This window comes from Rhinopithecus roxellana, chromosome 12 (assembly GCF_007565055.1).
Source record: "Rhinopithecus roxellana isolate Shanxi Qingling chromosome 12, ASM756505v1, whole genome shotgun sequence".
NCBI classification, from domain to species: Eukaryota; Metazoa; Chordata; class Mammalia; order Primates; family Cercopithecidae; genus Rhinopithecus; species Rhinopithecus roxellana.
In genome coordinates this window covers 117,949,685-118,093,863 of record NC_044560.1, presented here as the reverse complement: position 1 = coordinate 118,093,863, position 144,179 = coordinate 117,949,685, and the positions used below count along the sequence as shown (strand labels likewise).

The window sequence follows — 144,179 nt, the reverse complement described above, 5'->3', positions numbered from 1 at the left end:
ATTAGCTGGGCATGTTGGTGCACGCCTGTAGTCCCGCCTACTTGGGAGGTTGAGGCTAAAGAATCGCTTGAACCCAGGAGGCGGAGGTTGCAGTGAGCTGAGATACGCCACTGCACTCCAGCCTGGGTGACTGAGTGAGATTCTGCCAAAAAAAAAAAAAAAAAAACTAAGATTTATCTCAAACTCAAATTGGGAAAAAAAAAAAGACAAAGAAATGAAGAGGAAACAGAAAGAAAATAAAGTAAACGTATTACACATGAGAACACAAGCACTTTTGATGTCCCTTTTGTTTTTTATTTTACTTTTTGTTTGTTTTTGTGAGATGGAGACTCACTCTGCCACCCAGGCTGCAGTGCAGTGGCACAATTTTGGCTCACTGCAACCTCTGCCTCCCAGGTTCATGAAATTCTCGTGCCTCAGCCTCCTGAGTAGCTGTGACTACAGGTGCCCACCACCACACCTGGCCAACTTTCATATTTTTAGTAGAGACCGGGTTTCACCACATTGGCCAGGCTGGTTTCGAACTCCTGACGTTAGGTGACCCACTCACCTCAGTCTCCCAAAGTGCTAGGATTACTGGTGTGAGCCACCATGTTTTGATGTCCCTTTTAAAAAGTACTAGGTAGGCCAGGTGCAGTGGCTCATCCCTGTAATCCTGGTACTTTGAGGGGCCTATGCAGAAAGATCCTTTGAGCCCAGGATTTTTGAGACTGGCCTGGGAAACATAGTGAAACCCCATTTCCACAAAAAACAAAACAAAACAAAAAGAAAAACTAGCTGGGATTGGTGGCTCACAGCTGTGGTCCCAGCTACTCGGGAGGCCAAGGCAGGAGGATCGCTGGAGCCCGGCAGGTCGAGGCTGCAGTTAGAGGAGATCATGCCACTGCACTCCATCCTTGGCAATACAGCCAGGCCCTGTCCCAAAATATTAATTAACTGATTGGTGTTCTCAGCAGAGGCTGAGCCTCTAATACTGAGTCTAATGTTACCACTGCATACCCAGCATGCACAATTCTTGTAAGTTAAACAGCAGTGGGAGTGGACAGATCCACCTTAGATCCACCACAGTCAGCTGAAACCAGCAGCTCAAGACAAGTGGACCAGCCAGCAAGACCCAGATCATCCAACTCGGCTGGTCCTGAGACGAGACCAAACTGCTGCTGAGGACGACAGTCCTGCTCTGGTCACTTTCTGAGGCTGACCAGTCTACACATGGCTGAAGCTCGAAGAAACAGCAAGCCCTGCTCTAGCCACATACCGGAAGCTGACTAGACTATGCACAGCTGAAGCTTGAGGACATGTCAAGCAAGTAAATGTAGTTAGTAATCTTAAGACTAGTAGTTTTCCTTGTAATACTAACCGTTTCCCTACTGTTCTGTTCTGACCAACCTCCTCCCTTAGGCAAGGTCCTCTTCTGACCTTGCTGGATGTGAATATGCTGTCCATTGTTTTGCTGTTGTTACCCCCCTTAACCATGTTAGAAGCAGCACCTATAGAAAGGTGTCCCCACTGCACACATACTACCTGGTCAGGGAACAGCATAACTAAGACTTTATTGTTCCATACTTGTTAGGAGTGTATGAGGACTCACTGAAGAACTTGTACTTAAAATCAGCCCACCTACTCAATTTGTGACCCTGGAAATAACCAACCTTATGTATGTTATAACCCAAAGTTTTCACCTGGTGAATAGTTTAAAATTCGTGCAAGGTCAAAAGAAAGTCCCCTCTTAAACCAAACCAAGGTCCCTCCCTTTTACCGAGGGCCTATTTCTCTGTATTTTGATGCTTGTCCAGCAGCAGACCTAGACTCACCCGTCTGTGGTAACCTACCTGTACAAAATACTATAGAAATGACTACAAATACGTATGCGTGCCACCTTGTACCCCTGGGTCCCAGAAAAAGATGGTCAATATTGCATATCGTGGCACCCCAGCACACAACAAAGGCCAATTATGCTTACTGAAATGCCGGCAAAACCAGATTGTGAAACAAAAACCTGTCGTCCTGTAAACTGCACCATTCTAAAGCCAGACTTACCCATGCGCACTGCGGGTTACCCCACACATGTCTCCACACACCTACCCAGCAACCTACCGATACGTTATCAAAAAGAAACCCGGACCAGCAACAATTCCGAGTCTTTAAATCATTCCATAAGCACGTAGACCAGAAGTTACCAGAGCCTCCTCCTTTAGCTCAAAACCTGTTTGCTCAGGTAGTGAAAACATTGCCAGCAGCTTAAGCGTTTCCTCATGTTGTTTGTAGAAGGACTAACATAGGAGACCAGTGGCCTTAAGAAGCAAAAGTGTTCATGTCACAAGATAATTTAACTCTAACTGACTCTTCCCCCAAACCGATGCCCACAAGTTCAAGCGCCTCGCTCTTAAAAACTTCCATTATCAGGCCGGGCGCGGTGGCTCAAGCCTGTAATCCCAGCACTTTGGGAGGCCGAGACAAGCGGATCACGAGGTTAGGAGATCGAGACCATCCTGGCTAACACAGTGAAACCTCGTCTCTACTAAAAATACAAAAAACTAGCCAGGCGAGGTGGCGGGCGCCTGTAGTCCCAGCTACTCGGGAGGCTGAGGCAGGAGAATGGCGTGAACCCGGGAGGCAGAGCTTGCAGTGAGCTGAGATCCGGCCACTGTACTCCAGCCCGGGCGACAGAGCCAGACTCCGTCTCAAAAAAAAAAAACAAAAAAAAAAACTTCCATTATCAGGAGATACCGTGCTGTTTGCTAAGGAAAAGCTTTTACGGACTCAGTAGAAGAATTCCCTTGTTTACAACAGCAATACTATAATAAAACACTAAAGAAAACTTCGTGGCAAGGCAAAGATGACTCCAGATCACCTCATCCAAATCCATTCTCCCGTTTCTCTTCCCTAAACCACACCTAGTATCAGCTTGAAGCTCCCAATACCTGGCAAGCACCCTCCGGTCTCTATTAGATCTGTGGGCCGTGTGCCTGCCACCAGCTGCCAGGAAAGTGGACAAGGGTTTGTGTACTTGAAACAATTAGACCATCTTTCTTCTCACTCCCACTGCAACAGGGAAAAAGTTTAAGCTATCCTGTCTACAATAATTTTTTTTTTTTTTTTTGAGACGGAGTCTCGCTCTGTCGCCCAGGCTGGAGCACAGTGGCCGGATCTCAGCTCACTGCAAGCTCCGCCTCCTGGGTTTACGCCATTCTCCTGCCTCAGCCTCCCGAGTAGCTGGGACTACAGGCGTCCGCCACCTCGCCCAGCTAGATTTTTGTATTTTTTAGTAGAGACGGGGTTTCACCGTGTTAGCCAGGATGGTCTTGATCTCCTGACCTCGTGATCCGCCCATCTCGGCCTCCCAAAGTGCTGGGATTACAGGCTTGAGCCACCGCGCCCGGCCTACAATAAAATTAAAGAAAAAAACAAAAGGGATATAGATGTAAGAAAAGACATAAAAACAGAAGATTAGAAAGACACAGACTGGCCCCTGAAAGACTAATTCAGTACTCTAGGCCAGCTACCTGGGCATAATATAAGTCATAAAGCTACCGCACCCCAATTTACCCGCTAACTGCATCACAAAATTGCAAGCAGCACTTGAAATCATCACTAATGAAACAGCAAATACATTCGACTTACTGGCCCAGCAAGCCATGAAAATGAGAAATGCCATCTACTAAAATAGATTAGCTTTAGACTACCTCCTAAGCCCAGGAAGGAGGAGTATGTAGAAAATTTAATCTAACCAATTGCTGCCTAGAAATCCATGACAATAGGAAGACTATTAGAGAAATAACTGCCAGAATGAAAAAATTAGCCCATGTTCCAGTCCAGACTGAGACAAAGTAGGCTCCTGAGTCCCTCTTTAGAGGCTGGTTTTCCTCCTTCAGTAGGTTCAAAACCTTAATAGGAGTAGTTCTAGCCATACTAAGAATTTGTTTAATGCTCCCTTGCCTCTTACCTCTCCTTGTTAAGAACATTCAATCAACGACAGAAGCAATTGTAACCAGGCAGACTACGACTCAGCTAATAGCTCTGTGTGAATATCAGCCTGTGCCTAAAGAAGAAAACCTGCTCTTTCATGAAGAATCCAGTAACAGTGATGCTTTCTACTAAAATCTTGTTTATAAAAAGTATCTAAGGGAGGAAACTGAGGCAGAAATTTAAAAAATAAATATGCATTCTTTCACTCCAAGAAAAGTAATGGGCAAGGCAAGTGTTAAAAAGAAAAGAAGAACCAGTTTTCCTCTGCCTAGCAAGCTCACTTCAAGGACAGTTATAAGATAACGCTGTTTGCGAAGTCCAAGCCAAAGGAACGGGCTCCAGACGGCTCCCCCACCTTCCCACCCTTCCCAGAACAAGAGTGAAGAAAAAAAAAAAAAAGACAAATGTGTGTATTTAGCTGTTCTTGTTTTCCTTTCAATGCAGCTACAAGGCCACCAGCTATGGAAGGACACAAGTTACGCTACGCTATAGATTACGTGACTATCATTATATGATTACCTGCTTTTATTCTGCTTCTGAAAGCAAAAAACTCCCGCTCTTTGTTGAAATGCTCAGCTTTTTAGATGTAAATCCACTGAGCCGGTGCAACACCATCTCTACGCCTCCTCTGCTCTCCCCATTAAATTCTCTCTTCCCTGTTACACCCCCTTGTCCCCCTACTCTCTGGCAGCCTAGATCCCCAGGTGTCCTCCCTGCTGTGGTTCTCCCTCTGTTCTCCTTGCCACCAGCACCACTCTGCTCTGTCTGCCCCGGCTCCAAATGCCTCCTCCTCTCCCTCACCCTGACGAGCCTCCCTCTTTGCTGCCCCTCTCCCTACCTTGTGTCCTTCATCTCTGTACATCTAGCTTTTCTCTGCATTTCTCCAGTTGCTTTTCTCCTCCTGCTTTCTTATCGCTTTCTTTTCACTTTTGCTGTCTCTTGGCAAATCCCTCACCATCCTCTACTTTGCCATCTGTTGTGGGTCTTTCTCATTCTGCTTTTCTCTGTCTCAGGTTTTCTACTGCTCTCTCTCCGTCTCCTGATCCCTTTGGCCCACACAATCACAGGAGGGTTTGGAGTAAGACGCCTGCATCCCGGGGGAGCACATTTTCCAGGGGCTGGAGCTGGGCAGGCAAGAACACCCCGTGTCACAGGGCGGGCCCCGGGCACCTCCCCCAACGCGGGCTCAGGAGAAGCGGTGACTGTGGAGGCGACACCTGGGGAACTGCAGGGCCCGGCACAAGGAGGGAGGTGAAGGGGCGTGGGCGCGTTAAGACAAGGGTGGGGTCTGCAGGCTCCTAGGACCAGGCAGAGGACGCGGCCTTCCCGGGACTGGGGCAGCGGCGCTGCGCTCCAGGGGCCTACGAGGGCGAGAATCCACCTTTCGGGTGAGGACTTTAAAAAGCGCGGGGCGGGAGGAGTCAGAAAAAGGTTGAGAGCTGGAAAACTACGCGATAGAAAGTGTATACATTGCCCTATAGCAGAAAGACCCGGGAAGGGACCAGCCTCAGGGCGACCTAAAACCCAAAAGGAAGCGACCCCCGGCCTCTCACGGGGATGTCTCAATTTGCTCTGGGTGAAGGAAGACGGCTGAGAATTTCCAGGTTTTTGGGGACCCCAAGTCCCAGGTACAGAAGCGCTGGGGACCTGGGAAACGCAGAGTTAATACAAGACATGGCGAAACTCACGCGCCGCGGTGGGACCGTCACTCCACGCGATCCGCTTCCTGGTCTGCGCGAATCTGCGCGCGCAGGACAGAAGCCAGGCCTGGGCGGGACCCGCGAGGAGGTGGGCGGGGCTTGGGGGAGGTAGGGGCGGGGCGCGAGGCGGAGAGACCTTGCCCTTTAGAACCAGCAGAGGGCGGGGCCGGGGCGGGACCTGTGCGTCTCTCAGCCTTGTTCCCAGCGCCTCGGTTTTCGGGTTTTGGAAGGCTGAGTTTCGGGTTGGACCGGCCAAGAAGGCTGAGGCATGATTCAAAAGCTCTGGAATTGTCTGGAACGGGGATGCAAACTAGAATGTAAAATGCAAGGCCCGGCCTGGGCGGAAGGTAGGATTTCATGCTGACCGCCCACAAAACAGAACAGAAATCCTCTCCCTTTCTATTCTCCATTCACTCGGGAGGGAGAGTCCACCCTGTGCTCAGCTTCAGAGATTTCCCTAAAGCCACCGCTTGGGATGCAGGACGGAGTGCTCAGGCCAGTTAGGGACGATCTGCTGGATAAACACAGCAAAGATGCGGGCGCGGGGGCGGGAGCCTGAGGTCCCAGCTACTCAAAAGCAGGGGCGGGAGGATTGCTGGGCCTGGGGGTCCACGCCAGTCTGGGCGACAAAGTAACACCCCGTCCTGCAGGGCTCCCTTCCTTTTCTCTCTCTCTCTTTTTTTTTCCTTCATTTTGTTTTAACGTTTTAAAATAAAATTTTGATGGTGTGAGATAGGGATCCAACATTATTCTTTTCCATGTAGATAACCAGTTAGTTGTCCCAGCACATTTGTGAAAGAGATCTGTTGCTTTCTTTTATTTATTTACTTATTTCTTTTCTTTGGTTTGAGACAGAGTATTTCTCTGTCGCCCAGGCTGGAGTACAGTGATGGGATCTGGGCTCACTGCAGCCTCTGCCTCCTGGGTTCAAGCGATTTCCCTGCCTCAACCTCCAGAGTACCTGCCATTCCATGCGCGTGCCACCATGCCCGGCTTATTTTTCTATTTTTGTAGGCGGGTTCACCATGTTGGGCAGGCTGGTCTCAAACTCCTGACTTCAAGTGATCCACTTGCCTCGGCCTCCCAAAGTGCTGGGATTACAGGCGTGAGCCACCGCGCCTGGCCCCCCCAAAATACTTTTTACTTTACTAATTGTTGAGAAAATATAATGGAAAACAAATGGAGAAAGTCTTCCCCACATCTCCACGACAATAGTAGAGAAAGAAATAAAAACCATTTCATTGATAGATAACCCTTAGACCAGATTGTGATGCAAAATACAGGCAAACAGCTAAGAGGCTGAAAAGAGGGAAACTTCACTTTTCTATACAACCCATTAAGTACATGTTTTCAAGATAAACACTAATCGGTCCTCAGGGAGGAGGACTTAACACTCTTGGTCACACATAGTTCATCCTGGCTCTGCATGGTAGTGGAGGTGACCATCTGTGTCAGCTAATTAGCTTCATCCTGAGGGAGGGGGAGAAACCCTAACCCATGTCTTTTTGACAAGTGTGAGTTTTTTTTTTTTTTTTTTTGAGACCGAGTCTCGCTCTGTCACCCGGGCTGCAGTGCTGTGGCCGGATCTCAGCTCACTGCAAGCTCCGCCTCCCAGGTTCACGCCATTCTCCTGCCTCAGCCTCCCGGGTAGCTGGGACTACAGGCGCCGCTACCTCGCCCGGCTAGTTTTTTTTTTTTGTAGTTTTTAGTAGAGACGGGGTTTTACCGTGTTAGCCAGGATGGTCTCGATCTCCTGACCTCGTGATCCGCCCGTTTCGGCCTCCCAAAGTGCTGGGATTACAGGCTTGAGCCACCGCGCCCGGCCGACAAGTGTGAGTTTTACAACATGGCGACAGGTGCCCTCTCTGGTGAGGCTCCTACAATCCGACAGAAACTGATGTCAATAGTAAATAATAAAATTTAGAATATATGATTAAGTATAGAGTTTATGTGAACACAAAGCGTGAGGATAGCCACCTGGAAACATCAACTCTGAATGAATGGGATGAGCGTACCCAAGTAGAGATGTTTAGGTTTCACACACAGGGAAAGACAGAGAAGCTTTAGCAGAATCACCACATTTTTCATTCAAGACCAGTGCATAGAGTACAGCAAGTTGATTGGTTATGGATTGATACACTTTAAGGTAGGTTACTTTATCAGTCGATATAAAGCGACAATGATCCCAGGAGGTCTTAGCTCTGAGACTGCTTAGTCTTTTCAATTATTTACAGGAAAACTTTTTTTAAGATGGAGTCTTTCTCTCTCACCCAGGCTGGAGTGCAGTGGTGTGATCTCAGCTCACTTCAACCTACACATCTCGAATTCAGGCAGTTTTCCTGCCTCAGCCTCCCAAGTAGCTGGGATTACAGGCATCTGCCACCATGTCCGGCTAATTTTTGTATTTTTAGTTGAGACGGTGTTTCATCATGTTAGCCAGGCTAGTCTGGAACTCTTGACCTCAGGTGATCTGCTCACCTCAGCCTCCCAAAGTGCTGGAATTACAGGCATGAATCACCATGCCCAGCTTACAAGTGGCTTCTTTACAACTAATGCTACTGAAAACCTCTCACTGGTCATCACCATATTCAATAACATTGCTTTTGTCAGTATCACGGAAATCATTATTCTCGTTTGGAACAGTCTGCGGTCAACCCTCAGAAATGCATATGGAAGGCCTCATGCTGGACTTGTCCTCACCCTAGAATCACCTGGGGGCAGGGTAGTTAATTGAAACAGCATGGATGTATCCCCCGAGACCAATAGACAGACGCTATGGGGAGGGCACAGGTGACCGTAGTAATTAAACATGACCATTTGATCCTAATTGGAAGCCTGAGCCGAGAGCCTCTTAGCTAAGCACAGACTCTCAAGCTTTAAGGTGAATATAAGTCATCTGGCACTCCACAACCCACTGTAATAACGTTTATTCTGCAGGTTTGAGGTAGAGTTTATAAATTGGCATCTTTAACAAGTTCCCTGTTAACGCCAGGGATCTTGTTAAAGATCCCTTTGGATCCGTTGTCAGAAGCACTGAGCTACAGAAGGCATGCCTGCACGCCAGAGCCCCTCAGACCCAAATATCTGGTCTCAGCAGAGATACCATTGGTTCCCAGGCGAGACCATAAATCACAGTCTTGGAAAGTCACCTTTTTTTTTTTTTTTTTCCTTTTTTTCCTTTTTGTTTTTGAGACAGAGTCTCACTCTGTCGCCCAAAGTGCTGGGATTACAGGCTTGAGCCACCGTGGCTGGCCTGATAGGAGGACTTGAAAAGAAGCTTCCAAAGAGGTTGGTGCTCTACACTGAATGAAGGATGGAGGGTGATGGAAATGCCCCCACGTTACAATGACTCAAATGCTGCTGTCTTACTGAAGTTTGGTACTCTCTGTGGGATAGAGAATTTTCACTTTGTTCTGTGGCTTTGGTAAATTTCAGAAGTCTAAAAAGATTGATTTGAGTGACTTTGCTAGTATTTTCATCATTTTGCCAAGGAGACTTGGTTTCTTGTGGTTTGCATTCATCAATGTCAGAAGCTGATCCTCTATTCAATCTTTTTTTTTTTTTTTTTTTTTTTTTTTTTTTTTTTGAGACGGAGTCTCGCTCTGTCACCCAGGCTGGAGTGCTGTGGCCGGATCTCAGCTCACTGCAAGCTCCACCTCCCGGGTTCACGCCATTCTCCTGCCTCAGCCTCCCGTGTAGCTGGGACTACAGGCGCCGCCACATCGCCCGGCTAGTTTTTTGTAGTTTTTAGTAGAGACGGGGTTTCACCGTGTTAGCCAGGATGGTCTCAATCTTCTGACCTCGTGATCTGCCCGTCTCGGCCTCCCAAAGTGCTGGGATTACAGGCTTGAGCCACCGCGCCCGGCCTCTCTATTCAATCTTGCAGTTTTAAGTAATGCATTGAACAGTCACATAACAGAACGTTGAGCAGGAGAACTAAATTTCTAATGTAGTCAGAATGGCAGGCACTAAAGGAATTATTTTACAATAAGCCTGTGTCCTTTTTATTAACTGTTCAGTGGAGAAGTTTGGAGTCTATAAACTTGTAATAAATGTGGCCTGTAAGAACTACAGATACTGGAAAGTTTCTCTGAGGATGTAATTTCTAATTTGATGAATAAAACATTCTCTTTAATTAACTTTGCAAAGAGAAGGCTTCAATAAAAAGAAAAACAACTATGCCTGGGGCGGAGCTGGCGTGGAAATAAGATGGCGGACATTGGACATCATTGAAGGCCTGGTAATGTGGTTTTAGTCCATGTGCCAAGAGCAAAAAGTTATTTAAAATATATTAGTTAGGGCTGGGTGCGGTGGCTCATGCCTGCAATCCCAGCACTTTGGGAGTCCAAGGTAGGTGGATCATCTGAGTTCAGGAGTTCGAGACCAGCCTGACTGATATGACGAAACCGCATCTCTACTAAAAATACAAAAAAATTAGCCACGTGTGGTGGCACCTGCCTGTAATCCTAGCAACCCAGGAGGCTGAGGCAGGAACATCACTTGAACCTGGGAGGCAGAGGTTGTAGTGAGCTGAGATCATGCCACTGCACTCCAGCCTAGACAACAGAGCAGGACTCTGTCTCAAAAAAAAATAAATAAAAATACATTCATTATTGGGGAATATCACATATATAAATGTGTTTTCAGACCAAAATCACAATAAACTGTGCCATTGTACCCCAGCCTGGATGATGGAATGAGAACATATCTCAATATATATATATATAAAAATAGTAAAGCGCCTGAATAGACTAATCATCAGGAAATGCGAATGAAAATCGCAGTGAGGTTTCACTTCCCATGTCTGAGGATTGCTGGTATTAAAAAAACAAAAGGTAACAAGTGGTGAGGATGTAGAGGAAAAAAAATGCCCCTGTACACTGTTGTTGGGACAGTCAGTTGGCAGAGCAATTATTTCTTAAACAATTATAAGAGCCGGGCGCGGTGGCTCAAGCCTGTAATCCCAGCACTTTGGGAGGCCGAGACGGGCGGATCACGAGGTCAGGAGATCGAGACCATCCTGGCTAACACGGTGAAACCCCGTCTCTACTAAAAATACAAAAAACTAGCCGGGCGAGGTGGCGGGCGCCTGTAGTCCCAGCTACTCGGGAGGCTGAGGCAGGAGAATGGCGTGAACCCAGGAGGCGGAGCTTGCAGTGAGCTGAGATCTGGCCACTGCACTCCAGCCTGGGCGGCAGAGCGAGACTCCGTCTCAAAAAAAAAAAAAAAAAAAAAAAAAAAAAAAAAAAAAAATTATAAGAAACATGGAGTTGCCTCACAAGTTATAATTTAATTTTACTCAAAACAATATGAGAATTAAAATTCCTTTTAATTTAAAAAATCAAAATGACCATACAATCTAGCAATCCCACCTCTGAGTGTGTATCTGAAGGAAATGAGTATTTCCAAGAGATATCTGCACCCCCGCGCTTGCTGCAGTGTTACTCGCATTAGCCAAGGCACGTCACCATATGAGTGTCCTTCATGATGCACGCATGAAGACGCTGTGAGACAGACAGACAGATTTCTCAGCGGCTGAGAGGGTTTTAGAGCTCCTGACACCCAGAGAGGAATTGGGGACCGAAGAGGATGCAGCTTTTCATTACCAAAGCTGAGGAGGTCCAGAAGGGAGAGGAGAGGCCAGTGGGCTCACCTCCAGGCGCCTGCTGAGACTCCAGAGCAGGGTCCCTGGGAAGGAGTCTGATGTTTCTCAACCACATGCTTCTTTAGCAGAGAACTGTCTAGATTAGCGGTTCCCAGCGTTTTTGGCACCAGGGACTGGTTTGTGGAGGGCGGTTTTTCCACAGACAGGGGAATGGTTTCAGGATGAAACTGTTCCGCCTGAGATCATCAGGCATTAGTTGGATTCTCACAAAGAGCGTGCAACCCAGATGCCTCGCATGCGCCCTGCACAGCAGGGTTCCCACTCCTCTGGGACGCAGGGGCGCTGCTGATCTCACAGGAGGCCAGCTCAGGTGGTCACGCTCTCTCACCCGCTGCTCACCTCCGGCTGTGCGGTCCTGTTCCCAACAGGCCACCCACGGGGACCGGGCCGCAGCCCAGGGGTGGGATCCCTGGTCTAGATTAGTGCAGCTTGACTTTGGAAAAGAAAGAAAAACCCTCTGATGTGGGCACAGCAGCCACATCAGGCAGACCCATGATTTCCGCCTTCAGAGCTCCCCGCGGGCCCTCACTGGGTAAGGACAGTCAGCAGCCCAGGTCCTGCTCCCTAGGGGACCACCGGCTACCACTTCAGAAAAGCCAGGGGATCTCCCTGCACCCTAGGTCTGAGGCCATTTGTGAAGACGTAGCTCAGGTGCAGATTCAGCAGGCACAGTCCCCGCGGACCTCAGAGCAGCTTTCTGGGCTCACCCAGCTCCGGGGACTCCGTGCACCATGGTGCAGACCTTCCAGGCCTCAGCCACCCACGCACCTGTGTCTTCCCTGCTGAGGGGGCCTCCTCCCAGCCCCACTGGCAGGTCCCTGGGGCCCATCTCTGGATGAAGGAGAAGCTCAGAGCTCCTCCCAGGACGGAGACAGGCTCGCCTCTTCCCCGGACAGGAGATAACGGACCCTGTCGGTGGATGAGACTGGGCTTGAGATGGGGTGCCCGGCCCTGTTCAGCAGAGGGTGCTGCTCTGAGAGTCACAACAAAGACCTGCCCCTTCTCAGATTGCTCCAGATGCCCAGCACGGACGACTTTAGACACACGGTGTTAATACATGTTAGATCCTGGGGAAGGAAAATAGGAAAATAACTTGAACGATATACTCAGAATGGTGAACTGTGTGTTTCATAAATGTGCAGCCCTACGGGGCTTAGTGGGTGTTCTCTCTGTGTGTGGAGTTGGGAGGTTGTAATAAATAAAGACATAAGACAAAGAGACAAAGAGAAAGCAGCTGGGCTGTGGGGACCACTGCCATCTAGACGTGGAGACCAGTAGTAGCCCCGAACAGCTGGACATGCTGATATTTATTGCATACAAGACAAGGGGGCAGGGTAAGGAGGGTGAATCTTCTATGTGATTGACAAGGTGAAGCAAGTCATGTGATCATAGATGAGTGGGCCCTTCCCTCTTAGGTAGCCGAAGCAGAGAGAGAAGGCAGCGTATGTCAGCGTTTTCTTCTATGCACTTATAAGAAAGATCAAAGACTTTAAGACTTTCACTGCTTATTCTACCGCTCTCTACTATGAACTTCAAAGAGGAACCAGGAGTACCGGAGGAACGTGAAAGTGGACAAGGAGCATGCCCATTGAAGCACAGGACCACAGGGAGGGGTTTAGGCCTCCGGATGACTGTGGGCAGGCCTGGATCATAGCCAGCCTTCCACAAGGAGCTGGTGGAGCAGAGCGTTCCCTGACTCCTCCAAGAAAAGGAGACTCCCTTTCGCGGTCTGCTAAGTAACGGGGGCCTTCCCAGACACTGGCGCTACCGCTTCACCAAGGAGCCCTCAAGCGGCCCTTATGCGGGTGTGACAGAAGACTCACCTCTGCCTTCTAGGTCATTTCTCACAATGTCCCTTCCGCACCTGACCCTTTACCCACCGGTTATTCCTAGGTTATATTAGTAATGCAACAAAGAGTAGTATTAAAAGCTAATGATTAACAATGTTTATAATAATGATTGATAATTGTCTATGATCACCTCTATATCTAATTTGTATTATGATTATTCTTATTCTAACTATTTTCTTTGTTACACTGAAACAGTTTGTGCCTTCAGACTCTTTCGTCTGCACCTGCGTAATCCTCCGCCCACAGAACCTGCAGCAGGGGTGGTGGCTCCACTCAATGGTCAGACTCAGGGCTGGGCGTGGGGGCTCCAGCCTGTAATTCCAGCAGTTTGGGAGACTGAGGCTGGCAGATCACTTGAGACCAGGATTTCGAGACCAGCCTGGCCAACATAGCATAATGCCATCTGTACTAAAAATACAAAAAATTAGCTGGACGTGGTGGCACGCACCTGTAATCCCAGCTATTTAGGAGGCTGAGGCAGGAGAATCACTTGAACACGGAGGTTGGAGAAAAAAAATCGTCAAAATTCAGGGTTTTGACCACTGCCCACATTCTAGCTATTCATTCATCCCCACTCAAACCAGAGACTGTCTGATGAAGCACATCCTCTTTGAGGCTGCAAACTGGAAATAGTCTCAGCTGCTGATCTGACAGTCGTATCCCTCATTTAGGAGTCCATGGGAAGGGACTGTGTTCTGCAGTACCTGCCCATAATCAAGCTCTGGACGGAGCCTGAATGTGTCTCATGTAGAGCTTGTCACTGCAGGCCAGGCTTGTGGTTCTTGGGGAAAATCAATCTGTTTATCTCGCGGTTGGGGAGGCCCCTGACCATTCCTGGCAGAATGAGTGCATTGGACTTTTGACCCACTTCTGGAGGTTTCAATCATGTCTCACCACTGTCACCACCTTCAGCGCCACTGTCGCGACCTTCAGCGTCACGCCAGCTGACTCCAACCACACCACCTGTCGCTTGAAACTCATTCATGTCACCTTTTAGACTTTTGGAACCATTTTCACTCTGACATACTGAGACTTTAATAACAAAATCTACTGAAAGTGGGCCAACTGTCTGATTTTACTTCCTTGTTTCCCCTCTTAATCCATCAATGTTGTTTAGGTAATTTGTTGATTGAATGTGGCTGTCTCCAAAAGAAATGATCTCTTCTTGACAGCCTCCATGATGAGGATGAAATCTTTGGAGGCTATGAATCTATTTTTAAAATTTGAGATTTCTCCCTCTGACCATTCTGGGCACAACTTGTCATTCTTTCTCTGAACAGCAGCCCCAGGCCAGTCTACTTTGTCCACGATGAGTGGCAGCCCAGCTGAAAGCGAGTTTATGGGACGCGAAGTCAGTTCCAATTAAGGTTTATACAAAAATCTTTATCCCCGTTTCACCTTGCTCTTAGGGACAAGTGTCTTGGAGACAGTAGGCGAAGATGAGAATAAAGGTGAAATTCTAGGTACCGGAATGGGACTGACTGATTCTGTGGAGGGAGAGGGAGAGTGACAACCTGAAACCTGGAGAGCAATCAGCTTAGGTCCTAGGAGCTCTGAAGAATGGAGGGACGTTCATTGCCTTTTGTCTCCCGTAATCACCTCCATGAGTCCCAGAAAGAGTCTCGCTGGAAATCGTGTGGGGCCAGGACTGTGTTAGTTCCAGTTAAGCCAGATGTCAGGGCACGTGCTGGGGGTTCCTGTGCGTTTGGTCTCCACGTCACCCGGAAGAATCCTTTGCGACTCTTCCTCCCTCCAGGATGCAGGTGTGGGATTCTAGTGAGGAGTGTGCTCTTTCGGTGCCCACCTGTCCTCCTTGCCCTGTGAACTGCGTCTCCTCCTGTTTTTGTCCCATGTAGAGATGAATGTATGTTTATTCCTATTTGGATAAACCAGAGAAACAAATCAAGTAACGGAACTCCAGACCCAGCACCCAGCATAGCCTGATTCTTTTCTGTTCCTCTTCCCACTGTACTAATTTCATTATGTCAGTGCAGAGAGATACCCTGAGATGGGGTCTCTCAGAACAGATTGCAACACGATACGTCTAGAAAAGGCGGTTGGAGATGGCAGCAGTCCTAGTGAGAATCAAAGGTTGTGTCTGATACTACAGGTGTATCTATAGGAGGTAGATGAATCCAGGAAAGATCCTAGAGCCCTGGAAGAGATTATTTAGAGCAGGCAGGATCCCTGCAGAGAGTTGAGTAGCAGGCCACAGGTTCAGCAGCCACTTCGGAGGTCAGACGCTCACAGCTAAGCCTCTGTGGTAGGGCTGATCTGCAGAGCAATGCAGAGCCTAGGAAAGCTCTAATCACACATGGAAGATGAAACTCTGGGCTTCTATTGGTCCATTTTCCCACTGCTACAAAGAACTACCTGAGTGGGCAATTTGTACAGAAAAGAGATTTAACTGACTCACAGTTCCACGTGGATGGGGAGGCCTCAGCAAACTTATAATCATGGCAGAAGGGGAAGCAACATATGTCTTACCATTGCGAAAAGCAGACACAGAGAGACTGAAGAAAAGCACATGCTTTTAAACAATCAGGTCTCGTGAGAATGCACTCACTATCAGCAGAACAGCAAGGGGGAAATCTGCCCCCATGATACAATCACCTGCCACCGGGATCCTCCCCTGACACGTGGGGATTACAATTAGACATGAGATTTGGGTGGGGACACACAGCAAACCATGTCAGAGCTCATGGAGAAGTGTCCTATGTGACGGCACATCCTGCTTCTGTGGGTGTGACAGTCTTTGCTCTCTCTTGGCAGAGAAGCGCTGACAATCATCATTTGAGGAGCATGTATAGATAGGCTTTCTTTATTCTGAGTTTCTTGAAAAAGGATTCAGAGGAAAATGTTACCCACTTCCAGTTCGAGTGATGGTGGGGAGTGACTTCAGCAAAAAGGACACATTAGGGAACTCGGGGCGGGAGTGGGAGCTGTCCATCCACAGAAATCTCAGAAGGCCCAGCACAGCCTGTCAGAATTAACCTGATTAAAACATACATTTTTTTTTTGCCATATAGCTCTATTTTTAATCAGAGTTTTATTTTGCTATATTTTGTAAAGAATCTATTTTGTCACTTTGTAATGTGTCTTATGCACTACAGTCTATTTCTGAGTTTTGAGCTCCACCCATCTATCAGTCTGTCCATCAACCAACATGTCTTGCAGGGGTAGCTACCCTCATTTCATTCTTTTCCAGAGTTTTCTTGGTTATTCTCATTTGTGTTTTCATCTATGAGATTCTTGCAATAACATCCATAATTCCTAACTGAATGTATCTATATTTGGACCAAATTAAATTTATAAATGAGTTTATGAACAATTTATTTTTATAATATTGAATTTTTTACCCAAGTCCATGCTGTAACTTCTTATGTATATGTTCATGTATTTCAGAAATTTTCTACTTATTTCTTATATACATTTCACATATTTGTTAAAATTCCAAAGTATATTTTATTTTATTATCATTTTGTAATTTCATTCCCCACCCCAAATCTAACTTGTAAATTATGATTTCATATATATGTAAGTACCTGCTGTGGATAATTTAAGGCCATGTCATGGGTTCAAACTGATTTGTAACATAAACCCCTCAATTTTCCCCATTCACTGGAATGACTACTATTCCATATCCACAACAAGCGCTGCTGGGTTGAGGGAAATCAGGGTGGAGATGAAGCAAAAATGAAGAGAAAACATTATGTAACCCACACATGCGGCAAAACCCACACATGCGGCAAAACAAGCTCCCTGTGGATCAATGGGTAATTATCTAAAGTATAAAATACTTAGAAATATTAACATTTATCTCATACTATACTATATGGAAATTATAAGGAAAAGACAAAACAATACCCAACCATTACTTATATATTCTCTGGATCAAAATATATACATTTATACGGTAAAAGATTACATTATTGCTGTGCAAAATGAAAATAGGAAAATACATAAAACATAACAATATGTAAAGCAAGTGACAATATGTATGTTAGATTTAATACCCTAGTAAAAAAAAGTAAAAGAGTTTTAGGCCAGGCACGGTGGCTCACGTCTGTAATCCCAGCACTTTGGGAGGCCCAAGATGGCAGATCACTTGAGCCCAGAAGTTTGAGGCCAATCTGGGAAACATGGCAAGACCTTGCCTCTACAAAATACAAAAATAAAAATAAAAATAAAAAACGAAAATAGCCCAGAGTGGGGAGGCACACCTGTTGTCCCAGCTACTTCAGAGGCTGAGATGGGAGGATTGCTGGAGCCTGGGGTGGGGAGGTTGCAGTGAGCCAAGTTGGCACCATTGCACTCCAGCCTGACCGACAGAGTGAGATCTCATCTAAAAAAAAAAAAAAAAAAAAAGGACTTTCAGTGTCTTAGTGGCTTCCTCCCAAAAAATTCTAATCTGATTCCACTTTTTCCACAGAGCTGCTGCAATGCAGTCTGGGTAGAGGGCGGGATCAGGAGGTACAGAAACAGTGACCCCTGCTGGCAAGCGCAGCACTAACAAGCCTCGTTTCATTAGAGTTGAGCACGGCCTGTTGGCCGCTGTCAGCTCAACCCCATGAATTCAGTGTCAGCTTCGGGGACTCCTTGTTCTTTCCTCCCCCTGCCAGGAGGAAAATGAGCCACAGATAAGTCACATTCGGACAGTTCATTTCAATCCTCCCTCTCACACAACAGCCCCATTTAAGGGTTAGAGAGTGGAGGAATCTTACTCTCATTTCACTCCAGTTTGGGTGAGAGAATTTGCTGCTTGTTCCAGAGAGCGGTTTTCTGTCTGCTAACCACGCCGGCGAAGAATCTTTCTACCTTCCTCTTACACAAAGTCATACCTGTCTCAGCATCACCAGAACTATCAGAACTTGCAAAATGTTTTAGTTTTTTTTTTTTTTTTGAGACGGAGTATGGCTCTTGTCACCCAGAATGGAGTGCGGTGGTACGGTCTTGGCTCACTGCAACCTCCACCTCCTGGATTCAAGTGATTCTCCTGCCTCAGCCTCCCAAGTAGCTGGGATTACAGGCATGTGCCACCACACCTGGCTTTTTTTTTTTTTTTTTTTTTAAGTAGAGACGGCGTTTCTCCATGTTTGTCAGGCTGGCCTCAAACTCTCGACCTCAGGTAATCCATCTGCCTCGGCCCTCCAAAGTGCTGAGATTACAGGCATGAGCCATCACGCCTGGCCGGTTTTATATTTTTACCTTACTTGCAAGCCAACAAGTTAGACTGTCAGTTTATGGATGTTGGCTGAAGGCATGAGATTTCTGGATCTGAGAAAATATATATTTTGTTATTTCTCACATAAATGACAGCAAGAACTTCACATCTGCACACATTCCCCCACCTACTCCAAGGGACACAGAAATGAGGCATGTATGTTTGTACACCATGACTTCCTTATAACGTTTACATTTCAGTATATTCCTCTCCAAAACCTCTAAGCTGATTTCACTTTTTCCACAGAGCTGCTCCAGTGCGGTGTGGGCGGAGTGGGGGACCAGGAGGTGCAGAATAAAACAGTGGCCGCTGCTGGCCAGCACAGCACTAACAAGGCTCATTTCATAACCGTGTTTATGGGACTATAGAGATCAATGAAGAAACATAAACATTGTACAGACATATCCTATTCACATGTTTCTGATAAGATCAGGGTTTTTTTGTGCTACTCAGCCAAGCAGAGCAAAGCTTGGACACACAGGAGTCCCCACTCATGGGAATAAAGGGGCTGACATTTGGGAAACTTGCGTTGATCATTGCAGAGATGTTCACCACCAACTGACTGGGATTATTCAAAAGACCCAAACAAACTTGAAAGGTGAAGACAGAGTGTAAAAGGACACAAAGGTGCTCACCAGGAGGATGGTTTTGGTAGCTCTGGACTCAGGGGAGGATGTGGGGGAGACGCTGCTTGTGCCTGTGCAGGATGCAAACGATGGAGCTGCTGCCCCAGAGCGCGAGCCCCAGACAGATCACATCAGGAAGGACAGCAGTGCCGCGTGCATTGATTCTCTGGTGTCCTCGTGATGAGCAGCAGAACAGTATCCCAGACCTTTGGTCTTTGTGGTATTTTTGCTAGGTCGCTTGCCAGTCACGTGCATGAGAACAATGCTATTCACCAGCATGTGGGGGAGCCAGCTGAGGAATACACAGGAGCCAGCGTGCTTGGGGGCGTTCCCTTTAAACTTTGCCCACCTGAGCTCCGGAGGCTGATGGTGATGGCCTGGAAGACACTCAGGAGGCAGGTGCTGCCAATGGACACTCCCCCGCCCACTCTGTGGACATAAAAAAGAAATTTACATCCAGAATCATTCAGGAAATACCTAAACCCAAAAGCTGCCATTGTCTGTGGGACTCCTCTAGGGAGGAGGAATAAGGTGCTGGTTACAATTAGGTGTTTAATAAAATCTGTGGACCTTAACCTGCACCCAGGGATGTAAAAGAACAGATAATGGTAAATAAGATAGAAAATCCCCAGGATTCCAAGTACAGTCTGCGATAAGAACATCATTCCCATTGCCCCATCCCAGCAGCCATTCTGTCAGTTCCCACAGGCTGCTACTTATCTTCAGAGACACAGGATCCTGCAGGGAACGTGATGCATGAGCGACATTTAAAAGGCAGCTGGTACTTGGTGGGGGCTGAGATGGGAGGATCCCTTGAGCCCAGGAGGTTGAGGCTGCAGTGAGCTGAGATCCTGCCACTGCCCACCAGCCTGGATGACAAAGTGACACCCTGTCTCAAAAAAGAAAATAAATAAATAAATGAAAATAAAAAAAAAAGGTCAGCTGAAATGCAATAGAAATACTTCATAAAGTTCCTTTCTATTATGAAAAGTTTGCCATCTTTGGATGTGTCCCATTTTAAGTGTATTTGCAATGAATTGCTCTTTGCTATGAAGAACACACATGTATTCACCTCCATAGTCTTCATAATCTGTGAGCCAGGCACCACCATTATGAAGACCAAGAGGTCTCAAGCACAGAGAGATGACATGATTTGTGTAAATTCACACCGTGTTTGGGGTGGAATGGGGACTGATCTTGTCTGGGCTGGTTTCAGAGCGCATTAACCACCATGCTCTACTGTCAAAGCCAGTTAGCGGAGTTCTTCCAATAATGAAGATACATATTTAATTTCTATTTAATACCTTGTCTGTATATTTTGCACAGGTGACATTTAATTTCATAATTTTGTTTTTGACTGGTTTCCATTGATGTGTAAAATATTACCCCAGAGGCTGATACCAATTTTGAATAAATCTTTAAAGACCCTGATAAAATGTACATCCACTGATTGGAGTATAAAATTACAGGAATCTGCCTCATGACTAAATTAGATTTAAAAGATTGGCCCCATATCAGGATAGCTACAGAGAGACTCACTTCCTTTTATACCAGGAAAGAAAGTACAATGGCACCTACCACAGGAATTAATGGACATTCTGATATTATGTCCTACCTACATGACATGAAACACTAGAGGATCATAAAATAAAGTAGGGTAGAAATTAAATTATCATGTCCCAACGCGGTGGCTCACGCCTGTAATTCCAGCACATTGGGAGGCCGAGGTGGGCGGATCACTTGAGGTTGGGAGTTCGAGAGCAGCCTGACCAACATGGAGAAAACCCATCTCTACTAAAATACAAAAATTAGCCGGGAATAGTGGTGGGCGCCTGTAATCACAGCTACTAGGGAGGCTGAGGCAGGAAAATTGCTTGAAACTGGAAGGCAGATGTAGCAGTGAACTGAGTAGTGCCACTGCACTCCGGCCTGGGTCACAAGAGCAAAACTGTCTCAAAAAAAAAAAAAATTAATTGTCTCTATTTTCTGAAGGGGCCCACCCCTCCACACCTGTGGGTGTTTCTCATCAGTTGGGATGAGGAACTGAGAAAAGAAATGAGAGACAGAGACAAAGTATAGAGAAAGAACAGTGGACCCAGGGGACTGGCACACAGTGTACGGAGGACCCGCATTGGCACTGGTCTCTGAGTTCCCTCAGTATTTATCCATCACTATCTCTACCGTCTCGGAGAGGGGGATGTGGCAGGACTATAGGGTAATGGTGGGGAGAGGGTCAGCAGGAAAACGTGTGAGTAAAGGACTCTGTGTCATAAATAAGTTTAAGGAAAGGTGCTGTGCTTTGACGTGCACGTACACAGACATCTCGGGGCATTAAAAGGCAGTATTGGCGCCAGCATGTCTCACCTCCAGCCCTAAGGTGATTTTCCCCTATCTCAGTCAATAGAACACACAATCAGGTTTTACACCGAGACATTCTGTTCCCAGGGATGAGCAGGAGACAGATGCCTTCCTCTTATCTCAACTGCAAAGAGGCCTTCCTCTTTCACTCATCCTCCTCAACCACAGACCGTTTATGGGTGTTGGGCTGGGGGACAGTCAGGTCTTTCCCTTCCCACGAGGCCATATCTCAGGCTGTCACATGGGGAGAAAGCTTGGACAATACCTGGCTTTCCTAGGCAGAGGTCCCTGCGGCCTTCCACAGTGTATTGTGTCCCTGGGTACTCGAGATAGAGAATGGCGATGACTTTTACCAAGCATACTACCTGCAAACACTTTTTAAATAAAGCACAACCTGCATAGCCCTAAATCCATTAAACCTTGAGTCAACACAGCACATGTCTCTCCAAGTGCAGGGTTGGGGCTAGGGTTACAGATTAACAGCATCTCAAGGCAGAAGAATTTCTCTTAGTACAGAACAAAATGGAGTCTCTTATGTCTACTTCTTTCTACATAGACACAGTAACAGTCTGATCTCTCATTCTTTCCCCACAATTTTCAGTTCATATACTCATCAATTAATGAATACATACAATGAGGAAAACAGTAAGTGTTGAGGTGAGATTTGTAAAAGGTGTGAATATAGAACATATACAAAAATTAAATCTGTAAGGCCTGGAATCTTGTGCATTTGAATAAATTGAAGTGGTAGATTTGGATTTGATTACTTTATTTTATTTTATTTTATTTCATTTTTTTTTTTTTTGAGACGGAGTCTCGCTCTGCCGCCCAGGCTGGAGTGCAGTGGCTGGATCTCAGCTCACTGCAAGCTCCGCCTCCCGGGTTCACGCCATTCTCCTGCCTCAACCTCCGAGTAGCTGGGACTACAGGCGCCGCCACCTCGCCCGGCTAGTTTTTTTGTATTTTTAGTAGAGACGGGGTTTCACCGTGTTAGCCAGGATGGTGTCGATCTCCTTGACCTAGTGATCCGCCCGTCTCAGCCTCCCAAAGTGCTGGGATTACAGGCTTGAGCCACCGCGCCCAGCCTATTTTATTTTATTTTTTGAGAGGGATACTCACTCTGTAGCCAGGCTGGAGTGCAGTGGCACGATCTTGGCTCACCGCTACCTCTGACTCCCTGGTTTAAGCATTTCTCCTGCCTCAGCCTCCTGAGTAGCTGGGATTACAGGCATGCGCCACCACGCCCAGCTAATTTTTGTATTTTTAGTAGAGATGGGGATTCACCATTTTGGCCAGGATGGTCTCGATCTCCTGACTTCGTGATCCGCCCACCTCGGTCTCCCAAAGTGCTGGGATTACAGGTGTGAGCCACACTGCACATGGCCCTATTTATTTATTTATTTATTTTATTATTATTATTTTTGAGACAGAGCCTCGCTCTGTTGCCCAGGCTGGAGTGCAGTGGCATGGTCTCAGCTCACCACAACCTCCACCTCCCGAATTCAAGAAATTCTCCCTGCCTCATCCTTCCAAGTAGCTGGGATTACAGGTGACTGCCACCACGCCCAGGTAATCTTTTGTATTTTTAGTAGAGATGGGGTTTCGCCATGTTGGCCAGGCTGGTCTTGAATTCTTGACCTCAAGTGATCCACCTGCCTTGGCCTCCCAAAATGCTGGGATTACAGGCGTGAGCCACCGTGCCCAGTCACATTTATTCATTTTTAACTGGCCAATAATTGTGTCTATTTAGGGGATATAATGGGATGTTTAGATCTATGTATACATAGTAGAAAGATTCAATCAAGCTAATTAACATATGCATCACTTCACCAACTTACTGTATTGTTGTGATGAGAAACGGATATTAGAGTTTCTTTTAAGCCAGACAACAGCATTACAAGATAATCCAAGACTGATAACTGCTATCTAAAACTGATTATTAGAAACTTTCCTGTTCCCTAAACGTTGCCTTCCTAACTTCAAGACTGAACACAGTCTCACCATAATCAACAGACTCCTTATGTTTTCAACAGAGAAACAATGACTCTCCATTTAGCCCTTCAGAGAACTTTGAGATAACATTTCTATGCCAGCAACTGCCACTTGAGGCCGCGGACTCCGCACAGAATTAGATATTTTTGTAGATTTATCCCAGTGATTTCCAGCATCAGGTCATAAGGGCATACAGCTAATTATCCTTAATAGTCTTCTATGATTTCTGTAAAGTGGCTGAACCACAGACAGATGTTAGAGTTCCAGTCTTCAAGCACCTTAAAACCCAGCTTTCATCATCATGTGGATTAAATACCAAAAAATCATTATTATGGAAGGATTAAACTAAACTACATTAGGAGCTATCAGGCACTGGTGTAGGGTCTACAGTCCCCAACTCTCCTTCCTGGCTCAGCTCATGCCTCAGGAATTAGTCTTCCTTCCTGTGTGGCTTTGACATTAGACTAGTTTCAAACCCCTAAGATTCCCTTTTCTTGATGTGATCTCTTATCTGGACCTCCTTTTTTTCCTCCCAAGATGGAGTTTCACTCCCAGGCTGGAGTGAAGCAGCATGATCTCGGCTCATGATAACCTCCGCTCCCCAGGTTGAAGCGATTCTCCTGCCTCAGGCTCCAGAGTAGTTGGGATTATAGGCACCCACCACCAAGCCTGGTAATTTTTGTATTTTTAGTAGAGATGGGTTTAGCCATGTTGGCCAGGCTGGTCTCAAACTCCTGACCTCAGGTGATCCACTCCCCCCTTGGCCTCCCAAAGTGCTAGGATTACAGGCATGAGCCACCACGCCCGGCCATATCTGGACTTCTTATATACCTCCTTCTATTCCAGACTCTACCTGTTAAACTGAAGCATGAAACACTCACCTGACCCATCCTTCTGTCTGGATGGTGAGCTCAGTGACCTGGTCATGCCAGTCAGTATTATATGAGAGGGCAGAGGCCAGACTGCTAGATACGGGCTTGTGGTTCTGTGACCTCACCTGCTCTCACAACTGCAATGATCATTTTACCTGTCACAGGTAACAGTGCAGTCCTAGGACGCTATTATGCTTTTAAAACTTTATTTCCCTTTTGTAATTATGAACAAAACATTTACTAATTCCTAGGTAGTATCTCCAAAGGGATTTTAGAGTGTCTGGGGAGATTCTTCTCTTTGATCCCTGGAGGCAGAGAGGGTCTCACAAGAAGGAAGCAGGAAATACTGAGGTCTGGTATGTCAGGCACCTAACACACGCTACGTATGTCTCAGTGGATTCTCTGCCTCCCAGAGAACTCTTTCCACCCAAAGTAGATTTCCTTATAATATTTAGATCTTTGATAGTTTAAGCTATATGCAGATGATTAGAATCAGGCAAAGTACTTAAGATGGATTTTGAAAGACATGAAAGGAAATAAAAGGAAGAACATAAAGCCATTAGTTTAAATTAAAAATTTTTGAACTTGTCACTCTGCCTTCCACAAAATAGACCTAAAGACAGATATATCATTCAACCCAGCAATCTCATTACTGGATACATGCCTAAAGGAATATAAATTGTTCTATTGTAAAGACGCATGCGCATATATGTTCTTTGCAGCAATATTCACGATAGCAAACATGAAGAAATTTAAATGCCCGTCACCGGTGGACTGGATAAAGAAAATGTGGTACCTATACACCATGGAATACTATGCAGCCATAATAAAGAACGAGACCATGTCCTTTGCAGGGACATGGATGGAGTTGGAGGCCATTTTCCTTAGCAAACTAACCCAGGAACACACACCCAAATGCCATATGTTCTCACTTACAAGATGGAGGTAAATGATGAGAAGACAGATACATAGAGGGGAACAACACACACTGGGGCCTATTGGAGGGCGAAGGGTGGGAGAAGGGAGAGGATCAGGAAATATGATTAGTGGGCTCTAGAATTTATACCCTGATGATGAAGTGATCTGTACAACAAACTCCATGACACACGTTTACCTATGTAACAAACCTGCACCTGTTTGAACTTAAAAGGCTTTTAAAAATAAAAGAAACCTGGTCAGGCACGGTGGCTCATGCCTGTAATCCTAGCACATGCCTGTAATCCTAGCACTTTGCGAGGCCTAGGCAGGCAGATCACCTGAGGTTAGGAGTTCGAGACCGGCCTGGCCAACATGGTGAAACCTCGTCTCTACTAAAAATACAAAAATTAGCTGGGCGTGGTGGTGTGCACCTGTAATCCCAACTACTTGGAAGGCTGAGAGAGGAGAATTGCTTGAACCTGGGAGGCAGAGATTGCAGTGAGCCGAGATTGCAACACTGCTCCCCAGATCTGGGCTACAGAACAAGATTTGGTCTCAGGGAAAAAAAAAGAAATCAATCGACTTGTGAGCACAACTGAATATCAAATAATATAGAAATTTCATAGAAACATATAGTTTACCAATATTTAAATATATATTACTATATAATTATATTGATATATAATTATATTGATGTATAGTTATTGTGACCTATACATCGTGGCCTATGCAGCCATAAAATGGTACGAGATCATGTAAAATACAGTATTGTAAAATACTATACTTTACTATGAAATACTATATTTTATATAAATAAATATAAATATATGAAATAAATAAAATATATTTTACTATGTAATATTTTACTATGTAAAATATAGTATTACAAATATAGTTTATCAATACATAGTATACCAATTTCTCTTTACAGAAACATTCCAAAGAGTAATAATTTTCTAGCTAGACTGACAAATTTTTTTCTCAGTGCAAAAAAGTTTACTGGTCCTATGATGTTGTAGGCAGGTCTCCAACTCCTGGTGCTACTTCTGTGTTTATGTTATGTTACCTACCAAAAGGAATTTGGCTGGTAATTTCCTAATTAACGAAGGTTACTAGTCATTTGAATTTTTTTTTTTTTTTTTTTTTTTTTTTTTTTGAGACTGAGTTTCGCTCTGTCAACCAGGCTGGAGTGCAGTGGCGCGATCTCGGCCCACTGCATCCTCTGCCTCCCTGGTTCGAGCGATCCTCCTACCTCAGTCTCCTGAGTAGCTGGGATTATAGGCACCCCTCCATGCCTGACCTCATTTGATCTTGAAAGAGAAAACTGTGTATAATCCCAGCATTTTGAAATGCCGAGGTGGGTAGATCACTTGAGGTCAGGAGTTCAAGACCACCCTGGCTAACATGGTGAAACCCCATCTCTACTAAAAATACAAAAATTAGCCAGCACGGTGGTGTGTGCCTGTAATCCCAGCTACTCGGGAGGCTGAGGCAGGAGAACCACTTTAACCTGGGAGGCGCTGGTTGCAGTGAGCAGAGATTGCACCACTGCACTCCAGACTGGTCGACAGAGCAAGACTCAGTCTCAAAAAAAAAAAAAAAGAAAAGAAAAGAAAAGAAAGTTATTCTGGATTATCTGGGTGGGTCCTATGTGTCCTTGCAGCAGAAATGTATGTCAGAGAGATGCAAAAGCAGAGGAAGTTAGGACCCAGGAGCGTGAGGGTGCTTTCACATGCTGGATTTTGAATATATGGGAACCAGAAGACAGAAATGAATTCTGACAACAATCTGAATGAGCTTAGAAGGAAATTCTGCCCCCACAGTCTCAAGACTCGATCCCGTGGCTTTGACCTTGATTTTGGCCTTGTGAGACCAGAGTACCCACAAAAACCTGACACATTTTTCATCTATGAACTGTGAGAAAATAAACGAGTGTTGTAGTAAACTGCTGGCTATACCGTGGCAATGCACAAACAGAAAATTAACACTCACCTGAACAAATGTAACAAAATATTTAAACACTAAAATAAAAAGTAGTCATTTATATCGACATAATTTTTACCGTTTGTGCTGTATCTTTCTGCCTATACAATTTCATAGAATATCTAAAATTGCATCTGAAACCACATACAAAATATATATGTATATACACACCATTCAGAAATTCTGTTCATTATTCAATATTTAAATATATATTTGCAGAGTTACATTTCTAATTCAATAGCTTTCACCAATCAGTGACGTTTTCTATTTCTTTTTCTATTTTTTTTTAAGATGGAGTTTCACTCTTGTTGCCCAGGCTGGAGTCCAATGGCGTGATTTCAACTCACCTCAACCTCTGCCAACTGGCTTCAAGCGATTCTCCTGCCTCAGCCTCTGGAGAAGCTGAGATTACAGGCATGTGCCGCAATGCCAGGCTAATTTTGTACTTTTAGTAAAGATGGAGTTTCACCATGTTGCTCAGGCTGGTCTCCAACTCCCGACCTCAGGTGATCTGCCTGCTTCGACCTCCCAAAGTGCTGGGATTACAGCAGTGAGCCACCATGTCTGGCCAATCAGTGATGTTTTCATACCAGTTGCAATAGATCTATGCATGTTTTAAAATGCCACATCAGATTCCACGGTAATTATGAATAAACCATGTCACTGCAACACTCCCTGTTTACACATTGACAGGACTGAGTGTGTCCATCTGTTTCCTGCCAGAGCACACATCACAGCATGTGGATCACGCTGATTGAGTACCTGTGGTGACCTGTGTGGTCCTTGGATAGATTATTATTGCACCATGGTGTCTGCACATTCTCCCCAAGACAGACAACTGATAACAGACCTTGCGAGTAGCCATAAAATATCACATCCCAACAAATGCGCACCCAGGTAACTCCACCCAGTACTGTCTCCTCTAGGCCCCTCTCATCTGGTAGAAGGCCCGAAAAGAATGGGATTTGCACGAAAATCCCTCACTGGGAGCCCGCAGTTTGTGGTGGGATATGGGAACTGCTTTATTTGGGTTTTTCACCACGGTGGGGATGGGGGGGGGGGTGTGGTGGGGTCAGTCCATCCTATATCCCCACTGCTGCAGGAAAATTGGGGGGCATCTCTGGGAAGGCATCTGAAGACAGAGTAGAAACTCATATTTTGTTCTCTCCTGTGGCAAAGGATTATTATAACATATGATGTTTGCTGGAAGTTTTTCTTTTTTCTTTCTTTTGTTTTTGAGACAGAATTTCACTCTGTCTCCCAGGATGGAGTGAAGTAGCGTGATCTCGGCTCACTGCAACTTCCACCTCCCGGGTTCAAGCGATTCTCCTGCCTCAGCCTTCTGAGTAGCTGGGATTACAGGCATGCGCCGCCACCGTGCCTTGCAAAGTTTTGAATTCTTAGTAGGGACGGGATATCGCCGTGTTAGTCAGGCTGGTCTCAAAGTCCCAACCTCTGGTGATCCGCCCACCTCAGCCTCCCAAAGTGCTGGGATTAGAGGCGTGAGCCACCGCGCCTGGCTTCTATGGAGCTTTTTAAAAAAATCCTTGTGGCTATCTCGTTTAGGAATAAAATAGAAGGCAGGTTTGTCTGACCCAGTTGCCAGCGTGACTTTTCTCTTTGGCTTAGTAATTTTTATTTTCTTTTCACATGCTTGTGACTAACATAATGCTCTGACACAGATATTGTTTTATGTAGATTTTTCCAAACTAGTGAAGTCCAAGAGTCTGTCATGAACTGGGTTATGGGAGACAAGAAGATTCCCAGGAGAATCCTGGTCTCAACCAATCCTCCCACATCAGCCTCCCAAAGTGCGAGGACCACAGGTGTGATCCAATGAACTCAGAGTTAAAAAAAAAAAAAAAGCAATACAGAAATTAAGGTATTCTACAGAATTACGTCATTTCAATTTCTTGAAAAGTCTCACATATTTATTACTGAACCCAGTCAACCAACGGGTTCATAACAGATTCAGAGAGAAAAAATATATTCCCAATAAAACACGTCCAACTCTCCAGACAGTGGTGACATTTTCAGCTTGATATGGTAACGTGATAGTGACGCCCAGACAGCGTAAATATGTGTGCCATCTCATGTGCACTTCCTTATAGACCCAGCTTGGTTCTTCTCCAATGTCTCCTTTTAAAATTGTAACTGTTTTATTACCAGTTTTGATCTGAATCCACTGGGGAATGGAACAACTTTGCTTTTGTTTCTTGGCCAGGAATCGCTTAATCCTGAAAGTCTTATGAGAAGATCCAGTGAGAAGCAGAGTCAAGTACACACCATGAGAGGAGCGAGGAAGAGAAGGGGCTTGACATTTTTTTTTTTTTTTTTTTTTTTTTTTGAGACGGAGTCTTGCTCTGTCGCCCAGGCTGGAGTGCAGTGGCCGGATCTCAGCTCACTGCAAGCTCCGCCTCCCGGGTTTACACCATTCTCCTGCCTCAGCCTCCCCGAGTAGCTGGGACTACAAGCGCCCGCCACCTCGCCCGGCTAGTTTTTTTATATTTTTTAGTAGAGACGGGGTTTCACTGGGTTAGCCAGGATGGTCTCGATCTCCTGACCTTGTGATCCACCTGTCTCGGCCTCCCAAAGTGCTGGAATTACAGGCTTGAGCCACCGCGCCCGGCCTTTTTTTTTTTTTTTTTTTTGAGACAAAGTTTTGCTCTTGTTGCCCAGGCTGGAGTGCAAAGGCGCCATCTCAGCTCACTGCAACCTCTGCCACCCGTGTTCCAGCGATTCTCCAGCCTCAGCCTTCTGAGTAACTGGGATTATGGGTGCCTGCCACCATACTGAGCTAATTTTTGTATTTTTAGTAGAGACGGGGTTTCACCATGTTAATCAGCCTGTTCTTGAACTCCTGAATACTATTTCTGCTGTTACCTGTCAGTCCTCTTCATTGCAGCAAAAACAAGATTTCTTTTTTTTTTTTTTTTGTAAAACTGATGTGGGCCAGGCACCGTGGCTCATGCCTGAAATGTGAGCACTTTGGGAGGCTGAGGTGGGTGAATCATGAGATCAGGAGTTCAAGACTAGCCTGGCAATATGGCGATACCCCATCTCTACTAAAAACAAAAATTAGCCGGGTGTGGTGGCGCGCATCCGTAGTCCCAGCTACTAGGGAGGTAGAGACAGGAGAATCGCTTCAATCTGGGAGGCAGAGGTTGCAGTGAGCTGATATTGCACCACTGCACTCCAGCCTGGGGAACAGATTGAGACACTGTCTCAAAACAAACAAAAGAAAACAAAAAACTGATGTGGATGGTGTGCCTGCCGCTCCTTGCATCATTTTCAACACTGTCTTGTCCCAATTCAAAATGAGTTATCCGTTTACAAACTGTTTATTTCTTTTGGGCATTGTCTCCATAACCTTTTCATAAAGCATCAACGATTTCATTATTCCTCTTCCCAAACTTTCCCATAATTATTCTTTTATTGAGACAGTATCTGACTCTGTCACCCATGCTGGAGGACAGTGGCATGGCCACAGCTCACTGCAGCCTTGCCCTCCCAGGCTCAAGCCATCCTCCCACTGCAGACTCCACAGTAGCTGGCCCTGCAGTCAGGTGCCACCATGCCCAGCTAATTTTTGTATTTTTTTGTACACAAGGTAGTTTCACCATGTGCCCAGGCTGGTCTTGAATACCTGGGCTCATGTGACCTACCTGTCTTGGCCTCTGAAAGTGGTGCGATTAATGGCCTGAGCCACTACATCTGATCTCCTCATAAATTTGATATTTCTTCTTGTTTCAATTTTAGCAGAATTTATATTGCTTTGAAAGAATCTCTTCTCAAACTCATGTCTTATCCTTCTGAGTGCCTTAAACTACAGCCTGTCCAGACATGTTATAACAGACTTGTACGAGGTTATTTTGGTGCAAAAACTGTGAAATTCATGCACAATTTTCTCATAATACGTATTTTTCCATGAACTTCTTCAAGATCCCTTGTACTATAAAACTGTATTCAAGAGGACATTAAAAAAATGTAGATATTCGAGTGCCACTTATTTCTGGAATGCAAGGATGGTTCAACATATTCAAGCAAATCAATGTGATATACCACTTGAACAGAAAGAAAGATGAAAACCACATCATCTTAATAGATGGAGAAAAAGTATTTCACAAAATTCAAAACCCAGTCATCATAGAAATCCTAAACAAAATAGGTAAAGAAGGAAATTTACCTCAACAATAGAAAGACCATCCATGAAATGACCAATGAGTAAATAACCAAGCAGGGAAAATTGAATGCTTTTCCTGTAGGATCTCACATGATGCTAGAATGCGCTCACCCCTTCTATTCAATCAATACTGGCTGTCCTAGCCAGAGCAATTAAATACCAGAGGAAATAAAACTCATCCAAATCAGAAAGAAAGAAGTAAAATTATATTTGTTTGTAGATGACATGATCTTCTGTGTAGAAAATCACAGAGTCAACCAAAATACTACTGGAACTAAGTAACATATTCAGTGGATTTGCACAATACCGTATTAGCACCAAAAATTAGTTAAATTTCCAGTTTAACAATAAACAATTTTAAAAGAAAATTTTAAAACACTTCCATTTGCTGGAGAACTTAAATTAAGAAATACTTAGAAATAAACATAAAAAGGTCAGAAATTTGTACCTTGACATCTACAAACATTGATTGAAATGATTAAAAACATAGAGCTACAACCCATATTGATGGTTTGGAAAAATTAATGTTGTTAAATAATTATATAACCCAATGTGATTTAGATTCAACACAATACCCATAAAAATCCCTATCAGTTTTTGTTAAAGAAATGAAAAACAGGCAGGGAAAATGGCTCACATCTGTTGGCCAGGCTGATCTCAAACTCCTGACCTCAAGTGATGTACCCACCTTGGCCTCCCAAAGCGCTCGGATTACAGGTGTGAGCCACTGTGCCTGGCCGAATCCTCTTAACATAAACACTTCAATGTCAATTAATGCTTGAACTCAATGTTAACTCAACTCAAACTCAAGTCAATGCTGAATTGACTCTAGTGTCAATTAATGCTTGATTGTTTGCTCTACTCATTGCATTTGGAACAACTACCTCCAAAATGAATTTTCTGATATTCTGCAAGGAGTGAACTCAGACTGAAGACCTTGGTACATTGATGACATTTGTAAGATTTCTGTCCAGTATGCATTCTCTGATGTCTAATGAGGTGTGAAGTAAAGGCTTTGCCACAATCATCACACTTGTGAGGTTTCTCTCCTGTATGAATTATCATATGTTTTCCATAGGATGAAGCTTGACTGAAGATGTTGCCACAATCATGACATTTGTAAGGTTTCTCTCCAGCATGAGTTCACCAATGAACTGCAAGGTATGAACAACATCTGAAAAATCTGCCAAATTTATTACACTAGTATGATCTCTCCAATTATGGATTCTCCAAAGATTCACAATGGTTGTAGCATTACTGAAGACTGTGACAATCATTACATCAGTAAAGTTTCCCTACACCATGAATTGCCTGATGGTAAACAAGTGTTGACTGCCCATTAAAGACTGTCACACTCATTACACTTGTAAGGCTTCTCTCTAGTGTGAATTCTAGGATGTTGTGCCAGGTGCGAATCACACCTGAAAGCCTTGTCACAAACTCTTACATATTTATGGTTTTTCTCCAGTAGGAATTCTCCTATGTCTTTCAAGGATTGATGTGCGACTGAAAACTTTGTGACATTCTTCACATTTGTAAGCTTTCTCTACAGTATGAATTCTCCTGTCTTTCAAGGCTTGATTTGAGACTGTAAACTTTGTCACATGCTTCACATTTCTAAGTCTTCTCTCCAGTGTGAATTCTATGATGACCTGCAAGGTGTGCTTGTTGATTAAAAACCTCACCACATTCATTACACTTGTAAGGTTTTTCTCCAGTATGAACTCTACGATGGCATGTAAGGTATGACTTCTGACTAAAGTTCTTGCCACACTCATTACACTTGTAAGGTTTCTCTCCAGTATGAAGTCTACGATGGCATGTAAGGTTTGACTTCTGACTAAACGTCTTGCCACACTCATTACACTTGTAAGGTTTCTCTCCAGTATGAAGTCTATGATGGCATATAAGGGATGACTTCTGACTAAAGGTCTTCTCACATTCATTACACTTGTAAGGTTTCTCTCCAGTATGAAGTCTATGATGGCATGTAAAATATGACTTCCGACTAAAAGTCTTGCCACACTCATTACACTTGTATGGTTTCTCTCCAGTATGAATTCTCCTATGTCCTTCAAGGTTTGATTTCACACGGAAAGCTTTGTCACATTCTTCACATTTGTAAGGTTTCTCTCCAGTATGAAGTCTACGATGGCATGTAAGGGATGACGTCCGGCTAAAGGTCTTGCCACACTCATTACACTTGTAAGGATTCTCTTCAGTATGAATTTTCTGTTGGATTTCAAGGTTTGATTTGAAACTGTAAGCTTTGTCACATTCTTCACATTTGTAAGGTTTCTCTCCAGTATGAAGTCTACGATGGTGTTTAAGGGTTAACTGCTGATTGAAGGTCTTGCCGCACTCATTACACTTGTAAGGTTTCTCTGCATAATGAAGTCTACGATGGCATGTGAGGGATGACTTGTGACTAAATGTCTTGCCACACTCATTACACTTGTAAGGTTTCTCTCCAGTATGAAGTCTGCAATGGCATGTAAGGTATGACTTCCGACTAAAGGTCTTGCCACACTCATTACACTTGTATGGTTTCTCTCCAGTATGAATTCTCCTATGTCTTTCAAGATTTGATTTGAAACGGAATGCTTTGTCACATTCTTCACATTTGTAAGGTTTCTCTCCAGTATGACGTCTACGATGGCATGTAAGGGATGACATTCGGCTAAAGGTCTTGCCACACTCATTACACTTGTAAGGATTGTCTTCAGTATGAAGTTTCTGATGTATTTCAAGGTTTGATTTGAAACTGTAAGCTTTGTCACATTCTTCACATTTGTAAGGTTTCTCTCCAGTATGAAGTCTACGATGGCATGTAAGAGATGACTTGTGCCTAAAGTTCTTGCCACACTCATTACACTTATAAGGTTTCTCTCCAGTATGAAGTCTACGATGGCATGTAAGGGATGACTTCTGCCTAAATGTCTTGCCACACTCATTACACTTGTATGGTTTCTCTTTAGTATGAACTCTACGATGGCATGTAAGGATTGACTTCTGCCTAAATGTCTTGCCACATTCATTACACTTGTATGGTTTCTCTTCAGTATGAATTCTCCTATGTCTTTCAAGGTTTGATTTGAAATGGAAAGCTTTGTCACATTCTTCACATTTGTAAGGTTTCTCTCCAGTATGAAGTCTACGATGGTATGTAAGGGATGACGTCTGACTGAAGGTCTTGCCACACTCATTACAACTGTAAGGTTTCTCACCAGTGTGACATCTACGATGGCCTACAAGGTATTGCTTCTGATCAAAGAGCTTGCCACATACATCACATTTATATTGTTTCTCTCCTATATGGATTATCTGATGTTTCCTTAAGAGTGATCTATTACTAAAGGCTTTGCCACTCTTATTACATTGGAAAGATTTTTCTCTCATAGGTACTTCCTGTTTCTGTGTAAATAATGAAGAATTCTGGAAATTATTCCCATAGTTATTAGATATATGTGTTTTGGGCCTACAAGAATTTCTTTGGGTTGTTGAAACCGAGGAAGCATTGTTGACAGACCTCTCAAGCTGATTATCAATTTTCTCTTCAGTGTGAAATATGTGCAGTTCAGGCAGATGTGAAAGAAAGCTTAATCCAAGCTGCTCTTTAATAGGCTTGTTTCCAGCATGACTATGATCATATCGGTCTGTACTACCTGTCAACTTTTTGATTTTTGTCATGGGTGCTTCATGGCCATTTCTTTCATCTTCTTGCCACTGAAACTCTAAGTCATCAATATCTTTATCAACATCCTGGAAGCAATAATCTCCAATTTGATGACTTTCATGTCTTTGCAATGTCCATGTGTGGAGCACTTCTCTATTGCTTTGCGCTGTTGACAAGAACTCCTTCATCTTGCATTTGGAAGAGATATCTACAAAATATAAACACCAAAAGGTTTCAAATTAAGTACAGATGGTAAATAATGCTGAAATGTGTAAATATGACCCAAAAAAACAATACTTATTTCAAACCTTCTAAACATGACCCTCAAAGTTTAGGAACAGAAAAGCGTAAGATTTTTTAACAAGTAAAGGGCAATTACATGTGCTTCAGATTATTTTTACGGAAGCCTATTTCCAACATCGTGACAAAATACTGACAGGGCACAAACATGTGTAGCCTAAAGTAAGGAATATTTGAATCGTTTGAGCCCAAGAGGTTGAGGTTGCAGTGAGCTGAGATTGCACTACTGTACTTCACTCTGGGAGATAAAGTGAGACTCCATCCCAAAAAAAAAAAAAAGTTAACACAATGTTTTTCTGTAGTCCCAGCTACTCGGGAGGCTGAGGCAGGAGAATGGCGTAAACCCGGGATATGGAGCTTGTGGTGAGCTGAGATCCGACGACTGCACTCCAGCCTGGGCGACAGAGCAAGACTCCGTCTCAAAAAAAAAAAAAAAAAATACAATGTTTTTCTGAATAACTGTCATAAAATTACCTAAATCCATGCAGAAAATGCACGTTGTGACATTTGAAATGTTTTTTAAATTTTTATATTTTTGAGACAAAGGTTCACTGTGTCACAATGGGCCGGAGTTCAATGGCCTGATCTTGGCTCACTGCAACCTCCACCTTTTAGGTTCAAGGCACACACCACCATGCTTGGCTAATTTTTGTATTTTTAGTGGGCATGTGGTTTCAACATTTGGCCAGGCTGGCCTCAAACTTTTGACCTCAAGTGATCCACCTGCCTCAGCCTCCCAAAGTCCTGGGATGGCATGCGTGAGCCACAGAGTCCAGTGGCACTTTGTGACATTAACTAGTGGACTGTGTCAGTTATATTGTATACCCATACCGAAAAGCCTTATGTACAGTCATAAAATTTAATTAGTAAAATATTGCAATCCATAAAACCAGCAAGCAAATAATAAGTAGATTTAGACAAACCGCAAAATTCTAAACAATTCCCTGTTAAGAAAAATGCCAAACTTCTACTTACAACCAGCACACAATATAAGAACTGAAATACATGTTAAGATTACTACCTTCTGATTTATGAGGTCAAAAAAGTACACAGCATTATAAGGAATAAGAATTGACTAATGGTCGGGCATGGTGGGTCAGGTCCAGCACTTTGGGAGGCTGAGGTGGGCAGATCATGAAGTCAGGAGTTCGAGAGTAGCCTGGCCAACATGGTGAAATCCCAACTCTACTAAAAATATAAAAAAATTAGTTGGTCGTGGTGGTGAGTGCCTGTAATCTCAGCTACTTGGAAGGCTGAGGCAGGAGAATCATTTGAACACGGGAAGTAGAGGTTGTAGTGAGCTGAGATCGCACCATTGCACTCCAGCCTGAGTGACAGGATGAGACTTCATTTCAAAAAAAAAAAAAAGAATGGGCCGGGCGCGGTGGCTCAAGCCTGTAATCCCAGCACTTTGGGAGGCCGAGACGGGCGGATCACAAGGTCAGGAGATCGAGACCACCCTGGCTAATACGGTGAAACCCCGTCTCTACTAAAGAATACAAAAAACTAGCCGGGCGACGAGGCGGGCGCCTGTAGTCCCAGCTACTCAGGAGGCTGAGGCAGGAGAATGGCATGAACCCGGGAGGCGGAGCTTGCAGTGAGCCGAGATCCGGCCACCGCACTCCAGCCCAGGCGACAGAGCGAGACTCCGTCTCAAAAAAAAAAAAAAAAAAAAAAAAAAAAGAATGACTAACACTGTCAGAGGGTGCAATTACCATGTCACAACTACATTTATGAAACAGCCAGGCAATACAGCAATTCTATATATATATATATGTATTGTTGGCCTTAATTATCTAGTTCACAATGCACGAAATATAAAACATAGAATGTGTACTGGGAAAATGTTTAAACTGAGATCAGAGAAAACATTTTATAAATCAAATGGCACAATAAAAACATAAAAAATATGATGCAGGCTCCCAGGTCTGAATGTTCTTCTTGACCAAAAGCCATGTTCAGAGTTCTTATTCTCCAATAGGATGTTCCTGCAGATGGGGCCTTTGAGAGAATCTGGTCATGGGTGTTGAATACTCATGAATAGGACTTGTGCTTTCGTAAGAAGAGATATTAAAGAGCTGATTTTCTGTTCCTCTTTCCCCCATGTCAGGACATGGCAGGAAGATGGCTGGACTAAACCATGAAGAAGGCTCTCACCAGGAACCAATTTGGCTGGCACCTTGCTCGTGGATTTCTCACTTTCCAAATTCATGAGAAATAAATTTCTATGTCTGAAGCCTCCTAGTTTAAGCTATTTCTTTTCCTGTTTATTTTTGAGATCGAGTCACGCTCTGTCACCCAGGCTGGAGTGTAGTGGCAGGATTCTCCTGCCTCAAGAGATTCTCCCACCTCAGCCCAGAGTCTCACTTTGTCACCTGGACTGGAGTGTAGTGGGGCAATCTTGGCTCACTGCAACCTCCACCTCCCGGGTTCAAGTGATTCTCCTGCCTCAGCCTCTCGAGTACTTGGGATAACAGCCGTGCGCCACCATGCCCAGCTAATTTTTGTATTTTTGGTAGCGACAGGGTTTCACCATGTTGGCCAGGTTGGCCTCGAACCCCTAAACTCAGGTGATCTGCCCCTCTCGGCCTCCCAAAGTGCTGGGATTACAGGTTTGAGCCACCACACCGGGCCAATTTCTTGTATTTAGTAGATTCGAGGTTTGATCATGTTGGCCAGACTGGTCTCAAACTCGTGATTTCCAGTGATCCGCCCACCTTGACACCCCAAACTGCTAGGATTAGAGGCAGGAGCCACCTCGGCTGGTCAGTCTAAGCTACTTCTGACAGGACAGTGAAATGACAGAGACAGGAACAGGAGCATCTCATCATCAACATCACCAAAGACTGACAAATCTGATTAAACAAAGGAAGTTTAGAGCCTGTACTATAAATCTTGTAATACTTGAAGGCATCTATAGCAATAACATGTTTTAAAAACTTTGAGGGGCCGTGTGCGGTGGCTCAAGCCTGTAATCCCAGCACTTTGGGAGGCTGAGGCGGGTGGATCACGAGGTCAGGAGATCAAGACCATCCTGGCTAACATGGTGAAACCCCATCTCTACTAAAAATACAAAAAACTAGCCGGGCAAGGCGGCGGGCGCCTGTAGTCCCAGCTACTCTACTCGGAGGCTGAGGCGGGAGAATGGCGTGAACCCGGGAGGCGGAGCTTGCAGTGAGCCGAGATCACGCCACTGCACTCCAGCCTGGGCGACACAGCGAGACTCCGTCTGGAAAAAAAACAAAAAAACAAAAAAACTTTGAGGCTGGCCAGGCATGATGGTTCACACCTGTAATTCCAGCATTTTGGGAGGCTGACACAGGAGGATCACGAGGTCAGGAGATTGAGACTATCCTGGCTCACACAGTGAAACCCCATTTTTACAAAAAAGAAAAAAAGAAAAAATTAGCCAGGTGTGGTGGCTTGTGCCTGTAGTCCCAGCTACTTGGGAGACTGAAGCAGCAGAATCACTTGAACCTGGGAGGCAGAGGTTGCAGTTAGCCAAGATCGTACCACCACACTCCAGCCTGGGTGACAGACCGAGACTCTGTCTTAAAAAAAAAAAAGAAAGAAAGAAATGAAAGAAGTCCAAAGAGTAACTCCAACCCACAAATACATATAAAGTTTTCCAGTAAAGGTAAATAAAAAGACAGAGAGGCTGAGCGCGGTGGTTCACACCTGTAATCCCAGCAGTTTAGGAGGCTGAGGTTGGTGGATCACTCGAGCGTGGGAGCTCCAGACCAGCCTGATCAAAAAGGAGAAACCCTGTGTCTATTACGGCCGGGCATGGTGGTTCACGCCTGTAATCCCAGCTACTCGGGAGACTGAGGCAGGAGAATCACTTGAACCCGGGAGTTGGAAGTTGGAGTGACCCGAGATTGTGCCATTACACCCCTGCCTAGGCAATAAGAACAAAACTTCATCTCATCAACAAATAAATAAATAAATAGGAAAAAAAAAGGACAGATACGAAAACTGGTGTAAGTATACCTTTTCTTCATAATTCAACTTTTTTTCTGTTGTTTAGAAGAAAAAAGCATGAAAAAGCACTGTACATATATGTTAATGAAAATGCAACATACACAGAAATAATTCTGACATAAACACAGAGTTCTAATAGAGAAAGAGTAGTTTTTGCAGGTTATGGAATTTTTTTTTTTTTTTTTTTTTTGAAACAGAGGCTCATGCTGTCACCCAGGCTGGAGTGCAGTGGCACAATCTCGGCTCACTGCAGCCTCCACCTCCCAGGTTCAAGTTACTCTCCTAGGTTAGATTCTTGAGTAGCAGGATTACAGGCGCCCACCACAGTGTCCTGCCAATTTTTGTATTTTAGTAGAGACGGAGTTTCGCCATGTTAGCCAGGCTGGTTTTGAACTCCTGACCTCAGGTGATTTGCCCGCCTCGGCCTCCCAAAGTGCTGGGATTATAGGGGTGAGCCACTGGGGCACAAGGATCCTTTGAGCCCGAGAGGCGGAGCTTGCTGTGGTGAGCCAAGACCGGACCACTGCACTGTGGCCTTGGCGACAGAGTGAGACTCCATCATAAACAAACAAACAAAAAGGAAAGAAGGGAGTCAAAGCAGGTCTGCACAAAACAGCAATGAAACACAAAAAGTAGCAAATGAGAAATGAAGAACAAAAACCTACAAGAAATACAGATAATATGTAACAAAATCACAAAGGTAAGGTCTTCTCCATCAGTAATACTTCAGCTGTAAGTACTTAACTCTGCACTCAGAAGGCAAAGACAGGCTCAATCAACGGGAACCAACTACGTGTTGTCTACAGGAAACTCATAGACTCATATTAGCCTTAAGGACACACATACGCAAATATTTTATTTTATTTTAGTTATTTTTTTGAGACAGAGTCTCACTGTGTCGCCAGGCTGGAGTGCACTGGCGATCTTGGCTCACTGCAAACTGATTCCCAGGTTCATGCAATTCTCCTGCCTCAGCCTCCTAAGTAGCTGGGATTACAGGCCAGTGCCACCACACCCAGCTAATTTTTGTATTTTTAGTAGAGACCAGGTTTCACCGTGTTGGCCAAGCTGGTCTCGATCTCCTGACCTCGTGATCCGCCCACCTCGGCCTCCCAAAGTGCTGGGATTACAGGCGTGAGCCACCATGCCCGGCCGCACAGATGCAAAAATCTTAAAAATAAAAGCCAATAATGAGGTATGGGGATTGGCGCCTGTAATCCCAGCTACTCGGGAGACTGAGGAGGATTTCTTGAGCCCAGGAGATCAAGGCGAATTTCAACAACACAACAAGACCCCGTCTGGAAAAAAAACAACTAAAAATTTGCCCAGCATGGTGGCATGCACCTGTACCAGCTACTGGTAGAGGCTGAGGTGGGACAATCACCTGAGCCCAGGAATTCAAGATTGCAGTGAGCCCTGATCCCACCATTGCACTCTACCCTGGGGGACAGAGCAAGACCTTGTATCTAAAAAAAAGAGAAAATACAAAGATACGCAAGGGCACATCCCCACTTCTGGAGGGAAGTTATCCTCACCCAGGGAGACCAGGTTCCTATAATTCTCCACCATCACATCCCTGTACAGAGTCCTCTGAGCAGGGTCCAGGCATTTCCACTCCTCCTGAGAGAATTCTATGGCCACATCCCTGAATGTCAATAGACCCTGAAAGGAAAACACATTTTAACCAAATGGTTATGGGCGGAGTTCTTATCTTTACAGAAAATGAGAAGAAAGAAAGGTGAAAGCATGGATTTAAATGCAGTGAATATTCTAACAAATCTGAGTAAGGGATTTCTCACCACACTTTGTCCTCCCAGTTGTGTTTTACTAAACTTTTTTTTTTTTTTTGAGGTGGAGTCTCGGTCTGTCACTCAGGCTGGAGTGCAATGGCGCAGTCTCCTCTCACTGCAACCTCCACCTCCCAGGATCAAGCGATTCTCCTGCCTTAGCCTCCTGAGTAGCTGAAATTACAGGCACATGCCACCATGACCAGTTAACTTTTGTATTTTTAGCAGAAATGGGGTTTCACCATATCGGCCAGGTTGGTCTCAAATCCCTGACCTCGTGATCCACCTGACTCAGCCTCTCCAAGTGCTGGAATTACAGGCGTGATCCACCGTGCCTGGCCAAGAAACTTTTTTCGACATACCAAGTGACATTCAGTATCTAGATGAGACAGAGTATGGATGATGTCTTCAGTGATGACAACATTCACAATGAAAGATCAGAAACTAATATCTGGCTGGGCATGGTGGCACATGCCTGTTATCTCAGCTCCCTGGGAGGCTGACACAGCAGAATTGCTTGATCCTGGGAGGCAGAGGTTGCAATGATTCAAAATCACGCCACTGCACTCCAGCCTGGGGAACAGAGACTCCATCTCAAAAAAAAAAAAAAAAAAAAAAAAAAAAAAATTAGCTGGGCACGGTGGCAGGCACCTGTGGTTCCAGCTACTGGGGAGCCTGAGGTAGGAAGGTGGTTTGAGCCTGAGGGTGGAAGTTGCAGTGAGCTAAGATCGTGCCACTGTGCTCCAGCCTGGGCAACACAGTGAGACCCAGTCTCAAAATAAAATAAAATACATGAAAACTAGATTATTCAAAGTATGAAAATCCATTTTATATATGTATATAACATATATAATATATGTGTGATATGTATCATATATAAATAATGTATTTGTTAGATATATGTATATTATATATACAAAACAAATATATATAAATATTTGTTATGCATAACAAATATATATCCATTACATATGTTATATATGTTTAATATATGTTATATATGTATAACAAAACAATGAAGCCTACGCAACTCACAAAAAACTAGATGTTAATACAAAGGGTTGTCATTTTCCCCAGATTTTCAAACTGTAAAAGTTGTTCAAAATATATACATTTGTGCATGTATATGTAGGTATATGTATATGTGTGTGTGTGTTTATATATATAAAGGCTTTAATAAAAAGTAGCAAGTTTTGTTTAACTGAAGAGGAATCTCATCTTGCTGGAAAAGGATACTTCAGCAATTGGGGGCAGGGGGTAATCTTGTGGGATCTAAGAAAACAGGAAATGCCACATCCTAGAGGAAGCAATCACCTTTCACCTGCCTGACCTGCAGGAATGGTCAGATATCTGTAGGAATGCAGGTGTGCGCAGAGGCAGCCACTATGGCACTCTTCACACAGGGAAAAATCGCAAAGGACCCACATGTTGTCATTCAGTCCATTTCCAATGCAGATGCCAAAGAGCAAGGTAACCATGTTTACTAACAGGACAACATGTCAATTCACAACCAGCAGAATCAAATATCAAAGTAAAATATTTACTAAAACACAAAGAAGAAAAAACAGACACTGGGGTCTACTTGAGGGTGGAGGGTGGGAGGAAGGAGGCAGCAGAAAAAATAACTATTAGGGGCCAGATGCGGCGGCTCACGCCTGTAATCCCACCACTTTGGGAGGCCGAGGCAGGTGGATCACCTGTCAGGAGTTCAAGATCAGCCTGGTCAACATGGTGAAACCCTGTCTCTACTAAAAATACAAAAGTTAGCAAGGCGTGGTAGCAGGCCTCTGTAATCTCAGCTACTTGGGAAGCTGAGGCAGAAGAATCGCTTGAACCCGGGAGGCAGAGGTTGCAGCGAGTTAAGATCATACCATTATACTCCAGCCTGGGCAACAAGAGCAAAACTCAGTCTCAAAAAAATTAATTAATTAAAAATAACTATTGGGTACGGGGCTTCACACCAGAGTGATGAAATAATCTGTACAATGAACCCCGATGACACTAGTTTACCTCTGTAACAAACCTTCACACGTAGCCCCAAACCTAAAGTGAAAACAGAAACATAAAAACTTTTTTTCTCTGTTTTTTGAGACGGAGTCTTGCTCTGTGCCTAGGCTGGAGTGCAGTGCCACAATCTCTGCAACGTCCTACTGCAATGTCTACTGCAACATGCGCCTCCCAGGTTCAAGCGATTCTCCTGCCTCAGCTTCCTGAGTAGCTTGGATTACAGGCACGAGCCACCACGCCCAGCTAATTTTTGTAAAAAACGTTTTTTTTAAATTTATTGTAGAATTTTTTCTAAAGCTTCATAATGATGCAGAAATACACGTGTACAAGACTTGCTCTGATGCCCGGCACAAAACTGACAGTAGCGGCTCCCCAGTGAGGCTGGAAGGAAGGTGGAGAATATGACTGGGAAAGGAGATGCCTTACGGCCAAGCGTCTAAGCTGCAGCTTTGCTTGGAGTTTCACCACAAAACAAATATACTCATCATGTGATCTTTAAATAGAAAAAATATATATTTAATAATAATTGTTGGGGCTGGGCACAGTGGCTTGCACCTGTAATCCCAGCACTCCAGGAGGCTGAGGTGGGCAGATCACCGGAGGTCAGTAGTTTGAGACCAGCCTGGCCAACATGGTGATACCCGTTACTAATAAAAATACAACAAAATTAGCTGGGCATGGTGACGTGTGCTTATAATCGTAGCTACTCGGGAGGTTGAGGCAGGAGAATTCCTCCAACCTGGAAGATGGAGGCGGCCGTGAGCCACAGTCATGTCACTGCACTTCAGCCTGGGCGATAGAGCAAGCCTACGTATATTTGAAATACAATAACATTATCAGAATATAATAATAATAATAAAAATTATCACCATTTTTACTAAAAACACCTGTTTCACAAGCCTCTCCACAGTAACACCACAGTCTCCATGAGCTTAATGTGCTAAGAACGGTTTAATGAATCTCCTGCTATTATTTAGGTTGATTTCATATTCTTAAAATAATGATGGAATAAAACACCTTGTATCATTCATGTCTGTGTCCAAACTTTCCATTCTACTTAGTAAGATTTTTGGAGTCAGAAACACACTAACTCACTCAATTACCTAAAAGTATAGTAAAAAATCAGGCAGAAAACATTTCTCCATATTGGTCTTCTTTTCTGGAATTTACCACATACTTTGTGCACATGAATACGTGACTTCCATTGGCAGCTGCTCTAATCCTGGTCCACAGAGAGCTGACAGTGCATCCAGATGTGGCCCCTGAACAATCCCTGCTGCCCAACAGCACTGACACCACGGGACCCTCACCCCGTCTCCATCCATGTCTGGTGTGAGCCCTTCCCAGGACCATGCCCAGTGCCGCCTCTTCCCAAATTCATGTCACTAGGTCACAGGAGATGGAATCTAAGCGAGATGAGAGGGACTGAGGGAAGGCACGGGTGAATGTGAGCAAACCTGTCAGGCAGGACGCTTCAGACTCAGAGAAGATTCCCAACTCCAAGGCCCAGGGTTTCTGAAAGGAAGGAGACAGAACAATCCACCGAGAATATCATCTCACCTGAGGAGGAGCCATCCCTGACTCCTCTGCTTTCCTCTTCCTCTTCTGGGTTTCTTCCTCACATACCAAGAGTGTTTGGAAGTCAGTCCTGAATGTTAGAAACATGTTGTTTATTGCTCAGAATCAAGACACCCCGTCCCTGTAACACAATGAAACATACAAAGGGGACCTCACCCTGGGAAATATGGTCCCTTGTGCTGCCCACCGCACCAGGGATGATAAACTCCTACAGGAAAACTCCCACTTCTCTCCTGAAGGAGCCCACACATATGCTGCAGCAGTGGGGAGCTGGGCTGGAATGGGCTTTCGGCCTGACCCAGCCCTGGGTCCCCAGACCCAGCCCTGACCAAACCCCATGCAGATACTGGGTGTGATGACTCACGCCTGTCATGCCAGTACTCTGGGAGGCTGAGGCAGATCTTTTGAACTCAGGAGTTTGAGACCAGCCTGGGCAACATGGTGAAACCCCATCTCTACCAAAAATACAAAAACATAGCCAGGCATGGTTGTGCACTTGTGTGTCCGTGGTCCCAGCTACTTAGGAGGCTGAGGTGTGAGGATCACTTGGGCTCAGGAGTTCGAGACCAGCCTGGCCAATACAGTGATACCCTGTCTCTACCAAAAATAAAAACTGAGCCAGGCACGGGTAACAGAGTAGCACTCTGGAAAGTGAAGGAGGGTGGATTACTTGAGGTCAGAAGTTTGAGACCAGCCTGGCCAACATGGTGAAACCCCATCTCTACTAAAACTAAAAAAAGTAATTAGGCTTGGTGGGTGTCTGTAATCCCAGCTACTCAGGAGGCAGAGGCAGGAGAATCGCTTGAACCCAGGAGGTGGCAGTTGCACTGAGCCAAGATCATGCCACTGTACTTCAGCCTGGGGTGACAATGTGAGACTCAAAAACAAAATAAAATGAAAATACAATAATTAGCCAGGTGTGACTGTGAATTATTGAATATACAATAATTACAGGTGAGATTACTCCTGTAATCTCAGCTACTTGGGATGCTGCGGCACAAGAATCATTTGAACTCAGGAAACAGAGGTTGCAGTGAGCCTCGATCATCAGACTACACTCACAGCCTGGACAACAGAGACTCTGTCTCAAAAAAAAACAAAAAACAAACAAACAAACAAAAAACGTTTCTGATGTGACTGATGCAGAGATAATAAAACCCGAGTAACGTGATAGAGACTGACGGGCAGAGGGAACTTCAGATGGGGGTGGGAGGGCATGGGAGACAGCTCTGAACCTAGACGTGAAGGAGGAGAAAAGGGACAGTGCCATGATCATTTAGGGACATAGGGTAAGAGCAGGGACAGTGACCTGAGACAGGAAGGGTTTTGATGTTTGGGAAAAGAGAAAAGCAAAGGTGACTGGGGCAGAGGGATTCAGGAGATGCGGGCAAGCTCCCAGGAGAAGGCTGGACACTGGCAGGGGCCCTGGACACAGGGCTGTGGAGTCACAGTGAGGAGTTGGGCTTTTGTCCTGGGGAACATGGGAAGCCAGTGGAGGGTTTCCTGCCAGGGACTGACGTGACTGCTTTAGATTTCACTGTGATATCCTCATACAGAGAAAGGCCCCGAAGATGGTCTCTGTGTCTGAGTCTACACCTCTGTTTCTTCCATTCTTTCGTGTTTTTTAAAAAATTGTTTTTTTAATTTTATTTTTGGGTTACTGCATCCCATTGAAAATTCTAATTACAACTGGGCACTCCCGTCTCCCAGAAGAAAAGCCACGCGCAGACACGCACTCTATTTTTCCAATCATTTCAGGGGTCAGGGTCACTCAGGTTGAGTTTTTCTGGTCTAGCCCCTCATCTCCAAGTTGCAGGGAAGCTCACTGGGGTCAGAGTGGGGACATCTTCACCAAGTTACCCTGAGAAAGTCTGAGATGAGTGAGGTGTGCCTCAATTCTTACATGGGGCCTGGAAGGGCTAATGGGAAGGGTTGGTCTTTATCACCCCTATCTTTGAAAATTAGAGAAGCCTCTTTCACATGCCTGGGCTAAAGAAACTTCTTTACAAGGTTCTGATGCCACTGATTCCCAACATTTAATTTTTCCTTACAAGAAAAGCACAGTAACATTTATAAAATGCAGAAGTGCAAACACACAGCTATTGACCTTGAAAACAGTGAAAGAGGCTCAGCTGTGGAACTAAGACATAAGCAAATTTTTTCAACCAAGAAAACATGGGTGGTCAGGTGCCATGTGAGCTGAGATCACACCATTGCACTCCACCCTGCACAACAAGAGGGAAACTCCACCTGAAAAAAAAAAAGAAAAAGAAAAGAAAAGAAAAAAGAATACATGGGTGCTTTTACAATAGCGTTCCATGTTGGGGAGAAGCTGAGTGTCGGAGAAAACCTGAGGCAGGGGTTGCTAGTCTGACATAATATAAAAAGAGTCTTGGAACATGGCGGGGTCCAGGGTCTAAAACCCCTTGTGGCCTTTGGAACTCCAAGCTCTGTGCCAAAGGGTGGAAGGCTGCCCTGCTGCATTACAATCTAAGCCCAAGGCATAAAACCCTGAAGGGGGCCGGCCCCTCCACACCTGTGGGTATTTCTCACCTAGTGGGATGAGAGACTGAGAAAAGAAATAAGACACTGAGACAAACTAAAAAGAAAGAACAGTGGGCCCAGGGGACCGGCACTCAGCATACGGAGGACCTGTGCTGGCACTGGTCTCTGAGTTCCCTCAGTATTTATGGATCACTCTCTCTACTCTCTCTGGTGAGGGGGATGTGGCAGGACTACAGGGTAATGGTGGGGAGAGGGTCAGCAGGAAAACATGTGAACAAAGGACTCTGTGTCATAAATAAGTTTAAGGAAATGTGCTGTGTCTCAATGTGCACATAGGCCAGATTTATGTTTGACTTTACACAAACATCTCAGTGCAGTAAAAAGCAATATTGCCACCAGCATGTCTCACCTCCAGCCATAAGGTGGTTTTCTCCCATCTCAGTTAATAGAATGGACAATCGGGTTTTACACCGAGACATTCCATTCCAGGACGACCAGGAGACAGATGCCTTCCTCTTATCTCAACTGCAAAGAGGCCTCCCTCTTCAACTAATCCTCCTCAGCAAAGACCCTTTATGGGCTGGGGGAGGGTCAGGTCTTTCCCTTCCCACGAGGCCATATCTCAGGCTGTCTCAGTGGGAGAAACCTTGGACAATACCCAGGCTTTCTTGGGCAGAGGTGCCCGCGGCCTTCGGCAGTGCATTGTGTCCCTGGGTATTAGAGACTGGAGAATGGCGATGACTTTTACCAAGCATACTGCCTGCAAACACATTTTTAACAAAGCACATCCTGCACAGCCCTAAATCCATTAAACCTTAAGTCAACACAGTGCATGTTTCTGTGAGCACAGGGTTGGGGCTAGGATTACAGATTAATGGCATCTCAAGGCAGAAGAATTTTTCTTAGCACAGAAAAAAATGGAGTTTCTTATGTCTTCTTCTTTCTACAATAGACACAGCCACAGTCTGATCTCTTTCTTTTCCCCACAGACCCCTCGTGGCTTGGATGGAATCCAGGGCTCAGGGCATAAAACCCCTCATGGCCTCTGGAATGTGCCTAGACTTGCTGGTTCCTTGCTTTTAGCACTTCCAGGCTCATAAAACGGTTTTATCTTAAACTAAAAGAACATGTTCCCCATGATCTCAAGTAGCAGAATATGTTCCATATAAATGCTAAACCACACACCTGTAGATCATGTGCTGGATGCACCACTTCCTTTCAACCCCCACAGTCGCACCACCTGCTTCTTTGTTTGACCACCAATAACTAGTGTGGGCTTCCAGAGCTCGGGTCTTTTGCAGCCTCCATACTAGCGTTGGCCCCCTGGACCCACCTTATGCATCCTTAACTTGTCTTTTCTCATTCCTTTGACTCCACCGGACTTCATAGCCCCCGCGGCCTAATGTTGGGTGTGGCCATCCCAACAGTTCCATGCCAATCCATGCCATCTTTCAACATGAGTCCAGAAGGGATCAGAGGGCCTTGAGGGAAGCATGTACTTAATAGCTCACAGCTCAAGATGTTCACAGATGACATAAGGAAAGAAAACTGAAAAACAGACTAACTGGTTAAACTGTATTTTGATGTTAAGGCAAAAGGTCACTGACATCTTTACCAGGTACACATGGACACAATCAACCTTCTGTATTAGGTACCAAAGTTTTCCAATAAATAATAAAGGCTGGAAAGCATGTAGACCTTGATCTGAACCGGACACAACTAGTTTCAAACAGAAACTATTTTGAAATTGTTTTTTAAAAAAATCTAACAAATTCTGGGGTCAATAGGAAAACAACAGGAAAATACACTTGTAGAAAAAAAAATGATGTGAGCTAATTATAGGATGTGACAAAGGCATCTTTCAGAAGTGATTATTTTATTTTATTTTTTTACATCACAACATGCTTTTTACAGACATTATGCATTATGCTCACATTCCCTTAAATGTTGTTTCGGAAGTTCTTAGCCTCTAGCCCAGCTGGAATCTCCAGGAAGAGGCAGAGATAGTTTGGCAAAAAAGACGCAGTGGAGGAGGGAGTGGCGAAAGGAGAAAGCAGCCTTCCAGTTAAAGATCAGCCCTCAAGTAAAGGTCAGCTTCCGGCAGGCTGGCCTCAGGCAGAGTCACGGTCAGAGGAAGGAGCAGCAGCAGGGGGGGACTGGCGTGTTCTACATCTCATTCAGGTCAAGCAGAGTCTCGTCCCGCACCCTTTGCGTAGAGAGGTGTTCCTCTTTGGTGCATTTCACTTTATCTTCCAAGTCCTCAATTGTCTTTTTGAGCTTGGCTACTGATGTGTCATCAAACTCAGCACAGGTCTCTGCCTCCTTGAGATTATCAGTAAGAATCTTCATCTCTTTCTCACATTTGTCTTCTTTTTGAGAGTACTTTTCTTCAGCTGCACTCAACACTTCAGGTTCTGGTCCATCAGTCTGATCTGTTCATCCATCTCCCAGCAATGCGACTCAGCCAGCTCAGCTCCTTCTTCTGTGCCTTCCATGTCTCCTTCAATGATCACCAGCTTATGAACCACCTCTTCATACTCTCTATCTGCCTCTTCTGCAATGTGCTTAGCTTCTTTGAGTTGGAGTTCCATCTTTTCTTCATCTTTTAAGGCTGGGTTTTCAATAACCTTTATACCACTCTCACTCTCATCAGCATCTTTTTCTACTTCCTCCAGCTTTCTACTGCTCACCTTCCGGTTCCTGCTTCCTCCACTTGGCATTGCAGCCTCTTCTCTATGATTATGTATTAAAAAAGAAATTTTGAAAACTAAGATTTATCTTGGCTAGGCATGGTCGCTCATGCCTGTAATCCCAGCACTTTGAGGAGGCCAAGGCAGGCGGATCACCTGAGGTCAGGAGTTCAAGGCAGGCCTGGACAACATGGTGAAATCTCATCTCTGCTAAAAGTACAAAAATTAGTTGGGCTTGGTGGCACGGGCCTCTAGTCCCACGTACTCAGGAGGTTGAGGCAAAAGAATTGCTCGAAACCGGGAGGCCTAGGTTGCGGTGAACTGAAATCATGCCTCTACACTCCAGCCTGGGTGACTGCACGAGATTCTGCCCACCCCCACAAAAAATAAAATAAATAACAAAACTAACATTTGTCACAAACTGCAAAAATAAAAATAAAAAAATAAAGAAATGAAGAGGAAACATAAAGAAAATAAAGTAAATCTACTACACATGAGAACAAAAGCACTTTTGATGTCCCTTTTGTTTTTTATTTGTGTGTGTATGTGTTTGCTTGTTTTTGTGAGATGGAGAACCCACTCTGCCACCCAGGCTGCAGTGCAGTGGCATGATTTTTGCTCACTGCAATCACTACCTCCCAGGTTTAAGTGATTCTCACGCCTCAGCCTCCCCAGTATCTGTGACTACAGGTGCACACCACCATGCCTGGCTAACTTTTGTATTTTTAGTAGAGACCAGGCTTCACCATGCTGGTCAGGCTGGTCTTGAACTCCTGACCTTAGGTGACCCACTTGCCTCCATCTCCCAAAGTGCTGGGGTTACTGGCAGGAGCCACCACATTTTGATGTCCCTTTTAAAAAGTACTATGTAGGCCAGGTGTGGTGGCTTATCCTTGTAATCCCAGTATTTTGGGAGACCAAGGCAGAAAGATCTTTTGAGCTCAGGATTTTGAGACCAGCCTGGGAAACATAGTGAAACGCATTTCTACAAAAAAAAAAAAAAAAACAAACAAAACTTGCCTGACTTGGTGGTTCATCCCTGTGATCCCAGCTACTCAGGAAGCTGAGGTAGGAGGATCACTTGAGCCCAGGAGGTCGAGGCTGCAGTTAGAAGAGATCACGCTGCACTCCATCCTGGCTGATAAGAGCCAGGCCCTGTCCCAAAATATTAATTATTAAATATTTAATTAAAATATTATGTAATAACAGAAACTGATTTTTTTTCCCCACATCACTGCACCACTTCCTACCCCACCCTGCGAAAAGGGAATAGAGTAATTCACAACTGAATAAGTCACTGCCCTCTGGCTGAATAGGGATTCCAAGTGGAAGCTGACCTCTATGCCAAGATTTATAGAATGTACATGCCTTATAGATAGGGATTTTAAAATTCTCAATCTCATTTGTATAATTTAAACAAATTTTAAGTTATTAGATTATATACACAGAAGTCAATATGTCACAAGTAATCATAGCCAATGAACTCACCCACTCGTCTGAACCCAAAGTCCCTCACTCTTTTTATTCTTTTGAGACAGGGTCTCGCTCTGTTGACCAGGATGGAGTGCAGTGGCATGATCTCGGCTAACAGCAGCCTGGAATTCCTAGGCTCCAGTGATCCTCCTGCCTCGGCCTCCAGAGTACTTGGGAGTACAGGTGTGCACCATCATGCCCAGTTAATTTTATTTGTTTATTTTTGGCCGAGACGGAGTTCTCACTGTGTTGCCCAGGCTGGTCTTAAACTCCTGTACTCAAGCAATCCCCTTGCCCCAGTCTCTGAATCACAGAGACTGAGATTACAGGAGTGAGCCACAGCAGCCAGCCCCTTTTTCAGGTACCAATGCAACCTCATATGCAAGAAGAATAAAAATTATTATTTCAGTTAGTTGAAATTTCTGGAGTACAGGCTGAGGACAACCCACCTGGGTTTGCTGTAAATCATGCACCAGTAGTAGCAGAATTAAAACCAGGAGTAATTCCTGTTCGGGTTCATCACTACCCAGTTCCTGAAAAGTCCATACAGGGCATCTGCAAACATTTAGAACGGCTCCATAAACGTAAGATTTTAGTCCAATGCCAGTCACCTTAAAACACACTGCTTTTGCCAGTTCAGAAGCTGTTGCCAGGGCCAGGTTCTAATGAATACAGGTTGGTGCAAGATTTGCATGCTGTAAACCAGGCCGCGGCAACTATCCATCTAGCAATACCCAACCCGTATACTTTGATAGGACTTATGCCAGCAAGTGCTAGTTTACAGTCTTAGACAAGGATGCTTTCTTGTGCATCTGTCTGGCACCAGTCAGTCTATCTTTGCATTTTATAAGACAAAGAAGCATCACAGCTCACGTGGACTAGACTCCCACAAAGGTTAAAAAAACTCCCACAATCTTTTTTCTTTTCTTTTTTTTTTTTTTTTTGACTCAGAGCCTTGTTTTGCTACCCAGGCTGGAGTGCAGTGGCGCAATCTCAGCTCACTGCAACCTCTGCCCCCTGGGTTCAAGCAATTCTCAAGCCTTTGCTTCCCAAGTAGCTGGGATTACAGGCACCTGCCACGATGCCTGGCTAATTTTTGTATTTTTAGTAGAGATGGGGTTTCACCATCTTGGCCAGTCTGGTCTTGGACTCCTGACCTACTGATCCACCCACCGCGGTCGCCCAAAGTGTTGGGATTAGAGGTGTGAGTCACCATGCCCTGTCCTCTCCCACAATCTTGAGAGAAACATTGGCCTCAGACCTCATGGCCTATATCCTTCCAAGTAACAACTGCGCTTTGTTGCAGTCTGTAGATGAGCTTCTTTTGCCAGCCCCAACCTGAGAGGGCTGTTACCGGGAACCTACGATCTCCTCCATCTCCTATAGAAAGCAAGTTACAAAATATCAAAAAAGAAAGCCCAAATTTTCCATGAAGAGGTTACATATCTAGGTTTCATAGTGAGCCACGAGGAACACTGGCTTGGCTATGAGAGGAAGCAAGCCGTTTGCGCGCTTCCGACCCTGACCACCCAATGACAAATAGGAATTTTCAGAGGCAGCAAGATTCTGCCGCATCTGGATTCCAAATTTTTCACTGATGGCTAAGCCGTTATATGAGGCCACAAAAGGAGGAGAAAAGGAGCTCCTCCTTTGAAAAACTAACCAAGAAATAGCCTTCAAACAGATCAAGGAAGCTTTAACCCAGGCCCCAGCCTTGACACCACCAGACATAACTAAGTCTTTCTCTCTATATGTTCATGAATGAGAAAGAATGACTACAGAGGCTCTGACTCAACGTACAGGATCATGGCACCGCCCAGCGGCATATTTCTCCAAACAACCAGACTCCGTGGCGTTAAGATGGCCTCTTTGCCTTAAGGCATTAGCTGCCACCATCTTGTTAACACAAGAAGATAGCAAATTCACTCTAGGACAGCAACTAAGCATCCGGGCGCCACATTCAGCCATAACTGTGATGGATCAAAGAAGGCATCATTAGTTATCAAACCCGAGGACGACGCGGTACCAAGGGCTTCTATGTGAAAACCGTCACACAACTTTAGAACAGTAAACACCCTAAACCCCGCAACTCCGCTCCCAGTCAAACCGGGAGCTCCCCGTATGACTGTGTTGAAACAGTAGGTGAGGTATTCCCCAGTGAGAAAGATCTTACAGACAGACCTCTCCGAGACCCAGATGTCAAGTACTTCACAGGTGGAGGCAGTTCTGTGCTAGAAGACGTTCGACGTGCCAGGTATGCAGTGGTAACACTAGACTCAGTAGTAGAGGCTCAGCCTCTGTCCACTGGAACATCAGCTCAAAAGGCAGAATTAATAGCCTCGACAAGAGCACTGTTGCTAGAAAAGACAAGAAAGTCAAGTTTATACTAATTCTCAGTATGCTTTTACTACATTGCATGTACATGGAACTATATATAAAGAGAGAGGACTTTTATCAGCTAGAGGCAAGAAATAAAGTACAAAGAAGAGATTCTACAGCTCTAGAGGCTGTATAGGTTCCAGAAAAAGGAGCTGTAATGCACTGCAGAGGGCACCAAAAGGCAAGGACGCCAGAAGACAAAGGAAACAGAAAAGCAGACAGAGAGGCAAAGCGGGCAGCATCGATTACGCTTCATTTTAAAATGGAAACCTTAGCTATGCCTCTCTTCCAAGAACCTCCTCTCAAAGAGGACCCAAGTTATACTCCAAATCAAAGAACATGGTGTGCCCAGGAAGATGAAAAATACATTAAAAGAAAGTAACAGAAGTTCTTCTATAGGAGAGTAGCCATTCCAAAGATGTTTGTGAAGCAAATTCATCAAGAAACTCATATAAGAAAAACAGTTATGTAGTGAAATGTTATATAGTGCCATTTCTTTTTTTTTTTGAGACGGAGTCTCGCTCTGTCACCCAGGCTGGAGTGCAGTGGCACTATCTTGGCCCACTGCAACCTCTGCTTCCTGGGTTCAAGAGTTTCTTCTGCCTCAGCCTCCCTACTAGCTGGGATTACAGGCACCCGACACCACGACCGGCCATTTTTTTTTTTTTTTTTTTGTATTTTTAGTAGAGATGGGTTGTCACCATGTTGGTCAGACTGGTCTTGAAATCTGGACCTCATGATCTGCCTGCCTCGGTCTCCCAAAGTGCTGGGATTATAGGCATGAGCCACAGCGCTGGGCCACGAAAATGCCATTTCTATGTGCCGTGGCTCTCTGCTGTCACTCGAGCTGTTTGCCAACAATGCTTAACCTGTGCTCAGAATAACCCACAACAGCGGCCCACTCAACCCCAAGAATTCAAGAAGTAGGAGCCAGGCCTTGTGAAAACTTGCTTATAAACTTTACTGAACTGCCCCACGCCAGAGGCTATGGGCATATGCTCGAGCTTATTTGCACCTTTTCAAGGTAGGTTAAGGCTTTCCCCACCAGGACAGAAAAAGCAGAAGAAGTGACTGAAGTATTGATAAAAGACATTATCCACAGGTTTGGACTGCCTCTAACTTTAAAGTCAGAAAATAGGCCAGCATCTGTAGCTGAAATAGTTTAAGATTTTACAAGACTGCTAAAAATAAAAGAGAAGTTACACACAGACTGTCAGCTGCAAATTTCAAGGAAAGTAAAATGTATGAACTGGATACTGAAGAAGCTACTGAAGAAATCCTGCCAAGGAATTCATCTAAGATCAGGTGTTTCCTATGGTCGTCCTCCGACTCAGGTGCACCCCCACCAAACAAACTAGGTATTCACCCTATGAAAGTTTGTTCAGTCAGCTTTCTCCAAGCATAAGTCAAATTAAAAGTGAACTCCAACAACTAGAGGAATTAACTTCAAGAAAGCAAATGCAGGCTTTAAGAATAGCCATGCAAGAAGTCCATCACTGAATACGAGAAAGAATGCCTGTAAGTCTGACAGATCCAGTACACTCCTTTAAACCTGGAGACTCTGTTTAGGTTAAAAAGTAGAATCCAGCTTCTCTAGGACCCGTATAGGATGAGCCCGATACTATAATCTTGTCCACACACACTGCTGTTAAACTTGCAGGAATCCTGCCTTAGATCCACCACAGTCAGCTGAAACCAGCAGCTCAGGACAAGTGGACCAGCCAGCAAGACCCAGATCATCCAACTGGGCTGATCCTGAGATGAGACCAAGCTGCTGCTGAGGACGACAGCCCTGCTCTGGTCACTCCGGAGGCTGACCAGTCTATGCATGGCTGAAGCTGGAGGGGATGACAAGCCCTGCTCTAGTCACACACGGGAAGCTGACTAGTCTATGCACAGCCAAAGCGTGAGGATTCATCAAGTAAGTAAATGTGCTTAGAAATCTTAAGACTAGTAGTTTTCGGCCGGGCGCGGTGGCTCAAGCCTGTAATCCCAGCACTTTGGGAGGCCGAGACGGGTGGATCGCGAGGTCAGGAGATCGAGACCAACCTAGCTAACACGGCGAAACCCCGTCTCTACTAAAAAATACAAAAAACTAGCCGGGCGAGGTGGCGGGTGCCTGTAGTCCCAGCTACTTGGGAGGCTGAGGCAGGAGAATGGCGTAAACCCGGGAGGCGGAGCTTGCAGTGAGCTGAGATCCGGCCTCTGCACTCCAGCCTGGGCGACAGAGCGAGACTCCGTCTCAAAAAAAAAAAAGACTAGCAGTTTTCCTTGTAATAGTAACTGTTTCATTCTTGTTCTGTCATTGTGTTCAACCTCCTCCCCCAGGCAAGGCCCTCTTCTGTCCTTGCTGGATGTGAATATGCTGTCCATTGTTTTGCTGTTGTTACCCCCCTTAACCATGTTAGAAGAAGCACCTATAGAAATGTGTCCCCACTGTACACATACTACCTGGTCATATAACTATGACCACTGAATAACTAACACTCTATTGTACCATACTTATTATGAGTGTACAAGGACTCACTTAAGAACTTGTACTGGCCGGGCGCGGTGGCTCAAGCCTGTAATCCCAGCACTTTGGGAGGCCGAGATGGGCGGATCATGAGGTCAGGAGATCGAGACCATCCTGGTTAACACTGTGAAACCCCGTCTCTACTAAAAAATACAAAAAACTAGCCGGGCGACGTGGCGGGCACCTGTAGTCCCAGCTACTCGGGAAGCTGAGGCAGGAGAATGGCGTGAACCCAGGAGGCGGAGCTTGCAGTGAGCTGAGATCTGGCCACTGCACTCCAGCCCGGGCGACAGATCGAGACTCCATCTCAAAAAAAGAACTTGTACTTATAAAGGCCAGGCACGGGTGCTCATGCTTTTAATTCCAGCCCTTTGGGAGGCCAAAATGGGTGGATCACCTGAGGTTGGGAGTTCAAGAGCAGCCTCACCAACATGGAGAAGCCCATGTCGAATAAAATACAAAATTCAACAGGCATGGTGCTGCATGCCAGTAATCACAGCCTTTCGGGAGGCTGAGGCAGGAGAACTGCTTGAACCCAGGAGGTGGAGGTTGCAGTGAGCTGTGATCACGCCATGGCACTCCAGTCTGGGCAACAAGAGCAAAACTCCATCTTTAAAAAAAAAAAAAAAAGACTTTTACTTATAACCAGACCACCCACTCAATTACTCAATTTGTGACCAGGAAATAACCAACCTGATGTATGTTACAACCTCAAGTTTTCACCTGGTGAATAGTTTAAAATTCGTGCAAGGTCAAAAGAAAGTCCCCTCTTAAACCAAACCAAGGTCCCTCCCTTTTACTGAGGGCCTATTTCTCTGTATTTTGATGCTTGTCCAGCAGCAGACCTAGACTCACCCGTCTGTGGTAACCTACCTGTACAAAGATATTATAGAAATGACTATAAATACATATGCATGCCACCTTGTTCCCCTGGGACGCCAGAAAAAGATGGTGAGTATTGCATATCGTGGCACCCAGCACACAACAAAGGCCAATTATGCTTATCGAAATGCCGGCAAAACCAGATTGTGAAACAAAAACCTGTCGTCCTATAAATTTCACCATTCTAAAGCCAGACTTACCGACGTGCACTGCAGGTTACCCCATACATGTCTCTACACACCAATGATTCCGAGTTTTCAAATCATTCCATAAGCACGTAGACCAGAAGTTACCACAGTCTCCTCCTTTAGCTAAAAACCTGTTTGCTCAGGTAGCTGAAAACATTGCTAGCAGCTTAAGCATTTCCTCATGTTGTTTGTAGAAGGACTAACATAGGAGACCAGTGGCCTTAAGAAGCAAAAGAGTTCATGTCACAAGGTAATTTAACTCTAACTGACTCTTCCCCCGAACCGATGCTGACATGTTCAAGTGCCTCGCTCTTAAAAACTTCCATTATCTGGCCGGGCGCGGTGGCTCAAGCCTGTAATCCCAGCACTTTGGGAGGCCGAGACAAGCGGATCACGAGGTCAGGAGATCGAGACCATCCTGGCTAACACGGTGAAACCCCGTCTCTACTAAAGAAATACAAAAATGTAGCCGGGCGAGGTGGCGGGCACCTGTAGTCCCAGCTACTCCGGAGGCTGAGGCAGGAGAATGGCATAAACCCAGGAGGCAGAGCTTGCAGTGAGCCGAGATCCGGCCACTGCACTCCAGCCCGGGCGACAGAGCCAGACTCCGTCTCAAAAAAAAAAAAAAAAAAACAAAACTTCCATTATCAGGAGATACCATGCTGTTCGCTAAGGAAAAGCTTTTATGGACTCAGTAGAAGAATTCCCTTGTTTACGACAGCAATACTATAATAAAACACTAAAGAAAACTTCGTGGCAAGGCAAAGATGACTCCAGATCACCTCATCCAAATCCATTCTCCCGTTTCTCTTCCCTAAACCACACCTAGTATCAGCTTGAAGCTCCCAATACCTGGCAAGCACCCTCCGGTCTCTATTAGATCTATGGGCCGTGTGCCTGCTGACCGTTGCCAGGAAAGTGGACAAGGGCTTGTGTACTTGAAACAATTAGACCATCTTTCTTCTTACTCCCACTGCAACAGGGAGAACCTTGAAGGTATGCTGTCTACAATAACGTTAAAGAAAAAAACAAAAGAGATATAGACATAAGAAAAGACATAAAGATAGAAGATTAGAGGCCGGGCGCGGTGGCTCAAGCCTGTAATCCCAGCACTTTGGGAGGCCGAGACGGGCGGATCACGAGGTCAGGAGATCGAGACCATCCTGGCTAACACGGTGAAACCCCGTCTCTACTAAAAACTACAAAAAAAAAAACTAGCCGGGCGACGTGGCAGAGCCTGTAGTCCCAGCTACTCGGGAGGATGAGACAGGAGAATGGCGTGAACCCGGGAGGCGGAGCTTGCAGTGAGCTGAGATCCGGCCACAGCACTCCAGCCTGGGTGGCAGAGCGAGACTCCGTCTCAAAAAAAGAAAAAAAAAAAAAAAAAGAAATCACTGACAAAATTAAAAAATTAGCCCATGTTTCAGTCCAGACTTAGACAAAGTAGACTTCTGAGTCCCTGTTTAGAGGCTGGTTTTCCTCCTTCAGTAGGTTCAAAACCTTAATAGGAGTAGTTCTAGCCATACTAAGAATTTGTTTAATGCTCCCTTGCCTCTTACCTCTCTTGTTAAGAACATTCAATCAACGACAAAAGCAATTGTAACCAGGCCGACTACGACTCAACTAATAGCTCTATGTGAGTATCAGCCTGTGCCTAAAGAAGAAAACCTGCTCTTTCATGAGGAATTCAGTAACAGTGATGCTTTCCATTAAATTCTTATTTATAACAAGCATCTAAGGGAGGAAACTGAGGCAGAAAATTAAAAAATAAATATGCATTCATTCACTCCAAGAAAAGCAATGGGCAAGGCAAGTGTTAAAATGAAAAGAAGAACCAGTTTTCCTCTGCCTAGCAAGCTCACTTCGAGGACAGTTATAAGATAACGCTGTTTGCGAAGTCGAAGCCAAAGGAACGGGCTCCAGACAGCCCCCCACCTTCCCAGAACAAGGGTGAAGAAAAAAAAGGACAAATCTGTGTATTTAGCTGTTTTTGTTTTTCTTTCAACGCAGCTACAAGGCCACCAGCGATGGAAGGACACAAGTTATGCTATGCTATAGATTACGTGACCTATCAACATATGATTAACTGCTTTTATTCTGCAATTTTGAAACCAAAAAACCGCACTCTGTGTTTGTTGAAATGCACAGCTTTTTAGATGCAAATCCACTGAGCCAGTGCTTACCTTAAATAAACAGCCTTCTGTCTCCCCCATATCAGTCTCTCTAGTCCTCAGTTTCCCACACCACCATCTCTGCACCTCTTCTGCTCTCCCCATTACATTCTCTCTTCCCTGTTATACCCCCCGACCCCACTCTCTGGCAGCCTAGATCCCCAGGTGTCCTCCCTGCTGCGGTTCTCCCTCTGTTCTCCTTGCCAACAGCACCACTGTGCTCTGTCTGCCCCGGCTCCAAATCCCTCCTCCTCTCCCTCAGCCTGATGAGCCTTCCTCTTTGCTGCCCCTCTCCCTACATTGCTGTCCTTCATCTCTCTGTACATCTAGCTTTCCTCTACATTTCTCCAGTTGCTTTTCTCCTCCTGCTTTCTTATCGTTTTCTTTCCACTTTTGCTGTCTCTTGGCAAACCCCTCACCATCCTCTACTTTGCCATCTGTTGTGGGTCTTTCTCATTCTTCTTTTCTGTCTCAGGTTTTCTACTGCTCTCTCTCCGTCTCCTGATCCCTTTGGCCCACACAATCACAGGAGGGTTTGGAGTAAGACGCCTGCATCCCGGGGGTGCGCATTTTCCACGGGCTGGAGCTGGGCAGGCAAGAACACCCCGTGTCACAGGGCAGGCCCCGGGCACCTTCCCAACGCGGGCTCAGGAGAAGCGGCGACTGTAGAGGGGAGATCTGTGGAGCAGCAGGGCCCGGCACGAGGACGGGGGTGAAGGGGTGACGGCGCGTTAAGACAAGGGTGGGGTCTGCAGGATCCCAGGACAAGGCAGAGGACGCGGCCTTCCCGAGACTGGGGCAGCGGCGCTGCGCTCCAGGGGCCTACGAGGGCGAGAATCCACCTCTGGGGTGAGGACTTTAAAAAGCGCGCGGCGGGAGGAGTCAGAAAAAGGGTCAGAACAGGAAAACCACGCGATAGAAAGTGTATACATTGCCCTATAGCAGAAAGACCCGGGACGGGACCAGCTTCAGGGCGACCTTAAACCCAAAAGGAAGCGACCCCCGGCCTCTCACGGGGATGTCTCAATTTGCTCTGGGTGAAGGAAGACGGGCGAGAATTTCCAGGTTTGTGGGGATCCCAAGTCCCAGGTACAGAAGAGCCGGAAACCTGGGAAGCGCAGAGTTAATACAAGACATGGCGAAACTCACGCGCCGCGGCAAGACCGTCACTCCACGCGATCCGCTTCCTGGTCTGCGCGAATCTGCGCGCGCAGGACAGAAGCCAGGCCTGGGCGGGACCCGCGAGGAGGTGGGCGGGGCCTGGGCGAGGTAGGGGCGGGGCGCGAGGCGGAGAGACCTTGCCCTTTAGAACCCGCAGAGGGCGGGCCGGGGTGGGACCTGTGCTTCTCTCAGGCTTGTTCCCAGCACCTCTGTTTTCGGGTTTTGGAGGCGAGACCGGCCAGGAAGGCTGAGGCATGATTCAAAACCCCTGGAATTGTCTGGAACGGGGATGCAAACTAGAATGTAAAATGCAAGGCCCGGCCTGGGCGGAAGGTAGGATTTCATGCTGACGGCCCACAAAACAGAACAGAAATCCTCTCCCTTTCTATTCTCCATTCACTCGGGAGGGAGAGTCCACCCTGTGCTCAGCTTCAGAGACTTCCCTAGGACCATCGCCTGGGATGCAGGACGGAGTGCTCAGGTCAGCGAGGGAGGACCTGCTGGATAAACACAGCAAAGATGCGGGCTCGGGGGCGGAAGCCTGAGGTCCCAGCTACTCAAAAGCAGCGGCGGGAGGATTGCTGAGCCTGGGGATCCAGGCCAGCCTGGGCGACAAAGTAACACCCTCTCCCGCAGGGCTCCCTTCGTCTCTCTTTTTTTCTTCATTTTCTTTCAACGTTTTAAAATAAAATTTTGATGGTGTGAGATAGGGATCCAACATTATTCTTTTCCTTGTGGTTATCCAGTTAGTTGTCCCAGCACATTTGTGGAAGAGATCTGTTACTTTCATTTATTTACTTATTTCTTTTCTTTGGTTTGAGACAGAGTATTTCTCTGTCGCCCAGGCTAGAGGGCAGTGGCCCGACAGATCGCGTCTGGGCTCACTGCGGCCAATGGACACTCTCCTGCCCACTCGGTGAACGCAAAAAAGAAATTTACATCCAGAATCATTCAGGAAATGTCTAAACCCAAAAGCTGCCATTGTCTGTGGGACTCCTCTAGGGAGGAGGAATAAGGTGCTGGCTACAATTAGGTGTCTGATAATCAAACCTGTGGACCTTAACCTGCACCCAGTGATATAAAAGAACAGATAATGGTAAATACGAGAGAAATTCCCCAGGATTCTAAGTGCAGTCTGCGATAAGAACATGATTCCCATTGCCCCATTCCAGCAGCCGTTCTGTCAGTTCCCACAGGCTGCTACTTATCTTCAGAGACACAGGATCCTGCAGGGAACGTGATGCATGAGCGACATTTAAAAGGCAGCTGGTACTTGGTGGGGGCTGAGATGGGAGGATCCCTTGAACCCAGGAGGTTGAGGCTGCAGTGAGCTGAGATCGTGCCATTGACCACCAGCCTGGATGATAAAGTGACACCCTGTCTCAAAAAAGAAAAAAAATAAATAAATAAAAATAAAAAAAAGGTCAGCTGAAATGCAATAGAAATACTTCATAAAGTTACTTTCTATTATGAAAAGTTTGCCGTCTTTGGATGTGTCCCATTTTAAGTGTATTTGCAATGAATTGCTCTTTGCTATGAAGAACAGACATGTATTCACCTCCATAGTCTTCATAATCTGTGAGCCAGGCACCACCATTATGAAGACCAAGAGGACTCAAGCACAGAGAGATGACATGATTTGTGTAAATTCACACCGTGTTTGGGGTGGAATGGGGACTGATCTTGTCTGGGCTGATTTCAGAGCGCATTAACCACCATGCTCTACTGTCAAAGCCAGTTAGCGGAGTTCTTCCAATAATGAAGATACATATTTAATTTCTATTTAATGCCTTGTCTGTATATTTTACACAGGTGACACTGAATTTCATAATTTTGTTTTTGACCGGTTTCCACTGATGTGTAAAATATTACCCCAGAGGCTGATACCAATTTTGAATAAATCTTTAAAGACCCTGACAAAATGTACATCCACTGATTGGAGTATAAAATTACAGGAATCTGCCTCATGACTAAATTAGATTTAAAAGATTGGCCCCATATCAGGATAGCTACAGAGAGACTCACTTCCTTTTATACCAGGAAAGAAAGTACAATGGCACCTACCACAGGAATTAATGGACACTCTGATATCATGTCCTAACTACCTGACATGAAACACTAGAGGATCATAAAATCAAGTAGGGTAGAAATTAAATTATCATGGCCCGGTGTGGTGGCTCACGTCTGTAATCCTAGCACTTTGAGAGGCCTAGGCAGGCAGATCACCTGAGGTCAGGAGTTTGAGACCAGCCTGGCCAACATGGTGAAACCTTGTCTCTACTAAAAATACAAAAATTAGCTGGGCATGGTTTTGCACACCTGTAATCTCAGCTACTTGGGAGGCTGAGAGAGGAGAATTGCTTGAACCTGGGAGGCAGAGGTTGCAGTGAGTGGAAATCGCAGGACTGCTCCCCAGATCTGGGCTACAGAGCAAGATTTGGTCTCAGAAAAAAAAAAAAAAAGGAAAGAAATCAATGGACTCGTGAGCATAACTGAATACCAAATAATATAGAAATTTCATAAACATATAGTTTACCAATATTTACATATATAACTATATAATTATACTGATGTATACTTAATGATATTGATGTATAGTTATATAACTATGTAAAATATAGTATTACGAATATAGTTTATCAATATATAGTATACCAATTTCTCTTAACAGAAATATGCCAAATGGTAATATTTTCTAGCTAGGTTCACAAATTATTTTCTCAGTGCAAAAAAGTTTACTGGTCCTATGATGTTGTAGGCAGGTCTCCAACTCCTGCTGCTACTCCTGTGTTTCTGTTATGTTACCTACCAAAAGGAATTTGGCTGGTAGTTTCCTAATTAATGAAGGTTACTAGTCATTTGAATTTTTTTTTTTTTTTTTTAGACCGAGTTTCACCCTGTTGACCAGGCTGCAGTGCAGTAGCGCGATCTCGGCTCACTGCATCCTCTGCCTCTCTGATTCAAGCGATCCTCCTACCTCAGTTTCCTGAGTAGCTGGGATTATAGGCATCCGCCACCATGCCTGGCCTCATTCGGCTTTGAAAGAGAAAACTATGTGCAATCCTAGCATTTTGAAAGGCCGAGGTGGGTGGATGACTTGAGATCAGGAGTTCAAGACCAACCTGGCTAACATGGTGAAACCCCATCTCTACTAAAAATACAAAAATTAGCCAGCGTGGTGGTGCGTGCCTGTGATCCCAGCTACTCGGGAGGCTGAGGCAGGAGAACCACTTTAACCCTGGAGGCGGAGGTTGCAGTGAGCAGAGATTGCACCACGGCACTCCAGACTGGTTGACAGAGCAAGACTCAGTCTCAAAAAAAAAAAAAAAAAAAAAGAAAGAAAAGAAAGTTATCCTGGATTATCTGGGTGGGTCCTAAGTGTCCTTGAAGCAGAAGTATATGTCAGAGAGATGCAACAGCGGAGGAAGCTGGGACCCAGGAGCACGAGGGTGATTTCACGCGCTGGATTTTGAATATATGGGGACCAGGAGAAAGAAATGAATTCTGACAACAATCTGAATGAGCTTAGAAGGAAATTCTGCCCCCACAGTCTCAAGACTCGATCCCGTGGCTTTGACCTTGATTTTGGCCTTGTGAGACCAGACAGAGTACCCAGAAAAACCTGACACATTTCTCATCTATGAACTGTGAGAAAATAAATGGGTGTTGTAGTAAACATCTGGCTATACCATGGCAATTCATGGACACAAAATTAATGCACACCTGAACAAATGTAATAAAATATGTAAACACTAAAATAAAAAGTAGTAATTTATATCTAAACATAAATTCACCAGTTTGAGGTGTATCCTGCCTATACAGTTTCATAGAATATCTAAAATTGCTTCTGAAATCATATAGAAAATATATATGAATATACACACCATTCAGATATTCTGTTCATTTTTCAATATTTAAATATATATTTTCAGATTTACATTTCTGTCTATTTCAATAGTTTTCACCGACCAGTGATGTTTTTTCTTTTCTTTTTCTTTTTGAGATGGAGTTTCACTCTTGTTGTCCAGGCTGGAGTCCAATGGTGTGATTTCAACTCACCTCAACTTCTGCCAACTGGCTTCAAGCGATTCTCCCGCCTCAGCCTCTGGAGAAGCTGAGATTACAGGCATACACCACCGTGTCTTGTTAAGTTTTGTATTTTTAGTAAAGACGGGATATCTCTGCGTTAGTCAGGCTGGTCTCAAAGTCCCAACCTCGGGTGATTCGCCCACCTCAGCCTCCCAAAGTGCTGGGATTAGAGGCATGAGCCGCAGTGCCCGGCCTCTATGTAGCTTTTTATGAATCCTTGTAGCTATCTCATTTAGGAATAAAATGGAAGGCAGGTTTTTCTGACAGTTCCCAGCTTGACTTTTCTCTTTGGCTTAGCAATTTTTATTTTGCTTTCACATGCTTGTGACTGACATAATGCTCTGACACAGATACTGTTTTATGTAGATTTTTCCAAACTAGTAAAGTCCAAGGGTCTGTCATGAACTGGGTTATGGGAGACGAGAAGATTCCCAAGAGACTCCTGGTCTCAACCAATCCTCCCACCTCCGCCTCCCAAACTGCGAGGACCACAGGTGTGATCCACTGAACCCAACGGAGTAAAAAAAAAAAAAAAAAAAAAAAAAAAAAAAGCAATACACAAATTAAGGTACTCTATGGAATTACATCATTTGACTGTTTTTTGAAATGAAAAGTCTCATATATTCATTACTGACCCCAGCCAACAATGGGTTCATAACAGATTCAGAGAGAAAAAATATATTCCCAATAAAACATGTCCAACTCTCCAGACAGTGGTGACATTTTCAGCTTGATATGGTAACATGATTGAGACACTCAGACAGCGTAAATATGTGTGCCATCTCATGTGCAATTAATTCCTTATAGACCCAGCTTGGTTCTTCTCCAATGTCTCCTTTTAAAGTTGTACCTGTTTTCTTACCAGTTTTGATCTGAATCCACTGGGGAATGGAACAATTTTGCTTTTGCTTCTTGGATAGGAATTGCTTAATCCTGAAAGTCTTTTTTTTTTTTTTTTTTTTTTTTTTTTTTTTTTTTTTTTTTTTTTTTTTTTTTTTTTTTTTTTTGAGACGGAGTCTCGCTCTGTCGCCCAGGCTGGAGTGCAGTGGCCGGATCTCAGCTCACTGCAAGCTCCGCCTCCCGGGTTCACGCCATTCTCCTGCCTCAGCCTCCCGAGTAGCTGGGACTACAGGCGCCCGCCACCTCGCCCGGCTAGTTTTTTTTGTATTTTTAGTAGAGACGGGGTTTCACCATGTTAGCCAGGATGGTCTTGATCTCCTGACCTCGTGATCCGCCCGTCTCGGCCTCCCAAAGTGCTGGGATTACAGGCTTGAGCCACCGCGCCCGGCCAATCCTGAAAGTCTTACAAGAAGATCTGGCGAGAAGCAGAGTCAGGTACACACCACGAGAGGAGAGAGGAAGAGAAAGGGCTTGATATCTTTTTTTTTTTTTCTCTTTTTGAGACAAAATTTCGCTCTTTTGCCCAGGCTGGAGTGCAATGGCACCATCTCAGCTCACCGCAACCTCCGCCACCCGGGTTCCAGTGATTCTCTGGCCTCAGTCTGCTGAGTAACTGGGATTACTGGTGCCTGCCACCATACCCAGCTAATTTTTGTATTTTTAGTAGAGACGGGGTTTCACCATTTTAACCAGCCTGTTCTTGAACTCCTGAATACTATTTCTGCTGTTACCTGTCAGTCCTCTTCATCGCGGCACAAACAAGCTTAATTTTTTTTTTTTTTTTTTTTTGTAAAACTGATGTGGGCCAGATGTGGTGGTTCATGCCTGTAATCCCACCACTTTGGGAGGCCGAGGTGGGTGGATTATGAGGTCAGGAGTTCAAGATCAATCTGGCCAATATGGTGAAACCCCATCTCTACTAAAAACACAAAAATTAGCCGTGTGTGGTGGCATGCCCCTGTACTCCCAACCTACTATGGAGGTAGAGACAGGAGAATCACTTCAATCCGGGAAGCAGAGGTTGCAGTGAGCTGAGATCACACCACTGCACCCCAACCTGGTCAACAGATGAAGACACTGTCTCAAAACAAACAAAGAAAAGAAAACAAAAAACTGATGTGGATGATCTGCCTGCCGCCCCTTGCATCACCTTCAACACTGTCTTGTCCCGATTCAAATGAGTTATCCATTTACAAACTGTTGATTTCTTTTGGGCATCATCTCCATAACCTTTTCATAAAGCATCAATGATTATATTATTTCTCTTCCCAAACTTTCCCATAATTATTCTTTTATTGAGACAGTATCTTGCTCCGTCACCCAGGGTGGAGTGCAGTGGCATGACCACAGCTCCCTGCAGCCTCAACCTCCCAGGCTGAAGCCATCCTCCCACCACAGACTCCACAGTAGCTGGCCCTGCAGTCATATGCCACCATGACCAGCAAATTTTTGTATTTTTTGTAGACAAGGTGGTTTCACCATGTTGCCCAGGCTGGTCTTGAATACCTGGGCTCATGTGACCCACCTGTCTTGGCCTCTGAAAGTGCTGGGATTAACTGCCTGAGACACTGCATCTGATCTCATCATAAATTTGATGTTTCTTCTTGTTTCAATTTTAGCAGAATTTATATTGCTTTGATAGAATCTCCTTTCAAACTCATGTCTTATCCTTCTGAGTGCCTTAAACTAGAGCCTGTTCAGACATGTTATAACAGATTTGTACCAGTTTATTTTGTTGCAAAAACTGTAAAATTCATGCACAATTTTCTCAAAATACTTATTTTTCCATGAATTTCTCCAAGATCGCTTGCACTAGAAAACTGTATTCAAGAGGGCATTAAAAAAAATGTAGATATTCACGTGACACTTATTTCTGGGATGCAAGGATGGTTCAACATATTCAAGCAAATCAATGTGATATGCCACTTGAACAGAAAGAAAGATGAAGACCACATCATCTTAATAGATGGAGAAAAAGCATTTCAGAAAATTCAAAATCCAGTCATCATAGAAATCCTAAACAAAATAGATAGAAAAGGAAATGTACCTCAACAATAGAAAGACCGTCTGTGAAATGACCAATGAGTAAATAGTCAAGTAGGGAAAATGGAACGCTTTTCCTGTAGGATCTCACATGATGCAATAACGCTCTCACCCCTTTTATTCAATCAATACTGGCTGTCCTAGCCAGAGCAGTGAAATAGCAGAAGAAATAAAACTCATCCAAATCAGAAAGAAAGAAGTAAAATTATATTTGTTTATAGATGACACGATCTTCTGTGTAGAAGATCACAAAGAGTCAACCAAAATACTACTGGAACTAAGTAACATATTCAGTGGATTTGCGCAATACAGTATCAGCACCAAAAATTAGTTGAATTTCCATACTTTAACAATAAAAATTTTAAAAGAAAATTTTAAAACACTTCCATTTGCTGGAGAACGTAAAGAAATACTTAGAAATAAACTTAAAAAGCTCGGAAGTTCGTACCTTGAAATCTACAAACATTGATCAAAATGATTAAAAACAGAGCTACAACCCATATTGATGTTGTGGAAAAATATTGTTAAATAATTATATAACCCAATGTGATTTAGATTCAACACGATACCCATAAAAATCCCTATCAGTTTTTTTTTTTTTTAAGAAACAAAAAACAGGCTGGGAAAATGGCTCACGTCTGTTGGCCAGGTTGATCTCAAATTCCTGACCTCAAGTGATGTACCTCCCTTGGCCTCACAAAATGCTGAGATTACAGGCAGGAGCCAGTGCCCAGCCCAATCCTTTTAACATAAACACTTTAATTTCAATTAATGCTTGAACTCAATGTTAAATCAACTCAAACTCAACTCAATGCTGAATTGACTCTAATGTCAATTAATGCTTAACAGTTTGCTCTACTCATTGCATTTGGAACAACTACCTCCAAAACGAATTTTCTGATATTCTGCAAGGAGTGAAGTCAGACTGAAGACCTTGGCACATTGATGACATTTGTAAGACTTCTGTCCAGTATGCATTCTCTGACGCCTAATGATGTGTGAACGTGAAGTAAAGGCTTTGCCACAATCATCACACTTGTGAGGTTTCTCTTCTGCATGAATTATCCTATGTTTTGCATAGAATGAAGTGTGACTGAAGACCTTGCCACAATCATGACATTTGTAAGGTTTCTCTCCAGCATGAGTTCACCAATGAACTGCAAGTTATGAATGATGTCTGAAAAATCTGCCAAATTTATTACACTAGTATGATCTCTCTTCATTATGGATTCTCCAAAGATTTGCAATAGTTGTAGCATTACTGAAGACTTTGTGACAATCATTACATCAGTAAAGTTTCCCTATACCTTGAATTGCCTGATGGTAAACAAGTGTTGACTGCCCACTAAAGACTCTGTATCACTCGTTACACTTGTGAGGTTTCTCTCCAGTGTGAATTCTAGGTTGTGCCAGGTGCGAATCATACCTGAAAGCCTTGTCACAAACTTCCATTTTTATGCTTTCTCTCTAGTATGAATTCACCTAGGTCTTTCAAGGTTTGATGTGCAACTGAAAACTTTGTGACATTCATTAGTAAGCTTTCTCTCCAGTATGCATTCTCCTGTCTCTCGAGGCTTGACTGGCAACTGTAAACTTTGTCACGTGCTTCACATTTCTAAAGTTTCTCTCCAGTATGAATTCTATGATGACATGCATGGTGTGCCTGTTGATTAAAAACCACTCCATATTCATTACACTTCTAAGGTTTCTCTCCAATATGAATTTTCTTCTCTTTCAAGGCTTGGTTTGTGACTAAACTTTTTTTTTTTTCATGATTTACATTTCTAAGGTTTATCTCCAGGATGAATTGTATCATGACGTGCAAGCTTCGCTTTTCGATTCAAAACCCTTTCACAATCACTACACTTTTAAGGTTTCTCTCTAATATGATTTCTATGACTATCAAGGTTTGATTTGAATCTGAAAGCTTCATCACATTCTTCACATTTGTAAGGTTTCTATCTAGTATGAGTTCAAGGTATGAATGACATCTGAAAAGTTTGCCAGTTTTATCACACTTCTAAGATCTCTCTTCATTATGGATTCTCCAATGATTTGCAATAGTTGTAGCATTACTGAAGACGTGGTGACAATCACTACATTTGTAAAGTGCTGACTGCCCATGAAAAGCTTTGCCACACTCATTACATTTGTAAGGTTTCTCTCCAGTATGAAGTCTACAATGGCGTGTAAGGTATGACTTCCGACTAAACGTCTTACCACACTCATTACACTTGTAAGGTTTCTCTCCAGTATGAAGTCTACGATGGCATGTAAGGTGTGACTTCTGACCAAAGGTCTTGCCACAGTCATTACACTTGTAAGGTTTCTCGCCAGTATGAAGTCTACGATGGTATGCAAGGTATGACTTCTGATTAAACGTCTTGCCACACTCATTACACTTGTAAGGTTTCTCTCCAGTATGAAGACTATGATGGCGTCTAAGGTATGACTTCTGACTAAAGGTCTTGCCACACTCATTACACTTGTACAGTTTCTCTCCAGTATGAATTCCCCTATGTATTACAAGGCTTGATTTGAAACGGAAAGTTTTGTCACATTCTTCACATTTGTAAGGTTTCTCTCCAGTGTGAACTCTACGATGGTATGTAAGGGATGACGTCCGGCTAAAGGTCTTGCCACACTCATTACACTTGCAAAGATTCTCTCCAGTATGACTTTTCCGATGTATTTCAAGGTTTGATTTGAAACTGTAAGCTTTGTCACATTCTTCACATTTGTAAGGTTTCTCTCCACTATGAAGTCTACAATGGCATTTAAGGGTTAACTGTTGATTGAAGGTCTTGCCACCCTCATTACACTTGCAAGGTTTCTCTCCAGTATGAAGTCTACGATGGCACGTGAGGGATGACTTGTGACGGAAGGTCTTGTCACACTCATTACACTTGTAAGGTTTCTCTCCAGTATGAAGTGTACGATGGCATATAAGGGATGACTTCTGAATAAAGGTCTTGCCACATTCATTACAGTTGTACGGTTTCTGTCCAGTATGGATTCTTCTATGTCTTTCAAGGTTTGATTTCCTACCAAAAGCTTTGTCACATTCTTCACATTTGTAAGGTTTCTCTCCAGTGTGAAGTCTACGATGGTATGTAAGGGATGACTTCCGACTAAAGGTCTTGCCACACTCATTACACTTGTACGGTTTCTCTCCAGTGTGAATTCTCCTATGTCTTTCAAGCTTTGATTTGAAACTGAAGGCTTTGTCACATCCTTCACATTTGTAAGGTTTCTTTTCAGGATGAAGTCTACGATGGCATATAAGGGAGGACTTCTGACTAAAGGTCTTGCCACACTCCTTACACTTGTACAGTTTCTCTCCAGTATGGATTCTCCTATGTCTTTCAAGGTTTGATTTCAAACTGAAAGCTTTGTCACATTCTTCACATTTGTAAGGTTTCTCTCCAGTATGAAGTCTACGATGCCATGTAAGGGATGATATCCGGCTGAAGGTCTTGCCACACTCAGTACACTTGTAAAGATTCTCTTCAGTGTGAATTTTCCGATGTATTTCAAGGTTTGATTTGAAACTGTAAGCTTTGTCACATTCTTCACATTTGTAAGGTTTCCCTCTACTATGAAGTCTACGATGGCATTTAAGGGTTAACTGCTGACTGAAGGTCTTGCCACACTCATTGCACTTGTAAAGTTTCTCTCCAGTATGACGTCTACGATGCCATGTAAGGGATGACTTCTGACTAAAGGTCTTCCCACACTCATTACACTTGTAAGGTTTCTCTCCAGTATGAAGTCTACGATGGCATGTAAGGTATGACTTCGAACTGAAGGTCTTGTCGCACTCATTACATTTGTATGGTTTCTCTCCAGTATGACTTCTCCTATGTGTTTCAAAGTTTGATTTGAAACAGAAAGCTTTGTGACAGTCTTCACATCTGTAAAGTTTCTCTCCAGTATGAAGTCTACGATGGTATGTAAGGGTTAACTCCTGACTGAAGGTCTTGCCACACTCATTACACTTGTATGGTTTCTCTGCACTATGAATTCTCCTATGTCTTTCAAGGATTGATTTGAAACTGAATGCTTTGTCACATTCCTCACATTGGTAAGGTTTCTCAACAGTATGAAATCTACGATGGCATGTAAGGGAATACGTCTGACTGAAGGTCTTGCCACACTCATTACACCTGTAAGGTTTCTCACCAGTGTGACATCTATGATGGCCTGCAAGGTATTGCTTCTGATTAAAGACCTTGCCACATACATCACATTTATATTGTTTCTGTCCTAAATAGATTATCTGATGTTTCCTTAAGAGTGAGCTATAATTAAAGGCTTTGCCACTCTCATTATATTCGAAAGATTTTTCTGTCATGTGTACTTCCTGTTTTTGTGTGAGTAATGAAGAATTCAGGAAATCATTCCCATAGTTATTAAATATATCAGTTTTGGGCCTACAAGAAATTCTTTGGGCTGTTGAACATGAGGAAGCATCGTTGATAGACTTCTCAACTTGATTATCAATTTTCCCTTTGGTGTGAAATATGTGCAGTTCAGGCAGATGTGAATGGAAGCTTAATCCAAACTGATCTTTAATAGGTTTGTTTCCAGCATGACTATGATCATATGGGTCTGTACTACCTGTCAAGTTTTTGATTTTTGTCATGGGTGCTTCATGGCCATTTCTTTCATCTTCTTGCCACTGAAACTCAAAGTTATGAATATCTTTTTCAATATTGTGGAAGCAAAAATCTCCAATGTGATGACTTTCATGTCTTTGCAAAGTCCCTGTGTGGAGCACTTCTCTATTGCCTTGCACTGCTGATGAGAACTCCTTCGTCATGCATTTGGAAGAAATAGCTACAAAATATAAACACCAAAATTTTCAAGTTAAGTACAGATGGTAAACAATGCTGAAATGTGTAACTATGACACAAAAAACAATACTTATTTTAAACTTTCCAAACATGACCCTCAAAGCTTAGGAACAGAAAAGCATTAAGATTCTTTAACAAATAACGGGCGATTACATGTGCTTCAAATTACTTTTACGGAAGCCTATTTCCAATATTGTGACAAAACACTGACAGGTCACAAACGTGTGTCACCTAAAGTAAGGAATATTTTTCCACTGGCACCCTAAAGTGTCTAACAGTTTCTAAAAAATATCACTGTCACATCAATGAAAAGTATATATTCTTCATATCTGCTGTATAGAAATAAATGTTAAAGGATCACATGAAATACTATATTGGTAAATAATCCACAACAAGTTTATGTAAGGATAACCAAAATCAATGGAAATTCTGTATTGTCAAACAATCACAGCACTGAGAAGATAAGAAAAGACTACAAAATTTAGCCAGGTGTGGTGGCCCACGACTGTAGTCCCAGCTACTTGGGAGGGTGAGTCACAAGAATTGTTTGAACCCGAGAGGCAGAGGTAGCAGTGAGCCGAGATTGCACTGTACTTTAGCCTGGGCGACAAAGTGAGACTCCATCTCAAAAAAAAAAAAAGTTAATACAATGTTTTTCTGAATAACTGTCATAAAATTACCTATATCCATGCAGAAAAGGCATTTTGTGACATTTTAAATACTTTTTTTATCTTTATATTTTTGAGATTAAGTTTTACTCTATCACAACCGGCTGGAATTAAATGGCCTGATCTCAGCTCACTGCAACCTCTGCCTTTTGGGTTCAAGCGATTCTCCTGCCTCAGCCTCCTGAGTACCTGGGATTACAGGCACATGCCACCATGCTTGGCTAATTTTTGTATTTTTAGTAGAGACAGGGTTTCAACTTGTTGGCCAGGTTGGCCTTAAACTGTTGACTTCAAGTGTTCTACCTGCGTCAGCCTCCCAAAGTCCTGGGATGGCATGCGTGAGCCACAGCATCCGGTGGGACTTTGTGACATTAACTAGTGGACTGTATCAGTTATACTGCATACCGCATACTGAAAAGCCTTATGTACAATCATAAAAATTAATTAGTAAAATATTGTAACGCATAAAACCAGGAAGCAAATAAGTACCCTTATACAACCTGCAAAATTCTAAACAATTCGCTGCTAAGAAAAACTCCACAACTTTTACTTACCACCAGCACACAATGTAAGAAAGGAAATAACATGTTAAGATCACTACCTTCTGATTTATGAAGTCAAAAATGTACACAGCATTATAAGGAATAAGAATTGACTAACGGCAGGGAGCGGTGGCTCAGATCTATAATCCCAGCACTTTGGGAGGCTGAGGTGGGCCGATCATGAGGTCAGGAGTTCAGAGAGTAGCCTGGCCAACCTGGTGAAATCCCAACTCTACTAAAAATACAAAAAAATTAACTGGGCATGGTGGTGGGTATCTGTAATCTCAGCTACTTGGAAGGCGGAGGCAGGAGAATCATTTCAACCTGGGAGGTGGAGGTTGTAGTGAGCTGAGATCGCACCACTGCAGTCCAACCTGATTGAGAGGGTGAGACTTCATCTTGAAAAAAAAAAAAAAAGAATTGACTAACAGTGCCAGAGGGTGCAATTATGATGTCACAACTACGTTTATGAAACAGCCAGGCAATACAGCAATTCTATAGATACATATGCATTGTTGGCCTTAATTATCTAGTTCACTATGCACAAAAAACAAAACATAGAATGTGTACTGGGAAAATGTTTAAACTGAGATCAGAGAAAGCATTTTGTCATTCAAATTGCACAATAAAAATATAAACAATATGACGCAGCCTCCCTGGTGTGAATGTTCTTATTGGCCAAAAGCCATGTTCAGAGTTCTTATTCTCCAATGGGATGTTCCTGCAGATGGGGCCTTTGAGAGAATCTGGTCATGGGTGTTGAATACTCATGAATAGGACTTGTGCTTTCATAAGAAGAGATACAAAAGAGCTCATTTTCTGTTCCTCTTTCCCCCATGTCAGGACACAGCAGGAAGATGGCCGGGCTAAACCATGAAGAAGGCTCTCACTAGGAACCAATTTGGCTGGCATCTTGCTCTTGGGTTTCCCACTTTCCAAATTAATGAGAAATAAATGTCTGCGTCTGAAGCCTCCCAGTTTAAGCTATTTTTTTGTTTGTTTGTTTTTGAGACCAAGTCAAGCTCTATCACCCAGGCTGGAGTGTAGTGGCAGGATTCCCCTGCCTCAAAAGATTCTCCCACCTCAGCCAGGAGTCTCACTTTGTCACCTGGACTGGAGTGCAGTGGGGCAATCTTGGCTCACTGCAACCTCCACCTCCCACGTTCAAGTGATTCTCCTGCCTCAGCCTCTCGTGTACTTGGGATAACAACCATGCGCCAACACGTTCAGCTAATTTTTGTATTGTTAGTAGAGACAGGGTTTCACCATGTTGGCCAGGCTGGCCTTGAACTCCTGAACTCAGGTGATCTGCCCCTCTCGGCCTCCCAAAGTGCTGGGATTACAGGCTTGAGCCACCGTGCCTGGTCAATTTCTTGTATTTAGTAGATTTGAGGTTTCACCATGTTGGCCAGACTGGTCTCAAACTCCTGACTTCAAGTGATCTGCCCACCTTGGCATCCCAAACTGCTGGGATTAGAGGCGTGAGCCACCTCAGCCAGCCAGTCTAAGCTATTTCTGTCAGTGAAATGACAGACAGGAAAAGGAACATCTCATCATCAACATCACCAAAGGCTGACAGATCTGATTAAACAAAGGAAGTTTAGAGACTGTACTATAAATCTCACAATACTTGAAACCATCTAGAGCAATAACATGTTTTAAAAATTTTGAAGCTGGTCAGGCATGGTGGTTCACACCTGTAATCCCCGCACTTTGGGAGGCTAAGGCAGGAGGATCACAAGGTCAGGAGATTGAGACCATCCTGGCTAACAGGGTGAAACCCGTTTCTACCAAAAAAAAAATTAGCTGGGTGCAGTGGCATGTGCCTGTAGTCCCAGCTACTTGGGAAACTGAAGCAGGAAAATCACTTGAACCTGGGAGGTAGAGGTTGCAGCGAGCCAGGATTGCACCACCGCACTCCAGCCTGGGTGAGAGAGGGAGACTCTGTCTTAAAAAAAAGAAAAAAGAAAGAAATGAAAGAAGTCTAAAGAGTAATTCCAACCCACAAATATATATAAAGTTCTCCAGTAAAGGTATCTAAAAAGACAGGCCAGGTGTGGTGGTTCACACCTGTAATCACAGAAGTTTAGAAGGCCGAGGTTGGTGGATCACTAGAGCGCAGGAGTTCAAGACCAGCCTGACCAAAAAGGAGAAACCCTGTGTCTATTAAAATATGAAATTAGCCAGGCATGGTGGCACACACCTGTAATCCCAGCTATTCGGGACACTGAGGCAGGAGAATCGCTTGAACCCGGGCGTTGGAGGTTGCAGTGTCCCGAGATTGTGCTATTGCACTCCAGCATGGGGTGACAAGAACAAAATTTCGTCTCATCAACAATAAATAAATACATGAATAGGTAAATAAGAGGACTGATACAGAAACTGGTTTAGTGTACATTTTCTCCATAAATCAACTTTTTTTCTGTTATTTAGAAGAAAAAAGCATGAAAAAACATTGTACATATATGTTTATGAAAATGCAACATACACAGAAATAATTCTGACACAAATAAAGAATTCTAGTGGAGAAAGAGTAGTTTCTGCAGGTCATGAATTTTTTTTTTCCAGGCAGTCTGCTGTGTCACCCAGGTTGGAGTGCAGTGGTGCAATCTCAGCTCACTGCAACCTCCACCTCCCAGGTTCAAGCGACTCTCCTGCATTAACCTCTTGAGTAGCAGGATTACAGGTGCCCACCATGGTGTCCAGCTAATTTTTGTATTTTTAGTAGAGACAGAGTTTCACCATGTTAGCCAGGCTGGTTTTGAACTCCTGACCTCAGGTGATTTGCCTGTCTTGGCCTCCCATAGTTCTGGAATTACAGGCATGGGTCACAAGAATCATTTGAGCCCAAGAGGTGGAGTTGGCTGTGGTGAGTCAAAATCTCCCCACTGCACTGTAGCCTTGGCGACAGAGTGAGACTCCATCATAAACAAACAAACAAACAAAAAAGGAAATAAGGGAGTCAAAGCATGTCTACACAAAAAAAGCAATTAAACACCAAAAGTAGGAAATGAGAAATGATGAACAAAAAAAACCTACAAGAAATACAGATAATATGTAACAAAATCACAAAGGTAAGGTCTTCTCCATCAGTAATACTTCAGCTGTAAGTACTTAACTCTGCACTCAGAAGGCAAAGACTGGCTGAATCAACAAGAACTAACTACATGTTGTCTACAAGAGACTCATAGACTCATATTAGCCTTAAGGACACATATGCAAAATTTTTTTTTTTTTCTTTTTGAGACGGAGTCTTGTTGTGCTGCCAGGCTGGAGTGCAGTGGTGATCTTGGCTCACTGCAACCTCTAATTCCCGGATTTATGTGATTTTCCTGCCTCAGCCTCTGGAGTAGCTGGGATTATAGGCATGTGCCATGACACCCTGCTAATTTTTGTATTTTTAGTAGAGATGGGGTTTCACCGTGTAGGCCAAACTGGTCTCGATCTCCTGACCTTGTGATCCACCCACCTCAGCCTCCCAAAGTGCTGAGATTACAGGCGTGAGCCACCATGCTTGGCCACACATATGTAAAAATTTTAAAAATAAAAGCCAATAATTAGGTATGGGGGTTGGCGCCTGGAATCCCAGTTGCTCGGGAGACTGTGGAAGATCTCTTGAGCGCAGGAGATCAAGATGAATTTCAACAACACAGCAAGACCCTGTCTGGAAAAAAAACAAACTAAAAAAGTTGCCCGACATGCTGGCATGCACCTGTACCAGCTACCAGGGGAAGCTGAGGTGGGACCATCACACGAGCCCAGGAATTCAAGACTGCATTGAACCATGATCCCACCACTTCACTCAACCCTGGGTGACAGAGAGAGACACTGTATCTAAAAAAGAAGAGCAAATAAAAAGATATGCAAGGGCACATCCCCAGGAGGGAAGTTATCCTCACCCAGGGAGACCAGGTTCCTATAATTCTCCAACATCACGGCCCTGTATAGAGTCCTCTGAGCAGGGTCCAGGCATTTCCACTCCTCCTGAGAGAATTCTATGGCCACATCCCTGAATGTCAATAGACCCTGAAAGGAAAACACATTTTAACCAAATGGTTATGGGCGGAATTCTTATCTTTACAGAAAATGAGAAGAAAAGAGAGGTGAAGGCATGGATTTAAATGCAGTGAATATTCTAGCAAATCTGAGTGAGGGATTTCTTACCACATTTTGTCTTCCCAGTTGTGTTTTACTAAACTTTTTTTTTTTTTTTTTTCTGAGGTGGAGTCTCACTGTTGCCCAGGGTGGAGTACAAAGGCACACTCTCCACTCACTGCAAACTCCACCTCCCAGGATCAAGCGATTCTCCTGCCTTAGCCTCCTGAGCAGCTGAAATTACAGGCACACGCCACCAGGACCAGTTAATTTTGTATTTTTAGCAGAAATGGGTTTTCACCGTATTCACCAGGTTGGTCTCAAACCCCTGACCTCCTGATTCGCCTGCCTCAGCCTCTCAAAGTGCTGGAATTACATGCATGATCCACTGTGCCCAGCCCAGAAACTTTTATTGACACACCAAGTGATATTCAGTATCTAGATGAGACAGAGTATGAATGATGTCTTCAGAGATGACAACGTTCACAGTGAAAGATCAGAAACTAATATCTGGCTGGGAGCAGTGGCACATGCCTGTTATCTCAGCTACCTGGGAGGCTGACAAAGGAGAATTGCTTGATTCCAGGAGGTAGAGGTTGCAATGATCTGAAATCACACCAATCCAGCCTGGGCAACAGAGACTCCATCTCAAAATATATATATATATACACACATATATATATTTTATATATTATTTATATATATGTAATATATATATATATTTATAAATTAGCCAGGCACGGTGGCAGGCACCTGTGGTTCCAGCTACTTGGGAGCCTGAGGCAGGAGGATGGCTTGAGCCTGACAGTAGAAGTTGCAGTGAGCTAAGATTGCGCCACTGTGCTCCAGCCTGGGCAAAACAGTGAGACCGAGTCTCAAAATACAATAAAATGCATGAAAACTAGATTACTCAAAGAATGAAAATCATATATATATATATATATATATATATGTCAACAAAATAATGAAACCTACACACACAAAAAACTAGAGGTTAATACAAAGGTTTGTCATTTTCCCCAGACTTTCAAAATGGAAAAGTTGTTCAAAATATATACATTTGTGTGTGTGTATGTGTATGTATATGTATATGTTTGTGTGTATACTGTGTGTGTGTTTATATATATAAAGGCTTTAAATATACAAAAAGTAGCAAGTTTTGTTTAACTGAAGAGGAATCTCATCTTGCTGGAAAAGGATACTTCGGCAATTGGGGGCAGGGGGGAATCTTGTGGGATCTAAGAAAACAGGAAATGCCCCATCCTAGAGGAAGCAATCACCTTTCACCTGCCCGACCTGCAGGAATGGTCAGATATCTGTAGGAATACAGGTGTGCGCAGAGGCAGCCACTACGGCACTCTTTATACACAGAAAAATCACAAAGGGCCCACTTGTCATTCAGCCAATTTCCAATGCAGATGGCAAAGAGCAAGCTCTCCATGTTTACTAACAGGACAACATGTCAATTCACAACCAGCAGGATCAAATATCAAAGTAAAATATTTACTAAAACACAAAGAAGAAAAAACAGACACTGGGGTCTACTTGAGGGTGGAGGGTGGGAGGAAGGAGACAAGCAGAAAAAATAATTACTGGGGGCCGGACGTGGTGGCTCACGCCTGTAATCCCACCACTTTGGGAGGCCGAGCCAGGTGGATCACCTGTCAGGAGTTCAAGATCAGCCTGGCCAACATCGTGAAACCCTGTCTCTACTGAAACTACAAAAATTAGCAAGGCATGGTAGCAGGCCTCTGTAATTTCAGCTACTTGGGAGGTTGAGGCAGAAGAATCGCTTGAACCTGTGAGGAAGAGGTTGCAGCGAGTTCACATCATGCCATTATACTCCAGCCTGGGCAACAAGAGCAAAACTCAGTCTCAAATAAATAAATAGATCAAAAATAACTATTGGGTACGGGGCTTCACACCAGAGTGATGAAATAATCTGTACAAAAAACCCCGATGACACTAGTTTACCTGTGTAACAAACCTTCACATGTAGCCCCAAACCTAAAGTGAAAACAGAAACATAAAAACTTTTTTCTTTTTTTTGAGACGAATCTTGCTCTGTGCCCAAGATGCAGTGCAGTTGCACAATCTCAGATCACTGCAACCTCCGCCTCCCAGGTTCAAGGGATTCTCCTGCCTCAGCTTCCTGAGTAGCTTGGATTACAGGCATGTGCCATCACACCCAGCTAATTTTTGTAAAAAGATTTTTCTTTAATTTACTGCAGACCTTTTTCTAAAGTCTCATAACAATGCAGAAACACATGTGTACGAGACTTGCTCTGACACCTGACACAGAACTGACAGTAGCAGCTCCCCAGTGAGGCTGGAAGGAGGGTGGAGGACGTGACAGGGAATGGAGACGCCTTATGGCCAAGGGTCTAAGCTGCAGCTTTGCTTGGAGTTTTACCACAAAACAAATATATTCATCATGTGATGTTTAAATATAAAATATATATTTAATAATATTATTGGGGCTGGGCATGGTGGCTTGCACCTGTAATCCCAGCATTCCAGGAGGCTGAGGTGGGCAGATCACCTGAGGTCAGTAGTTCGAGACCAGCCTGGCCAACATGGTGATATCTGTCACTAATAAAAATATAACAAAATTAGCTGGGCATGGTGACATGTGCCTGTAATCCCAGCTACACGGGAGGCTGAGGCATGAGAATCACTTGGACCCAGAAGGTGGAGGTTGCCTTGAGCCAAGATCATGCCACTGCACTTCAGCCTGGGCAACAGAGCAAGACTTCATATATTTGAAATATAATATTGTCATAATATAATGATAATAATAAAAATTATCACCATTTTTACTGAAAACACCTGTTTTAGAAGTCTCTCCACAGTAACACCACAGTCTCCATGAGCTTAATGTGCTAAGAATGGTTTAATGAACCTCCTGCTATTATTTAGGTTGATTTCATGTTCTTGTTTTTTTTTTGTTTTTTTTTTTTTGAGGCGGAGTCTCGCTCTGTCGTCCAGGCTGGAGTGCAGTGACGCAATCTCGGCTCACTGCAAGCTCCACCTCCCGGGTTCACGCCATTCTCCTGCCTCAGCCTCCTGAGTAGCTGGGACTACAGGCACCCGCCACCGCGCCCGGCTAATTTTTTGTATTTTTAATAGAGACGGGGTTTCACAGTGGTCTCGATCTCCTGACCTTGTGATTCGCCCGCCTCGGCCTCCCAAAATGCTGGGATTACAGGCGTGAGCCACCGTGCCCGGCCAATTTCATGTTCTTAATGATGGAATAAAACATCTTCTATCATTCATGTCTATGTATGAACTTTCCATTCTAATTAGTAAGATTTTTGGAGTCAGAAACACAGTAACTCAATTACCTAAAAACGTAGTATAAAATTAGGCAGAAACATTTCTCCATATTGGTCGCCTTTTCTAGAATTTACCACATACTTTGTGCATAGTAATACATGACTTCTGTTGCGAGAAGTCAGGGATCCCAAATGGAGGGACTGGCTGAAGCTGCGGCAGAAGAACATGAATTGTGAAGATTTCATGGACATTTATTAGTTCCCCAAATTAATACTTTTATAATTTCTTACACCTGTCTTTACTACAATCTCTGAACATAAACTGTGAAGATTTCATGGACATTTATCACTTCCCCAGTCAATACTCTTGTGATTTCCTATGCCTGTCTTTACTTTAATCTCTTTAATCCCATCATCTTCATAATATGAGGATGTATGTCACCTTGGGACCCTGTGATGATTGCGTTAACTTCACTAATTGTTCCTAAACGATGTGTGTTTAAACCATATGAAATCTGGGCACCTTGAAAAGAAAATAGGATAATAGTGATGTTCAGGGAACACGGGAGATAACCATTAGGTCTGAATGCCTGAGAGCCGGGTGGAACAGAGCCATTTCTCTTCTTTCAAAAGCGAATAGGAGAAATATTGCTGAATTCTTTTTCTCAGCAAGGAACAGCTCTGGGAAAGAGAATGCGTTCCTAGGGGTAGGCCTCTAAAATGGCCGCTGCAGGAATGTCTGTCTTTTACGGTTGCACATAAGGGATGAAGTAAACCCCGGTCACCCGTCGTGCTCCCAGGCCTATTAGGATGAGGAAATTCCTGCCTAGTAAATTTTTAGTGAAACTGGTTGCCTGCTCTCAAACCCTGTCTCCTGATAAGATGTTATCGATGACAATGCGTGCCTGAAACGTCAATAGCAATTTTTATTTCACCCTGGTCCTGTGATCTTGCCCTACCTCCATTTGCCTTCTGATATTTGATTACCTTGTGAAGCATGTGATCTCTGTGACCCACATCCTATTCGTACACTCCCTCCCCTTTGAAAATCACTAATAAAAACTTGCTGGCTTTGCGGCTTGGGGGGCATCACGGAACCTGCTGACATGGGATGTGTCCCCCAGACACACAGCTTTCAAATTTCTCTTTTGTACTCTTTCCCTTTATTTCTCAGACTGGCTGACACTTAAGGAAATAGAAAAGAACCCACGTTGAAATATCGGGGGCCGGGTTCCCCCGATAGACTTCCATCAGCAGCTGCTCTAATCCTGGTCCACAGAGAGCTGACAGAGCATCCAGATGTGGCCCCTGAACAATCCCTGCTGCCCAACAGCACTGACACCAAGGGACCCTCACCCCGTCTCCCATCCATGTCTGGGTGTGAGCCCTTCCCAGGACCTTGCCCAGTGCTGCCTCTTCCCAAGTTCAAGTCACTGGGTCATGAGAGAGAAAATATAAGCAATATGAGAGGGACTGAGGGAAGGCATGGGTGAGTGAGAGCAAACTTCTCAGGCAGGACGCTTCAGACTCAGAGAAGATTCCCAACTCCAAGGCCCAGCATTTCTGAAGGGAAGGAGACAGAACAATCCACCGAGAATATCATCTCACCTGAGAAAGAGCCATCCCTGACTCCTCTGCTTTCCTCTTCCTCTTCTGGGTTTCTTCCTCATATATCAAGAGTGTTTAGAAGTCAATCCTGAATGTTAGAAACACGTTGTTTATTGCTCAGAATCAAGACACCCCCTCCCTGTAACACAATGAAACATACAAAGGAGACCTCACCCTGAGGAAATGTGGTCCCCGCTACTGCCCACTGCACCAGAGACAATAAACTCCTATAGGAAAACTCCCGCTTCTCTCCTGGAGGAGCCACACACATGCTCCTGCAGTGGGGAGCTGGGCTGGAATGAGCTCCCCTTCAGGGTACAGACCCAGCCCTGACCAATCCTCAGCCCAGACCCTGAGGATCACTTGCGCTCAGGAGTCCAAGACCAGCCTGGCCAACACGGTGATACCCTGTCTCTACTAAAAATAGAAAAACTGAGCAGGCACGGTGGCTCATGTCTGTAGTACTAGCACTCTGGAAGGCCGAGGAGGGTGGATTACTTGAGGTCAGAAGTTCAAGACCAGCCTGGCCAACATAGTGAAACCCCTTCTCTACTAAAAATAAAAAAAGTAACTGGGCTTGGTGGGTGTCTGTAATCCCAGCTACTCAGGGGGCAGAGGCAGGAGAATCGCTTGAACCCAGGAGGTGGCAGTTGCACTGAACCAAGATCATGCCACTGCACTTCAGCCTGGATGACGGTGTGAGACTCTAAAATAAAATAAAATAAAATAAAATAAAATAAAATAAAATAAAATAAAATAAAATAAAATAAAATAAAATAAAAATAAAATAATTAGTTGGGTGTGGTGGCACACACTTGCAATCTCAGCTACATGGGTTGCTGAGGCACAAGAATCACTTGAACCCCGCAAAGGGAGGTCACAGTGAGCCAAGATCATCAGACTGCACTCATATCCTGGGCAATAGAGATTCTGTCTCCAAAAAAGAAAAAAAAAAAAAGCATTTCTGAAGAGACTGATGCAGAGATAATAAAACCTGAGTAACGTGATAGAGACTGATGGGCAGAGGGAACTTCAGATGGGGGTGGGAGGGCATGGGAGACAGCTCTGAACCTAGACGTGAAGGAGGAGAAAAGGGACAGTGCTGTGATCATTTAGGACATAGGGTAAGAGCAGGGACAGTGACCTGAGACAGGAAGGGTTTTGATGTTTGGGAAAAGAGAAAAGCAAAGGTGACTGGGGCAGAGGGAGTCAGGAGATGAGGGCAAGCTCCCAGGAGGAGGCTGGACACTGGCAGGGGCCCTGGACACAGGGCTGTGGAGCCACAGTGAGGAGTTGGGCTTTTGTCCTGGGGAACACGGGAAGCCGGTGGAGGGTTCGCTGCCAGGGACTGACGTGACTGCTTTAGATTTCGCTGTGATATCCTCATACAGAGAAAGGCCCCAAAGATGGTCTCTGTGTCTGAGTCTACACCTCTGTTTCTTCCATTCCTTTGTGGTTTTTTTTTCTAATTTTTTTTGTATTTGGGGTACTGCATCCCATTTAAATTTCTAATTACAACTGGTCACTCCCCTGTCTAAGAAGAAAAACCACCCAGACACACACTCTATTTTGCCAATCATTTCAGGGGCTAGGGTCACTAATGTTGAGCTTTTCTAGTCTAGCCCCTCATCTCCAAGTTGCAGGGAGGCTCACTGGGGTTCTGAGAAAGAGATATTTTCGCCAAGTTACCCTGAGAAGGTCTGAGATGAGTAAGATGTGCCTGAATACTTACATGGGGCCTGGAAGGGCTAATGGGAAGGGTTGGTCTTTGTCACCCCTATCTTTGAAAATTAGAGAAGCCTCTTTCACATGCCTGGGCTAAAGAAACTTCTTTACAAGGTTCTGATGCCACTGATTCCAAACATTTAATTTTTCCTTACAAGAAAATCACAGTAACATTTATGAAATGCAGAAGTGTGAACACACAGCTATTGACATTGAAAACAGTGAAAGAGGCTCAGCTGTAGAACTAAGACATAAGCAAATTTTTTCAACCAAGAATACATGGGTGGCCGGGCTCCATGGGTCATGCCTATAATCCCAGCTAGTTGAGAGGCTGAGGCAGGAGAATTGCTTGAACCCGGGAGGTGGAGGTTGCAGCGAGCCGAGATTGCACCATTGCACTCCAGCCTGAGCAACAAGAGTGAAGCTCCATCGGAAAAACTAAAAAAATAAATAAAAATACTTGGGTGCTTTTAGAATAGCGTTAAATGTTGGGGAAAAGCTAAGTGTTGGAGAAAAGCTGAGACAGGGCTTGCTAGTCCGACATAAAATAAAGAGTCCTGGAACATGCCAGGTCCACGGTCTAAAACCCCTTGCGGCCTTTGGAATACCAAGCTCTGTGCCAAAGGGTGGGAGGCTGCCCTGCCACATTACAAGCATTACAATCTAAGCCCAGGACATAAAACCTTAAAGGGGTCCAGCCCCTCCACACCTCTGGGTATTTCCCATCTGGTGGATGAGACACTGAGAAAAGAAATAAGACACAGAGACAAAGTATTGAGAAAGAACAGCGGGCCCAGGGGACTGGCACTCAGCATAGGAAGGACCTGTGTGGGCCCTAGCCTCTGAGTTCCCTCAGTATTTATTGATCACTATCTCTACCATCTCTCACTATCGCTACTACCTCAGTGAGGGGGATGTGGCAGGACTACAGGGTAACAGTGGGGAGAGGGTCAGCAGGAAAACATGTGAGCAAAGGTTTCTGTATCATAAATAAGTTTAAGGAAAGTGCTGTAACTCGACGTGCACGTAGGCTAAATTTATGTTTGACTTTACATAAATATCTCAGTGCAGTAAAGAGTACTATTGCCGCCAGCATGTCTCACCTCCAGCCATAAGGTGGTTTTCCCCCATCTCAGTAAATAGAATGGACAATTGAATTTTATACTGAGACATTCCATTCCCAGGATGACCAGGAGACAGATGCCTTCCTCTTATCTCAACTGCAAAAGGCCTTCCTCTTTCACTCATCCTCCTCAGCACAGACCCTTTACGGGTGTTGGGCTCGGGGATGATCAGGTCTTTCCCTTCCCACGAGGCCATATCTCAGGCTACCTCAGTGGGAGAAACCTTGGACAATACCCAGGCTTTCTTGGGCAGAGGTCCATGCGGCCTTCTGCAGTGCATTGTGTCCCTGGGTACTTTAGACTGGAGAATGGTGATGATTTTTACCAGGCATACTGCCTGCAAACACATTTTTAACAAAGCACATCCTGCACAGACCTAAATCCAGTAAACCTTGAGTCAACATACTACATATTTCTGTGTGCACAGGGTTGGGGCTAGGATTACAGATTAACAGCATCTCAAGGCAGAATAATTGTTCTTAGTACAGAACAAAATGGAGTTCATGTCTACTTCTTTCTACATAGACATAGTAACAGTGTCTCTCTTTCTTTTCCCCACAAACCCCTCGTGGCTTGGATGGAATCCAGGGCACAGGGCATAAAACCCCTCATGGCCTCTGGAATGTGCCTAGACTTGCTGGTTCCTTGCTTTTAGCACTTCCAGGCTCATAAAACAATTGTATCTTAAACTAGAGGAACATGTTCCTCGTGATCCCAAGTAGCAGAACATGTTCCATATAAATGCTAAACCACACACCTGTAGATCATGTGCTGGATGCACCACTTCCTTTCAACCCCCACAGCCTCACTACCTGCTTCTTTGTCTGACCACCAATAACTAGTGTGGGCTTCCAGAGCTTGGGTCTTTTGCAGCCTCCATACTAGCGTTGGCCCCCTGGACCCACCTTATGCATCCGTAACTTGTCTTTTCTCATTCCATTGACTCCACCAGACTTCATAGCCCCCGCGGCCTGGTGTTGGGTGTGGCCACCCCAACAGTTCCATGCCAATCCAGCCCCATCTTTCAACGTTAGTCCAGAAGGGATCAGAGGGCCCTGAGGGAAGCATGTACTTAATAGCTTACAACTCAAGATGTTCACAGATGACATAAGGAAAGAAAACTGAAAAACAGACTAACTGGTTAAACTATATTTTGATGTTAAGGTAAAAGGTCACTGACATCTTTACCAGGTACACACGGACACAACCAACCTTCTGTATTAGGTACCAAAGTTTTCCAATAAATAATAAAGACTGGAAAGCATACAGACCTCGATCTCAACCGGACGCAACTAGTTTCAAACAGAAACTATTTTGAAAAAAAATTTTTTTTTTTTTGAGACGGAGTCTCGCTCTGTTGCCCAGACTGGAGTGCAGTGGCTGCAAGCTCCGCCTCCTGGGTTCACGCCATTCTCCTGCTTCAGCCTCCCGAGTAGCTGGGACTACAGGTGCCTGCCACCTCGCCTGGCTAGTTTTTTGTATTTTTTTAGTAGAGACGGAGTTTCACCAGGTTAGCCAGGATAGTCTCGATCTCCTGACCTCGTGATCCACCTGCCTCAGCCTCCCAAAGTGCTGGGATTACAGGCTTGAGCCACCGTGCCTGGCCTGAAATTGTTTTTTAAAAAATTTAACAAATTCTGGGGTCATCAGGAAAATAACTGGAATATATACTTGTACAGAAAAAAAAAAAGATGTGAGCTGATTATAGCATGTGACAAAGGCATCTTTCAGAAGTGATTATGTATTTTTCTTTCTTTTACATCACAACATGCTTTTTAAAGACATTGTGCATTATGCTCACATTCCCTTAAATGTTGTTTCCAAAGGTACTCATCCTCTAGCCCAGCTGGAATCTCCAGGAAGAGGCAGAGACAGTTTGGGAGAAAAGAGGCAGGGGAGGAGGGGGTGGTAAGAAGAGAAACTAGCCTTCCAGTTAAAGATGAGCCCTCAGGTAAAGGTCAGCTTCCGGCAGGCTGGCCTCAGGTGGAGTCAGGGTCAGAGGGAGGAGCAGCAGCAGGGGGGGACTGGCGTGTTCTACATCTCATTCAGGTCAAGCAGAGTCTGGTCCCGCATCCTTTGTGTACAGAGGTGTTCCTCTTTGGTGCATTTCAGTGTATCTTCCAAGTCATCAATTGTCTCTTTGCGCTTAGCAAACTCAGCACGGGTCTCTGCCTCCTTGAGATTATCAGTAAGAATCATCACCTCTTCCTCACATTTGTCTTCTTTTTGAGAGTACTTTTCTTCAGCTGCACTCAGACACGTCAGGTTCTGGTCCATCAGTCTGATCTGTTCATCCATCTCCTGGCAACAGGATTCAGCCAGCTCAGCTTGTTCTTCTGTGCCTTCCATGTCTCCTTCAATGATCACCAACTTATGAGTCACCTCTTCAGGCTTCCTATCTGCCTCTTCTACAATGTGCTTAGCTTTTTTGAGTTGGATTTCCTGGAGTTCCGTCTTTTTGTCATCTTTTAAGGCTGGGTTTTCAATAATCTGTATACCTCTGTCACTCTCATCAACAGCTTTTTCCACCTCTTGCAGCTTTTGCAGGGCAGTGTCCAGGCGATCCTGAGCACAGTCCAGCTCTTCTTCAACCAGCTAGATCCTACCATTCAAGGAGGCCACGTCAGCCTCAGCCTGTTTCCGGGCCCGCCCTGTCTCCCTCACCTTCATGCTGGAGGCACTCAGCTCGCTCCTCTGCATCATCTGCCTGCTGCTGCAGAACCTGGATCTTGCACTTCACTGCCTCGATGGTGGGGATCCCAGCCATGGTGCCCACCCAGCTACTGCTCATCCTCCGGTTCCTGCTTCTTCCGCTTGGCATTGCAGCCTCCTCTCTGTGATTATGTATTAAAAAATAAATTTTGAAAACTAAGGTTTATCTTGGCTGGGCGTGGTCGCTCAGCACTTTGGGGAGGCAAAGGCGGGTGGATCACCTGAGGTCAGGAGTTCAAGGCCAGCTTGGCCAACATGATGAAACCCTATCTCTGCTAAAAGTTCAAAAATTAACTGGGCGTGGTGGCACGGGCCTGTAGTCCCACATACTTGGGAGGCTGAGGCAAAAAAATCACTTGAAACTGGGGGACGGAGGTTGCAGTGAACTGAGATCATGCAACTACACGCCAGTCTGGGTGACTGTGTGAGATTCTGCCAAAGGAGAAAAAAAAAAAAAAAAAAAAAATATATATATATATATATATATATATATTAGAAACATATATAGAAAGAAATGAAGAGGAAACAGAAAGAGAATAAAGTAAATCTATTACACATGAGAAAGGCACTTTTGATGTACCTTTGACTTGTTTTTGTGAGATGGAGACTTACTTTGCCACCCAGGCTGCAGTGCAGTGGTGTGATCTCAGCTCACTGCAACCTCTGCTTCCCGGGTTCAAGCGTTTCTTCTGCCTCACCCTCCCTACTGGCTGGGATTATAGGTGCCTGCCACCACAACCGGCTATTTTCTTTGTTTTTTTAGTAGAGGTCGGTTGTCACCATGTTGGTCAGACTGCTCTTGAAATCTGGACCTTGGGCCGGGCGCGGTGGCTCAAGCCTGTAATCCCAGCACTTTGGGAGGCCGAGAGGGGCGGATCACGAGGTCAGGAGATCGAGAACATCCTGGCTAACACGGTGAAACGCCGTCTCTACCAAAAATATACAAAAAACTAGCCGGGCGAGGTGGCGGGCGCCTGTAGTCCCAGCTACTCGGGAGGCTGAGGCAGGAGAATGGCGTAAACCCGGGAGGCGGAGCTTGCAGTGAGCTGAGATCCGGCCACTGCACTCCAGCCCGGGCGACAGAGTGAGACTCCATCTCAAAAAAAAAAAAGAAATCTGGACCTCATAATCTGCCTGCCTTGGCCTCCCAAAGTGCTGGGATTACAGGCGTGAGCCACCGTGCTGAGCCACGCAAGTGCCATTTCTATGTGCTACGGCTCTCTGCTGTCACTCCAGCCGTCTGTAAACAACGCTTAACCTGTGCTCAGAATAACCCATGACAGGGGCCCTCTCAGCCCCAAGAATTCAAGAAGCAGGAGCCAGGCCTTGTGAAACTTCTGTATAAACTTTACTGAACTGCCCCATGCCAGAGGCTATTGGTATATGCTAGTGCTTATTCATACCTTTTCAAGGTAAGATAAGACTTTCCCACCAGGACAGAGAAAGCAGAAGTGACTAAAGTACTGATAAAAGACATTATCCACAGGTTTGGACTGCCTCTAACTTTAAAGTCAGACAATAGGCTGGCATCTGTAGCTGAAATAGTGCAAGATTTACAAGACTGCGAGCAATAAAATAGAAGTTACACACAGACTGTCAGCTGCAAAGCTCAAGGAAAGCAAAATGTATGACTGGATACTCAAGCAGCTACTGAAGAAATCCTGCCAAGAAACTCATCTGAGATAAGATCAGGTCTTTCCAATGGTCCTCCTCGGAGTCAGGTGCACCCCCACCAAACAAACTAGGTATTCACCTTATGAGAGTTTGTTCAGTCGGCCTCGTCCAATCATAAGTCAAATTAAAAGTGAACTCCAACAACTAGAGGAATTAACTTCAAGAAAGCAAATGCAGGCTTTAAGAATAGCCATGCAATAAGTCCATCACTGAATACGAGAAAGAATGCCTGTAAATCTGACAGATCCAGTACACCCCTTTAAACCTGGAGACTCTGTTTAGGTTAAAAAGTAGAATCCAATTTCTCTAGGACCCATATAGGATGAGCCCTATGCTGTAATCTCATCCACACCCACTGCTGTTAAACTTGCAGGAATCGTGCCTTAGATCCACCACAGTCAGCTGAAACCAGCAGCTCAGGACAAGTGGACCAGCCAGCAAGACCCAGATCATCCAACTGGGCTGATCTTGAGATGAGACCAAGCTGCTGCTGAGGACGACACCCCTGCTCTGCTCCATCCGGAGGCTGACCATTCTACGCATGGCTGAAGCTGGAGGGGATGACAAGCCCTGCTCTAGTCACACACCGGAAGCTGACTAGCCTATACAGAGCCAAAGCTTCAGGACTAGTCAAGCAAGTAAATGTGGTTAGAAATCTTAAGACTGGCCGGTCGCGGTGGCTCAAGCCTGTAATCCCAGCACTTTGGGAGGCTGAGACGGGCGGATCACAAGGTCAGGAGATCGAGACCATCCTGGCTAATACGGTGAAACCCCGTCTCTACTAAAGAATACAAAAAACTAGCCGGGCGACGAGGCGGGCGCCTGTAGTCCCAGCTACTCGGGAGGCTGAGGCAGGAGAATGGCGTAAACCCGGGAGGCGGAGCTTGCAGTGAGCTGAGATCCGGCCACTGCACTCCAGCCTGGGTGGCAGAGCGAGACTCCGTCTCAAAAAAAAAAAAAAAAAAAAAAAGAAATCTTAAGACTAGTAGTTTTCCTTGTAATACTAACTATTTTATTATTGTTCTGTCGTTGTGCTCAACCTCCTCCCCCAGGCAAGGACCTCTTCCGTCCTTGCTAGATATGAATATGCTATACATTGTTTTGCTGTTCTTACCCACCTGAACCATGTTAGAAGAACCACCTATAGAAATGTGTCCCCACTACACACATACTACCTGGTCAGGGAACAGTATAACTAAGACTCTATTGTACCATATTTACTATGAGTGTACAGGGACTCGCTTAAGAACTTGTACCTATAAAGGCCAGGCGTGGTTGCTCACACCAGTAATTCCAGCCGTTTTGGAGGCCGAGGACGAGTGGATCACCTGAGGTCGGGAGTTCGAGACCAGCCTCACCAACACGGAGAAACCCTGTCTCGAACAAAGATACAAAATTAAACAGGTACGGTGGTGCATGCCTGTAATCACAGACTTTCGGGAGGCTTAGGCAGGAGAATTGCTTGAACCCAGGAGGTGGAGGTTGTGGTGAGCCATGGTCATGCCACTGCACTCCAGCCTGGGCAACGAGAGTGAAATTCCGTTTCAAAAAAAAAAAAGTCTTGTACTTATAACCAGACCACCTACTCAATTAGTCAATTTGTGACCAGGAAATAACCAACCTGATGCATGTTATAACCTCAAATTTTAAAGAGTTTAAAATTCATGCAAGGTCAAAAGAAAGTCCCCTCTTAAACCAAACCAAGGTCCCTCCCTTTTACCGAGGGCCTATTTCTCTGTATTTTGATGCTTGTCCAGCAGCAGGCCTAAATGCACCTGTCTGTGGTAACCTACCTATATTAAGATACTATAGAAATGACTACAAATATGTATGTGTGCCACCTTGTCCCTGGGGTGCCAGAAAAAGATTATCAATATTGCATATCGTGGCACCCCAGCACACAACAAAGGCCAATTATGCTTACTGAAATGCCGGCAAAACCAGATTGTGAAACAAAAACCTGTCGTCCTGTAAATTTCACCATTCTAAAGCCAGACTTACCCATGCGGACTGCGGGTTACCCCACACATGTCTCCACACACCTACCCAGCAACCTACCGATACGTTATCAAAAAGGAACCCAGACCAGCAACAATTCCGAGTCTTTAAATCATTCCATAAGCACGTAGACCAGAAGTTACCAGAGCCTCCTCCTTTAGCTCAAAACCTGTTTGCTCGGGTAGTGAAAACATTGCCAGCAGCTTAAGCGTTTCCTCATGTTACGTTTGTAGGAGGACTAACATACGAGGCCAGTGGCCTTAAGAAGCAAAAGAATGGCCGGGCGCGGTGGCTCACACCTGTAATCCCAGCACTTTGGGAGGCCGAGGAGGGTGGATCACGAGGTCAGGAGATCGAGACCATCCTGGCGAATACGGTGAAACCCCGTCTCTACTAAAAACACAAAAAAATTAGCTGGATGTGGTGGCGGGCGCCTGTAGTCCCAGCTTCTCAGGAGGCTGAGGCAGGAGAATGGCGTGAACCTGAGAGGTGGTGGAGCTTGCAGTGAGCCGAGATCGCACCACTGCACTCCAGGCTGGGCAACAGAGCGAGACTCCATCTCAAAAAAAAAAAAAAAGAAAGAAGCAAAACAGTTAATGCCACAAGATAATTTAATTCTAACCTACTCTTCCCCTGAACCGATGCCCACAAGTTCAAGCTTCCAGCTCTTAAAAACTTCCATTATCAGGAGATACTGTGTTGCTCGCTAAGAAAAAGCTTTTACGGACTCAGAAGAATTAACTTGTTTACGACAGCAATACTATAATAAAACACTAAAGAAAACTTCGTGGCAAGGCAAACATGACTCCAGATCACCTCATCCAAATCCATTCTCCCGTTTCTCTTCCCTAAACCACACCTAGTATCAGCTTGAAGCTCCCAATACCTGGCAAGCACCCTCCGGTCTCTATTAGATCTGTGCGCCGTGTGCTGCCGCCAGCTGTCAGGAAAGTGGACAAGGGCTTGTGTACTTGAAACAATTAGACCATCTTTCTTCTCCCTCCCACTGCAACAGGGAGAAACTTGAAGGTATGCTGTCTACAATAACGTTAAAGAAAAAAACAAAAGAGATATAGACATAAGAAGAGACATAAAGATAGAAGATTAGAAAGACACAGATTGGCCCCTGAAAGACTAATTCAGTACTCTAGGCCAGCTACCTGGGCACAAGGTAAGTCATAAAGCTACTGCACCCCAATTTACATGCTTCACCATATCCTAAAGTTGCAAGCAGCACTTGAAATCATCACTAATGAAACAGAAAATGCATTCGACTTACTGGCCCAGCAAGCCACGAAAATGAGAAATGCCATCCACCAAAATAGATTAACTTTAGACTACCTCCTAGCCCAGGAAGGAGGAGTATGTAGAAAGTTTAATCTAACTAATTGTTGCCTAGAAATCCAAGACAATAGGAAGGCTATTAGAGAAATAACTGCCAGAATGAAAAAATTAGCCCATGTTCCAGTCCAGACTGAGACAAAGTAGGCTCCTGAGCCCCTCTTTAGAGGCTGGTATTCCTCCTTCAGTAGGTTCAAAACCTTAATAGAAATGGTTCTAGCCATACTAAGAATTTGTTTAATACTCCCTTGCCTCTTACCTCTCTTGTTAAGAACATTCAATCAACGATAGAAGCAATTGCAACCAGGCAGACTACCACTAAGCTGATGGCTCTACGTGAATATCAGCCTGTGCCTAAAGAAGAAAACCTGCTCTTCCATGAAGAATCCAGTAACAGTGATGCTTTCTATTAAAATCTTGTTTATAACAAGCATCTAAGGGAGGAAACTGAGGTAGAAATTTTAAAAATAAATATGCATTCATTCACTCCAAGAAAAGTAAAGGGCAAGGCAAAGGTTAAAAAGAAAAGAAGAACCAGTTTTCCTCTGCCTAGCAAGCTCACTTCAAGGACAGTTATAAGATAACGCTGTTTGCGAAGTCGAAGGCAAAGGAACGGACTCCAGACAGCCCCCCACCTTCCCAGAACAAGGGTGAAATAAAAGAAAAAAGGACAAATCTGTGTATTTAGCTGTTCTTGTTTTTCTTTCAACGCAGCTACAAGGCCACCAGCGATGGAAGGACACAAGTTACGCTACGCTATAGATTACCTGACCTATCAATATATGATTTACTGCTTTTATTCAGCTTCTGAAAGCAAAAAACCCCCACCATGTGTTTGTTGAAATGCACAGCTTTTTAGATGTAAACCCATGGTGCGTACCTTAAATAAACGGTGCGTACCTTAAATAAACATCATCCTGTCTCCCCCATATCAGTCTCTTCTCAGTTTCCCACAACACCATCTCTGTGCCTTCTCTGCTCTCCCCATTACATTCTCTCTTCCCTGTTATACCCCCCGACCCCACTCTCTGGCAGCCTAGATCTCCAGGTGTCCTCCGTGCTGCGGTTCTCCCTCTGTTCTCCTTGCCACCAGCACCACTCTGCTCTGTCTGCCCCGGCTCCACATGCCTCCTCCTCTCCCTCACCCTGATGAGCCTTCCTCTTTGCTGCCCCTCTCCCTACATTGCTGTACTTCATCTCTGTACATCTAGCTTTTCTCTGCATTTCTCCAGTTGCTTTTCTCCTCCTGCTTTCTTATCGTTTTCTTTCCACTTTTGCTGTCTCTTGGCAAATCCCTCACCCATCCTCTACTTTGCCATCTGTTGTGGGTCTTTCTCATTCTTCTTTTCTGTCTCAGGTTTTCTACTGCTCTCTCTCCGTCTCCTGATCCCTTTGGCCCACACGATCACAGGAGGGTTTGGAGTAAGACGCCTGCATCCCTGGGGTGCGCATTTTCCACGGGCTGGAGCTGGGCAGGCAAGAACACCCCGTGTCACAGGGCAGGCCCCGGGCACCTTCCCAACGCGGGCTCAGGAGAAGCGGCGACTGTGGAGGGGAGACCTGTGGAGCAGCAGGGCCCGGCACGAGGACGGGGGTGAAGGGGCGATGGCGCCTTAAGACAAGGGTGGGTCTGCAGGATCCCAGGACAAGGCAGAGGACGCGGCCTTCCCGGGACTGGGGCAGCGGCGCTGCGCTCCAGGGGCCTACGAGGGCGAGAATCCACCTCTGGGGTGAGGACTTTAAAAAGCGCGGGGCGGGAGGAGTCAGAAGAAGGTTGAGAACAGGAAAACTACGCGATAGAAAGTGTATACATTGCCCTATAGCAGAAAGACGCGGGACGGGACCAGCCTCAGGGCGACCTTAAACCCAAAGGGAAGCGACCCCCGGCCTCTCACGGGGATGTCTCAATTTGCTCTGGGTGAAGGAAGACGGCTGAGAATTTCCAGGTTTGTGGGGATCCCAAGTCCCAGCTACGGAAGGACCGGGGACCTGGGAAGCGCAGACAATAGAAGACAGGGCGAACTCACGCGCCGCGTTGGAACCGTCACTCCACACGATCCGCTTCCTGGTCTGCGCGAATCTGCGCGCGCAGGACAGAAGCCAGGCCTGGGCGGGACCCGCGAGGAGGTGGGCGGGGCCTGGGCGAGGTAGGGGCGGGGCGCGAGGCGGAGAGACCTTGCCCTTTAGAACCCGCAAAGGGCGGGGCCTGGGGTGGGGGGAGCGGGGGGACCTGTGCGTCTCTCAGCCTTGTTCCCAGCACCTCTGTTTCTGGGTTTTGGAGGCGAGATCGGCCAGGAAGGCTGAGGCATGATTCAAAAGCCCTGGAATTGTCTGGAACGGGAATGCAAACTAGAATGTAAAATGCAAGGCCCGGCCTTGGCGGAACGTACGATTTCATGCTACGGGCCCATAGAACAGAACAGAAATCCTCTCCCTTTCTATTCTCCATTCACTCGGGAGGGAGAGTCCACCCTGTGCTCAGCTTCAGAGATTTCCCTAAAGCCACCCGTCCGCATGGGATGCAGGACGGAGTGCTCAGGCCAGAGAGGTGTGAGGTTACAGCTTGTTGGATAAACACAGCAAGGATGCTGGGGCGGGGGCGGGGGCGGGAGCCTGAGGTCCCAGCTACTCGGGAAGCAGCGGTGGGAGGATCGCTGGCCCTGGCCGTCCAGGCCAGCCTGGGCGACAAAGTAACACTCCCTCCCGCAGGGCTCCCTTCCTCCTCTCTCTTTTTTTTCCTTCATTTTCTTTTAACGTTTTAAAGTACAATTTTGGTGGTGTGAGATAGAGATCCAACAGTATTCTTTTCCATGTGGATATCCAGTTAGTTGTCCCAGCACATTTGTGGAAGAGATCTGTTACTTTCTTTTACTTACTTATGTACTTATTTCTTTTCTTTTGTTTTGAGACAGAGTATTTGTCTGTCACCCAGGCTGGAGTGCAGTGGCGGGATCTGGGGTCACTGCAGCCTCTGCCACCCGGGTTCAAGCGATTCCCCTGCCTGAGCCTCCGGAGTAGCTGCTATTACATGCATATGCCACCATGCCCGTCTAATTTTTATATATTTGTACGCGGGTTCACCATATTGGCCAGGGTGGTCTCAAACTCCTGACTTCAAGTGATCCACCTGCCTCGGACTCCGAAAGTGCTGAAAGTACAGGCGTGAGCCACCGCGCCTGACCCAACAAATGCTGTTTACTTGACTTTCTAATTGTTGAGAAAATTTAATTGAAAGCTATGGGTAAAAGAAAGAGAGATCAGACTGTTACTGTGTCTATGTAGAAAGAAGTAGACATAAGAGACTCCATTTTGTTCTGTACTATAGAAATTCTTCTGCCTTGAGATGCTGTTAATCTGTAACCCTAGCCCCAACCCTGTGCTTGCAGAGACATGTGCTGTGTTGACTCAAGGTTTAATGGATTTAGGGCTATGCAGGATGTGCTTTGTTAAACAAGTGCCTGAAGGCAGTATGCTTGGTAAAAGTCATCAGCATTCTCTAATCTCAAGTACCCAGGGACACAAACACTGCGGAAGGCCAAGGCCACAGGGACCTCTGCCCAGGAAAGCCAGGTATTGTCCAAGGTTTCTCCCCATGTGATAGTCTGAAATATGCCCTTGTGGGAAGGGAAAGACCTGATCGTCCCCTAGCCCAACACCCATAAAAGGTTTGTGCTGAGGAGGATTAGTAAAAGAGGAAAGAAAGCTTCTTGGCAGTTGAGATAGAGAAAGCCATCTGTCTCCTGCCCGTCCCTGGGCAATGCAATGTCTGGGTGTAAAACCTGATTGTATGTTCTATTTACTGAGATAGGAGAAAACTGCCTTAGGGCTGGAGGTGAGATGCGCTAGGGGCAATGCTGATCTTTATGCACGGAAGATGTTTATGGAGATGTTTGCATATATGCACATCAAAGCACAGCACTTTTCCTTAAACTTATTTATGACACAGAGATCTTTATTCAAATGTCTTCCTGCTGACCCTCTCCCCACTATTACGGTATTGTCCTGCCACTTCCCCCTCTCTGAGATGGTAAAGATAATGATCAATAAATATTGAAGGAACTCAGAGATGGGTGCCAGCGCAGGTCCTCCGTATGCCGAGCGCCGGTCCCCTGGGCCCACTTTTTCTTTCTCTATACTTTGTCTCTGTGTCTCTTTCTTTTCTCAAGTCTCATTCCACCTGTGAGAAACGCCCACAGGTGTGGAGGGGCAGGCCACCCCTTCAGAAAACAAAACAAAAAACTCTTCCCCCAAATGGCAAATCATCTGCACAATAATAATAGAGGAAAATAAAAACCATTTCATTAATAAATAAGCCTTAGACCAGATTGTGATGGGAAATAGAGGCAAACAGCTAAGAGGCTGAAAAAAGAGAAAGAAATTTCACTTTTCTATACAACAATTAGGTTCATGTTTTCAAGTTAAACACTAATCAGGCCTCAGGGAAGAGGAGTTGACAACACCGTTGGTTACACATAGTTCATCCTGCCTCTACTTGGTAATGGAGGTTGTAGGGTCCAGCCCTATGGGGCTTAGCGGGTGTTCTCCCTGTGTGCAGAGATGAGAGATTGTAATAAATAAAGACAAAAGACAAAGAGATAAAAACAGCTGGGCCGTGGGGACCACTGCCATCTACATGTGGAGACCGGTAGTGGTCCCTAAGGACTGGGGGCACTGATATTTACTGCATACAAGACAAGGGGGCAGGGTAAGGAGGGTGAATCTTCTAAGTGATTGACAAGGTGAAGCAACTCACGCGATCACAGGACAGGTGATCCTTCCTTTTTAGGTAACTGAAGCAGAGAGAGAGAGAAGGCAGCATACATCAGTGTTTCTTCTATGCATTTATGAGGAAGACCAAAGACTTTAAGACGTTCACTATTTTTGCTACCGCTGTCCACTACAGACTTCAAAGAGGAACCAGCAGTATGGGAGGAACATAAAACTGGATGAGGAGCATGACCATTGAAGTACAGCACCACGGGGAGGGATTTAGGCCTCCGGATGACTGTGGGCAGGCCTGGATAATATCTAGCCTTCCACAAGAAGCTGATGGAGCAGACTGTTCCCTGACTCCTCCAAGGAAAGGAGACTCCCTTTTGCAGTCTGCTGAGTAATGGGTATCTTCCCAGACACTGCCATTACTGCTTGACCAAGGATCCCTCAAGCAGCCTTATGCTGGCGTGACAAAAGGTTCACCTCTTGCCTTCTAGGTCACTTCTCACAATGTCCCTTCATTACCTCACTCTACACCTGCTGGTTATTCCTAGGTTGTATTAGTAATGCAACAAAGAGTAATATTAAAAGCTAATGATTAATAATGTTTACAATAATGATTGATAATTGTCCGTGATCATCTCTATATCTAATTTGTATTTGACTATTCTTATTCTAACTATTTTCTTTATTATATTATACTGAGACAGTTTGTGCCTTCAGTCCCTTGCCTCAGCACCTAGGCAATCTTTTGCCCATAGAAGGTGACCATCTGTCTCAGCTAATTAGCTTCATCCTGAGGGAGGGGGAGAAACCCTAACCTAGGTCTTTTTGACAAGTGTGAATTTTGCACCATGGTGACAGGTGCCCTCTCTGGTGAGGCTCCTACAATCGGACAGAAACTGATGTCAGTAGTAAATAATAAAATTTAGAATATATGATGAAGTATAGCGTTTATTTGAACACAAAGTGTGAGGATAGCCACCTGGAAACATCAACTCCAAATGAATGGGATCAGCGTTCCCAAGTAGAGATGTTAAGTTTTCACACACAGGGAAAGACAGAGAAGCTTTAGCAGAATCACCACATTTTCCATTCAAGACCAGTGGATAGGATAGGGTGCAGCAAGTTGATTGGTGATGGATTGATATACCTCAAGGAAAGTTACTTTATCACTTGATATAAAGGGGCAATGATCTGAGGAGGTCTTAGTTCTGGGGCTACTTAGTCTTTCTAACTATTTACAGGAAAATTCTTTTTTTTTTTTTTAAGATGAAGTATTGCTCTCTCACCCAGACTGGAGTGCAGTGGTGCAATCTCGGCTCACTGCAAACTACACCTCTCGTATTCAAGCAGTTCTCCTGCCTCACCTTCCCAAGTAGCTGGGATTACAGGCAGACACCACCACGCCTAGCTAATTTTGTTTTCATTTTGTTTTCTGAGACAGAGTCTCATGGTGTTGCCTAGGCTGGAGTGCAGTGACATGATCTCAGCTGCTCGCTGCAACCTCTGTCTCCCAGGTTCAAGTGATTCTCCTGCCTCACCCTCCTGAGTAGCTGGGATTACAGGGGTGCACGACCATGCCCAGCTAATTTTTGTATTTTTTGTAGAGACGGGGTTTCACCATGTTGTCCAGGCTGGTCTCGAACTCCTGACCTTGTGATCCAACCGCTTCAGCCTCCGTAAGTGTTGGGATTACAGGCATGAGCCATCGCACCCTGCCTGACAAATACATATTTTTATGAACATTTTAAATGTAAAACTAGCCTGCCACATCTTTGTAAGGACCTGGTTTCCATGTTGCAATTTTTTCACTTTGAATATTTAAATACTTTTTGTTTAGTCTGTGTAGGGTCCAGCCCTATGGGGCTTAGCAGGTGTTCTCCTTGTGTGCAGAGATGAGAGACTGTAATAAAGAAACACACAAGACAAACAGATAAAGAGAAAACAGCTGGGCCCACAGGACCACTTCCATCAAGATGTGGAGATTGGGCTGGGTGCAATGGCTCATGCCTGTAATCCCAGCACTTTGGGAGGTCTAGGTGGGCAGATCACCTGAGGTTGGGGGTTCGAGACCAGCCTGACCAACATGGAGAAACCAGTCTCTACTGAAAATACAAAATTAGCAGGGTGTGGTGGCGCATGCCTATAATCCCAGCTACTAGGGAGGCTGAGGCAGGACAATCACTTGAACCTGGGAGGTGAAGGTTGCAGTGAGCCGAGATCGTGCCATTGCACTCCAGCGTGGGCAACAAGAGTGAAACTCCATCTCAGAAAACAAAAAAAAAGATGCAGAGACCAGTAGTGGCCCCTAACGGCTGGGCGCACTGATATTTATTGCATACAAGACAAGGGGGCAGGGTAAGGAGGGTGAATCTAAGTGATTGATAAGGTGAAGCAAGTCACGTGATCATAGGACAGGGGGCCCTACACTTTGAGGCAGCCAAAGCAGAGAGAGAAGGCAGCATATGTCAGCATTTTCTTCTATGCACTTACAAGAAAGATCAAAGATTTGAAGACTTTCACTATTTCTGCTACAGCTATCTACTACAAACTTCAAAGAGGAACCAGGAGTATGGGAGGAACATGAAAGTGGACAAGGAGCGTGACCGCTGAAGCACAGCACCACAGGGAGGGGTTTAGGCCTCCGGATGACTGCGGGCAGGCCTGGATAATATGCAGCCTTCCACAAGAAGCTGATGGAGCAGAGCGTTCCCTTACTCCTCCAAGGAAAGGAGACTCCCTTTCACGGTCTGCTCGGTAATGGGTGTCTTCCCAGACACTGGCGTTACCACTTGACCACAGGAGCCCTCAAGCGGCCCTTATGTGGGCATGACAGAGGGCTCACCTCTTGCCTTCTAGGTCACTTCTCACAATGTCCTTTCAGCACCTGACTCTCTACCCACCGGTTATTCCTATGTTATATTAGCAATGCAATATAGAGTAATATTAAAAGCTAGTGATTAATAATGTTTATAACAGCAATTGATAATTGTCCATGATCATCTCTATATCTAATTTGTATTATGACTATTCTTATTCTATTTTCTTTATTAAATTCTGACACAGTTTGTGCCTTCAGTCTCTTGCCTTGGCACCTAGGTAATCTTTCACCCACATCTCCCCCCTTTTTATTGATTAGGATTGTCATTGCCATCATTGCTTGTCACTGGCTTCGAGCTTTTCATCAGACTCCGTGGAGACACTTGCAGACTAAAAGCAAACGACATAAACACACCAGTATTAGTAATGCCGGTAACAAAAGTGAACCTCCAATGGGTCTGATCCACTTGAAAGGATTTATATCAGGTAGTCCTTTCGTAATTGTTTCAAATATGTCAGAACCAGGAACCGTAGTTAAGTGAGCCTGGGAAGCCTCAAAAATTTGTTCCTTAAGTGTTGAAATGTCTAAGGTTAAATGATCATCCCAGGCTTTTAGATGCCTTTGGACCTTTTCCCAACTATGTTGATCTTCTCTGTAAGCATAGGGTGTTAGGCAAAAATCAGTGGATTCCAATCACATTGTAGTTGCATTCAGTATGCTAAATTCATCATTCTGTCTCCCAACCAGATTACACTCTGGCGGAGGTCATTAATTTGATTGGCCAGTATTTGATCAGTCTGAGCCTTAGAATTCCAAAGTCGATGGACTTCTCTTGCCATGTTTCCACATCATGGGCAGTCTGGACCGAGTTAGGAATAGCTACCCCAGCAGTAGCCGCTGTTGTGGTAACAGCAATTAAACCTGCAATCACAGAAATGAGTATGAAAATGAATCTCCTAGTTCTTTTAAGGATCCCTTTAAGGACTTCATTGACTATATGAATAGAAGGAGAAGATTCCCGGGGCGGTGTAAAGAAACTGGTATCCATACCCGTTTCCTGGCCCTGACCAGGAGAACACTTGTTTTTGGGTCAAATGTAGCATCAATACACATAAACAATTTGCAGTTATTGCATTCAACAGTTTGGCTATCAGGGATGATAATTACGTTTCCAACCAATAACATATATAGTCACTGGTTTAACACAGCTCCTTATGGGTACCACTGCATCAGAAATTAAAGTGACCTTATACATGTTTGTTTTGGTATTTGTAAGAATTTTTTGATAAGCTACATTCCATAATCTGATTCCGCATAAGGGTGCAGCCAACTTCCACAATTCAGGATGTTCTGGGGTAACTACAGGATGAATCATTTTTGGTCTAGGAGGAACAATGCACTTGTCCAACCATTTGAATGGGTAAGGAGATACTCATTTCTTCTTTTTTCAGGACTGCCAGCCTTCTTCTTCATAATCGATTAAGTAGTTCAACTCTGAAGCCACTGCACTCCAGCCTGGGCGACAAAGCGAGACTCCATCTCACAAAAAAAAAAAAAAAAAAAAAAAGTGAAAGTAAACTGTCATCAGGGAAAACTTAATTAGCGCCGTTTCTATGTTGTGCGCAACATGCAAGACGTATGCAGAATTGGAAACAATGTTGACAGGTTCAGAAAATCCTCAAGGACAGCCATAACAGCGATAAAAGTTCAGCTCGCTGTACAGAAATAGATCCTGTGTTAAGAACGCATTCTCGTGGCCCTGTGTATGCAGCACGGCCATAAGAGGAAGTGTCAGTAAAAAGAGTAACAGCTCCAGTTAGTGGAGTACTTTTAGTAACGTTAGGTAAAATCCAGGAAGCGAGTTTTAGGAACTGGAACAATATTACATTAGGGTAATGACTGTCAATTATACCAAGGAAACTGGCCAGATTTACTTGCCAAGCAACAGTTTGTAAAAGCTTGTCAACCTTGTTGACGGTTTAATGGAACAATAATTTTTTTGAGATTCCGGTCCCAAAAGTCATAAAAAGATGGGAGTGAGCTTGTCCAATAAGGTTAGAAATTTGGTCAAGGTAAATAGTAAGTGTCCTTAGAGAGCTATGGGGAAGAAAACACCATTCAATTAAATCTTGTTCTTGAGTAATAATTCCTGTTGGAGAGTGTTCAATGGGAAAAATTAAAATAGTAAAAGGTAATTTGGGATTGAATCTAGTGACCTGAGACCACTGCACTTTGTCCAACCAACCATAACTCAGACTCAGTTCCAGGTGTGAGGAACATTTTATTGTGCAAATCTGGATCCCTTCGTAATGGGGTTAACAGGTTAGACATAGCATATGTAGGGATGCCCAAAGAAGGGCGAATCCAGTTAATATCTCCAAGGAATTTTTTTCTTTTTTGAGACAGAGTCTCACTCTGTCACCCAGGCTGGAGTGCAGTGGCATGATCTCCGCTCACTGCAAGCTCTGCCTCCAGGTTCATGCCATTCTCCTGCCTCAGCCTCCCGAGTAGCTGGGACTACAGGTGTCTGCCACCACGCCCAGCTAACTTTTTGTATTTTCAGTAGAGACAGGGTTTCACAGTATTAGCCAGGATGGTCTCAATCTCCTGACCTCGTGATCTACCCGCCTCAGCCTCCCAAAGTGCTGGGATTACAGGCATGAGCCACCGCACCCCGCCCAAGCAATTTTTCAAAGTCATTTAAAGTTTTTAAGGAGTCTCTCCTAAGCTGGACCTTTTGTGGTTTAATCACCTTGTCTTCTAATTGCATGCCCCAATATTGAAAAGGAGAAGTTCGAATTTTCTCTGTGCAATAGTCAAACCTGCATCTGAAACGGCCTGTTGAATCACAGAAAAGCAGGAAATCAAAACAGCGCACGTGGGGGCCACGCAGAGGATATCATTCATATAGCAAATGAAGTAACATTGAGGAAACTGATCCCTAACTGGGTGAAGCACGTGCCCCACAAAGTACTGACAAATAGTGGGACTGTTACGCATGCCCTGTAGCAAGACTTTCCAATGGAGGCCTGCAGCTGGAGCATTATCATTGAGGGAAAGGTCCGTAAAAGCAAATTTGTCAAAGTCCTGAGAGGCTAGTGGAATGTTAAAAAAGCAATCTTTAAGATATATGATGATTAGAGGCCAATACTCAGGGAGCATGGAGCAGGAGAGGAAACCAGGTTGCAACATCTCCATAGTTGAAGTACAGCATTAACTGCCCTGAGATCAGTGAGTGTTCTCCATTTTCCAGGTTTCTTTCGGATAGCAAAGACAGGTGAATTCCATGGAGAAAAACATTCCTCAATGTGTCCCAATTCTTTTTTTTTTTTTGAGACGGAGTCTCGCTCTGTCCCCTGGGCTGGAGTGCAGTGGCCGGATCTCAGCTCACTGCAAGCTCCGCCTCCCAGGTTTACACCATTCTCCTGCCTCAGCCTCCCGAGTAGCTGGGACTACAGGCGCCTGCCACCTCGCCCGGCTAGTTTTTTGTATTTTTCTTAGTAGAGACGGGGTTTCACTGTGTTAGCCAGGATGGTCTCGATCTCCTGACCTCGTGATCCGCCCGTCTCGGCCTCCCAAAGTGCTGGGATTACAGGCTTGAGCCACCGCGTCCGGCCGCCAATGTGTCCCAATTCTATCTGTTCCAGGACTAAATTATGGATCACCTCCAGCTTTTTTGGGAGTGGCCACTGATCCACCCAAACCAGTTTCTGAGTTTTCCAAGTTAAAGGGATGGGATCTGGAGGCTTCTTGGTTTTTTTTTTTCCAAGACAGAGTTTCGCTCTTTTTACCCAGACTGGAGAGCAATGGCATGATCTCGGCTCACCGCAACCTCCGCCAAGCGATTCTCCTGCCTCAGCCTCCCGAGTAGCTGGGATTACAGGCATGCGCCACCACCCCGGCTAATTCTGTATTTTTAGTAGAGACGGGGGTTTCTCCATATTGGTCAGGCTAGTCTTCAACTCCCGACCTCAGGTGATCCACCTGCCTCAGCCTCCCAAAGTACTGGGATTACAGGCGTGAGCCACCGCACCTGGCTAGATCTGGAGGCTTGATAGTGACTGCTTCTACAAAGAATAACCAAGCCCTTTGGGGTCAAATTTATAGGACGATTGAATAGGTTCAGTAGTACCTTGGACTGATTTTCCCAGACCAGTGCCTTGAACAAATCCCATTTTTTTCATAGTTTTTACTTTGCTCACTGTAAGTAGCATGTGGAAATGAAATTTGTGCATCCCACTGTTGTAAAATATCTCTTCCCCAGAGATTAACTGGAATAGGTGTGATTAGAGATCGAATAGTATTGCGGGATCTGGCCAGTAGCCTGCAATGCAACGGGGCTCTCTCTTTGTTCCCAGGCAGATCAAAGAAATAATAGACACACACAAAATAGTGAAAGCTGGGTCCAGGGGGCTCACCACCTTCTGGTCCCATGGTGCTGCCATTGCACTGGATATGCCAGCATTTATTATTAAGTTTAGTGAGGGTGGAGGTAGGTGAGTGAGGGATTTAGGGTCATTTGATTATGCGGTGAGATGGTCATATGGGGATGAAGTAATTCTTCAACATAACATCTGTATGCAGAAGTACAGTATACAGAGGCAAGAATTTACAATATAAGTGTGCACAGTAATTTCTAACAGAGCCTTAAAACAGAAACAGTCTTTCCGTAACCTATGATTAGCAAGATATTAATCAGCAATAACAGTTGCAGCAAACGCTGCTTACAGACAATCCATAGAAACAGGACATGAAGCTACACAACCAGTTAGACCAGAAATTCTCATAAGGGAGTATGCCTTAACCCTAAAGAGGTCTAGAAGGGCCGTGGCAAGATGAGGGCATTTATAGCCCTATCTCATCCACATGGACAGGCACCTCTCATGTGTCCGTTTATAGGCTCTCCACAAGGGTAGCATTCCATTCCCAGAGCTATGAACATCTGCTTTTCTGGGATAGGAATCTTGGTGATGTGAAACCTCCCTGACTGCAAGTCCATTCATAGGCTCTCTGCAGGGGAAAGCACATCACAAGCTCTTGGCTCATTCTGGAAGTCCAACCTGGCATTGTCTTTACACAAACCTGCTTGCAATTTTGTATTTACAATAATCAGGAGCATTTCATCTTTTATTCCATAGAAATAGTTTCAGGGGGTCTCCCTACAGAATAGTACCAGTCTGTCCCTCCAGGCCAGGACAACATAAAACAGTGGAACTTTCATAAGCCTTGGAGGCCTGACCAACTCCCTTGAACCTGGTGGATGTGCATCCTTTGGGCAAGTCACGAGGCCATTGATGTAAAGCAATAATGGAAACATCAGCACCCATGTCAATCATGCTCACGAATTTCTTTCCCTGTACATGCATGGAACAAACAGGTCGGGTGTCAGAAATTTTGTTAGCCCAGTAAATCGCTTTACCCTGATTATCTGTACTCCCAAAACCTCCAGTTCTTTTATGAGAACTAGATCTGAATGGAATGTATGGCAGAACAAGTTAAGCAATTCGATCTCCTGCAGAGGCTTGAAAAGGAACTGCAGAACTAACAATAATGTGTATTTCCCCAGAGAAATCAGAATCAATCACACCAGTATGTACCTGAGCACCTTTTAAATTTAAGCTTGAGGGACCAACCAATAAACTAACAGAGTCAGGCAGCAAGGGTCCAAAAACACCTGTGGGAACAGCGATTGGTGACTCTCCAGGCAAAAGGGAAATGTCCCTAATAACTCCCATGCCAGAGTGCAGTGACATGACCACAGCTCACTGCAGGCTCAACCTCCCAAGCTGAAGCCATCCTCCCACCACAGACTCCACAGTAGCTGGCCCTGCAGTCATATGCCACCATGCCCAGCTAATTTTTGCATTTTTTCTAGACAAAGTGGTTTCACCATGTTGCCCAGGCTAGTTTTGAATACGTGGGCTCACATGACCCACCTGTCTTGGCCTCTGAAAGTGCTGGGATTACAGGCCTGAGACACTACATCTGATCTCATCATAAATTTGATGTTTCCTCTTGTTTCAATTTTAGCAGAATTTATATTGCTTTGATAAGAGTCTCTTTTCAAACTCATGTCTTATCCTCCTGAGTGCCTTAAACTAGAGCCTGTTCAGACATGTTATAACAGACTTGTACCAGGTTATTTTGTTGCAAAAACTGAAATTCATGCACAATTTTCTCATAATACATATTTTTCTATGAACATCTTCAAGATCCCTTGTACCAGAAAACTGTATTTAAGAGGACATTTAAAAAATGTAGATATTCAAGTGCCACTTATTTCTGGGATGCAAGGATGGTTCAACATATTCAAGCAAATCAATGTGATATACCACTTGAACAGAACGAAAGATGAAAACCACATCATCTCAGTAGATGGATAAAAAGTATTTCACATAATTCAAAATCCAGTAATCATAGAAATCCTAAACAAAATAGATAGAGAAGGAAATGTAACTCAACAATAGAAAGACTATCTGTGAAATGACCAATGAGTAAACAGTCAAGCAGGGGAAATGGAATGCTTTTCCTGTAGGATCGCACATGATGCAAGAATTCTCTCACCCCTTCTATTCAATCAATACTGGCTGTCCTAGCCAGAGCAGTGAAATGGCAGAGGAAATAAAACTCATCCAAATCAGAACAAAAGAAGTAAAATTATACTTGTTTGTAGATGACATGATCTTCTATGTAGAAAATCACAAAGAGTTAACCAAAATACTACTGGAACTAGGTAACATATTCAGTAGATTTGCACAACACATTATCAGCACCAAACATTAGTTGAATTTCCATACTCTAACAATAAACAATTTTAAAAGAAAATTTTAAGACACTTCCATTTTCTGGAGAACTTAAAGAAATACTGCTGGGCACAGCGGCTCACGCCTGTAATCCCAGCACTCTGGGAGGCCGAGACGGGCGGATCACGAGGTCAGGAGATTGAGACCATCCTGGCTAACACAGTGAAACCCTGTCTCTACTAAAAAATACAAAAAATTAGCTGGGCATGGTGGCGGGCACCTGTAGTCCCAGCTACTCGGGAGGCTGAGGCAGGAGAATGGCGTGAACCCAGGAGGCAGAGCTTGCAGTAAGCCGAGATTGCACCACTGCACTACAGCCTGGGCAACAGAGCGAGATTTCGCCTCAAAAAAAAAAAAAAAGAAAGAAAGAAATGTAAAAAGGTCAGAAGTTTGTACCTTGAAATCTACAAACACTGATTGAAATGATTAAAAAATAAGAGCTACAACCCATATTGATTGGAAAAATTAATATTGTTAAATGATTATATAACCCAACATTATTTAGATTCAACACGATACCCATAAAAATCCCTATCAGTTTTTTTTTTTTTTTTTTTTTTTTTTTTTTTTTTTTTTTTTTTTTTTTTTTTTTTGAGACGGAGTCTCGCTCTGTCGCCCAGGCTGGAGTGCAGTGGCCGGATCTCAGCTCACTGCAAGCTCCGCCTCCCGGGTTTACGCCATTCTCCTGCCTCAGCCTCCCAAGTAGCTGGGACTACAGGCACCCGCCAACTCGCCCGGCTAGTTTTTTGTATTTTTTAGTAGAGACGGGGTTTCGCCGTGTTAGCCAGGATGGTCTCGATCTCCTGACCTCGCGATCCACCCATCTCGGCCTCCCAAAGTGCTGGGATTACAGGCTTGAGCCACCGCGCCCGGCCCCCTATCAGTTTTTGTTAAAGAAACAGAAAAGAGGCTGGGAAAATGGCTCACACCTGTTGGCTAGACTGATCTCAAACTCCTGACCTCAAGTGGTCCATCCAACTTGGCCTCCCAAAGCACTCGGATTACAGATGTGAACCACTGTGCCTGGCCCAATCCTCTTAAGATAAACACTTTAAGGTCAATTAATGCTTGAACTCAATGTTAAGTCAACTCCAACTCAAGTCAATGCTGAATTGACTCTAACGTCAATTAATGCTTGATCGTTTGCTCTACTCATTGCATTTGGAACAACTACCTCCAACATGAATTTTCTGATATTCTGCAAGGAGTGAACTCAGACTGAAGACCTTGGTACACTGATGACATTTGTAAGATTTCTGTCCAGTATGCATTCTCTGATGTCTAATGAGGTGTGAAGTGAAGGCTTTGCCACAATCATCACACTTGTGAAGTTTTTCTCCTGTATGAATTCTCCTATGTTTTGCATAAGATGAAGCTTGACTGAAGATCTTGCCACAGTCATGACATTTGTAAGTTTCTCTCCAGCATGAGTTTGCCGATGAACTGCAAGGTATGAACGATGTCTGAAAACTTCACCAAATTCATTACACTGGTATGATCTATCTTCATTCTGGATTCTCCAATGATTCACAATGTCTGTAGGGTTACTGAAAACTTTGTGACAATCATAGCATTAGTAAAGTTTCCCAACACCATGGATTGCCTGATGGTAAACAAGTGTTGACTGCCCACTAAAGACTGTCTCACTCATTACACTTGTAAGGTTTATCTCCAGTGTTAATTCTAGGATACTGTGCCAGGTGCAAATCATGCCTGAAAGCCTTGTCACAAACTCTTACATTTTGATGGTTTCTCTCCAGTATGAATATCTCCTGTGTCTTTCCAGGTTTGATGTGCGACTGAAAACTTTCTGACATTCTTCATATTTGTAAGCTTTCTCTCCAGTATGAATTCTCCTGTCATTCCAGGCTTGATTTGCGACGGTAAACTTTGACACATGGTTTGTATTCCAAAGGTTTCACTCCAGTATGAATTCTATGATGACGTGCAAGGTGTCCTCGGTGATTAAAAACCTTACCACATTCATTACACTTGTAAGGTTTCTCTCCACTACGAAGTCTATGATGGCATGTAAGGTATGACTTCCTTTTTTTTTTTTTTGAGTTGGAATCTCACTCTGTCGCCCAGGCTGGAGTGTAGTGGCCGGATCTCAGCTCACTGCAAGCTCCGCCTCCCGGGTTCACGCCATTCTCCTGTCTCAGCCTCCCAAGTAGCTGGGACTACAGGCACCCGCCACCTCGCCTGGCTAGTTTTTTTTTTTTGTATTTTTTAGTAGAGATGGGGTTTCACCGTGTTAGCCAGGATGGTCTCGATCTCCTGACCTTGTGATCCACCCGTCTCGGCCACCCAAAGTGCTGGGATTACAGGCTTGAGCCACCGCGCCCGGCCAGGTATGACTTCTGACTAAAGGTCTTGCCACACTCATTACACTTGTAAGGTTTCTCTCCAGTATGAAGTCTACGATGGCATGTAAGGGGTGACTTGTGACTAAAGGTCTTGCCACACTCATTACACTTGTAAGGTTTCTCTCCCGTATGAAGTCTACGATGGCATGTAAGGGATGACTTATGACGAAAGGTCTTGCCACACTCATTACACTTGTAAGGTTTCTCTCCAGTATGAAGTCTACGATGGCATGTAAGGGATGACTTCCGAGTAAAGGTCTTACCACACTCATTACACTTGTATGGTTTCTCTCCAGTATGAATTCTCCTATGTCCTTCAAGGTCTAATTTCAAATGGAAAGCTTTGTCACATTCTCCACATTTGTAAGGTTTCTCTCCAGTAGCAAGTCTATGATGGCATGTAAGGGATGACATCCAGCTGAAGATCTTGCTGTACTCATTACACTTGTAAGGATTCTCTTCAGTGTGAATTTTCTGATGTATTCCAAGGTTTGATTTGAAACTGTAAGCTTTGTCACATTCTTCACATCTGTAAGGTTTCTCTCCAGTATGAAGTCTACAATGGTATGTAAGGCATGACTTCTGACTGAAGGTCTTGCCACACTCATTACACTTGTAAGGTTTCTCTCCCGTATGAAGTCTACGATGGCATGTGAGGGATGACTTCCGAGTAAAGGTCTTGCCACACTCATTACACTTGTATGGTTTCCCTCCAGTATGAAGTCTACAATGGCACGTAAGGGATGACTTCCGAGTAAAGGTCTTGCCACACTCATTACACTTGTATGGTTTCCCTCCAGTATGAACTCTCCTATGTCCTTCAAGGTCTAATTTCAAACGGAAAGCTTTGTCACATTCTTCGCATTTGTAAGGTTTCTCTCCAGTATGAAGTCTACAATGGTATGTAAGGCATGACTTCTGACTAAAGGTCTTGCCACACTCATTACACTTGTACGGTTTGTCTCCAGCATGAATTCTCCTATGTCTTTCATGGCTTGATTTGAAATGGAAAGCTCTGTCACATTCTTCGCATTTGTAAGGTTTCTCTCCAGTGTGAAGTCTACAATGGTATGTGAGGTATGACTTACTACTAAAGGTCTTGCCACACTCATTACACTTGTAAGGTTTCTCTCCCGTATGAAGTCTACGATGGTATGTAAGGTGTGACTTATTACTAAAGGTCTTGCCACACTCATTACACTTGTAAGGTTTCTCTCCCGTATGAAGTCTACGATGGCATGTAAGGTATGACTTATTACTAAAGGTCTTTCCACACTCATTACACTTGTAAGGTTTCTCTCCCGTATGAAGTCTATGATGGCATATAAGGGATGACTTCTGAGTAAAGGTCTTGCCACACTCATTACACTTGTAAGGTGTCTCTCCAGTATGAAGTCTACGATGGCATGTAAGGGATTTCTTCCGAGTAAAGGTCTTGCCACACTCATTACACTTGTATGGTTTCCCTCCAGTATGAAGTCTACAATGGCATATAAGGGACGACTTCTGAGTAAAGGTCTTGCCACACTCATTACACTTGTAAGGTGTCTCTCCAGTATGAAGTCTACGATGGCATGTAAGGGATGACTTATGACGAAAGGTCTTGCCACACTCATTACACTTGTAAGGTGTCTCTCCAGTATGAAGTCTACGATGGCATGTAAGGGATTTCTTCTGAGTAAAGGTCTTGCCACACTCATCACACTTGTATGGTTTCCCTCCAGTATGAATTCTCCTATGTCCTTCAAAGGCTAATTTCAAATGGAAAGCTTTGTCACATTCTTCACATTTGTAAGGTTTCTCTCCAGTATGAAGTCTACAATGGCATGTAAGGGATGACGTCTGGCTGAAGGTCTTGCCACACTCATTATACTTGTAAGGATTCTCTTCAGTATGAAGTTTCTGATGTATTCCAAGGTTTGATGTGAAACTGTAAGCTGTGTCACATTCTTCACATTTGTAAGGTTGCTCTCCAGTATGAAGTCTACGATGGCACATAAGGTATGACTTCGGACTAAAGGTCTTGCCACACTCATTACACTTGTACAGTTTGTCTCCAGCATGAATTCTCCTATGTTTTTCAAGGCTTGATTTGAAACGGAAAGTTTTGTCACATTCTTCACATTTGTAAGGTTTCTCACCAGTGTGACTTCTATGATGGCATTCAAGGTCTCGCTTCCGATTAAAGACCTTGCCACATACATCACATTTATATTGTTTCTTTCCTAAATGGATTATCTGATGTTTTAAGAGTGAGCTATAATTATAGGCTTTGGCACTCTCATTGCATTGGAAAGATCTTTCTCTCACTTGTACTTCCTGTTTTTGTGTGAGTAATGAAGAATTCAGGAAATTATTCCCATAGTTATTAGAAATATGGGTTTTGGGGCTACAAGAAATTATTTGGGCTGTTGAAACCAAGGAAGCATCGTTGATAGACTTTTCAACTTGATTATCAATTTTCTCTTCAGTGTGAAATATGTGCAGTTCAGGCAGATGCGAATGAAAGTTTAATCCAAACTGATCTTTAATAGGTTTGTTTCCAGCATGACTTTGATCATATCGGTCTGTACTACATGTCAACTTTTTTATTTTTGTCATGGGTGCTTCATGGTCATTTCTTTCATCTTCTTGCCACTGAAAGTCAACATCATGAATATGTTTATGAATATCCTGGAAACAAAAATCTCCAAAGTGATGACTTTCATGTCTTTGCAATGTCCCTGTGTGGAACACTTCTGTATTGCCTTGCGCTGTTGACAAGACCTCCTTCATTGTGCATTTGGAAGAGATATCTACAAAGTATAAACACCAAATTGTTTCAAATTAAGTACAGATGGTAAATAATGCTGAAATGTGTAAATATGATACAAAAAAACAATACTTATTTTAAACTTTCCAAACATGACTCTCAAAGCTTAGGAACAGAAAAGCATAAGATTCTTTAACAAATAAAGGGCGGTTACATGTGCTTCAAATTACTTTTATGGAAGCCAATTTCCAATATCGTGACAAAACAATGACAGGGCACAAACGTGTATCCTAAAGTAAGGAATATTTTTCCATTGTGACCCTAAAATGCCGCACAGTTTGTAAAAAACATATCACTGTCACATCAATGAAAAGTATATATTATTCATATTTACAGCATATTTACTGTATACAAATAAATGCTAAAGGACCACATGATATACTATATTGGTAAATAATTCACAACAAGCTCACGTGAGGATAACCAAAATCAATGGAAATTCTGTATTGTCAAACAATCATAGCACTGAGAAGATAAGAAAAGATTACAAAATTTAGCCAGGTGTGGTGGCCCACATCTGCAGTCCCACCTACTCGGGAGGCTGAGGCACAAGAATTATTTAACACTAGAGGCAGAGGAAGCAGTGAGCCGAGATTGCACCACTGCACTTCAGCCTGGGTGACAAAGCGAGACTCCATCTTAAAAAACAAAACAAAACAAAAGTTAATACAATGTTTTTCTGAATAACTGTCATGAAATTACCTACGTCCTTGCAGAAAAGGCACGTTATGACTTTTTTTTTTTTCAAATGGAGTCTCGCTCTGTCGCCCGGGCTAGAGTACAGTGGCAGGATCTCAGCTCACTGCAAGCTCCGCCTCCCGGGTTTACGCCATTCTCCTGCCTCAGCCTCCCAAGTAGCTGGGACTACAGGCGCCCACCACCTCACCCAGCTAGCTTTTTGTATTTTTTAGTAGAGACGGGGTTTCACCGTGTTAGCCAGGATAGTCTCGAACTACTGACCTCGTGATCCACCCGTCTTGACCTCCCAAAGTGCTGGGATTAGAGGCTTGAGCCACCGCGCCCGGCCCACGTTATGACATTTTTAAAAAAATTCTTTATTTTTATATTTTTGAGATGAAGTTTCACTCTGTCACAACCAGTTGGAATTCAATGGCCCAATTTTGGCTCACTGCAACCTCCACCTTTTGGGTTCAAGCCATTCTCCTGCCTCAGCCTCCTATGTACTTCGGATTATAGGCACACACCACCATGCTTCGCTAATTTTTGTATTTTTAGTAGAGATAGGGTTTCAACATTTGGCCAGGTTGGTCTCAAACTTTTCACCTCAAGTGATCCACCTGCCTTAGCCTCCCAAAGTCCTGAGATGGCATGTGTGAGCCACAGCAACCGGTGGCACTTTGTGACATTAACTAGTGGACTGTGTCAGTTATACTGCGTACTACATACCGAAAAGCCTTATGTACAAACATAGAAATTAATTAGTAAAATATTGTAACCCATAAAACCAGCAAGCAAATAATAAGTACATTTATACAATCTGCAAAATTCTAAACAATTCACTGTTTAAAAAAACGCCAAACTTCTACTTTCCACCAGCACACAATATAAGAATGGAAATATATGTTAAGATCATTACCTTCTGATTTATGAGGTCAAAAAGTACACAACATTATAAGGAATAAGAATTGACCAATGGCCGGGCACGGTGGCTCAGGTCTATAATCCCAGCACTTTGAGAGGCTGAGGCGGGAGGATTATGAGGTCAGGAGTTCAAGAGTAGCCTGGCCAACATGGTGAAATCCCAACTCTACTGAAAATACAAAAAAATTTGCTGGGTATGGTGGGAGGTGCCTGTAATCTCAGCTACTTGGAAGGCTGAGGCAGGAGAATCATTTGAACCCAGGAGGTGGAGGTTGTAGTGAGCTGAGATTGCACCACTGCAGTCCAGCCTGGGTGAGAGGGTGAGACTTCATCTCAAAATACATAAATAAATAAATAAATAAATAAATAAATAAATAAATAAATAAATAAATGACTAACACTGTCAGAGGGTGCAATTATGATGTCACAACTACATTTATAAAACAGCCAGGCAATACAGCAATTCTATATATGTATGCATTGTTGGCCTTAATTATCTACTTCACTATGCACAAAATATAAATCATAGAATGTATACTGGGAAAATTTTTAAACTGAGATCAGAGAAAACATTGTATAAATCAAATTGCACAACAAAAACATCAAAAATATGATGCAGGCTCCCTGGTCTGAATGGTCCTATTGTCAAAAAGCCGTGTTCAGAGTGCTTATTCTTCAATAGGATGTTCTGCAGATGGGGCCTTTGAGAGAATTTGGTCATGGGTGTTGAATACTGGTGAACAGGTCTTGTGCTTTCATAAAAAGAGATATTAAGGAGCCCATTTCCTGTTCATCTTTCCCCCATGTCAGGACACGGCAGGAAGATGGCTGGGCTAAATCATGAAGAAGGTTCTCACCAGGAACAATTTGACTGGCACCTTGCTCTTGGATTTCCCCCTTTCCAAATTCATGAGAAATAATTTTCTATGTCTGAAGCCTCCCAGTTTAAGCTATCTCTTTTGCTGTTTGTTTTTGGGACCGAGTCACACTCTATCACCCAGGATGGAGTGTAGTGGCACAATTCACTTGCCTCAAGAGATTCTCTTGCCTTAGCACAGAGACTTACTTTGTCGCCTGGACTGGAGTGTAGTGGGGCAATCTTGGCTCACTACAACCTCCACCTCCCGGGTTCAAGTGATTCTCCTGTCTCAGCCTCTCAAGTACTTGGGATAACAGCCATGAGCCACCACGCCCAGCTAATTTTTGTATTTTTAGTAGAGATGGGGTTTCACCACGTTGGCCAGGCTGGCCTTGAACTCCTGAACTCAGGTGATCTTCCCCTCTCGGTCTCCCAAAGTGCTGGAATTACAGGCTTGAGCCACCACGCCCAGCCAATTTCTTGTATTTAGTAGATTTGAGGTTTCACCATGTTGGCCAGACTGGTCTCAAACTCCTGACTTCAAGTGATCCACCCACCTTGGCATCCCAAACTGCTGAGATTAGAGGCATAAGCCAACTCTGCTGGCCAGTCTAAGCTATTTCTGTCAGTGAAATGATTAAGTCAGGAACAGGAGCATCTCATCATCAACATCACCAAAGGCTGACATATCTGATTAAACAAAGGAAGTTTAGAGCCTGTTCTATAAATCTTGCAATACTTGAAGCCATCTATAGCAATAACGTGTTTTAAAAATTTTGAGGCCGGCCAGGCATGGTGGTTCATGCCTGTCATCCCAGCTCTATGGGAGGCTGAGGCAGGAGGATCACAAGGTATGGAGATCAAGACCATCCTGGCTAAGAGGGTGAATCCCTGTTTCTACCAAAAAAAAAAAAAAAAGAAAAACTTAGCCAGGTGTGGTGGCACGTGCCTGTAGTCCCAGCTACTTGGGAGACTGAAGGAGAAGAATCACTTGAACCTGGGAGGCAGATGTTGCAGTTAGCCAAGATCGCACCACCACACTGCAGCCTGGGTGACAGACCAAGACTCTGTCTTAAGAAAAAATAAAAAAAGAAATGAAAAAACTCTAAAGAGTAACTCCAACCCACAAATATACACAATGTTCTCCAGTAAAAGTAAATAAAATGACACACAGCCTGGGTGCGGTGGTTCACACTGGTAATCCCAGCAGTTTAGGAGACCAAGGTTGAGGGATCACTTGAGGACAGGGGTTCGAGACCAGCATGACCAAAAAGGAGAAACCCTGTGTCTATTAAAATACAAAATTGCTGGGCGCGGTGGCTCAAGCCTGTAATCCCAGCACTTTGGGAGGCCAAGACGGGTGGATCACGAGGTCAGGAGATCGAGACCATCCTGGTCTACACGGTGAAACCCCGTCTCTACTAAAAAATACAGGCGAGATGGCGGGCGCCTGTAGTCCCAGCTACTTGGGAGGCTGAGGCAGGAGAATGGCGTAAACCCGGGAGGCGGAGCTTGCAGTGAGCCGAGATCGCGCCACTGCACTCCAGCCTGGGCGACAGAGCTAGACTCCGTCTCAAAAAAAAAAAAAAAAAAATACAAAATTAGCCAGGCGTGGTGGCACATGCCTGTAATCCCAGCTACTTGGGACACTGAGGCAGGAGAATTGCTTGAACCCACAAGTTGGAGGTTGGAGTGTCCCAAGATTGTGCCATTGCACTCCAGCACGGGCGACAAGAACAAAACTTCATCTCATCAACAAATAAATAAATATAAATAAATACATGAATAGGCAAATAAAAGGACAGATACAGAAACTGGTATAAGTGTACCTTTTCTCCATAAATCAACTTTTTTTCTGTTATTTAGAAGAAAAAAGCGTGAAAAAACACTGTACATACATCTTAATGAAAATGCAACATACACAGAAATAATTCTGACATAAATAAAGAGTTCTAGTGGATAAAGAGTAGCTTTTGCAGGTTATGATTTTTTTTCTTTTTTTTTTTTTTTGAGACAGAGTCTCGTGCTGTCACCCAGGCTGCAGTGCAGTGGCGCAATGTTGGCTCACTGAAACTTCCACCTCTTGGGTTCAAGCAACTCTCCTGGGTTAGACTTTTGAGCAGCAGGATTACATGTGCCCACCATGGTGTCCAGCTAATTTTTGTATTTTTAGTAGAGACAGAGTTTCACCATGTTAGCCAGGCTGGTTTTGATCTCCTGACTTCAGGGGATTTGCCTGCCTCGGCCTCCCACAGTGCTGGGATTAGAGGCATGAGCCACTGGGGCACAAGAATCATTTGAGCCTGAGAGGCGGAGCTCGCTGTGGTGAGCCAAGATTGTACCAGTGCACTGTAGCCTTGGCAACAGAGAGTCCAGCATAAACAAAGAAAGAAAAAAAGTAAATAGGAAGGGAGTCAAAGCATGTCTACACAAAAATGGAATTAAACCCAAAAATTAGGAAATGAGAATGAAGAACAAAAACAACTACAAGAAATACAGACAATATGTAACAAATTCACAAACGAAAGGTCTTCGCCATCAGTAATACTTGAACTGTAAGTATTTAACTCTGTATTCGGAAGGCAAAGACTGGCTGAATCAACAGGAACCAACTACATGTTGTCTACAAGAGACTCATAGACTCAGCCTTAAGGACACATATATGCAATTTTTTTTTTTTTGATACGGAGTCTCGCTATGTTGCCCGGCTGGAATGCAGTGGTGATCTTGGCTCACTGCAACCTCTGACTCCCTGGTTCATGTGATTTTGTTGCCTCAGCCTCTCAAGTAGCTGTGATTATAGGCACGTGCCACCACATCCACTTGATTTTTGTGTTTTTAGAAGAGACAGAGTTTCACCATGTTGCCCAGGCTGGTCTTGATCTCCTGACATTGTAATCCACCCAGTTTGGCTTCCCAAAGTGCTGGGATTACAGGCGTCAGCCACCAGGCCCATCTGCACATATGCAAACATTTCAAAAATAAAAGCCAATGATTAGGTATGGGGGTTGGCGCCTGTAATCCCAGCTACTCGGGAGACTGAGGATCTCTTGAGCCCAGGAGATCAGGATGAATTTCAACAACACAGCAGGACGCTGTCTGGAGAAAAAACAAACTAAAAAAGTTGCCTGACATGGTGGCATGCACCTGTACCAGCTACTTGGGGAGGCTGAGGTGGGACAATCATTTGAGCCAAGGAATTCAAGATTGCAGTGAGCCATGATCACACCATCGTACTCTACACTGGGTGACAGAGAGAGACAGTGTATCTAAGAAAAAGAGAAAATATGGGCCAGACACGGTGGCTCACACCTGTAATCCCAGCACTTTGGGAGGCCAAGGTGTGTCAACACCGATGTCAGGAATTCAAATTCGAGACCATCCTGGTTAACATGGTGAAACCCTGTCTCTACTAAAAAATAATACAAAAGATTAGCCGGGTATGTTGGTGGGCACCTTTAGTCCCAGCTACTTGGGAGGCTGAGGCAGGAGAACCACGTGAACCCGAAAGGCAGAGCTTGCAGTGAGCCAAGATCGTGCCACGGCACTCTAACCTGGGCAACAGACCAAGACTCCATCTCAAAAAAAAAAAAAAAAAAAAAAAGAAAGAAAATACAAAGATATGCAAAGGGCACATCCCCAGGAGGGAAGTTATCCTCACCCAGGGAAACCAGGTTCCTATAATTCTCCAGCATCACATCTCTGTACAGAGTCCTCTGAGCAGGGTCCAGGCATTTCCACTCCTCCTGAGAGAATTCTATGGCCACATCCCTGAAGGTCAGTAAAACCTGAAATGAAAACACATTTTAAGGAAATGGCTATGGGAGGAGTTCTTATCTCTACAGAAAATGAGAAGAGGAGAGAGGGGAAAGTGTGGATTTAAATGCAGTGAATGTTCTAGCAAATCTGAGTGAGGGATTTCTCGCCACATTTTGTCTTCCCAGTTGTGTTTTACTAAACTTTTTTTTTTTTTTTTTTGAGATGGCATCTCACTCTCTTGCCCAGGCTGGAGTGCAATGGTGTAGTTTCTGCTCACTGCAACCTCCACCTCCCAGGATCAAGCGATTCTCCTGCCTTAGCCTCCTGATTAGTTGAAATTACAGGCATGCACCACCACGACCAGTTAATTTTTGTATTTTTAGCAGAAATGGGCTTTCACCATATTGGCTAGGTTGGTCTCAAACTCCCGACCTTGTTATCTCTCTGACTCAGCTTCTCAAAGTGCTGGAATTAGAGGCGTGATCCACCATGCCTGGCCCAGAAACTTTTATTGACTCACCAAGTGACATTCAGTATCTAGATGAGGCAGAGTATGAGTGATGTCTTCAGTGATGACAACGTCCACAGTGAAACATCAGAAACTAAAATCTGGCTGGGCACGGTGGCACATGCCTGTTAATCCCAGTCACCCGGGAGGCTGATGCAGGAGAATTGCTTGATCCCATGAGCCAGAGGTTGCAATGATTTGCAATCATGCAACTGCACTCCAGCCTGGACAACGGAGACTCCATCTCAAAAAAAAAAAAAAATTAGGCCGGGCGCGGTGGCTCAAGCCTGTAATCCCAGCACTTTGGGAGGCCGAGACGGGCGGATCACGAGGTCAGGAGATCAAGACCATCCTGGCTAACACTGTGAAACCCCGTCTCTACTAAAAAATACGAAAAACTAGCCGGGCGAGGTGGCGGCGCCTGTAGTCCCAGCTACTCGGAGGCTGAGGCAGGAGAATGGCGTGTACCCGGGAGGCAGAGCTTGCAGTGAGCTGAGATCCGGCCACTGCTCTCCAGCCCCGGCGACAGAGTGAGACTCCGTCTCAAAAAAAAAATGATGATAATAATAATAATAATAATAATAATAATAATAATAATAATAATAAATTAGCCAAGCATGGTGGCAGCCACCTGTGGTTCCTGCTACTTGGGAGCCTGAGGTAGGAGGATGGCTTGACCCTGAGGGTGAAGCTTAGTGAGCTGAGATCATGCCACTGTGCTCCAGCCTGGGCAACACAGTGAGACCGAGTCTCAAAATAAAATAAAATACATGAAAACTAGATTACTCAAAGTATGAAAATCCATTATACATATATATGTCAACAAAATAATGAAACCTACACAGACTCACAAAAAACTACACGTTAATACAAAGGGTTGTCATTTTCCCCAGATTTTCAAAATGGAAGTTGTTCAAAATATATACATTTGTGTGTGTGTATATGTACGCATATGTGTATGTGTGTGTGTGTGTATTGTGTGTGTGGGTGTGTGTATATATATACAGGCTTTAAAAATATAAAAAGTAGCAAGTTATGTTGAACTGAAGAAGAATCCCATCTTGCTGGAAAAGGATACATTGGCAGTTGGGGGCAGGGAAAATCTTGTCAGATCTAAGAAAACAGGAAATGCCCATCTTAGAGGAAGCAATCACCCTTTCAACTGCCTGAGCTGGAGGAATCTTCAGATATCTGTAGTAACGCAGGTGGCACAGAGGCAGCCACTATGGCACTCTTTATACAGGGAAAAATTGCAAAGGACCCACATGTTGTCATTCAGCTAATTTCCAATACAGATGGCAAACAGCTACCTAGCCACATTTACTAACGTGAGAACTTGTAAATTTTCACAACTAGCAGCATCAAATATCAAAGTAAAATATTTACTGGAACATCAAGAAGAAAACAGACCCTGGGGTCTACTTGAGGGTGGAGGGTGGAAGGAGAGGAGCAGAAAAAATAACTATTGGGGGCCGGACAAGGTGGCTCACGCCTGTAATCCCACCACTTTGGGAGGCCAAGGCAGGTGGATCACGAGTCAGGAGTTCAAGATCAGCCTGGCCCAACATGGTGAAACCCTGTCTCTACTAAAAATACAAAAATTAGCCAGGCATGATAGCAGGCCCCTGTAATTTCAGCTACTCAGGAGGCTGAGGCAGAGGAATCACTCGAACCCAGGAGGAGGAGGTTGCAGTGAGCTGAGATCATGCCATTATACTCCAGCCTGGGCAACAAGAGCAAAACCCAGTCTCAAAAAAGTAAATAAATAAAAAATAGCTATTGAGTATAGGGCTTAACATCAGAGTGATGAAATAATCTGTACAACAAATCCCGATGACACTAGTTTACCTGTGTAACAAACCTTCACATGTAGCCCCAAACCTAAAGTGAAAACATAAATATCATTTTTTTTTTTTTTTTGAGACGGAGTCTTGCTCTGTGCCTAGGTTGGAGTGCAGTGGCACAATCTCAGCTCATGACAACGTCCGCCTCCAAGGTTCCTGCAGGGGCCATTGAAAATAATATGCTGGCCGGGCGTGGTGGCTCAAGCCTGTAATCCCAGCACTTTGGGAGGCCGAGACGGGTGGATCATGAGGTCAGGAGATCGAGACCAACCTAGCTAACACGGTGAAACCCCGTCTCTACTAAAAAATACAAAAAAACTAGCCGGGCGAGGTGGCGGGCGCCTGTAGTCCCAGCTACTCGGGAGGCTGAGGCAGGAGAATGGCGTGAACCCGGGAGGCGGAGCTTGCAGTGAGCTGAGATCCGGCCACTGCACTCCAGCCTGGGCGACAGAGCGAGACTCCGTCTCAAAAAAAAAAAAAGAAAAGAATATGCTAAGAATAGATAAGGCTCAAGGACAGTATCTCTAGCTGGTTGCACTTTCAATGAACTCCAGTAGTCAAGGACAGTATCTCTAGTTGAACTTTTAATGAACTCTAGTAGGCACCAAGAAGGCAGACAAATAAGAAAGAGCTTAGAGACAAGGAACTAAGCAGAAGGTTACATCTGGGTGCAGAAAGTTTGTTTTGCATTGTGTTATTTTTGCCGACGTGGGATTTATGGAGTATAAATAAAGTGAGGCGGAAGCTCTAGGGGCGGCCGCCACGTTCTCTGTTTGTCTTTGTCTCTTGTGTCTGTTCATTCTCCACCAAGCCCAGCACGGGCCCCAAGAAGTGGCGCAGCGAGCAGGATGCACAGGGTGAGTAGTGGGGAACAAGAAGGGGAACCCCCTAGGAGCGGGTAAAACCCGGGGATTGTTAAGGGGAACCTTCTTAAGCTTTCATTATGGGGAATTCCAGTTCCTTGGCCTCAGAATATTTAAGATTATTACAAGGGCTTTTACTTTCGATTGGGGTTGATGCAAAAGAGAGAACTTTGCGGAAATTGTTTGCTCATGTGGAACAACGTTGCTCTTGGTTTCAATATCAAACTGCAGTACAATTAAATAAACGAGAGCGGCAACAGGTTGTTAAGACCTTTCGTCAAGCACACCAGCGCGGTGATGTAATGTCGGCACCTTTATGGGCCCTTTGTGCTTCTATTACCTAAGCTTTGGAGCTCTTAGAGACAGACTCTGAAAAGGGGGAAGGTGGGGATGAGGAGTCTTTGAAGTCTCCGATAGCCATTTCCCCTCCTTTAGATAATCCTGTAACTGGAGGAGAAGATCCTTTGTGTGATAATGTGTCTCATGAAAAAGAATCAGAAATTCAAAAGGAGCTTCAGCCGGTTGTTCAATTGTTACAACAAATTTTACAATTACAGTTATCTCCCCCTCAACCTTCTCCTCCACCCACTCCTGTTTTTACTTTTCCCGTGGTTCATCCACCCCCATCAGTACCTAAGGCAGAGGAGGAGGACAGTTTTCCACCACCACCACCGCCGGTTGAAATGCTGCCTCCTTCAGGCACGGTGTTTGCTGTTCCCGCTTCTACTGCCAAAGCTGTAATTACGGTATTGGATTCTCAAGAGGATGAGGATCCTCTACAATTGTTCCCCATTATTAGGCAACCTTTTGGTCCTAATGACCAATTTCCTCAAGGGGGTATAAATGTGCAGTATAATGTTCTTCAATTTAAATTTCTTAAAGAAATGAAGGCAGCTGTTGCTAATTATGGCCCTCAATCTCCTTTTGTCATGGGGCTTCTAGATTCTTTCTCCTCTGAGAATTTGTTTTTGCCCCTTGATTGGGAGACCTTGGGGAAGGCTGTTTTGGACTGCTCTCAGTGGCTTCAGCTATGCAGTTGGCGGCTGGAAGATGCCAAAGAGCAGGCCCGCCGCAATGCTGCTAGAAATCCTCCAGGACCTACAGAGGAGCAATTAACAGGCACTGGTCAGTTTGCTACCGTAGCAGCTCAATCTGGACTTGAGGACGTGGCATTATCACAAGTTAAAGCACTTTTTTTAAAGGCTTGGTGTAAAGTAGAACCATCAGGAAAAACTGCCTTGTCTTTTGTTAAGATTTTGCAGGGCGCAAACAAACCTTATCCTGACTTTGTGGCTCGGCTCCAAGATGCTGTAATAAAGACTGTGGGTAGTGGGGCTGCAGGCCAAATCCTGGTAACCACACTAGCTTTTGAGAATGCTAATCAGGAATGTCAGAGGTTGTTGCATCCTCTAAAGGCTGCTGGAAACTTACAAATAGAAGATTTTATTAGAGCCTGTGCAGGAGTGGGAGGGGCTGCCTACAACGCTCAGTTGTTTGCTGGAGCTTTATCTAAGGCATTCATGGGAAAAAAGGGAGTTTGTTTCCAATGTGGAAAGACCGGTCATTTTAAAAAGGAGTGCCGTAAGTTATCTAATAGGAGTGACTCCTCCAAAGTAAAATTTAAAAAGCTTCCTACTGAGCCCTGTAGTCGTTGCGACAAAGGGCGACACTGGACTAATGAATGTCACTCTAAAGTGGACAAAAACGGTCATTCTCTCACCTCCGGATCGGGAAACTTGCAGAGGGGCCCTTCAGCTTGGGGCCCCAACAACACTACAAGCCCTCTTAAATTGCAATTTCCAGTCAGCTCAGGGGTCCAGCATCAGCAGGCCAGTCAGCCAATGTTAACCCCCAATTTTCAGTAGCTCAGCTTTTCTCTGCTACTTCCGGTAGCGCCGCTGCTGATGTGGCGATTTTACAGGCTGTTGAACTCACCCCAGAAATGGGAGTTGTTAAATTGCCTACAGGTGTTTTTGGGCCATTACCTCCACATACTGTTGGATTGCTTATAGGACGCAGTAGTAGCATTTTACAGGGTTTACAAGTTCATTTGGGTGTTATAGATTCTGATTATAAAGGGGAAATTCAAATTATGGCTCAGGCTCATAAACCCATATCCCTGAAAGAGGGGCAGCGAATTGCACAACTTCTTGTTTTGTTTTGTTTTTTTTTGAGGCGGAGTCTCGCTCTGTCGCCCGGGCTGGAGTACTGTGGCCGGGCTGGAGTACTGTGGCCGGATCTCAGCTCTCTGCAAGCTCCGCCTCCCGGGTTCACGCCACTCTCCTGCCTCAGCCTCCCGAGTAGCTGGGACTACAGGCGCCCGCCACGTCGCCTGGCTAGTTTTTTGTATCTTTTAGTAGAGACGGGGTTTCACCGTGTTAGCCAGGATGGTCTCGATCTCCTGACCTCGTGATCCGCCCGTCTCGGCCTCCCAAAGTGCTGGGATTACAGGCTTGAGCCACCGCGCCCGGCCACAACTTCTTTTATTACCCTATTTTCAGCTTCCTTCATGGGGACAAGAAAGAACCGGAGGTTTTGGAAGCACGGGTAAACATATTTTTTGGGAAACTTTAGTAACTCAACAAAAACCCTTGTTTCCCCTCGAAGTAGAGGGACAAACTTTTCAGGGCTTGGTCAACACTGGAGCTGACGTTTCCATTATTGCCTCTGATCAATGGCCTTTGCAGTGGCCTAAACAGCCTGTTGCTGTTTCTCTTACAGGATTAGGTTCCGCCTCTGAGGTGTATCAAAGTTCTCAATCCTTAAATTGCCGAGGGCTGGATGGTCAAGTGGCCCAAGTTCAGTTTTATATTGTTCCTATTGCCCTAAATTTATGGGGGCGAGATTTATTGCAACAATTTGGAGCTTTTGTTTCTATTCCTCATGTCTCTAATTCTGCCAAGAATATAATGTTACGCATGGGCTACAATCCCCTTGAAAAATCTTTAAACATATAGCCACTGTTCAGCAGCCTCAAGCCCTTCCTTTGACGTGCAAAACTAACGTTCCTATATGGATTGAACAGTGGCCTTTAACACGTGAAAAGCTTAAGGCCTTGGAAAACTTAGTTCAGGAACAATTATCCTTAGGTCATATAGAGCCTAATACTTCTTCATGGAATTCCCCTGTCTTTGTGATAAAAAAAAAAGGTAAATGGAGACTATTGACAAATCTTCGTGCTATTAATGCATGTATTCAACCCATGGGATCCTTACAACCTGGCCTTCCTAACCCTTCTATGATTCCTCAAGATTGGTTACTTATGGTTATTGATTTAAAAGATTGTTTTTTTCTATTCCTTTGGATCAAAAAGATTGTGAACGTTTTGCCTTCTCTGTCCCTGTTTTTCATAATTCTCAGCCACTTTCTCGCTATCAGTAGAAGGTTTTACCTCAAGGAATGTTAAACAGCCCTACCTTGTGTCAAGAATTTGTCCATCGAGCTCTGAATCCTGTTCGAAAATGTCATCCTTCTATTCTTTTATATCATTATATGGATGAGATTCTTCTTGCCCCACCCACCAAAAAAGAGCAGCAAGATGCTTTTACATCCTTACAAACGCAGCTCTCTTTATACTCACTTAATATTGCCCCAGAAAAAATTCAAATAGATTTTCCTTTTCAATATTTAGGTTATACCTTGGGAGCACAAAATATTCGATCCCAAAAGATTCAAATTCGACGCGATCATTTAAAAACATTAAATGACTTTCAAAAGCTTTTAAGAGATATTAATTGGATGCGTCCTGTTTTAGAAATACCAACATATCAGTTACAACATCTTTTTTCTATTCTAGAAGGAGACAGTCACTTGGACAACTCACGTCATTTAATTTCTTTGGCTTTACAGGAACTCCAGCTTGTAGAAGAACAACTTCAAAAGGCCCATCTACATTATATCCTTCCCGACGTTCCCCTTTCCTTGTGTTTATTTCACACTTTACATTCTCCTACAGGTATGATTCATCAAACAAATCGGCCGTTAGAATGGATTTTTTTATCCAACAAAACATCTAAACGCTTGACTACTTATATCGATCGTTTAGCTGAATTGATCATCGAAGGACGGCATCGCTGTCGACAATTCTGGGGAAGAGATTCTTCCTTCATTATCTCTCAATTCACTCATAGTCAGATTACTTATCTTCTTGCCACTTCTGATTCTTGGCAAGTTGCTTGTGCCTCATTTGTCGGACAATTTTCTACTCAATATCCTAAGTCTCCGATCTTTTCATTTTTTAGACAGCATTCTGTGTTGCCTTTCTCACCAATATATTTCCTGTTCAAGGCCCTGCCTTTTTTACTGATGCTAATAACAATGGTAAAGCTAGATATTGGAGTGTTCATCAATCTCAAGTTACAGTTTATCCTTATCCCTCGGTACAACAGAGAGAACTGTTTGCTATTCTCATGGTCTTACTTAATTTCCCTTCCACCAGTTGTAACATTGTTAGTGATTCTCAATACGCCGTGTATGTTACTTCTTATATTTCTCAAGCCACTCTACCTCTTTGTGCTACTTCTTCTCTTCAAAAACTCTTTTCTTTGTTGTCTTCTACTTTGAGCCAACGTCGAGCTCCTTTATTCATCACTCATCTTCGTTCTCATTCTCAACTTCCTAGACCATTAGTTCATGGTAATGCTCAGATTGATTCGCTTTTAATCGGCCACCTACAGGCTGCAAAACAAGAACATGCTGTACATCACACTAATAGTTCTGGCCTTCAACGACGATTTCATTTAACTCGTAAACAAGCTCGTTCTCTTATTCGAGCTTGTCCTTCTTGTGCTCCTTTGAGCATTCCATCTTTCCATCCTGTGGTTGATCCGCAAGGTACTCAAGTTAATCAGATTTGGCAAATGGACGTCACACACGTCCCTTCTTTTAGATGATTAAAGTATGTTCATCATACCATTGATACTTTCTCTCATTTTCAATGGGCAACTCCTTTGCCATCTGAAAAAGCTGATTCTGTTATTACTCATCTCTTAGCTTGTTTTGCCATCATGGGCATTCCTCTAATACTTAAAACTGATAATGCCCCTGCCTATGTTTCTCGTAAGTTACAAGTTTCTTACAGCAATACAATATTCAATATCTCACCGATATCCCGGACAACAGTCAAAGTCAAGCCATCATTGAGCGCGCAAATTTAACCTTAAAAACTCAACTGCTAAAACAAAAAAGGGGGAAATGAGTCCCCCAGAAATCAGATTTTAAAGGTTTTGTTTACCTTAAAATTTTTGAATCAATGGAGACAATTGCAGGACTCTGCTGCCGTAACTCATCTTTCCTCATCTCCCTCAGCGATAGTCCCCGCCGACAATTTAAAGGTTTGGTATCCTAATGAAGAAGGTAAGTATGCACAGGGGCAAGTTCTAAAACAGGGACGGGGCTATGCTCTTGTCCTTACAGGGAGCAGACCTGAGTGGTTTCCTACAAGGCGATTGAAACCCTGTTGAAAAGAAAACTGGACTCAGCATGCACCTCTTCCTTTGTTGGATGTGCCTCAGCGGGGGACTTATTTCCCTTAGTGAGGCTTTGTATGAATATTGGACTTATATTCCCTTTCCACCCTTGTATCAGGGAGTTGCCTGGGGGGAGGCGGAAGTTAAGGTTTTCACCAATGACACTACTTGGATGCCGTCCCCCTATATGGACAAGGACAACATAGAACGGGAAACGGGAATAATAAACAGCACATACCAATTTGGAGTGGAAGGACTTCCGATTTGCATGGGAAATAGTCCTCATTGTCTCCAGAAATCACATGAAGCTTGGGCTGTTCACTATAATCATAGCCATGTGGCTGCCAATACTGTTATTACTGTAACTAGAAGTTTTCATTATAATCATACTGTATATATTAATGAGACTATTCCTAGTTCCTTACCTTTTTGTCCTATTCCAGAGGTTTCCCCTAATATCGAGGTATTGGAGTGGCAACATTGTTGGGGAACTAAGCTCCGGATTTTATTAGAATATAATGGGCTGCAAGTAATTGATTGGAGTGTGCACGGTGATTTTCAAACAAAATTTAGTCACATACCTTTGAAATGGCACCGAGTAAATAAAAGTATTGCTGCTGACGGTAATGAAACTTTGGTATGGCGTGAAGGAGGCTTGTCGCCACCTATGCCTCATCTTAGATACTCTTTACAAGTACAAAGTCATCTTTGGAAGTTATTAGCTGCAGGTGATGCTATTAGTACTTTTGTGGGGAATATGTCCCTTAATCTTTCTAACCCGAATAACCCCTTTCATATTCAATTACATCGGAATGTCTCCCGATATATTATTGCTTGTGTCTGAAAGCCTTACCTATTGTTAGCAGGGAATTTAACATGGGATAATGATACGGGGATTGTTAATTATAAAGATATGTGTACATTTTTGTCTTGCCTCAATTATTCCTGGTGGCGCAGTTTTACGGGGGATATTTATATCCTCAGGGCTCGTGAGGAAATTTGGCTACCTGTCAACCTTACGCGACCGTGGGGGGCATCACCTCTTGAGACTCGTATTTGGACTTCCCTTCAGCAGACCCGTCGTGCCCTTGGACTTATAATTGCCTTGGTGATGAGCTTTGTTGCCATTGCCTCCACTGCAGCTGTGGCAGGACTCGCTCTACCTCAAAGCATACAAAATGCTGAATTTATACAGCAATGACACGAGCAATCTCACCGGTTGTGGCTTCAACAACAGAACATTGACTCTCAACTCGCTGAAAGTTTGGACAACGTGGAGCAAGCCTTAACGTGGCTTGGAGATCAGCTCACTGTCCTCAGTACTCAAATAACATTACAATGTGATTGGAACTCCACTCAATTTTGCCTAACACCTGTGCCTTTTAATGTTTCTCAAAATTGGACCGAAATACGAAGATTATTAATAGGCCATAAAAATATTAGTTTGGACATCCAAGAACTCACTCAAAACATTTCTGAAGCATTTCGACAACAATTCCATGTATTGTCCGGGGCCGCTACCTTGCAGGAGCTGGGTCAAAGTTTTGCTGCTCTTAACCCATGGACCCAGATGAAAACATGGATTTCTACCATCTCTGGAAGTATCTTGCTTTGGGCGCTCGGATTGGGTTTACTTTTCATGGTGATCCGATGCTCCCTCCGTCGCATCCAAAAACAAAGGAAAACACAGGAACAAGTATGGGCTACCTTTCTAGGATTGAGGCAAAACAAAAAGGGGGAAATGCAGGGGCCATTGAAAATAATATGCTAAGAATAGATAAGGCTCAAGGACAGTATCTCTAGCTAGTTGCACTTTCAATGAACTCCAGTAGTCAAGGACAGTATCTCTAGTTGAACTTTTAATGAACTCTAGTAGGCGCCAAGAAGGCAGACAAAATAAGAAAGAGCTTAGAGACAAGGAACTAAGCAGAAGGTTACATCTGGGTGCAGAAAGTTTGTTTTGCATTGTGTTATTTTTGCCGACGTGGGATTTATGGAGTATAAATAAAGTGAGGCGGAGGCTCTAGGCGCGGCCGCCATGTTCTCTGTTTGTCTTTGTCTCTTGTGTCTGTTCATTCTCCACCACCCCCGGCACGGGCCCCAAGAGTTCCAGTGATTCTCCTGCCTCAGCTTCCTGAGTAGCTGGGATTACAGGCATGTGCCACCACGCCCAGCTAATTTTGTAAAAAAGTTATTTGTTTTTCAATTTACTGCAGACTTTTCTCTAAAGTCTCATAATGATGCTGAAATACACGTGTATGAGACTTGCTCTGACAACTAGCTCCCCAGTGAGGTTGGAAGGAGGGTGGAGGATGTGACCAGGAAAGGAGATGCCTTATGGCCAAGAGTCTAAGCTGCAGCTTTGCTTGGAGTGTTACCACAAAACAAATATATTCATCATGTGATGTTTAAATAGAAAAATATACATTTAATAATAATCATTGGGGCTGGGCACAGTGGCTTGCACCTGTAAACCCAGCCCTCCAGGAGGCTGAGGCGGGCAGATCACCTGAGGTCAGTAGTTTGAGACCAGCCTGGCCAACATGGTGATACCCATCACTAATAAAAATACAACAAAATTAGCTGGGCATGGTGACACGTGCCTTTAATCCCAGCTACTCGGGAGGCTGAGGCAGGAGAATCCTTCAACCCAGAAGGTGGAGGTTGCCATGAGCCAAGATCATGTCACTGCACTTCAGCCTGGGTGACAGAGCAAGACTTTGTATATTTAAAGTAAAATAATATTATTATAATAATAATTAAAATCATTTTTAATGAAAACACCTGTTTCACAAGTCTCTCCCCAGTAACACCGCAGTCTCCATGAGCTTAATGTGCTAAAAATGGCTTAATGAATCTCCTATTATTGAGGTTGATTTCATATTCTTAAAATAATGATGGAATAAAACATCTTCTATCGTTCATGTCTGTGTAATAACTTTCCATTCTAGTTAGCAAGATTTTTGGAGTCAGAAACACAGTAACTCACTGAATTACTTAAAAACGTAGTAAAAAATCAGGCAGAAACATTTCTTTATATTGGTCACCTTTTCTAGAATTTACCACAGACTGTGTGCATACTAATACATGACTTCTGTTGCGGGAAGTCAGGGACCCTGAACGGAGGGACTGGCTGAAGCCATGGCAGAAGAACATAAATTGTGAAGATTTAGTGAACATTTATTAGTTCCCCAAATTAATGCTTTTATAATTTCTTACGCCTGTCTTTACTGCAATCTCTGAACATAAACTGTGAAGATTTCATGGACATTTATTGATGGACTTCTCCAATCAATACCCTTGAGATTTCCTATGCCTGTCTTTAATCTCTTAATCCCATCACCTTCATAAGCTGAGGATGTATGTCACCTTAGGACCCTGTGATGATTGTGTTAACTACACAAATTGTTCGTAAAACCTGTGTGTTTAAACAATATGAAATCTGGGCACCTTGAAAAGAAAACAGGATAACAGCGATGTTCAGGGAGCAAGGGAGATAACGATTAGGTCTGACTGCCTGAGAGCCGGGCAGAACAAATCCATATTTCTCTTCCTTCGAAAGCAAATAGGAGAAATATTACTGAATTCTTTTTTTTTTTTTTTTTTTTTTTTTGAGACGGAGTCTCGCTCCGTCGCCGGGGCTGGAGTGCAGTGGCCAGATCTCAGCTCACTGCAAGCTCCGCCTCCCGGGTTTACGCCATTCTCCTGCCTCAGCCTCCCGTAGCTGGGACTACAGGCGCCCGCCACCTCGCCTGGCTAGTTTTTTGTATTTTTTAGTAGAGACGAGGTTTCACAGTGTTAGCCAGGATGGTCTCGATCTCCTGACCTCGTGATCCGCCCGTCTCGGCCTCCCAAAGTGCTGGGATTACAGGCTTGAGCCACCGCGCCCGGCCAATATTACTGAATTCTTTTTCTCAGCAAGGAACAGCTCTGAGAAAGAGAATGCGTTCCTAGGGGTAGACCTCTAAAATGGCCGCTGCAGGAATGTCTGTCTTTTACGGTTGCACATAGGGGATGAAATAAGCCCCGGTCTCCTGTAGTGCTCCCAGGCCTATTAGGACGAGGAAATTCCCGCCTAGTAAATTTTTAGTGAAACTGGTTGTCTGCTCTCAAACCCTGTCTCCTGATAAGATGTTATCGATGACAATGCGTGCCTGAAACTTCAACAGCAATTTTAATTTCAACCTGGTCCTGTGATCTTGCTCTGCCTCAGTTGCCTTGTAACATTTTATTACCTTGTGAAGCATGTGATCTCTGTGACCCACATCCTACTCATACACTCCCTCCCTTTTGAAAATCACTAATAAAAACTTGGTTTTGCAGCTTGGGGGGCATCACAGAACCTGCCGACACGTCATGTCTCCCCCAGACACACAGCTTTCAAATTTCTCTTTGTACTCTTTCCCTCTATTTCTCAGACCGGCCAACACTTAAGGAAAATAGAAAAGAACCCACGTTGAAATATCGGGTGCCAGGTTCCCGATAGACTTCCATTGACAGTTGCTCTAATCCTGGTCTACAGAGAGCTGACAGTGCATCCAGAGGTGGTCCCAGCATTTCTGATAGGAAGGAGACAGAAAAATCCACTGAAAATGTCATCTCACCTGAGAAAGAGCCATCCCTGACTCCTCTGCTTTCCTCTTCCTCTTCTGGGTTTCTTCCTTACATATGAGGATTCTTTAGAAGTCAATCCTGAAAGTTAGAAATATGTTGTTTATTGCTCAAATCTACACACCCCCTCCCTGTAACACAATGAAACATAAAAAGGAGACCTCACCCTGGGAAATATGTTCCCCTCTACTGCCCACTCCACCAGGGACAATAAACTCCAACAGGAAAACTCCCACTTCTCTCCTGGAAGAGCCCACATACATGCTGCAGCAGTGGGAACCTGGGCTGGAACGAGCTCCCCTTCAGGGCACAGAGCCAGCCCTGACCAAACCCCATGCAGAGGCTGGGTGCAGTGGCTCATGCCTGTCATCCCACCACTCTAGGAGGCCGAGGCACGTAGATCTCTTGAGCTCAGGAGTTTGAGACCAGCCTGGGCAACATGGTGAAACCCCATTTCTACCAAAAATGCAAAAACGTAGCCAGGCATGGTTGTGCACGTCTGTGTGTCTGTGGTCCCAGCTACTTAGAAGGCTGAGGTGTGAGGATCTCTTTGGCTCAGGAGTTTGAGACCAGCCTGGCCAACATGGTGATACCCTGTCTCTACTAAAAACAGAAAAACTGAGCCAGGTACAGTGGCTCATGTCTGTAGTACTGGCAGTCTGGAAGGCTGAGAAGGGTGGATTACTCGAGGTCAGAAGTTTGAGACCAGCCTGGTCAACATGGTGAAACTCCTTCTCTATGAAAAATTTAAAAAGTAACTGAGTTTCGTGGGTGTCTGAATTTAAAAAGTAACTGGGTTTCGTGGGTGTCTGTAATCCCAGCTACTCAAGAGGCAGAGGTAAGAGAATTGCTTGAACCCAGGAGGTGGCAGTTGCACTGAGCTAAGATCATGCCACTGCACTTCAGCCTGAGTGACAGTGTGAGACTCAAAAATAAAATAAAATACAAATACAATAATTAGCTGGGTGTGCTGGCACACACTTATAATCTCAGCTACTTGGGTTGCTGAGGCACAAGAATCACTTGAACCCAGGAAACGGAGGTTGCAGTGAGCCAAGATCATGAGACTGCACTCACAGCCTGGATAATAGAGACTATCTAAAAAAAAAAAAAAGCAAAAAAAAAAAAAGCAAGCATTTCTGATGTGATTGATGCAGAGATAATAAAACGTAAGTAACGTGATAGAAAATGAAGGGCAGAGGGAACTTCACATAGTGGTGGGAGGGCGTGGGAGACAGCTCTGAGCCTAGACCTGAAGGAGGAGAAAAGGGACAGTGCCATGATCATTTAGGGACATAGGGTAAGAGCAGAGACAATGACCTGAGACAGGAAGGGTTTTGATATCTGGGAAAACAGAAAAGCAAATGTGACTGCGGCAGAGGGAATCAGGAGATGAGGGCAAGCTCCCAGCAGGAGGCTGGACACTGGCAGGGGCCCTGGTCATAGGGCTGTGGAGCCACAGTGAGGAGTTGGGCTTTTGTCCTGGGGAACACGGGAAGCTGGTGGAGGGTTCCCTGACAGGGACTGACATGACCTGGTTTAGATTTAGCTGTGATATCCTAATACAGAGAAAGGCCCCAAAGATTGTCTCTGTCTGAGTCTACACCTCTGTTTCTTCCATTCCTTTGCATTTTTAAACAATTTATTTGATTTTATTTTTGGGGTATCTCAACTGCAAAGAGGCCTTCCTCTTTCACTAATCCTCTTCAGCAAAGACCCTTTACGGGTGTCGGGCATGGAAGGTCTTTCCCTTCCCATGAGGCCATATCTCAGGCTGTCTCAGTCGGGAGAAACCTTGGACAATACCCAGGCTTTCTTGGGCAGAGGTCCATGCGGCCTTCTGCAGTGCATTGTGTCCCTGGGTATTTGAGACTGGAGAATGGCAATGATTTCTACCAGGCATACTGCCTGCAAACACATTTTTAACAAAGCACATCCTGCACAGTCCTAAATCCATTAAACCTTTAGTCAACACAGCATATGTTTCTGCAAGCACAGGGCTGGGGCTAGGGTTACAGATTAACAGCATCTCAAGGCAGAATAATTTTTCTTAGTACAGAACAAAATGGAGTTTCTTATGTCTTCTTCTTTCTACATAGACACAGCCACAGTCTGATCTCTCATTCTTTCCCCCACAAACCCCTCATGGCTTGGATGGAATCCAGGGCTCAGGAAATAAAATCCCTCATGGCCTCTGGAATGTGCCTAGACTTGCTGGTTCCTTGCTTCTAGCACTACCAGGCTCAGAAAATGATTGTATCTTAAACTAGAAGAACATGTTCCCCATGATCCCAAGTAGCAGAACATGTTCCATATAAATGCTAAACTGACAGACCTGTAGATCATGTGCTTGATGCACCACCTCCTTTCAACCCCCACAGTCGCACCACCTGCTTCTTTGTTTGACCACCAATAAATAGTGTGGGCTTCCAGAGCTCGGGTCTTTGGTAGCCTCCATACTAGCGTTGGCCCCCTAGACCCACCTTATGCATCCTTAACTTGTCTTTTCTCATTCCTTTGACTCCGCTCGACTTTGTAGCCCCGACAGCCTGGTGTTGGGTCTGGCCACCCCAACAGTTCCATTCCAATCCATCCCATATTTCAACATTAGTCCAGAAGGGACTAGAGGGCCTTGAGGGAAGCATGCACTTAATAGCTCACACCTCGATATTTTCACAGATGACAGAAGAAAAGAAAACTGAAAAATAGTCTAACTGGTTAAACTACATTTTGACGTTAAGGTGAAAGGTCACTGACATCTTTACCAGGTACACACTGACACAATCAACCTTCTGTATTAGGTACCAAAGTTTTCCAACAAATAATAAAGACTAGAAAGCATGCAGACCTTGATCTGAACCAGACACAACTAGTTTCAAATAGAAACTATTTTGAAATTGTTTTCTAGAAAATCTAACAAATTCTGGGGTCAACAGGAAAATAACTGGAAAATATACTTGTACAGAAAAAAAATGATGTGAGCTGATTATAGTATGTGACAAAGGCATCTTTCAGAAGTGATTATTATTATTATTTTTACATCACAACATGCATTTTAAAGACATTATGCATTATGCTCACATTCCCTTAAATGCTGTTTCAAAAGTTCTCAAGTCGCCGGGCGCGGTGGCTCAAGCCTGTAATCCCAGCACTTTGGGAGGCCGAGACGGGCGGATCACGACGTCAGGAGATCAAGACCATCCTGGCTAACATGGTGAAACCCCGTCTCTACTGAAAATACAAAAAACTAGCTGGGCGACCTGGTGGGCGCCTGTAGTCCCAGCTACTCGGGAGGCTGAGGCAGGAGAATGGCGTGAACCCGGGAGGCGGAGCTTGCAGTGAGCTGAGATCCGGCCACTGCACTCCAGCCTGGGCGACAGAGCGAGACTCCGTCTCAAAAAAAAAAAAAAAAAAAAAAAAAAGTTCTCAAGTCTCCAGCCCAGCTGGAATCTCCAGGAAGAGGCAGAGACAGTTTGGTGAAAGAGGCAGGGGAGGAGAGGGTGGCAAAAGAGAAAGCAGCCTTCCAGTTAAAGATCAGCCCTCAGTTAACAGTCAGCTTCACACCGGGTGTGGTGGCTCACGCCTGTAATCCCAGCACTTCGGGAGACCAAGGCGGGCGGGTCATGAGGTCAGGAGATCGAGACCATCCTGGCTAACACGGTGAAACCCCGTCTCTACTAAAAAAGACAAAAAAATTAGCCGGGTGTAGTGGTGGGCACCTGTAGCCCCAGTTACTCAGGAGGCTGAGGCAGGAGAATGGCGTGAACCCGGGAGGCAGAGCTTGCAGTGAGCCGAAATTGCGCCACTGCACTCCAGCCTGGGCAACAGAGCGAGACTCCATCTCAAAAAAAAAAAGAAAATAAAAGAGTCAGCTTCAGGCAGGCTGGCCACAGGCAGAGTCAGGGTCAGAGGGAGGAGCAGCAGCAGGGGGGGACTGGCGTGTTCTACATCTCATTCAGGTCAAGGAGAGTCTGGTCCCGCATCCTTTACGTACAGAGGTGTTCCTCTTTGGTGCATTTCAGTTTATCTTCCAAGTCATCAATTGTCTTTTTGAGCTTGGCTACTGATCTCTCAGCAAACTCAGCACAGGTCTCTGCCTCCTTGAGATTATCAGTAAGAATCTTCACCTCTTCCTCACATTTGTCTTCTTTTTGAGAGTACTTTTCTTCAGCTGCACTCAGACACGTCAGGTTCTAGTCCATCAGTCTGATCTGCTCATCCAACTCTTGGCAATGTGACTCTGCCAGCTCAGCTTGTTCTTCTGTGCCTTCCATGTCTCCTTCAATGATCACCAGCTTATGAACCACCTCTTCATACTTTCTATCTGCCTCTTCTGCAATGTGCTTAGCTTCTTTGAGTTGGATTTCCTGAAGTTCCATCTTTTCTTCATCTTTTAAGGCCTGGTTTTCAATAACCTTTATACCTCTGTTACTCTCCTCAGCAGCTTTTTCCACTTCTCCCAGCTTTTGCAGGGCAGTGTCCAGGCGCTCCTGAGCACAGTCCAGCTTCTCTTTAACCAGCTGGGTCCTATGGTTCAAGGAGGCCACCTCAGCCTCAGCCTGTTCCCAGGCCTGCCTTTCTCCCTCAACTCCTTGCTGGAGGTGCTCAGCTCGCTCCTCTTCATCATCTGCCTGCTACTGCAGAACCTGGATCTCACACTTCACTGTGTCGATTGTGGTGATCCCAGCCATGGTGCCCACCCAGCCACTATTCACGGTCCAGTTCCTGCTTCCTCCACTTGGCACTGCAGCCTCCTCTCTGTGATTAGGTATTAAAAAAGAAATTTTGAAAACTAAGATTTATCTCGGCTGGGCATGGTTGCTCTCGCCTATAATCCCAGCACTTTTGGGAGGCCAAGGTGGGTGGATCACCTGAGGTCAGGAGTTCAAGGCCAGCCTGGCCAACAGGGTGAAACCTCATCTCTGCTAAGAGTACAAAAATTAGCTGGGCATGGAGGTGCGGGCCTGTAGTCCCACATATTTGAGAGTTTGAGGCAAAAGAATCGCTTGAAATCAGGAGGCAGAGGTTGCAGTGAACTGAGATCATGCCACTACACTCCAGCCTGGGTGACTGTGTAAGATTCTGCCCCCCACCCCCCCACAAAAAGAATAAAGAAAGAAATGAAGAGGAAACAGAAAGAAAATAAAGTAAATCTATTACACATGAGCACAGAAGCACTTTTGATGTCCCTTTTGTTTTTCATTTTATTTTTTGTTGCTTGTTTTTGTGAGATGGAGACCCACTCTCCCACCCAGGCTGCAGTGCAGTGACATGATTTTTGCTCACTGCAACCACTACCTCCCAGGTTTAAGTGATTTTCATGCCTCAGCCTCCCCATTAGCTGTGACTACAGGTGTACACTACCACGCCTGGCTAACCTTTGTACTTTTAGTAGAGACCAGGTTTCACCATGTTGGCCAGGCTGGTCTTGAACTCCTCACCTTAGGTGACCCACTCACCTCCATCTCCCAAAGTGCTGGGGTTACTGGCATGAGCAATCATGTTTTCATGTCCCTTTTAAAAAGTATTACGTAGGCAAGGTGTGGTGGCTTATCCCTGTAATCCCAGTATTTTGGGAGGCCAAGGCAGAAAGATCCTCTGAGCTCAGGATTTTGAGACCAGCCCGGGAAACGTAGTGAAACCTGTTTTTATTTAAAAAAATACAAAACTTGCCTGACTTGGTGGCTCACGCCTGTGGTCCCAGCTACTTAGGAAGCTGAGGTAGGAGGATCGCTTGAGTCCAGGAGGTCGAGGCTGCAGTTAGAAGAGATGATACTGCACTCCATCCTGGGTGACAGAGCCAGGCCCAGTCACAAAATATGAATTATTAATTAATTTAATTAAAAGTATTATGTTATAACAGAAACTGATTTTTTTTCCCACTGCACTGCACCACTTCCTACCCCACCCTGCAAAAAAGGAACAGAGTAATTCACAACTGAATAAGTCATTGCCCTCTGGCTGAATAGGGATTCCAAGTAGAAGCTGACCTCTATGCCAAGATTTATAGGATGTACATGTCTCATAGATAGGAATTTTAAAATTCTCAATCTCATCTGTATAATTTAAACAAGTTTTAAGTTATTAGATTATATACAGAGAAGTCAACATGTCACAGGTAATCATATCCAATGAATTCACCCACTACTCATCTGAACCCAAACTCACCCACCCCTTTTATTCTTTTCAGACAGGGTCTTGCTCTGTTGACCAGGCTGCAGTGCAGTGGCATGATCTTGGCTGACAGTAGCCCGGATTTCCTGGGCTCAAGTGATCCTCCTGCCTCAGCCTCCAGAGTAGTGGGGAGTACAGGTGTGCACTATCATGCCTGGTTAATTTTATTTATTTATTTTTGGCCAAGACAAAGTCTCACTATGTTGCCAGGCTGGCCTCGAACTCCTGTACTCAAGCAATCCCCTGCCGCAGTCTCTGAAAATGGTGGGATTAAGGAGTGAGCCACAGCACCCAGCTCCTTTTTCAGGCACCAATGCAGCCTCATATGCAAGAAGAACAAAAATTATTATTATTATTATTATTTTTTTGAGACGGAGTCTTGCTCTGCTGCCCAGGCTGGGGCACAGTGGCAGGATCTCAGCTCACTGCAAGCTCCACCTCCCGGGTTCACGCCATTCTCCTGTCTCAGCCTCCCGAGTAGCTGGGACTACAGGCGCCCACCTCGTCGCCCGGCTAGTTTTTTGTATTTTTTAGTAGAGACGGGGTTTCACCGTATTAGCCAGGATGGTCTCGATCTCCTGACCTCATGATCCGCCCGTCTCGGCCTCCCAAAGTGCTGGGATTACAGGCTTGAGCCACCGCGCCCGGCCAAGAAGAACAAAAATTATTATTTCACTTAGTTAAAGAAATTCCTGGAGTATAGGCTGAGGACAACCCACCTGGGTTAGCTGTAAATCATATACCAGTAGCAGAATTAAAACCAGGAGCAACCCCTGTTCAGGTTGCAACGCGGGCAGCAATGATTACGTCGCATTTTAAAGAGGAAGCTTAGCTATGTCTCTCCTCCCAGAACCTCCTCTCCAAGAGGATCCAAGTTATACTCCAAATCATAGAGCCTGGGGTGCCCAAGAAGATGCAAAATATATTAAAAGAAAGTGGTAGAAGTTCTTCTATGGCAGACTAGCCATTCCAAAGATGTTAGCTCCTAAGTTTGTGAAGCAAATTCACCAAGAAACTCATATAAGAAAAACAGCATTAGAAACTTTATGTAGTGCCATTTCTTTCTTTCCTTTTTTTTTGTTTTTGAGACAGAGTCTTGCTCTCTCGCCCAGGCTGGAGTGCAGTGGCACGATCTCGGCTTACTGCAAGCTCTGCTTCCCCGGTTCAAGAGTTTCTTCTGCCTCAGCCTCCCTACTACCTGGGATTAGAGGTGCCCATCAACACGATCGGATTTTTTTTTTGTATTTTTAGTAGAGATGGGTTGTGACCATGTTAGTCAGACTGGTCTTGAAACCTGGACCTCATAATCTGCCTGCCTTGGCCTCCCAAAGTGCTGGGATTACAGGCGTGAGCCACTGCACCAGGCCACGAAAATGCCATTTCTGTGTGCCGTCCCTCTCTGCTGTCACTCCAGCCATTTGCGAACAATGCTTAACCTGAGCTCAGAATAACCCACGACAGGGGCCCACTCAGCCCCAAGAATTCACGAAGTAGGAGCCAGGCCTTGTGAAAACTTGCTTATAAACTTTACTGAACTGCCCCATGCCAGAGGCTATTGGTATATGCTAGTGCTTAGTTGTACTTTTCAGGATAAGTTAAGGCTTTCCCCATGACAGAAAAAGCACAAGAAGTGACTGAAGTACTGATAAAAGACATTATCCCCAGGTTTGGACTGCCTCTAACTTTAAAGTCAGACAATAGGCTGGCATCTGTAGCTGAAATGGTGTAAGATTTTGCAAGACTGCTAAAAATAAAATAGAAGTTACACAGAGACTGTCAGCCGCAAAGTTCAAGGAAAGTAAAATGCATGAACTGGACACTCAAGCAGCTACTGAAGAAATCTTGCCAAGAAACTCATCTGAGATAAGATCAGGTCTTTCCAATGGTCCTTCTTGGAGTCAGGTGCACCCTCACCAAACAAACTAGGTATTCACCTTATGAGAGTTTGTTCAGTCGGCCTCCTCCACTCGTAAGTCAAATTAAAAGTGATCTCCAACAACTAGAGGATTAACTAGGATTAACTAGGATTAACCCGGGAGGCGGAGCTTGCAGTGAGCCGAGATCGCGCCACTGCACTCCAGCCTGGGCTACAGAGCGAGACTCTGTCTCAAAAAAAAAAAAAAAAAAAAAAAAAAAGTAAGAAAAAAAAAAGTCTGTATTTAGCTGTTCTTGTTTTTCTTTCATTGCAGCTACAAGACCACCAGCTATGCAAGGTCACAAGTTATGCTATGGTATAGATTACGTGACCAATCATTACACGATTAACTGCTTTTATTTTGCTAATGTGAGCCTGCTTATAAAAAGCCCACTCTGTCTTTGTTGAAATGCTCAGCTTTTTAGATGTAAATCCACTGAGCCAGTGCCTACTTTGAATAAACATCCTCTGTCTCCCGCATATTGGTCTCTCCAGTCCTCAGTTTCCCGCAACACCATCTCTGTGCCTCCTTTGCTCTCCCTCTTAAATTCTTTCTTCCCTGTTATACCCCCCTTTATCCGCTCTCTGGAACCCCAGATCCCCAGGTGTCCTCCCTGCTGTGGTTCTCCCTCTGTTCTCCTTGCCACCAGCACCACTCTGCTCTGTCTGCCCCGGCTCCAAATCCCTTTTCCTCTCCCTCACTCTGATGAGCCTCCCTCTTTGCTGTTCCTCTCCCTACCTTGCTGTCCTTCTTCTCTCTGTACATCTAGCTTTTCTCCTCCTGCTTTTTTTCCCTCCACATCTGCTGTCTCTTGGCAAATCCCTCACCATCCTCTACTTTGCCATCTGTTATGAGTCTTTCTTATTCTTTTTTTTTGTCTCAGGTTTTCTACGGCTCTACGTCTGTCTCCTGATCCCTTTGGCCCACACAATCACCAGAGGCTTTGGACTAAGACACAGGAAGGTTTGGAGTAAAACACCTGCATCCCAGGGGAGCGCATTTTCCAGGGGCTGGAGATGGGCAGGCAAGAACAACCCATGTCACAGGACAGGCCCCAGGCATCTCCCCAACGGGAGTTCAGGGAAAGCGGTGACGGCGGAGAGGAACCTGGGGAGCAGCAGGGCCCGCACGAGGAGGGAGGTGACGGGGCAACGGCGCCTTAAGACAAGGGTAGGGTCTGCAGGATCCCAGGACCAGGCATAAGACACGGCCTCCTCGGGACTGGGAGGGCGGCGCTGCGCTGCTGGGGCGGACAAGGTCGAGACTGGGAGGCGCCCAGGGCGGGAATTCACCTCTCATAGGAGGACTTTAAAAAGCGCGAGGCGGGAGGAGTCAGAAAAAGTTTCAGAACAGGAAAACGACATGATAGAAAATGTAGCCGGGCGCGGTGGCTCAAGCCTGTAATCCCAGCACTTTGGGAGGCCGAGACGGGCGGATCACGAGGTCAGGAGATCGAGACCATCCTGGCTAACCCAGTGAAACCCCGTCTCTACTAAAAAATACAAAAAACTAGCCGGGCCAGGTGGCGGGCGCCTCTGGTCCCAGCTACTTGGCAGGCTGAGGCAGGAGAATGGCGTAAACCCGGGAGGCGGAGCTTGCAGTGAGCTGAGATCCGGCCACTGCACTCCAGCCTGGGCGACAGAGCGAGACTCCGTCTCAAAAAAAAAAAAAAAAGAAAAGAAAAGAAAATGTATACATTGCCCGATAGCAGAAAGACTCAGGACGGGAGGAGCCTCAGGGCGACCTTAAACCCACAAGGAAGCGACCCCCGGACTCTCACGGGTCGTTGCAATTTGCTCTGGGTGAAGGAAGAGGGCTGAGAAATTCCAGGTTTGTGGGGACCCCACGACCCAGGTACAGAAGCGCCAGGGACCCGGGAAGCGCAGACTCAATACAACACAAAGCGAAACTCACGCGCGGCGGCGATGGGACAGTCACTCCACGAGGTCCGCTTCCGGGTTTGCGCGAAGCTGCGCGCGCAGGAAAGAAGCCAGGGCTGGGCGGGACCCGCGAGGAGGTGGGCGGGGCCTGGGCGAGGTGCGGGCGGGGAGCGAGGCAGAGAGACTTTACCCTTTAGAACAGACAGAGGGAGGAGCCGCGGCGGCACCTGTGCGTTTCAGCCTGGCTTCCAGGGCCTCTGTTTTCGGCTTTTGGAGGCGAGACCGGCTAAGAAGACTGAGGCATGATTCCAAAGCCCTGGAATTATCTGGAACAGGTATGCAAACTAGAATGTGAAATGCAAGGCCCTGCCTGGCGGAAGGTACGATTTCATGCTGACGGCCCACAAAACAGAATAGAAATCCTCTCCCTTTCTATTCGCCATTCATTTGGGAAGGAGGGTCCATCCGGTGCTCAGCTTCAGAGACTTCCCTAAAGCCACCACCTGGGATGCGGGACGGAGTGCTCGGGCCGGCGAGGAGTGAGGTGACCACCTGCTAGATAAACACAGCAGGGATGCTGGCGCGGGAGCGGCAGCCTGAGGACCCAGCTACTCAGGAAGCAGCACCGGGAGGATCGCTGAGCCTGGGGTCCAGGCCAGCCTGGGCGACAAAGTAACACCCGCTCCCGCAGTGCTCCCTTCCTCCTCTCTCTCTCTCTCTTCCCTTTTTTCCTTTTTTTTTTTTTTTTTAACATTTTCAAATAAAATTTTGATTGTGTGAGATAGGGATCCAACATTATTCTTTTCCATGTGGATATCCAGTTAGTTGTCTCAGCACATTTGCGGAAGAGATTTATTACTTTATTTATTTACTTATTTCTTTTGTTTTGAGGCAGAGTATTTCTCTGTAGCCCAGGCTAGAGGGCAGTGACGGGATCTGGGCTCACTGCAGCCTCTGCTTCCTGGGTTTCAACGATTCCCCTGCCTCAGCTAGCGGAGTACCTGCAATTACAGGCGCGTGCCACCATGCCCGGCTAATTTTTGTATTTTTGTAGACGAGTTTCACCATGTTGGCCAGCCTGGTCTCAAACTCTTGACTTCAAGTGATCCACCTGCCTCGGCCTCCCAAAGTGCTGGGATTACAGGCGGGAGCCACTGCGTCTGGCCCAACAAATACTTTTTACTTCACTTTCTAATTGTTGAGAAAATATAATTGAAAACAAGACAAAAAAAACTTCCCCCAAATGACAAAACACCTATAGATGTATAGAGATAATAAAGAAATAAAAGAAATAAAACCGTTTTATTAATGCATAAGCCTTAGACCAGAATGTGATGGGAAATAGAGGTAAACAGCTAAGAGGTTGAAAAGAGAGAAAGCAACTTCACTGTTCTGTACCACCCTTAAGTACATGTTTTGAAGATAAACACTAATCAGTCCTCAGGGAAGAGCACTTGACAACACCCTTGGTCACACATAGTTCATCCTGGATCTACTCGGTAATGGAGGTGACCATCTGTGTCAGCTAAGTAGCTTCATCCGGAGCGAGGCAGGGGGAGAAACCGCAACCCATGTCTTTTTGACAAGTGTGAGTTTTACAACATGGCGACAGGTGCCCTCTAGTGAGGCTCTTACAATGCGACAGAAATTGATATCAGCAGTAAATAATAAAGTTTCAAATATATGATTAAATACAGAATTTACTTAAATGCAAAGCTTGGAAAGAGCCACCTGGAAACATCAACTCCACATGAGTGGGATCAGCGTTCCGAAGTAGAGACGTTAAGGTTTCACAGACATAGGGAGGGACAGAGAAGCTTTAGCAGAATCATTTTCCATTCAAGACCAGGGAATAGGTTTCAGCATCTTGAATGGTTACGGACTGATACACTTC

At 44.7% G+C, this 144,179-nt stretch overlaps 3 protein-coding genes and 5 pseudogenes across 6 annotated transcripts; all 8 read right to left on the bottom strand.

The window, feature by feature from the left end:
- Positions 1-31,524: 31,524 nt before the first annotated feature.
- LOC115900702 lies at positions 31,525-32,886 on the bottom strand (annotated as a pseudogene). Its single transcript, XR_004060368.1, has one exon. The product of XR_004060368.1 is annotated as a putative zinc finger protein 137 (transcript).
- LOC104676040 (zinc finger protein 761) lies at positions 32,886-60,661 on the bottom strand. 2 transcript variants are annotated; one of them, XM_010380728.2, is made up of 4 exons: positions 60,622-60,661; positions 44,652-44,739; positions 40,833-40,959; positions 32,886-35,224 (listed from the first exon to the last, which is right to left on the bottom strand). In XM_010380728.2, exons 2-4 carry the CDS (start codon positions 44,664-44,666, stop codon positions 32,958-32,960), a joined length of 2,409 nt encoding a protein of 802 aa, XP_010379030.2. In that variant the 5' UTR covers positions 44,667-44,739; positions 60,622-60,661; the 3' UTR covers positions 32,886-32,957. The 2 variants fall into 2 exon arrangements, with proteins under 2 accessions (XP_010379030.2, XP_030797900.1); XM_030942040.1 differs by lacking the exon at positions 60,622-60,661 and having other exon boundaries at positions 44,652-45,037.
- LOC104676039 lies at positions 48,729-51,474 on the bottom strand (annotated as a pseudogene).
- Positions 60,662-68,487: 7,826 nt separating the features above from the next.
- Positions 68,488-69,123, bottom strand: LOC115900699 (annotated as a pseudogene).
- A 533-nt stretch (positions 69,124-69,656) lies between these two features.
- LOC104676042 (zinc finger protein 761-like) lies at positions 69,657-95,364 on the bottom strand. 2 transcript variants are annotated; one of them, XM_010380731.2, is made up of 4 exons: positions 95,311-95,364; positions 82,710-82,797; positions 77,631-77,757; positions 69,657-72,504 (listed from the first exon to the last, which is right to left on the bottom strand). In XM_010380731.2, the coding sequence occupies exons 2-4, from the start codon at positions 82,722-82,724 to the stop codon at positions 69,686-69,688; spliced, it is 2,961 nt and encodes a 986-aa protein (XP_010379033.2). In that variant the 5' UTR covers positions 82,725-82,797; positions 95,311-95,364; the 3' UTR covers positions 69,657-69,685. The 2 variants fall into 2 exon arrangements, with proteins under 2 accessions (XP_010379033.2, XP_030797881.1); XM_030942021.1 differs by lacking the exons at positions 77,631-77,757; positions 95,311-95,364 and having other exon boundaries at positions 82,710-82,771.
- Positions 87,457-88,325, bottom strand: LOC104676041 (annotated as a pseudogene).
- Positions 95,365-109,944: 14,580 nt separating the features above from the next.
- LOC104676044 (zinc finger protein 813-like) lies at positions 109,945-132,396 on the bottom strand. Its single transcript, XM_030942356.1, has 3 exons — positions 132,309-132,396; positions 118,924-119,050; positions 109,945-112,784 (listed from the first exon to the last, which is right to left on the bottom strand). Exons 1-3 carry the CDS (start codon positions 132,321-132,323, stop codon positions 109,945-109,947), a joined length of 2,982 nt encoding a protein of 993 aa, XP_030798216.1. The 5' UTR covers positions 132,324-132,396.
- On the bottom strand, positions 126,904-137,006 carry LOC104676043 (annotated as a pseudogene).
- Positions 137,007-144,179: the final 7,173 nt, after the last annotated feature.

Coding starts and splice junctions, on each gene's coding strand:
- LOC104676040 (XM_030942040.1), bottom strand. CDS start 44,756: ATGTTTCTAACATTCAGGACTGACTTCCAAACACTCTTGGTATGTGAG. Junction 40,960..44,651: donor CAGGGATGGCTCCTCCTCAG/GTGAGATGATAT, acceptor TTTTCCTTTCAG/GGTCTATTGACATTCAGGGA. Junction 35,225..40,832: donor TAGGAACCTGGTCTCCCTGG/GTGAGGATAACT, acceptor TATATTTTGTAG/ATATCTCTTCCAAATGCAAG.
- LOC104676042 (XM_010380731.2), bottom strand. Junction 72,505..77,630: donor TAGGAACCTGGTCTCCCTGG/GTGAGGATAACT, acceptor TATATTTTGTAG/CTATTTCTTCCAAATGCATG.
- LOC104676044 (XM_030942356.1), bottom strand. Junction 112,785..118,923: donor TAGGAACCTGGTTTCCCTGG/GTGAGGATAACT, acceptor TATACTTTGTAG/ATATCTCTTCCAAATGCACA.